The following is a 142,759-nucleotide window of genomic DNA, read 5'->3' as shown; positions in this document are numbered from 1 at the left end:
GGATATGTGATGTCTCTGAAGAAGGAGCACAATGTTATTCCATACATTGAGACTCTGAAGTCCTAAAAAACTTCCTTTTTAGTCATTTATCAACAAAGTAAATGTTTCCATTCCTACAATAATGCTCAGCAGAAAAGAGAAGTGGTTTGCTAGTTCAAAGGCAATTTAATTCAAGAATCATTACTGACTAATCTTACTCACTCATTAAAAGAAGCTTTCTGGGGACAACACAGATGGGAAATACACTTTTAAAAGTACAACTATAGAACTAATTTTATGAAGCCCTTTGGTATTTCTAGATGAAATGTACTATTACTAATTGAAGTTTGTACAAATGGTCCTGGTGCTACTACAGAAACATTCAGAGGAACACATAATTCTTCTGTACAAGACAGATTTGAATCAGACCGTAATCTAATACGTTGCTGGTTTTTACCGCTGAACCAAACCAAGCTGCAACAGAGCAAACAGAGAGTGACATGTGAGACATATTAGGAAGCCAGGGTCACCTCAAAACAGAGGGAACTGAGCTCTCCTCAGAGCATCTATCCCAGCCAGAAGAAAGGTTCTCTATTCTCCCTTCACCTTCAGTCACATCCCTAATTAGTCTTCACACCTCTCATAGAGGCTCCATGGGTTTGAGGAAATGCCCATTTGTTCACTCTTGGTAATCACTTTGTTCCTGAGGGTCTGCATTCATTGTGACCCCCATCTTCTGCAACATGCCCAGCAGTGAAACCTGAAGACCAACTTTGCCATTCAGGATTCTTGTTGTATGAAGACTGTGAGGGAGCAGCAAAAGCAATTAAAATAGGCAAATGGGAGCTGGTGTTGACTCCAAACTAGCAGATACAGGAACGGAAATGGGTGCAGATTTCCACAGCATCAGATTCTGCCAGTTTGGCTCCTCATGCTGGTTTCACTTGTCTTCAGCTCACAGCAGTTGCTCTCTGCCCTTTGCACTCTGACCATAGGCAATCAGCAACACTTCTGCTGAAAGAGGCCTCTCTGAACTCCCGTGAAAAGTATCCTAGGAAATAGCAGGACAGCCCCCAGGGCATGGAAACTTTGCTTGTGTGGGAAATAGAGCCACAGGGATGGTGGTAAACATCAGAACTCCTTGGCAGTGGCACAGTTCCACTGGTGCTGAAGAATGTGGGGGGGAAAACTGATAAATTGGTCACTTGTGGTAAGTATTGTTAGGAAACTAATGATTACAACACATCAGTGTGGAAATGAGACTTAACTGAATACCCACATTCTCTGCAGAGGTGCTCAGGGCACAGATCTCTGTCTCCCACAGATCTTTCAAGTAAAACTGGAGTCTTCAGATAAAATAATTGTAGAATCATCAAGTTTGGAAAAGCCCTCTAAGATCATTGAGCCCAACCATCAACCCAATGCCATCATGGCCATTAAACCATGTCCCAAAGTGCCACGGCCGCACATTTCTTGAACACCCCCAGAGATAGCGACTCCACCACCTCCCTGGGCAGCCTGTTCCAATGCCTGACCACTTTTGCAGGAAAGAAATTCTTCCTAATGTCCAACCTAATGCTCCCCAGGTGCAACCTGAGACATTTCCTCTTGTCCAAATCACAGAATCATAGCATCACAGAAGGATCTGAAGGGACCTTAGAGATCACCTATTGCAACCTCCCTGCCATGGGCAGGGACACCTCTCAACTAGTCTCAGCTGCTCAAGGCCTCATTCAGCCTGGCCTTGAACACCTCCAGGGAAGAGGCATCCACAACCTCCCTAGGCAGACTATTCCAGAGTCTCACCACTCTTCTTGTACTGAAGAACATCTCCCTAAGACCCAGTCTAACCCTACTCTCCCTCAGCTTCAAACCATTCCTCTTGTCCTGTTGCTAGACACCTTTATGAAAAGTCCCTCTCTAGCCTTCCTGTAGGATCCTTTTACATATTGGAATGCAGCTCTGAGGTTCTCCCAGAGTCTTCTCTTCTCTAGGCTGAACAACTGCAGTTCCCTCAGCCTAATCTTGTGTCAGAAGTGCTCCAGCTCTCGGATCATCTTTGTGGCCTCCTCTTGGACTCATTCCAACAGCGCTGTGTCCTTATGCTGGGGACATCAGACCTGGATGCAGTATTTGAGGTGGGGTCTCAGTGGAGCAAAGAAAAGTCATTTGAATGTAGAAAGACCAGGAGGGAAGAAATGATCCAAAGGAAGGTAAACCAGCAAAATCAGGTACCTCACCAAGTTATGAGATGTACAAAGAGGAAGAATAATTTCCTCATGTTAAATAGGGTTGATTTCCTGCTGCCAGGTCATGCTATGGAGAGATGGGAGACTAACCAGTAGATGCAACAGATTGCTCATAGAATATGAGAATTCCCACAGAATATTCTCATACCTACCTGAAAACAGAGGCTGTAAAAATAGCCCTCTGTTGATTTTGAGTCTTTGGCTGCAGGCTTATTTAGCATCTGGGGAAAGAGAGACTGAGTTAAATATAATTAAACAAACATAGTAGAGAGAGTACCGCAGCAAGGTCCTGATCCAGAGCTAATGATAAATTAAATTAAAACAATTAAGGCTGGAAACAATACTCATAATCAGATTATTGCATTTTAAACCTGAAAGAGGCAACTGCATCATGGGAATGGAGCACATGACCAGTAGTGACTGCAATGAGATTCAAAGCAAACCCACTACCTAACACCTTACATCCAAGTCTACCACCTGAGATGCCATGGTGCCTGCTAACTCCTTCTATCTTGGACAACTCTGCACAACACCCATACTCTCAACGCTATCACAAGGCAGTATTTGACAAGACAGGCCATGATCCAAGGGGAAGTGCTTGCAGGCAGCCTGGTCACACAGAGAAAACCCACACAGCCATTTTGCTACTGAGATAAGAAGAGTAGGGTGAGCATGTTCTTTGCTATGAGGGTGGTGGAGCACTGGCACATATTGAATATTCCAATGTGCATTACAGCAAGGTTTTTGCACTGTCATTTGCCTAGTATAACAAAGCTCTGAGATTAAACAGATGACTTGAACATGAAAGCATCATCTGCCAGCTTCTGGAAAAGTCAAAACTTTACTATATAAAGAGTAGACTCACACAGTTTATGGTGCTATTAACAGCAAGGGAAAATCAGATGCTATCTTCAGTTTTCACTAGGAAGTAGATTGTTTCCCTCAGTTGAACTCTAAATAAAAGCTGATGTCACCAGTCACACTTTGCAAAGGCCTAAGTGGGAGGTTTTGCTTGCAGTCAAGGTTAGCAGTAGTAGGATTGTATTTCAAATGAAACTGAATACTCAAATGACTCTGAATACCAGAGGAAAAAGAGGATAAAAAAGTCAAAATACCAGCACATGGTGCAGGTTTCCATGTGGAGAAAACCCAGTCACTAAATTCCATCACAGACAAATTGCTAAATTTAACTGTTCAAATTTTATCTGTAGCAGATGTATCCCTGGGCCAAAATATTGGAAAGCCCCCTCCCTGGAGATATTCAAAATCAGTCTTGACAAGGCTCTGGGCAACCTGATCTAGTTGAGGATGCCCCTGCTTACTGCAGAGGGGGATGGACTAGAGGACCTTCGGAGGTCCCTTCCAACCCAGACCATTCTATGATTCTAACTATGTTTCTCTTGTGCTGCTTTGAAGTAGAAGCCGAGAAAATGAAATCAAGCACTGGAACAATTCATTTTACTAGGATGCACAAAAAAACATGAAGTGCCAGTCTCTCATAGATATATATATAACAAGAACAATTCATTCTACTAGGATGGAAAAAAATGAAGTGCCAGTCTCTGGTATTTAAGTGCTATTAATGCTGTGCATTATGGCTAAGTGTTTGATGGAGAGAGGGATTCTAGTCTCTCATGAATTACTTTGTCTCAAGTGCTCATACATTTGCAGGCAGAAAATTCAGAGAGCAACCCCCAGGTTTCTGGTATGCTTGGATTGCACTGCATGCAAATTGGGCTGCTGAGAAGCAGCCTTCTGGCTTATTCCTCTGGCTCCAAGCATTTCACCATAGAATCACAGAACAGATAGTGTTTGGACTGGATGATCTTAAAGGCTTTTTTCCAGAACAGCCTCCTGGCTTGCTCTTCCAGCTCCACACATTTCAACATGGAATCACAGAACAGATAATGGTTGGACTTGGTGATCTTAAAGGTCTTTTCCAACAATAGTGATTTTGTGGTTCTGTGGAGACCAACCTCCACCAGGCTCCAAGCTCTTTTCAGGGAGTTGTAGAAGCAATGAGGTCTACACTCAGGCTCCTTTTCTCCAGGTTAAACCTTACCAGTCCTGCTCTCCAGACCATTCACCAGCTTTGTTCCCCTTCTCCAGACCCACTGTGGCACCTCAATGTCTTTTTTGGTGTGAAGACCCCAGAACTAACCCCAGTAGTCAAGGTGTGTTCTCACCTTGACTCCAGGGGGATAATCACTTCCCTGGGCCTGACTGACACAGGCCAGGATGCTCTTGGCCTTCTTGCCCTCTTGAGGATTGCTTGTTTCTTATGTCAGTGATGCTCACATCCCAGATGTGCACTGAGTCTAGGCCTGCTAGGGTGATTTAGGATTTGATCTTGAATTGTTAGATGCAAATATTTTTCCACTGGATGGTGGTTTCATCTGGCAGCAATGAAACACTAACATAAAGGTTAAAAATAATCCTTAGAAATTTTTGTGCTGTTATCATCATTTGAAGCTGAATAAACTCCCCTGGCAAATGCAAACATCACTTAGGAATCACATTCAAAATAAGCCACAGTAACAAATCAAGTGCAGTATCTAAAATATGGACAAGTTCAACTCAGAAGTTTTTCTCCATTAAATCCATGTTAAGGCATCTTCCCAATCTGTCACTTTTCTATCTTGGCATTGTAGAAAGGCCAACAGTTCTATATTCCCTACAGCTGCACAGAACCTGTCTGGGTAAAGCAGAAGCTCTACAGCTCAAAGCAAACTCCTACTTGCTGAGACGAATAGTGTGAGACCTCTGTGGGAGGTCTTGAGTACTGTGTCCAGTTCTGGGCCCCTCAATTTAAGAAGGATATTGAGACGCTCAGACGTGTCCAGAGAAGGGCAATGAGGCTGGTGAGAGGTCTCAAGCACAAGCCCTGTGAGAAGAGGCTGAGGGAGCTGGGGTTGTTTAGCCTGGAGAAGAGGAGGCTGAGGGGAGACCTCATTGCTCTCTACAACTACCTGAAGGGATGTTTGTAGCCAGGTGGGGGTTGGTCTCTTCTCCCAGGCAACCAGCACCAGAACAAGAGGACACAGTCTCAAACTGCACCAGGGGAGGTTTAAGCTTGAGATGAGGAGAAAGTTCTTCACAGAAGGAGTTATTGGCCATTGGAATGGGCTGCCCAGGGAGGTGGTGGAGTCACTGTCCCTGGAGGTGTTCAAAGAAGGATTGGACGCGGCATTTGAAGCCATGGTTTACTTAGTCATGAGGTGTTGGGTGATAGTTTGGGACTTGTTGATCTTTTCCAACCTTGTTTATTCTATGAATTCTATGACTGTCAGCCTTCATTTCTCTGAGACTTGTTGAGCTGTCAGAAATAGCTTCTGAAAGGCAGAGGAGATTTACTTGGTCCAAGGGTTATGTACATAACGGCTACCAAGATCTAGTCATAGTTTTCTTATTGTGAATGAACAAAATTTGCACTTCAGCTCACAGCATTTCAGAATCATTAAGTAAATTAGGCACAAAAAGGACCTTTCCTGTGAAAGGCAGGTAGGTGTCTGGAAGTTACTCTGATTCAAGGCAAACAGGAGCTCCTTTCAAAGTCTTCCTCCTCTCACCCATGCAAAGCAACATCAAATATTCCTCATCTTCAGGACCTCAAAACAACCTTTCCATGTATCTCCTAAATAGCCCAGAAATTGGGTAATTTACCCAAGACTGATTCAAGTCATCAAAGCCCTTCAGATATGGAATTAAACCTGGATTTTCTACATGCCTACAAATGCCAAGGGCTGGCTATTACAGGAAGTAGCTTTTCAATCAAGCCTGTTAGAGCCTAGGTGGCATCTTATAGAAAGGGAAGAAACCTGTAATTTCATGTTTACTACACTCATTTTGAAACATGAAGTTAAGAGATGCCAAATGAAATGTTAACTGGCAGTTATATTTGTAGGCATCACAAAATTAATCATTCCATGCAGTTCTCCTAAAAACATCCCTGAGAAGAAAAAGATCTAATTGCTCCAGTTAAACTTGTACAACATGGATATTACCATGAGGTTTCTCTGGATAGCTAAAATGTTAGATGGTTTAAATTAGTCTTTATCCTGAAGCTGCTGACTCTGACGGCTCTACTATGAAGCACCTGGGAAGATAAAACATTGCAAGAGAACCTGCCTTGTTTGCCCTTCTCTGCAAATGTCTGCTGGAAGGAAGTGGTTCCTGCAGTGGGAGCAGCTGTCCTCAGAGAAGTACATCTTGAAACATTCTAACAGACCACAGAAGCCACCCTCCAACATGTCTTCACACTAGTTTCCTTCCACATTCTGAGCAATGCAGTAGGAGGAAAAGGACAGAGCAATTTTATACAGCCAAGCTCCTATTTTATACTTCTTTGTACTGCAACAGCTTGATGTGTTGGCACCAAGCCACAGGCAACATTCAGCTTCAAGAGGATTTCTCTAAGACAGAAGAATATTCTTTATGCAGACTCATTTCTTTCAGTTCAGCTTCTACAGAAGCACAAAGATTCAAGATGGATGCGGAAATGTTAATACCCCGGTGGCAAAAAAGGACAGTGGTATCCTGGGGTGCACTAGGAAGAATGTTGCCAGCAGGTCAAGAGAGGTTCTCCTTCCCCTCTGCTCTGCCATGGTGAGGCCACACCTGGAGTATTATGTCCAGTTTTAGGCTCTCCAGTTCAAGACTGACAGGGAACTACTAGAAAGAGTCCCAACAGAGGCCATAAAGATGCTGAGGGAACTGGAGTATCTCTCTGATGAGGAGAGGCTGAGAGACCTGAGGGCTATTTCACCTGGAGAAGAGCAAACAGAGGGGATCTTATCGATGCTGATCAATATCTAAAGGGTGGAGATCAAGAGGATGGGGCTGGGCTCTTTTTCAGTGGTGCCCAGAGACAGGACAAGAAGCAACAGGTGCAAATCAGAACACAGGAGGTTTCACTTGAACATTCTTTTCTGTGAGGGTGGTAGAACACTGGACCAGGCTACCCAGAGAGGTTGTGAAGTCTCTTCATCTGCAGACTTTCAAAGACCACCTGGATTTGTTCCTGTGCAGCCTGCTCTAGGTGCACCTGCTTTAGCAGGGGGGTTGGACTAGGTGATCTCCAGAAGTCCCTCCAACCTCCACTATTCTGTGATTCTGTGGCTCTGTTAGGTTGGACTCACTGATCTTTACAGGTCTTTTCTAACTGAAATGATTCTATGATTCTATCCTATGATTCATGATTAATTTACGAGCCAAAACCCAGCTTCTCCAGGATGTGACTGAAAGAGAGTACCTGGGATCTTGGCTTACAGCTCTCTGTTTAATGTGCTCTGTGGAGTTTACAAATGCAGTAGTGCTCCAGTATAAACAAATTCCTCCAGTTAGTCTTTAAAGCTATTTTCTTGCTTCACAGAGCACCCAGGAAGAAAGCAGCTGTTCAAATTGAAGGACGAGCTGAACCAGTAAAGCAAGGTGGGGCTTAGATGTGGTTTTTAGCAGCTAGCAGAGGGGCACTGGATATTTTTCTAGTTCCTGATGAGGACAAAGCTGCCACCCACTCACAAGAGAACCCACTGGATCTGTATGAGGTCCGTAGCTCACACTGCTCTTGGCCACCTGATGATGGGAATTGGTGTGGATTTATGTCTGTAGCGGCTACAGAGAAGCCTGCTCTTTTTAACAGCCTCTGCTAGCCTTGCTTACCTTGCTGACATCCACATAAAGCACTTGTAGAGCTAGAAATAGAGAGTGATGACTTCTGTGGGTGGTGAATGCATACAGTTAAAAAATTCAATGAGGAAACTGAGCACTGCTTTTGTACATACAGGTCTGCAGCATAAATCCTCTTTATGGGGTGTTTCTCTTGCTGCATCCCTGCACTGATCTTCTCTGGTGTCCATCCCCTTTTCATCTTTTGATTGACCTACTAAATTTGAAGGTTCTCTAGCTGAACCTGCTTCTCTAGATGAACTTGCCCCCCTAGGTGAACCTGCCTTGGTAGGGGGCTTGGACTTGATGATCTCCAGAGGTCACTTCCAACCCCTATCATTCTGTGGCTTTGTATTTTTTGAAGAATCAAATTTTGTGGCTACCAAACCCTTCTCTTCAACCCATACTTTGCAACCACAGTAGAACTTATTTAGCTCTAGTTAATGCTTGCTGAAAAAAGGTCATTTTACTATAAAATGGTGTCTGGTGACTCAAAATAAGCCATTAATAATTCTGTACACTTTCAGTGGGCCTGGCTTGCCTAGATGCTGAGCACTCAGCTCTTTTAGTTGTGCTTTTGGTGCTTTGCATTAAAAAACCAACCAAACAAAACCCCAAAACAAAACACAAAATCAGCCCAGGTGTTTGTACTCTAAATAGACTATAACATCTTTGTTAGCCAGCAGAGGAGCTCAGGGGTGCTTTAACCTGATGTGATTGGATTTTCCTCAACTGGCAGTAAAGCTAAAGACTTTCTGGCATCTGAAATAGAGACTCAGGCAATTGTTTTGAAAGCTCATTAAACCAGACAGCCACAAAGGACTGTTTCCCAGAGACATTAAAATTGCTTATCTGGCACAGTATGGAGAAAACTATTAACCTCAGTAGCTTTTTTATACCGATGGCCCCCAGTCTGATCATGAACTCTGCAAATAATCAGTTCTAATTGCCTTTCCAAAAATATGTTTTGACATTTGAACCACTTCATTGCTTGAACTTCTCTCTTCTTTACCTCATAGCTGCTAGGATCAACCTGAGAGTCATCTCTGGGAAAGTGCATCTCAGATGAAACAGCTTCTGAGAGCACAATCCACCCAATGCTTTTGGTCAAGGATTACAGGTATTACAAAACAGTAAACACAATGACAAAGCTTTCCTTCATGCAGTTTTCAAGACACCTTTAGAAAGCTGGAAAACCCAGATGATGACTTACAACAATCCATGCTTCAGGTTAGGAGAGGGAAGGGTAGGAAAAACAGATTGTATCACAATCCATGCTGATAACCAGCAAGAAGTTCTGTGCCCAAGTAGAGGTTTATCTTATCTAGGAATAACAAAGAGTAGAAAGTACCAACCAGTGAAGCTCTGCTCCCACATGTGCCTCTGGCAAGTCTTGATTTTACATTTGTAGTTCATTTTTTGATGTGTTCAGCTTACAGCCAGAAAAAGCCTACTATCTTCCCTGCCCCAAATCATGCCTTCTAGCAGCAAACAAGTGCTGGCAAACAAGAGCTGTCACTGTCCCCTTCTAGTGAGCTGGCACTGCATCTGGAAGAAGCCCTCCTGCCTGCTGCTGAGCAATCGTTCCTGACCCAGCACACATATTCACTGTGAGCAGTTTAAAGAAGCATAATTAAAAACAATAGCTAAATTCCTAGCCTGCATCAGAAATAGTGTGGCCAGCAGGAGCAGGGAAGTCATTCTGCCCCTGTAAGCAGCACTGGTTAGGCCACACCTTGAGTACTGTGTCCAGTTCCCAACTCCTCAATTTAGGAAGGACATTGAGACACTTGAAGATGTCCAGAGAAGGGCAACGAGGTTGGTGAGAGGTCTCAAGCACAAGCCCTATGCGAAGAGGCTGAGGGAGCTGGGGTTGTTTAACTTGGAGAGGAGGAGGCTCAGGGGAGACCTTATTGCTGTCCACAACTACCTGAAGGGAGGTTGTAGCCAGGTGGGGGTTGGTCTCTTCTCCCAGGCAACCAGCACCAGAACAAGAGGACACAGTCTCAAACTGCACCAGGGGAGGTTTAGGCTGGAGGTTAGGAAGAAATTCTACACAGTGAGTGATGTTCTTCACTGAGTGAGTCGTTCCTCATTGGAATGTGCTGCCCAGGGAGGTGGTGGAGTCACCATCCCTGGAGGTGTTCAAGGGGAGATTGGACATGGCGCTTGGTGCCATGGTCTAGTCGTGAGGTCTGTCGAGACAGGTTGGACTTGATGATCCTTGGGGTCTCTTCCAACCTTGGTTATACTGTGATACTGTGATACTCTGTAGTCAAGATCAGTTTAAGAACCACTTTCTGGCAAGAGCAGAACCCTCCATTCAAGCTCCCAGTCAAAACAAGCCTTTACCACACCTGCTGGGCTTGCCCCAACCTTAAATAATCTAGCTTGGTTGCTTCTGCCTTGCCAAATTATCCAATGCATTATAACCACTCTCTGCTTTAACAAGAGTCAGAGCTTGTCTTTTAGTTCATGGCTGGCTGGTGGGGTAAGCATGGAACAAGTGTTGAAGGAGATGACAGAGGTCAGTGAAAACCTGCAGTCTGCCAAGCACACCGAATCAAAGAGCACATTTATTGCCCTGTCTTGACTAATGACAGAGGAAATCACTTTCCCCTTGAGCTCCCTCCAGAATAATTCATCAGCTTCTTACTTTGCTAATAAGTTTATGGATATTACGTAGAGCTGAGTCAGTCACAGTCCCACTGCTCATCTGGAGGATTACTCACGGGCTTTGAGATCAGTGACAGAAGCTTCTCATACGTATCACTAACTTTTCTTTCACACATTAAGCAATTAACAACCACCTAATCAGGCCCCAAACCACAGTGGATTCACAGATAGTGCTGATGAGAGCAAATGAACCCAAATCTCCTCATGGGTAGCTTCTTGCTTGTTGAAGGCATGTCTGACTGCAGGCATGCCTCTGTACACTTGAAATGTCATAGGGTGTATATTTCTAAGCCACATTTTAGATTTTGGTAATATCTACTAAAGGATATTAAAGCAAGGTTCTCAGCTATGTGGCAAAAACAACAGAGGAAAGGTTTGGGAAGAGCCAGGTGACAGAATACCCTTAGCAAGCTTTCATTCGAACTGCTTATCCTGTATTTAGTACTCACCTTTAGTGTTTTTTACTGAAATCTTAAGATATGAAGGCACACACAATTAATAGCTTGCAATTTGATTAAAAGACAGCACACACGATGCTCAAGTAACACAGAAAAAAACCCAAGTCTGTTCTGAGGGTTCTCTTTCTTCCCTAATCACAGACAATTCAATCTGATAGAAGATGGGAGTTAATATTTCTGGGTTTGATCCTGTTTTCCCCTGTGATATCTAAAATGGGCCTGAGCATTCTGTGCCTTAGCTTACTGCATCTGTAGAGCACACACCAGATAACTGCCAATAACACTCCTCTAACACAGTACCTGGCCCTCCTGAAGGGTTATGAAGCCATAAGCCAGCCCTTCATCTCAGTGTAAGCACTAAAAATATGGCTCCAGATTTTGTATGATTTTTGTTTACAATGGGCTCTAGAGCCCAAGCTGACTAAGGTCTGCATGTGGCTTGAAAACCTTGAAAACCAGCACCTACGATGAGCTGTATCAAGCCTAGACACTAGGAAGTGGTCGCAGACTAACTCCTTGACTTTGCATATGTTCCTGTTGCAAAAGAAATGGAATCATAGCACAGTCACCAGATAATCACAACATAGCTGCCTATGATACATCCCTGTTTAGAGCTGTTGAGGAAGCCAAACTAAAGTTTAGCAACTTAGCAAGCTTGAAACTTCCAGCATTACACAAAACAATTTCTTGTCAGAGTTTCTTCAGGCCTTGCACCTTTCCTTTGCAGAGCTGCAGCTGAAGCACATGAAGAACTATGTATCTCTTTAAATCTATTTAATTAACTTGCTGATAGCTCGTAATGACAAAGTGTAAGGTCCTGCACCTAGGTCAGGGCAATCCAAGATATCAATACAAGCTGGGGAGTGATGAAATTGAGAGCAGTCCTGCACAAAAGGACTTGGGGGTGCTGGTGGGTGAGAAGTTGGACATGAGCCAGCAATGGGCACTTGCAGCCCAGAAGGCCAATGGCAGCCTGGGCTGCATCAAAAAGCAGAGATGGAGAGAGGGGATCCTGCCACTCTGCTCTGGTGAGACCTCACCTGCAGTGCTGTGTCCAGCTCTGGAACCCTCAACACAGGAAGGACATGGACCTGATGGAGCAGGTCCAGAGGAGGGCCACAAAAATGATCAGGGGGATGGAGCCCCCCTGCTACAAGGACAGGCTGAGGGAGCTGGGGTTGTTCAGCCTGCAGAAGAGAAGACTCAAGGCAGACCTAACAGCAGCCTGCCAGTACCTGAAGGGGGCTATAAGACGGCTGCAGAGGGACTGTTTGCAAAGGCCTGCAGGGACAGGATGAGGGCAATGGTTTGAAATGAGAGCAGAGCAGATTTAGATCAGGTGTGAGGAACAAGTTCTGCACCGTGAGGTGCTGGAACACTATACCAGGCTGCCCAGGGGAATAGCTGAGGCCCCATCCCTGGAGATCTTCAAGGTGAGGCTGTCCATGGCTCTAAGCAAGCTGCTCTAGGGGAGGATGTCCCTGCTGACTGCAGTGGGGTTGGACATGATGACTTTTAGAGGAGCCTTCCAACCCAAACCATCCAATAGTTCCATGATTCTATGACTTGCTAATAGCCCCCACCTTGATAAGAAAGCAAATAAGCCCAGTGATCATAAGCATGGACCACAATACTCAAAGTAAAGGCACAGGTTATTTTACAGAGTCCTAAAGCACACACACACAAACCTCAAACTCCCAACAGCTAGAATGTATTTTAATGGGTTTGCTTTTGAATTATGTGGAAAACAACACCAACACATTTTTTCCTTTGAAGATAAAAATCAGCTCCTATCCCCACCTAGCATTTCTGAAACATCTTAGATCTACAGGAGGATGTGTCTGTAATACTAGCATCCATTTAGAGTCGGTCATCTGACAGAAAACAAAAGCACTACCTCTCAAAGGTTCTCCAATACATTCTCTTCTCTCTTTCTGGAACTTAAATACATCTGCCCTGAAAGTGAAGGCTACTCATATGGTAGTCTAACTTACCAGGTATTTTTAACAGACAGCTACTGTAAAAAGCCATGAAGGATGATTTTTATGGACTGTTTTCCCTATAACTATTTTTCCAGGGAAACATGAACTTTTTCTGTCTTCTCTCTAGTCTACTTATAGATTCATAGATTCATAGAATGGTTTGGGTTGTAGGGAGCCTTAAAGATCATGTAGTTCCAATCCTCCTGCCATGGGCAGAGACACTTTCCACTAGAACAGGTTGCTCAAGGCCTCATCCAACCTGGCCTTGAACACCTCCAGGGAGGGGGCATCCGCAGCCTCCCTGGGCAACCTATCCCAGTGTCTCATGACCCTCACTCTCAAGAATTTCTTCCTAATGTCCAGTCTAATTCTGCCCTCTTCAAGCTTCAATCCATTCCCTCTCATCCTATTAGCCCTTGTAAAAAGTTCCTTTCCAGCTTTCTTGTAGTCCCCTTCAAGTACTGGAAGGCTGCTCTAAGGTCTCCTCTGAGGCTTCTCTTTTCCAGGCTGAACAGCCCCAACTCTCTAAGCCTGTCTCCATAGCCAAGGTTCTCCAACCCTCTGATATCTTCATGACCTCCCCCAGACACACTCCAGTGGTCTATGTCCTTCTTGTGTTGGTGGCACCAGAACTGGATGCAGTACTGCATGGGAGTGTCTCAGTAGAGCAGAGTAGAGAGGGAGAATCACCTCTCTCATCCTGCTGGACGCACTTCTTTTGGTACTTCTAGGTTTCTAATTACTTCTGGGGTTTTTTTTAGCACTCTGCAGTACCTTTGTAGTTCCACATCCTTTCAACTGTCCTGTTTGGATTTGTCTCAATGGCCTCTTCGAGGTGCTCATTTTCATAAACACAGCAATTACTGCCTTGTGCTTATGAAATGCTGCCCTCCAGGAGAGTTTCCATAGTTTTTGTTAATTTTCTCTTAATCATTTTTCCTGCTCATTTATTAGGAGGCAAATGAAAAGATGTGACTGTTAGTTTTCAGCGTGTTTTTCACTCCTGACACTTCTACTGACCACACGGACCTTTGTAGCTAGCAAGTGGCTGACAGTTATTTACATGAGGTATAAAAAGACACATCCCTGCTTGGATACTCTGCACAGTGTATAAAAGGTCCAAATCTGTGAACTGAAAGAAAAGGTGCTCTAATTTTGTGCTGTCTAACAGCCTAGCAGTCTGATGTTTCCCTAGTAATGTGCCATTGTTCAGTGTTAAACCTGAGTGACAGTTTGATACAAGCACAAAATACAATTAACCATATATGACAGAATTGTATATAAAGGGTTATTTATTTATTCATTCTCTTCAGATAAATCTTCTGCCCCCAGGACAGCGTTAGTGCCTGATGCTACAAGAAATTGCTGCCAAATGAGTTCTTCTTTTGTAGATTTGCCTGGTGTAATAGATGTGTGCAAGCCTTTTATTTGTTGTCATATTGACTAATGGACCCTCAGGACTAAGAAAACTGCTTGGTATCTCAGATGGAGTGTTTTTGGAAAAGGAAGGAAAAGCATCCAGCAGAAAGCAGGTGATAAGTGGAGTGTCTGAAACGAAGCAGTGAATGCTGTCCACAAAGTTATGTTTGATAAAGCGGCTGGGCTGGCAATATAATTTGAAAACTCATAGAAGCCTGCAATTGTTCATGAAACTCCTCAGGAGATTTCTCCCAGTGACACAAATGAAACACAGCAGGAGGCAAATATTCAACTTAAGATACAGCTGGAACATTTCAGTGTGTTTAGAAAAACGTGTCTCTCAACCCAGACTCTCAGAGAACCCCTCCAGATAGTGCTCTCTCTGATCATTACTTACTTCACAGCTCTGAAGTAGTCAAAATGATCTTGTGGGCTTTCTCAAAAAGGCTAAGCCTGCTTCAGAATATTTTAAAGAAACAATCAGAGATATGAGGTAATTATTTACAATCTCCATCCTTGGAGGTATTCAAAAAGCCCTCTGGACATTTGTCCTGGGTGACTCGGCTTGACTCCAGGAGGCTGGACTAGCTGACCTCTAGAGATCCTTTCCAACCTCAACCTGTGAGTCTGTGAATCACTTTTATAAGGAACTTAAAATTTCAAGCTGAACTGATACCTTTTTATCAGTTTCACAAATCAGTGTGTTTTTTCAGGTTCATAGAGGAATTAAATGGTCATCACACTGAGCATATAGGATCTATTTCATTAATACTCCAAATTCCTCTTGTCCTATCACTTGTTACTTGGGAAAGAAGACCCACACCCACCTTGCTCTAGCCTCTTTTCATGTGGAGACTGAAATTTTTCCAGATGCTTAGAACTAAAAGTCACTAGTTCAGAGATGGCCTGACTTCCAGGGGAATTGAAAAGTATTCTGGGAAGAAAGCAGATTTGAACAGAAGCTGAGGTAGATGATAAAGTTAGATGCCAAGAAATAACAATGAAAAAAAAAAAAAAGGACTGAACATTTGTTCAAAGATGAGAGGAAATGGCCTCAAGTTGCTCCAGGGGAGGTTTAGGTTGAGTATTGGGAGAAATTTCTTCACTGAAAGGGTTCTGAAAGACTGGAACAGGCTCCCCAGGGAGGTGGTTGAGTCCCCATCCCTGGAGGTATTTCAAAGAGGCAGAGATGTGGTGCTGAGGGAGATGGTTTAGCTCCAGATTTGGTAGAGCTAGAGAATGGTTGGGCTGGATGATCTTAATGATCTTTTAAAACAAGAACAGTTCTATGATTCTTTATCCTGTTTACTAAATGCCATCTTCCCTCTAAGCTGTACACCATATGCTGTGTTAGCACTTTGCCTCCACAAGTCAGCCCCTCCTGTTACTCCACTCTGAACACCACACTCATCCCAAGCAGTGTGGTCTCTCACATGGGCAACTTGTGTGTGGTACATGGTGGCTGAGAGGACACAAGACTTTGTAGGTATCATGGGAAACAGTACATTTAATTATGACCAATCCTGGATGTAGAAAACAGTTACCATAGAACCCTCTGGTGAAAATTATAGTTGTGTTATGCTTGGTCAGACTCAGGTGTATAAATATTATCCAGTGTCTTATTGTCAGTCTTTGGTTGGTCTGCTCATCTGGTTTATCCTTGTGGTTTGTTGTTTGGAGGTTTTATTAACTGAGAGAAGAGGCAACAAGATGAAGATTAGAGAAAATAAAATCCTCATGCTTATCACAGTACTTACACTCCTATCACAGACTAGGAATAGCAGCTCTGTTTCACACAGCTGTTAGAAGTCAAGGTTCACACCAAACAGTGGAGCACATCACACTGTGTCACCCCCACAAGCCTTGTAGATTAGCTGTGAAGCTGATTTCTTCTGTGAAGCTCTCAGTCTTTATTTTTACTTTATCAGTAAAGGTGATTTTTAGCTGCACAGTTTAGTTTTCAAGCCCTTTCACCTGGAGAAATTTAATCAATTCTTTGTATAGAGTTTTGATACTGAGGGAAATGTTAACACTACTAATAAATTGTGGTACTCAGGGCAAGATCTCAGTTCATCTGAGAGCTTTCAGGGTTGAAAATGAAGATAAATATGATGAAGATAAATATTCACAGATTGCATTTGGGTTAGAAGGGACCCTCAAAGGTCATCTTGTTCAATTCCCTGTCAGCAGGGACATCTCCAACTAGATCAAATAAATATGATGAAGATAAAAATGATGAAGACATGATATATATTTGTAACAGGGAATCAGCAATTTCATTAAAATGCAAAGGATAAAGTTAGAAGAGGACCATATTTGTACAAATAATAATAGCTTAGTAAATGGCACTGGCCTTACAGGTTTTTTGGGAAGCCACTGTACTTGCCAGCTTCTGAATTCACCATGATTTGCTGTTTTCATTTATCTTGAGAGAAACTGTAATTCATTTATCAAAAGGTTATCAGAATTTTGGAATCCAGAAATGTAAAAGAATCAGTAAAACCCTCAAGAAAGCATCCAGGACAGGGATCCTACTTATTGCAGAAAAAAATCATGGCAGTTAGAATTGAGGAAAGTCTATTTTTTAATCTATACTGTTGCATATGTACAAGCTAAGGCCTGAATCTGTTTCACATCAGACAGCTTTCTGGTCTTCTTTCAGACCCTCTTTCAGCTATTCCTTCTGATTTGGGGATTGAAATTCTGCCTTCTTTAAAGTCACAGAATCACAGAATGTTAGGGGTTGGAAAGGACCTCAAAAGATCACCCAGTCCAACCCTGCTGCCAGAGCAGGATCACCTAGAGAAGGTCACAGAGAAACACATCCAGGTGAGTCTGGAATGTCTACAGAAAAGGAGACTCCTCAACCTTTCTGGGTAGCCTGCTCCAAGGCTCTGGCACCCTCAGAGTGAAAAAGTTTTCACTTCTGTTCCTGTGGCACCTCCTCTGCTCCAGCTTGCACCCATTGCCCCTTGTCCTATCATTGGACGTCCCTAAGCAGAGCCTGTCTCCATCCTCCTGACACTGCCCTGCATATCTTTATCAACATAAACGAAGGCACCCTTCAGGCTCCTCCTCTCCAAGCTAAAGAGCCCCAGCTCCCTCAGCCTTTCCTCATGAGGGAGAGGTTCCACTGCCTTCAGCATTTTTGTGTCCCCTTGGACTGAGGGACCCAGAACTGGACACAATACTCCAGAGTTGTATGAGCATGGGCAAAATAAAGACTGTCCAGGGAGCACTAATTGCAGGTTTTACAGAGTTAAACCTACTAAAGACATTGAGTAATAATGTCTCAAGTGATAGTATTTAAGATTAATAAGCAATGACTAAAGCAAATTCAGAGCAGGAGCTCAGAATGAGTCTTCAATATAATGGATAAAAGACCAAATATTAGCAAATATTGGGACATAGGAAGGAAGATTTCTATTTCTTTTTGTGAGGCTGCCAGCTCTCAAACAATTCAAAGTGAATGGTTTCAAGAATTCTCATATTTATTGCTAAGTAATTTTAAAAGCCATCTGACAGTAAGGAATTTGAAACATCTCTCTCTTGACTTGAAATCTGTCTCCATTTGTAGTAGGATTTTTCCAGGTGGTCAGTGTGTATTTAAGCTTCTTTTTCCATGAGAGGAAACTCTCCTGAGAAGGAAAAAATGCTTTTACAAATGCAAGTGGTGAGTGGGAGAGATGTCCTCCACCCAGTGCTCCCCAACAGGTTTGCTAAGTCTCCTTCCCCCCTCTGGTGCAGCTCAGCAGCTCCTCCAAGCTGTTGCTTTTCTATTCATCACCAATACTTCCCAACACCACTGAATTAATTCCATCATTTCTTCTACTTCTCAGCTTGCACATTGTGGTTCAGGTTAATTTGCATAAAGCATTTCCATTTTCAGGACACATTTATAAAGTCATTTCCATAGCTGACAACTGCATCTCAGTGAAAGATTCATAGCATGGCTTCTGGTCTCATGCTAATTGAGGTTAGAAAAGCATTGCTGATGTAAAAATAATAATGATATCTTGCAACTCAGTACAAACCAGCTCTGGAAATAAAGCAATCTTTTCATATCCTCTTCTTGACTGCCATTTTCAACCCTCATTAGTATTCCATGAAATAATATTTTAACTGTCAGTGTGTTATGATCTCCTAGTAACAGTTTCAATTGTTTCCCTGATTGTTCACTGTACATGTAAACAATTTTGACTTTTAGTTTATATTCTCCAGAGTTCCAGGAAAAATAAGCTCTTGAAAGACTGAAGATGAAGAGCTGGACTATTTTAAACATCTTGGCTAGAGTTTATTGCTATCAAAGTTCACATGAGACGTTTCCAAAACCCAGATTTATGCACTGCAGTTCACTGAAGGACCTCAAAGTTAAGCTGCAACAACTCATCCAATTAACTGCTTAGCAAACAGGTAGCAAAAGTGAACCACAAAGTGGTGGCCATCTTTGTGGCCCTCTTCTTGTGTTGGGGTGAAGTCCAGATGAGGTCTCCCCAGAGCAGAGGGGCAGAATCCCCTAACTCCATATGCTGGCTATGCTTCTTTTGGTGCAGCCTAGGTGCCATTGGTCTTCTGGGCTGCAAGCTGGCTCATGCCCAGCTTCTCTATTAAAGCTTCTCTATATATTTCATATAGCCTCTAATACATGTAGCTTCCCTAATATTTCTTCCTTAACTTTGTGCTCTTATTTATTTTTCCTTCAAACAGCTTCCTCATTGCTAAAATGTGCCAGAAAATGTAATACAAATAAGGTGACACTATAGGAGTAAATGGGGTTAGAAGGTGTCTGGGAGAGGTGTCATGGCTTGGTTTGTAATTACCAGATGGACCTTACCATCTGACTCTATTGTAATGTTCCTCTACCCCTGACTCTGAGGGAGGAATCCTGTCTCCCTATATAATCCACATGATGGATCAGGTAATTTGATTCTACTGTAATGCAAACAGTGGACTTTGTTCTTCCACTGACTTTGAATAATGCTTTTCTTTCCTAAGCCACATTTCAAGGCATTAGGGCATATTAATAAAAATTATTAAATAAGCCTCTTATAATCCTTGGCAGGATTGCCAACAGCATCCTGGCCTGGAGAAGGGGTGACTGTTCCACAGAATTCAGCCCTGGTAAGGTCACACTTTAAGTTCTGGGTTCAGTTCTGGGGCCCTCACTCCAAGAAAAACATTGAGGTGCAGGAGCAGGTTCAGAGTGCCAGCAACAAAGATGGTGAAGGGTCTGGAAAACATGGTCTTGTGAAGACCAGGTTAAGAAAGGTCTTGTGAGGAGCTGCTGAGGGAACTGGGCTTGTTTAGTCTGGAGAACAGGAGGCTGAGAAGGGACCTCATTGCTCTCCACAACTTCCTGAAAGGAGGTTAGAGCCAAATGAGTGTTATACAGGGTTATACAGGGTTATACAGGGTTATACAGGTATCCAGTCTTTCTACCTACCGTGGTCCCTACAGGGAGAGAGGATTCTGGTTACTGTCCAGTTATGGGTTGACAAGTATGGCTTGTAATCAAACAGTAGATGTTTGTTTGTGTCATTTACTTCTAACCTATAGATCATGTCCTGTTTGATGGCTGAAGTGACAATGACTTGTGTTATTTTCAAGTGAAGATTACTCCTGTTGGTGAATGGGCTGTGGGACGTGAAACCTTTCTTCATGACATCCTAGAAAACATAACTCAAGTTTGCTTTTATCTGCATTTACAGAAAACCAGGAAAAGAACCTATATGACTTTTAATCCTGAAATATAATGATCCTTTCTACTCTATAATAAATGACCCTTTCCACACTGTAATTACTTCAGTCTTTGATCATATGCCATAAAAATTGATGAGATTTTGTTACTGCCCTCATGAAAACCTATATAAAATGCTCAGATTTTCAGTAAGTTAAAAGAGCTTTTTCTTGGAGGGGCATTGATGCATCTTTAAGAACAATATTATACTTTCTTCCCAGTAGCTACATCTGGCAAATAATAGGAATACATAAATTAAATATATATTCTTACGGCATAATGTAGTGCTGTGCAGAAACACACAAGTGAACTTTGTTTGAGCCACCTCAGTACAGGAAGCCACGTTGTCCCAGTAGCACCATGCTCCATCACAGAGCATGGAAAAGATCTCTAAGATCATCCAGTATAGGCAATTAGCACTGCTGCTGCAATCCACATCACAGCCTGACTAAGAAAATTATCTTTATAAAGGTAATCTATAAGGTATTTGTAAGGCTCTTTTCAGTGGTGCCCAGTGACAAGACAAGAGGTAAAGGGCACAAACTTGAACATAGGAAGTTCCATCTAAACATGATGAGGAATTTCTTTAATTTAAGGGTGGTAGAGCACTGGAACAGGCTGCCCAGAGAGGTGGTGGAGTCTCCGTCTCTGGAGTCATTCCAAACCTGCTTGGATGCTGTCCTGTGCAACCTGCTCTAGGGGAACCTACCTTGTCAGGGGGACTGCACTCAATGATCTCCAGAGGTTCCTTCCAACCCCTACCATTCTGTGATTGTCTGGAATAGAATAGAATGGAATGGAATGGAATGGAATGGAATGGAATGGAATGGAATGGAATGGAATGGAATGGAATAGAATAGAATAGAATAGAATAGAATAGAATAGAATAGAATAGAATAGAATAGAACCAGTTTGGACGAGACCTTCAAGATCATTGCATCCAACCCATCATCCAACACCATCTAATCAACTAAACCATGCAACCAAGGACCCTATCAAGTCTCCTCCTAAACACCTCCAGTGATGGTGACTCCACCACCTCCCTGGGCAGCCCATTCCAATGGGCAATCACTCTCTCTATGAAAAATTTCTTCCTAACATCCGGTCTAAACCTCCCCTGGCACTGTGTCCTCTTGTTCTGGTGCTGGTTGCCTGGGAGAAGAGACCAGCCCTCACCTGTCTACAACCTCCCTTCAGGTAGTTGTAGACAGCAATAAGATCTCCCCTGAGCCTCCTTTTCTCCAGGCTAAGCAACCCCAGCTCCCTCAGCCTCTCCTCATAGGGCTTGTGTTCCAAACCCCTCATCAACTTTGTTGCTCTTCTCTGGAAAACAATGCACTCGCAAGAGCTTTTGTAGTTTTATGTTCAGGCATTATCTGCTATAATTAGTAATCAAACAAATTGCTTTGTGCATGATTTTTTGACCTATGAGAAGAAAGAATTAAAGCACATGATGATATCAGTTTATTCTTTTTTAAAAGTAATTCTGCAGTGGCCAAGCACAAAGCTAGCACAAAACTTGCACACTAGCACAAAGCTTGCACAGAGCTTGCACAAAGCTTGCACAAAGCTTGCACAAAGCTAGGCCCAGCATCCAGGAATCTGGATTCACATGCTAAGTTCTGCCTGTTGCACAAGGAAACAAGGATGACATCTGATCTATTTGTCTTGGGAAATGTGCTGTAGGAAAATGAAAACATGGCTTGGGTTGGAAAGGACCTTCAAGATCATCTAGTTCCAAACCTTCTCCTGTGCTCTGCCTAGATACAGGTGTGCAAAATAGCTCTCCCCTCACTGAAGTCTGTTTTTATTGAATTCTCTGTTTTGACTGGTGAAAACCTTTCCACGTGTCCGAAAGGTCAAAATAAACACAACGCAGATCATCAAATTACTGTTTAATTGCATCTTGGAACTGTCTGCTCCATTCATCCCATATATTTGTTTAACTTGAAATGAAAAATTACTTTGACTTCCACTTTTTATTTTAAATATATTAGCCCTCCTCTTTAGGCATTACAGTTATTAATGTTCAGGTTGCTGCAATGGCTCTGAATTCTTATCACCCATTCAGCTGATATTATTACCCAGTCAAAGCTGACATCAGAAATGGGACCTTAATATCAGGAAAAGAAATCATGACTGGAATTATTCATAGATTACACAGCATACACTACTTGGAAGGCAAAGAATCAGCAGGGTTGAGTTTTTAATAAAAAATTATAGCCTGATCCAAAGTCAATACAAAAATTCCCCATGACTTCAGTAAATTTTGATTCTAGCCCTGCGTAATGAAATTTGGGAGGGAGACCAGCCAGCAGTTGTGTTCATTGCCTTCCTTCTCTATTTTGAGATAATTCAACAACACTGACAAGAAATTCATAAAAATATAGCAAAGATTTCTGGACGTGTTCCCTGCAGACTCAAACAAGAGAAGCATCAGCTTATGCTGCTAAAAAGTGACTCATGGAAAAGATGAGCAGAAGCACGGTAATAACAATTGTATTTATATTGTACTATCCATGAGCTAATACAAAGATCAATATTTCTCAAATGTATCTTAGAATTACAGAGTCATAGAATGGTTTGGTTTGAAAGAGACCCTCGAGATCATCTAGTTCCAGACCCCCTGCCATGGGAAAGGACACCTCCTGCGAGCCCAGCTTGCTCAAGGCCTCAGCCAACCTGCCTTTCAACACTGCCAGGCTTGGAGCCTCCACAACTTCTTTGGGCAACCCGTTCCAGTGCCTCACCACCCTCATGAGAAAGAATTGCTTTCTAATGCCTCATTAATCGAGCTTCTTCCAGTTTGAAGCCATTACCCCTTGTGCTGTCACTCCATGGCTTTGTAAAAAGTCCTTCCTCAGCTGTCCTGGAGCCCCTTCAGGTATTGGAAGGCTGCTGTAAGGTCTCACCCAAAGCTTTCCCTTTTTTAGGCTGAATAGCCCCAGATCTCAGCCTGTCCTCACAGGACAGGTTCTCCTTGGATCATCTTTGTGGAAATACAACTCAAACAGTAAACATTAATGATTGTCCACCTCCATTTCCAGCCTGTGTCATGAAAGAGAATCAGGCAACCTAGAAAACTAACTTTTCTACAAGGCTCTTGCAGTATATAAAAAAAATATAAAATCATGAATTCCATCTGATAAAACCAGATTTGAAACATTAATCTTGTTGGTATAATTTTCACACTTTGCTGCAGTAAACTGTGAAGAATTCAGTGTGCTCTTTATAAGCTGCATACAGACTCAGCATGCTATTTCAAACCTCTCTGTGAGTTGTGAACACCTGACACCTAACAGCTTCCAGGTGCCTCATTGGGATTTTATTTTACAGAAAATGGAAGTACAAATGAAAAATGAGCCCCTTAACCGGGAATTACAGCTACAGTCCTCCTGAGGAGATGTCTCTTTTTTTCACCTAGTTATGTATTCATTGAAAAACAGAAGAAGAGAGACATGGGGTTTGGGGAAGAAGGGTGACACAGACCATGCAAATACAGTCTAGAAAAACCTTTTCATATAGCAATGCCACCAAATGCAATCATATTCTTGGACAGTGTATGAAGGAAAAAGGGTAAATAAAATTATATATAACCACAAGAAGCTCAGCACAACTGTTACTAAAAGACATTTTCCTGCTCCCTCCTGCAGCCTCAATTTTCCTCTTTGCTTATTTAGTTTCTGCATGGACTGTCACCCTACCCCTCCTTCAAGAGCTGTTTGCTGCTGATATTGCTCCCAGCAGAGCCCTAGCTCAAATTTGAAGCACCCATGAAGAAGCTTTTCTCAGAATCTCTTTATTTGCTGTAAATCTGACAACATTTAAATGTTGCTGTTACAAGCACATAATTGTTTGGACAACCCCTTTGCCCTGGCAAGGTAAGAAATGGGCCCATCTGTGAACTTTAGATGGTTTTAGCATGAACAACATCTTTAATCTGGTGGTAGTGCTCTTCTCTTCTTTGATACAACTGATGTGTTTCCCTGAACTGCTGTAAAAGAAGTTTGAAGTTATCAGAGATGACTGCTTGCTGAGCTCCAAACAAAATCCCACTAGATTAGCTTCAGGCTGCATGGTGTGGGTGGTAGTTCTGCAGTTCGTTTCTTCTCCTTAGCTTTCTCTTCTGTTCAGCTAATGTCTTAGTTGAAATTTCGGATAAACCTCTTCAAGTATCAAATATTAAATAAGCTAAAGGGCCAGTTTACACATTATACTAATTTTACTCTTTATAATGCTGCTTGAGATGTAAGCATCTTGGTGGAACTGAGAAGCAAATAAACATCAGCTTCTTAATGTCTGTAGTAAAGTTGGGCTGATACAAGACTAATGTCTCAGCTGAACTTTGACAAGTGAAGAGCAAAGAAATGCTGTGATTAGTTGTGGGTTTATGCAAAAAGAGTCATGGGGTGTCTTACAGCAACCACAAAGGATGTGTGTACATCTGCTGTAATTAATGACGGCCCTGCTTAATGCAGCAGCGGGTGGATTAAAGGATCTTTAAAGGTCCCTTCCAACCCAATGCAGGAGGACACAAGCCTTCTTATTGACAAGAGTTGTTTTATTCTTCCTTCTACAACGTCTCTGGCCCAGATGAAGACTCACTGAAGTATGAGATTTGGTCTGCATGTATACAGCATGTATGGTATGGGTGGGTCTTGGTCCAGTACTGTGTGGCTTAGTTTGTACCAGAACACAATTAGTTACCAGGCAGTATATTGTAACTGGAAAAGCCAGGGCAGCTTCTTTAGTCTAATGGAAGCCACACCTGAAACAGCAGCCTCTGAATGGACTCCATGATGTTGTTTGCTTAGTGCTGGAGTACTGATAAATCATTCTGCTATCATCCTGGGAAATAAATCAAATCCACTGGCACAGAGAGTGAGTCATATCTTTAATAAAAGTGGGTAAAACCCATTTCTAATAACGCATTGTAGGGGGTTAAATAATGAAGAAGAAATTATCTTCATAAATGAAATTTAAATCATTCACAGAACTGAAGATTCAACAATAATGAACTCTGCAGGTTTCCAGACTCAGTTTGCTGTATGCTGCAGTAGTCTGCCTCTTACTTCCAAATAAGCAGGAGAAGGAAAAAAAGGTGGTAAAGCTCCACTCAGCATTGAATGTTAATGTTCTGCCTGCTGCAAGACAACCACTGACAAGCTCTCCTTCCCCAAAATTAGAGTGATAACATCCTGACTGCCTCCTGAAATACAGGCTAAGATTTTTCAGGATCAGTTCCTAAAAGTTTACTGCACACTGGAATAGGTAATGTGTTGAGAACATTTAAGAACTGGGGGGTGGTTAATAGAACTTGCTCTTCTCCTGAAGCTGCAGAAAGGTGGCTGTATGGAGAGGAAGCTGCTTTGCCACTCTCCACTCTGGCCAGCAGCCAGGCTGACCCTCAATGCTACTCTGCCACCTTCTTCTGCCCCTGAAGCCACTGCCTCACAGTGTAGCTCTTCAAAATGTACATTTTGAGTCCTGCACCTGGGGAGGAATAATCCCCTGGACCAGTACAGATGAGAGGATGACCTGCTGGAAAACAGCTTTGTGAAGGACCTGGGAGTGCTGGTAGACAAGAAGATGCCCATGAGATGGCAACGTGCCCTCGTGGCCAAGAAGGCCAGTGGTCTCCTGAGGTGCATTAAGAAGAGTGGCCAGCAGGTTGAGGGATGTTATCTTCCTGCTCTGCCCTGGTGTGATCATACCTGGAGTATTGCATCCAGTTCTAGGCTTCCCAGTTCAAGAGGGACAGGGAACTACTGGAGAGAGTCCAGTGGAGGCCACAAAGATGCTGAGGGGACTGGAACATCTCTCTTATGAGGTGAGGCTGAGAGACATGGAGCTGTTTAGCTTGGAGAAGAGCAGCCTGAGTGGGGATCTTATCAATACTGATCAATGGCTAAAGGGTGAAGGTCACAGGGATGTGGCTGGGCTCTATTCAGCAGTTTCCAGTGACAGGACAAGGTACAACGGGCACGATGTAGAAAACAGGAAGTTTCCCTAGAACTCAAGAAGACGACTCTTTGCTGTGAGGGTGCTGGAGCAGTGGAGCAGGCTGCCCAGACAGGTTGTGGAGTCTCCTTCTCTGAAGATACTCCAAACCCGCCCGGACTGTGCAATAACTGGCTGCGGGTGACCCTGCTGCGCAGGGGCGTTGGACGGGATGATCCCCTGCGGACCGCCCTGCCCTCCCCGCGGTGCCTACAAGCCCCATCAGCCCCGGCAGCGCGGCCGGAACCCGCCGCTCCCAGCGGGCCGTGCGGCTGCGGGCGCTGGCGTGGCGCTCGCCGGTTGAATGATCCCAACGGCCGGGCCGGAGCTGGGCCGCGGCTGCTGCGCGGAGTCCAGTTTCCTCCGGCCGCGGTGGGCGAGGGAGTCGTTCCCCTTCTCTTCCTCCGTCGGCGGCTCCGGGCGCAGCCATGAGGCGCGCAGGGCTGGGTAAGCGCGGCGCTCCTTGGAGCGCGGCCCGCAGCCCGGCTGCGGAGCCGGGTCGCGGCAGCCTCCCGGCCTCGAGGCGCAGCGGTGCTGGAGCGTTAAAGAGCGGGGGAGAGGGGGTGAAAAGCTTGGCGGGGAGGGCTGGGGCCGTCGCTGCTGTGGGGTGGGCCGCGCTGTGCTGCGCCTGTGAGAGCCACTGGCGGGCCGGCTGGGCAGGGCCCGGCCCCAGGTAGGGGCTGCGGAGGGGGCGTCCTTGCCTGAGAGGGGCTGTGCTGGTGGGTGAAGGCTTGTTGTAGTGGAGCTCCGAAGTTTTGGGGTAGGGAAAGACCCTTACTGGTGCTCCTGTCTGTAACTCATCTGGATTCACAGAGCAGCACTGGGGTTTGTATTTAATTGTGTTGGTGAATGGTTCTAATGTAGCAGTAGTTTGAGCCATGTTTACGTGGATGAGAGGTTTGCACTCCTCATGGAATCATAGAATTGTTTCGGTTGGAACGGTCCTCTTTAAGATCATCGAGTCCAACCATTGACCTAACACCACCATGGCCACTAAACCATGTCCCAAAGTGCCATGCTCACAGATTTTTTTGAATACCTCCAGGGATGGTGACTCCACCACCCTGACCACTCTTGCACTAAAGGCATTTTTTCCTAATCTCCAACCTAAACCTCCTCTGGTGCAATTTCAGGCCATTTCCTCTCATTCTATTACTTGGTAGTAGTGAGAAGACACCAACCCCAACCTGGCTCCAGCCCCCCTTCAGGGAGTTGTTACGAGGGCAATGAGGTCTCCCCTCAGCCTCCTCCAGACTAAACAATCCCAGTTCCCTCAGCTGCTCCTAATAAGACATAATTGTTATCCAGGCCCTTCACCAGCTGTGTTGCCCTTCAGTCAAGTCCTTTCCACGTTTTGAGTTGGTTTATTTATTTATTTATAGCACTTGGGTGTGTTTGGATTAAACAAGTCTCAACTCTTGTCATTTTATTACAAGTACAGAAAACTGTGGAGTGCCTGCTGAGTGTTTTGAGAAGCTTGGGCCTCATTTTTCAACTAGTAGTCGCACTGATGACTAAAGAAACTTTGAACTCCCATGTCATGTTCTAGAATGACATAGGTGGCATGATCTCGCTGTAAAACGCAAGTAATATCTATGCCTCAGATGTTTATGTCTCAGTTCTTCCTAGAAAGTGAGTATTTAGGAGGTAATAAATGTCATGTGGCTAAAGCAGGTGTGTCTGTTACAGCACCCTGGAGTGACTTCTCCACTTTGGATTTGTGTTGTGTAATAGTGTTTCTACCAGAGAAGGCAATTCTTGGATGCACTTCTTACTACATCAGGAGAGGGGCTTGGATGTTTATTATAAAAAGGTGAGCATTGGATAAGGCTTAGGTCATCAGTGTCATGCTGAGATCTTCAGTCCTTTGTCAGACTAACAGCTTGCTCTTGGGTATGAACTGAGAGGGGTTAGACCAAAGGCCATCCAGCTTGGTATGATGAGTCTGAAGAAGTGAAGTGGTGTTTTTTTTCTGGAAGGAGTGCAGGGGGAAGAGTTTGCAGATGCCACCAAGCTGAGTGGTGTGGTTGACACACCTGAGGGATGAGATGCCCTCTAGAGAGGCAGGGCAAATTTGAGAAGTGGGCCCATGTGGAGCTCATGACGTTCAACAAGGCAAAGTGAAATGTCCTGCACCTGTGTTGGGGCAATCATCATTATCAATCCAGGCTGGGGGATAACGAGGTTGAGAGCAGCCATGCAGAGAAGAACTTGGAGGTACTGGTAGATGAAAAGCTGGATGTGAGCTAGCAGTGTGCTCTCATAACCCAGAACCAGCCCTGGCATCGGCAGCCGGTAGAGGGAGGAGATTCTGCCTGTGCTGCACTCTGCTGAAACCTCACCTGCAGTGCTGGAGTCAGCTCTGGAGGCCTTGGTGCAAGAAAGACATGGACCTGTTGGAGCAGGTACAGGGGAGGCCACAGAAGTGATGTGAGGGCTGGAAGCCCTGTGCTGTGAGGACAGCTTGAGAAAGCTTGGGTTGTTCAGCCTGAAGAGGAGAAATCTCTGGGGAGGCCGTACTGCAGCCTTCCAGTACTTATATGAGCCTACAGGAAAAATGAGGACAGTCTTTTTAGCAGGGTCTGTTGTGATGGGACATGGGCTGATGGTTTTAAACTGAGAGGATTTTGACTAGATACAGAAGGATTTTTTTATGCTGAGGGTGATGAGACCCTGGCCCAGATTGCCCAGAGAGGTGGTAGGTGCCCCATCCCAGGAAAGCATTCCAGGTCAGGTTGGAAGGGGCTCTGAGCAACTGACACTGTACTTAGGTGCCTTTGTAAAACAAGGCAGAGGAAACAACCTCGACTCACTCAATGATGTTATTTTAGTCAACTTTCTACACTTGGCATTGGCACCTTCGACTAGGAGAAGGGCTTTCAGTGGCAGGGCTTTCATAAGTCTTCCACTGTGATGCAGACCTGTCACCCAGTCCTACTGACAACTTGTCCTTAGCTTCACTTATAGAAGAAGATTAAAAGAGTTTACAAGGACCAACTGAAAAACCATCATGATTTGCACTTAACAGAAACTCCCTGAAAGGAGCTGGAGCCAGGTAGGGGTTGGTCTCTTCTCCTTAGGAACGAGAGACAGGATGAAAGGAGATGGCCTCAAGTTGCACCAGGGAAGGTTTAGTTTGGCTCTCAGAAGAAACTTCTTGACTGAAAGGATTTTCAAATCCTGGAATAGGCTCCCCAGGAAGGTGGTTCAATTTGCATCCCTGGAGGGGTTTTAAAGAGGCACAGATGTGGTTCTGAGGGACATGGTTTAGCACCAGCCTTGGTGGAGTTAGAGAATGGTTGGTCTTGATAGTCTTTTCCACCTGAAAAAAATACTGTGACTTCCAGAACATCTTTAGATAATATAAATTTTTTTTATATATAAATTATATAAATATATAAAATGATATCTATATGAAAGCAGCAGCAGCATTCTCGCTTTTAAAGTCTTAATGTGATATATGCCCAGCACATGGTGAAACTTTGAGACATAGCTTTATCTAAGACTGTGTGGTTGATGTCTCTCTTCTCTCCCTTTCCCCTCAGAAGCACACAAGCCACCCAGCCCCAGAAGTCTCTAACCCAAGGCAATCTGACAGCCAGATAAACACTGATGTATGGGTCACCTGGATTGTTGAATCAATCTTTATCATAGAGCTTGTGTTGCCTTGTTAATTCAGCCCCTATCAATTCAGCTTGTAACACTTCGGGGTTTTTTGTCTTTCTCAGTCTTGGTCTCTCTTCTTTGGTTTCAGATCTTTGATTTGAGGCCTCAGACTGATTTTCGTCTAGTCAGGACACAGCTTTAATTCTGTGCCCAGGCTAATGTCCAGCTGTTGTCTGTAGGACATCTTTATCGGAGGCTGGAGGAAGGGAGCATGGTTGAGCTGAGGACCTCTTCTGAGTCAATTGTCTGGTGAATAGTCCTGAAGCTCCATCACCTGGAAAGCAAAGGCAGGAGGGGCACTAGCATGCACATGGTGACAGAAATGGCAGTGCTCTGCTCAGACCTGGCTTCTCAGCTGAGGTCTTGTTTGTAGGGAAGTGCACAAAAAACCTGAGTACGCTTTCTCCTTTGAATGTGAGTGTGATCAGAGGTGGTTGTCTGTTACAGAATGATCCCAACTGTCCTATTTTGAGTTGGGTTTGCTGCTCTATGTCATGGCCTCAATGTTTTCATCACCTCTCCATGTAATGCTGAGGTTGATTTTCATAGAAGTGATCTGAAAACACCCTGGTTTGTGAAGCTTCACCCTGGTTTTATTGAATTATAACCATTCCTCAGCTCTCCATCTGTGCCACACTGAAAGGTGACTTACACATCAGAAAAAGCTTGGATAGCTCAGGAACACAAGGTGCCTTTTCCTGATGGCCAAAGTTGACATTTAGAAAATGCATTTTTAAGTGGAAAAAGTTCTTTTCCACACATGAAGGGCACTTGCTCTGTGGTGTTCGCTAACTGCTGACCCTTGCTTTTCCAGGCGATGGAGGTAACTATGGCTACACCAACAGTGGGTACAGTGTGTATGAGGAAGAAAATGACAGATTAACAGAGAGCCTGCGTACCAAAGTCAGTGCCATCAAATCAGTGAGTATTTAATGCTGCTTTCACTATTTTGCTTTCAATTACATGGACCAGGGAAGCCATGAACGTAGTTTAAAACATAAGCTTAACACAAGGAAGAATTATCACAGAATCACAAGAATGGTAGGGGTTGGAAGGGACCTTGAAAGATCATCCAGTCCAACCAAAGTGCACAATCAGTCATTTGTGTAACTGGATCTGCCTTTAATGACATTTTTAGCTAGAGATGTCATTGTTGGCTAATCTTGAGGACAAGTGTGGTGTTACTTTCACAGATTGCATTGGTTTGGAAGGGACCCTCAAAGGTCACCATGTCCAACCCACCTTGCAGCTTGCTGTCCTTCAGAATGAGCTCCTGTCCCTGCAGAAGCTAATAAAATGGAGTTTAGGTCAGTAAACTGGCTCAGGAGGATGGAATACTTGGGTTTGGTGCTGTTAGAAGAAACCTGGAGAGGAACTTTTTATAAGGGGCTGTGGTGATATAAGGGGCAGTGGTTTGAAACTCCAGCAGGATAGGTTTAGATTTCACATTAGAAGAAGCTCTTTAGTATGAAGGCGGTGAGGCACTGGAAAAGGTTGCCCAGAAAAGTTATGGAGGCTCCAAGCCTGTCAGTGTTCAAGGCCAGGCTGGATGAGGCCTTGAGCAAGCTGGTCTAGTATGAGGTATCTCATAGGAAGTTGGAACCAAATGATATTTAAGGTCCTTTCCAAGGGAAGCCATTCTATGATTGTGTGACCACTGTGCCTCATCAGCTTCTGCAGTAGCAGCTGACAAATCTGTAATGTCAAAACCACTGTTAGAAATAACGTCCTAACATACTCTGAAAGAGAAATTGGTTGGTTTAATGACACTGATTCCCTCCAGAGACTGGGGACTTCTTTCAGGCAGGTTGTTATGATCATATGGAGGTTATCAATATGTAATAGGCAGAATGGGTAATAAAAATGTTAATAACTTTATTAATAATAATAAAAAATCCTGCATGAAAATATTAATAAAACCTATTTACTGGTTCAGAATACTCAGCTGTGGAACAGATACCTCACCAGCAGGAACATGCAACAATGGAAACAATACGAGCAAAAATCCAGAAACAACAAACAGCAATTTAAACTGTGAAGGAAAAGAGAAGAATATAGGCAACATGTCAGAGATTGCCCACAAGGGGGGCAACAGACCTGTAAGAGATGCTTATAAAAATCAGATCTCATAATTACTCACTGCTCGTGGCACCCCGCGGCACGTGGGGCAGTTTAAATGCCACCAGCGTGGCGTCGAGCACGCGAGAGCTGCAGGAGCACAGCTTCACCTTCTGCTGGCTTCTGCAGCTTGTTGCTGTAGCACATGCAGGGTTTATCTCCAAAGGCTTTGTAGACAAGAGGTTGCTGCCGAGGCTTGCAGGGCTTGTCGGCTTTGTAGTGTTGCCTGTTTGGAGAGGTTCTTCAGCTGTAGCCTTCGCAGCGGTGCTTGTTGCTGCTTCCAGTAAAACACAACTGTGCCAGGGACTCTCAGCTCCTCCTGGGCTTCATCTCTTGGCTCCGGGACACGACTCTCTGCTCCTGGGACACGACTCTCTGCACCGCTTACAGCGAGGGTCTTGCAGTCTTTCTGGGTAAACTGAAGCACAGCTCAGATTCCAAATTGCAAGACAAGCAAGGCTTGTGCCTTCTCCCAGAGCTTGGGCAATTGCAAGGCACTGGCTCTTTGGGCTGGTATTTATAGATTTCCCAAGACAGTGATGGCCAGTGACACAAAGATTAATACATAAAAACCTGACACTTTAACCTATAGAAGTAGCTTTCTCCAAAGGTGGCCAAAGGCACACACCACCTGGCCCACTTGGACCCCAGGGCATGTTCAGATAAGCCTGGGCAACACGGGTGATTCCCTGAAAGACCAGACCTGCTGGCTCCTGCCCCATTGTCTGATTCAGAGCATTTTTGAGGCTTTTTGTCCCTTCAGGACACAGGTCTTAACTGTAAGACAGCTCTATGATTACAATTGTGTGTGGAGTTCTTTTACTTAACAACTTCAGATCTTTTAAAATACATCCTTGGCAGTAAGTGCAGTTTCTATGTATGTAGCCAATGAATTCTTGGGCCTAAACTCAGATTCCTGTTACTAAGGATATCCTGGTGCTTCAAAGTCATTTGTTTAGTCTCAAATAGAAAGTAAGACCTAAGGGTAGGAAATTATCCAATTTAGAAGCAGTTAAGAAGAAAAGGTCTGACTTGTAATTTCTTATCTTCTTTTCTGGTCTGTTTTAGTTCAAATTGGTGTCCCAGGCTATGTCTGCAGTGTGGCTGATGGTGCCCCATGTGTGCTCTTTCTGCAGCTGGATTTTCTAGTGCATTGTCATGATCTTGGTGTATGGGGTAATCTTCAGATGATCCTCCTAGAAGCCTCATGTTTCTCTCTTGACTTGATAGTAGATTCTGGTGAGATGCAACAGTGAGAAGTGATGTCACAACACCCAGACTGGTTTTGGCTAATCCAAAGCATGAGGGCCTGGAGCACAATTCCCATGCTTCTTAGGAGCTGAGCTGGTTGCTCAAGGCCAATAGGTTAAGAACTCTTATGGAGGGAGAGCTGCCAACAAACCTCAGCTGGAACTTCTGCCCTGTGTCACTTGGGTGCTGTTTACAAACAGCTGCTGGTTTTAAAGGCTCTCCTGGCTGCTCCTTACCTTTGCTAACGCTGCAGCTCTGTCTGTGCCTGGTCTTACACCTGCCTGATTCCAGCCTTTACCCACCATGACTCTGGCTTGCTCTTGGACCCGTGTCATAGCTGTGATTCCAACCTTTACCAACCATGACTTTGGCTTGCTTCTGGACCTGTTTCATAGCTGTGGATGTGCTGGGTGATCGCTAGGCTGGTGCTGACCCTGGTTCCTGTCTCTGCAGCAATGCTCACTTCCACACGCAGTTCACCTTGTCCTGCTGTGAGCTCGTTGCTTCGTGACACAAATCAGAGGACTAGACAAGTTCACAGAAGAAATGATCTATAGATAGCAGCAGCTTGTCAGAAGAGGTGGGCTAGCAAGTTAGAGGTGTCAACCCCAGCAACAACCAAGTCAAAAGGAGTGCTCCTGGTCCTCTGTGCTTTAACACTTGTTCAAGGGGATGGGTGATTCATCCTTGGAAGTTTTGCAAGTCCACGCAATAATTCTAGTAAGGAATTCTGTGGAAAAGGGGAGGAGGAGCATTGAGGACCTTCTGTGACTCTTTAGACTCAGCTAGTAAGATGCCATTTACTTTCCTAAGGGTTGTTGACAGAATGCTGTGCATGTTACTTTGCTTTTTGGCAACAGCAGGTACTGTTTTCACTTTTTATCTGTGGAAATCCTAGTCAGGTCAGGTATTCTAGACTGGATACTCTGTATCTGTAATTGCTTACTAATATTTAATACTTTTTTCTTTTGTTTTTTAATAGCTTTCCATTGAAATTGGAACAGAAGTCAAAAACCAAAATAAGATGTTATCAGAAATGGTAAGTATTTAGTCACTAACTTAAGTATGGGGAGGACTAAGAAGTCAGTGATGTGAAGCTTTTAGTATCAACATTTGTGGTCACATCTTGGACAGCTTATTGCTTCATGTAAAATGGGAACAATTCAGCAGCAATATTTCTGGTTTAAAAAAAATAGAATCATAGAATGGTTTGGGTTAGAAGGGACCTCCAAAAGTAATCCAGTCCAACCCCCCTGTGTCAGCAGGGATATCCGTCACTAAAGCAGCTTGCTCAGAGCCTTGGCCAGCCTGAGCTTGAAGATCTCCAGGGATGGGGCCTCAACCACCTCCCTGGACAACCTCTAGCAGTGTTCCAGCACCATCATGGTGCAGAACTTGTTCCTCACATTAAATCTGAATCTGTTCTGCTCTGATTTCAAACCATTGTTCCTTGTCCTGTCCCTGCAGGCCTTTGCAAACAGCCCCTCTGCAGCCTTCTTGTAGCCCCCTTCAGGTACTGGAAGGCTGCTTTAAGGTTTCTCTGGAGCCTTCTCCAGGCTGAAGAACCCCAGCTCCCTTAGCCTATCCTTGCAGCAGAGCTGCTCCAGCTCCCTGATCATTTTTGTGGTCTCCTCTGGACCCTCTCCATCAGCTCCATGTCCTTCCTGTGCAGAGCTGGATGCAACTGTGAAAATGCAGGGCTTTCAAAGGGTTTATACTTCAGGCATCACAGTTTGGCAAGTTCACATTTAAGAACAGGAGGAGTAAGCAAAAAAACGAGGGAGTCAGAGATGCCTGCTTGTTTGTTTGTCTTGTTTTGCTTGGTGGGGGAAAAATCTCTGGATAAATTAGGTGAAAATTTTTTCCTCCTTAATTTTCAGAAACTGTCTCTGAAATAGGTTTGGAAGACTAAAAAACCAAACCAAAACCCTCAAAAAACCCCAATCCAAACACCACTAACCGAACAAAACCAGCACCAGGAAAAGCTACGCTTAGCAAGCGTTAGGTGTAACTCTTTCTCTGAGTAACCTCCCTGTTGTTTTGCTTGCTTCCTTGCTTGTTGTTTTTATTTCATGTAGGAAAATGATTTTGAGTCCACGGGGGGACTTCTAGGTGCAACTATGAGCAGACTGAGAACACTCTCCAGAGGAAGCCAGACCAAGCTGTTGTGCTACATGATGCTCTTCTCCCTGTTTGTTTTTTTTGTCATATACTGGGTTATTAAACTGAGGTGATGCACGGTACCGCTTGCGTAATGAAGGCCTTGATCAGAAGGGGCTAAGCCACAGGGAAATTGTTGTGGATTGCATTAATGCATTGGCTTAGAGAATTTTCATAATGGAGCTGAATTTTTTTTCCATCAGCCCCTGTTTTGGGGGGGGAATTATTTGTAAATCTGCCAGCAGTATTACTGTCATAAATTCCTGGGTTTTTAAGGGGGAACTGATTTATGAATACAGGCAACAGCAGCTCTTTGAAGGACTTGCAGGTTTGCAAGGCTTTCCTCTTTAATTCTGCTTCCCATTCTGGGCCATGCTCTAAATTAGAGCTCCAGATGCAGGCATAAGATAAATTCTAGGTTGCAGAAGCACAAAGAATATTTAGATCTCTCTAAAGTGTTTTTTCTCTGGATTTTTAAAAGGCTGGCCTGAAGCTAACAAAGAGTGGAACCCCAAGAAGTTCTTTTTGTGGCTAATTGCTCTAGTATATGGGTTTAAGTAGCTTAAAATCTGTGTTTTGGGGAGAAGTTACTTCAAACTGGATTACTTTTTTTGTTTTCATTTAAATGTGATAATCCATGTTCACACCTTGGCTCTTGTGAGCAAATCATAGAAACACAGAATGGTTTTGTTTGGGAGGGACCTTCAAGATCAACTTTTCCAACCCTCCTGCTATAAGCAGGGACACCTTCTACCAGACCAGCTTGCTCAAGGCCCCATCCAATCTAGCCTTGAACACTGCAAGGCTTGGAGCTTCCACAGCTTCTCTGTGCAGCCTGTTCCAGTGCCTCACCACCCTCATGGGGTAGGATTGCCCCCTCATGTCTCATCTGAGCCTGGCTTCTTCCAGTTTGAAGCTTGTCCTGTCACTCCATGCCTTTATCAAAAGGCCTTCTTCAGGTCTGCTGGAGGCCCTATTCAAATCCTAGAAGGCTGCTTGCAGGTCTTCATGTACCTTTCTCTTTTCCAGGCTGAACAAGCCAACTCTCTCAGCCTGCATGGACACAGTACAAACATTTTCTTTATATATAAAGTATCTAAAATGATTCCATTGAATCACCAGAACTTTTTTCCATTCCTGTGTTTACTCTTCAATCTGTGATCCCTAAATCTGCACTGCCTGATGTCTGAGGTAAGGGATTTGAATTTTTATATTGAAGTAGAAGATGCTGCACCCTTTGGAGGTGCTGTCATTTGAAAGTGTTTTTATTTTTGAAGACAGCTTTGGCTCACCAGTTTCTAATAGTTGAAACTCTTACACTGTGCAGTTTAATGTTCAAGAAACAACCTTGTCCTAGCTATTGAAATTCTCTCTGCAGGGTTCAAAAGACTTCTAGCAATACTGTACAATATGTTGCCATTAATAACTAATGATCAACTGACAAATAAACTCTCCTGTAGTATTGCAGCTGGTGGTGGTCATGGACATTCTTTGCTCCTGTAGAAGACCAGGATACTTTTTGGAAATGGTGCTGCATTTAAGGGGCTATGCTTACAATTGATTCCTAATGTCTAACCTCAATCCAGCTTCTTCCAGTTTGAAGTCATCACCCCTTGTCCTGTCACTCCATGTTGCTGTCAAAAGTCCCTCTACAGCTCTCTTGGAGGCACACCAATACTGGAAAGCTGCTAGTAGGGCTCTCTGGAGCCTTCTCATCTCCAGGGTAAGCAACACCAACTTGCAGAGAATCACAGAATGTAAGGGAGGGATTTGAAGAGACCTCGAAGGAGCATCCAGTCCAACCCCCCTGCCAGAACAGGATCACCTAGGACATGTCACACAGAAACACATACAGGTGGGTTTTGAATGTCTCCAGAGGAGGCTCCACAGCCTCTCTGGGCAGCCTCCTCCAGGGCTCTGGCACCCTCACAGTGAAAAAGTTTTCATTTCTGTTCCTGTGCCACCTCCTCTGCTCCAGCTTGCACCCATTGCCCTTTGTCTTATCATTGGACATCCCTGAGCAGAGCCTGGCTCCATCCTCCTGACACTGCTCTGCACATCTTTATCAACACGAATGAGGGTGCCCCTCAGGCTCCTCTGCTCCAAGCTAAAGAGAACCTCAGACTTTCATCAGCAGGGAGAAGGTTCCACTCCCTCTCCTGCTATCTCTGTAGCAGAGGTGCTCCAGTCCTTGGATCATTTTGGTGGCCTCCCCTGTAGCTGCTCTAACAGTTCCATGTCCTTCTGGTGCTGGGGGCTCCAGACCTGGACACAGGACTCCAGGTAAGGTCTCAGAGGAATAGATTAGATGGGGGGAAATCACTTCTCTCAGGCTGCTGGGCATGGTTGTGTGGTGGGCAGTAGTAAAATAAGCAATGTTGGCATCAGCCACTTGTCTTCCCTGTTGGTTTTCCTATGTAAGGGAAGCATGACACTTGCATAATGCAAAATGGCTCCACACAGACTGTGGAACAGTAATTTCCAGCTGATTGGATCTTTTGTCTGTTAAAAGGTCTAAAATACCTCTGCAAGTAAGAGAACATTGAAGTGCCAGCACCAGGATTGTCTTGATGTGACAATTGCTAGGCTTGTTGAACAGGCAGAGTATTCCCAAGTGTCTGTGGCTTCCTTGCTCTGTTTCTTCAGTTAAGGGTTTTGTCTGGGTTCTTTTGTTGTTGTTCTCTAGAGAGGGCTAGAAAGGGGGAGAAAGTTCAACCACAAGGACTGTTTGAAGGCTCCAAACAACTTTCTATATGTTTATTAGACAACACAAAGGGTTTTTTTACTTACTGACACACAGCTTTGTTAGGGGCTTTTAACATCAACATGTTGGAATGAAATGCAACTGAAAGTTACCTAGTAAAAATGACTTAATTGTGCACTCATGTCGTTTTACAGGGTGCACCACAGCTCCCTTACTTCAGCTCTACTAAAAGGTCATGAGAGTGCTGGAACAATGCAGGAGGTTGTCCAGGGAGGTGGTTGAGGCCCCAGCCCTAGAGATATTCAAGCTCAGGCTGGAGAAGGCTCAGTCCCTCTGGAGGTTCCTTCCAACCCAAACCATTCTAGGATTGTGTAAGTTGGTTTAGAATTGTTACAATGACTTATATCAAGCTGAAATTGCTTTGACAGTATTTCAGTCAGGGAAAGGGAACAGCAGCCTTAGAATTTTCCAGAACTCCTGCACTTTCCTGGTCATTTTTTGGTAGAAAAGTATGATTTGAGGACTCTACGGTGTGAGTTTAAGTGGAGATACAACAGGGAAATCGTGGTAGCATTAACTGTGCTGTTCCACAGTTGCAGTTAATAGCAGTTATGATTGTTCTGCATTTGCAAATCTTCTGTCCATCATTTTTGCACAGTACTTGTGTGCATGTCTCACTTCAGTGCAACTTAGCCTCTACCTAGGAACCAGGCAGATTGTTTACAGGTGGAAGGCAATGTCATCTTTTAACTATCAAACTGTTAACCTTGCAGCGTCATGGAGAGTACCTGGGAAGGCTTCATCACCACTTCAGTGATAAGGAGAATTCCACTGATGGTTTTTGGCTTTCCTGGCTAAGGAAGAGTTTAAATAATTACACATTTTCCATATTGTTTTGTATTCTTCTTTAATAATTACACAGAAGACATGGTGAGGTGCTGCTGAAGTTCAGCCTCCAAAAGCTTCAGCTACTATCAACTGTTGCTTACAGAATCATTCTACAATCAAAAATCACCTCCCACCCCCACACATCCGTGGCTGTGCTGTGAGTCGATGTGGACCTAGCAAAGAGGCCAGAGATGATTTTGATAATTCCTAGCTAAAAGTGAAAAATGGAGAAGATATTTCTAATTAAGAGCAAAATCACTTTTCCAGGAGCTGAATACAGCAGGGAATACTCTGCCTTAATTACTGATCTTGAAAGCAGAGCTCCCATGAAATCTGCCTTGATTTTCTTGTAGCTCTAGCCTGACTTCTTTTTTCCTGGGTGCTTCGTTTGGCTCACTGGATTCTCCAAAGCAAGAGTTGCTGAAAAAATGGAAAAAACCCACCTTGCAGGAAATGTTTTCAGAGAAGACACAGAATGGTTATGGTTTTGATGGCAAAAATGACTGAGATATCTACTTATTTACCCTTGAAAAGATGTAGTGGCCGTTACCTTCACTGTGCAGCTCAGCCGTGCTTTGCTTGCTTAATCTCCAGGGCAGAGTGGAGAAGAGTCACTTGCTGGGAAGTATTTCCATGTGTTTGCAGATGATGGAAAGCATGATTTCATCTGCACCACCTCCTATGGAGAGCAGTCTCATGTCTCTGTAGAAATAAGAGTAGAGTTAAACATAGAGTCATAGAATGGTTTGGATTAGAAGGGACCTCCAAAACTCATCCAGTTCAAACCCCTGCAGTCAGCAGGGACATCCTCCACTACAGCAGCTTGCTCAGAGCCTTGGCCAGCCTGACCTTGAGTATCTCCAGGGATGGGGCCTCAACCTGTTGCAGTGTTCCAGCACCCTCATGGTGCAGAACTTGTTCCTTACATCCAATCTAAATCTGCTCAGCTCTCATTTCAAGCCATTGTCTCTCATCCTGTCCCTGCAGGCCTTTGCAAGCAGTCCCTCTGCAGCCTTCTTGTAGCCCCCTTCAGGCACTGGCAGGCTGCTATTAGGTCTCTACAGAGCCTTCTCTTTTGCAGGCTGAACAACCCCAGCCTTCCTCCATTTCCTTCCTGGGTTGAGGGCTCCAGAGCTGGATGCAGCACTGCAGGTGAGGTCTCAGCAGGACAAAGAGGCAGACTCACGAAAACCCCAAAGCACTGAAACATTTCTGCTGAAGCACCTCTGCTTATTTCCATAACCTGAAGGTTCCCCACCTTAATCTGGGTCTTGTTGAGGGCAGCAGAGCAGGAACAATGGCAGGTTACTTTGTGCTGCTGTGCTGCCTGCTTTTTGGAGCTGCAGAAAGTCTCTTCATTTTGCACCATCACAGCACTGTGCCGAGAGATTAATTCTCAGCATTCCTTTGAGATGCTGATAAAAACCCCACGCTTGCCTGCCACAGGCAGGCACCTCAATGGTGATCTCTCCCCCTCTCAAATGATTTCAACTAGCTTGTTTTCAGCATGAGAACCGAAAACCATGGGACTTCATCCTGCAGGAATTCTGTGAGGCAGCTGGGGAAGATACTAAAAGGCAGGTTGTGTATCAGCTCTTTATTCTAAGGTGATGGTTTGAGAGTTGTAGTGCTGCATTATTCACACAGCATGTCGATATTTTAATAGCTATAAATATTAGAATTTGACTGCCCTAGGTAGGCTGCCCTGGAATGCTTTTGATCTGCCTTAGCAGCACTTTGCTTTCTGATTTCTCCCTCACCTTCTTGCTGCCCCCCCCCATGACACAGCAGCACATCCTGCAGCTCTGCTGAGGTGAGCACTGACCTGTGATGGCTTCACCCTGACCCAGGACAGTGAGGAACCAGCCTGCAGTGTACCATCTGGTTCCACAAAGGTGTCTTGAGAGACCACCCCCCTGTCTGCTTGTTGAATGCCATTTTCTTGGGGGGAAGGAAAAATAAATCCTGGCAGTTGTGTTTAGGTCCCCATAAAACACCCTACAAAGAGTTTGAGTCAGGAAACCCCATGTCCCTGAAGCAGCCGTGGTGGATGACAAGACATTCTAATTAACCACAGTAAGAAATGTCAATGCTGCAAAGCAATCCATTTAATGATTAATACAACCCCCTATAAAGAATTTCTTCAATGCTGAGCTTAAGAGCCACTTCAGAGGGAAGCTGAGGAGCCCTTCCCACCCACCACATGCAACCCAGGCCATCAAGAATCTCTAGGTAGGCAGCACCAAGAAGGACCCTTTTCCTAAGTTATGTTGTCTTTGAGGCATTTCAGACAGGGGAGAGAAAAACCACGCACAACTTAGCTGCTGCTAGGGTAAAGCCTGGGAAGTCCACTCTGGCTGCTTTTTTTATATTGGCTTGGATTTATCCACTAAACTCTCAGATTCAGGCTCAAAACTTTTTCAAACCTGTTCCCCTTCTCACAATCCAAGCAACTGAAAATGAGTCATTTATGTACAGAAAATCAGCCCAGTACTGGTACCTAGATCACAATGGTTTGGGTTGGAAGGGACCTTCATGATTTTCTAGTTCCAGCCCACCTCCCACTAGCCCCTCTTGCTTCAGGTCCCATCCAACCTGCCTTTCAGCACTTCCAGGCTTGAAGCCTCCACAGCTTCTCTGGGCAGCCTGTTCCCTCTGTGGGGAAAAAGATAAATCTGATTTTCATTGGGTTTGGAAGAAAACTTCTGGTTTGGTTTAGTTCTGATCTTGTAATCAAGGCTGTGAGCAAACAAAGACCAAAAAGAAAGCTGCCTGCTTGCTGGTATCCTGGTCTCCTTTCCTCCCTGTCCTGTTGTCTGGCAGGTACCAGAGGACCAGCAAGGGAAATACTTCTTTCACCTGCCATTGAGGCTAACCTGGGGGTAGTTCAAACTCCAGAGTTGGAATGCAAAGCCAAGATACGCCAAAGGAACAGTTAGCCTCTGTCCTGACACTGCAACACATCAGCAGAACCCTGCTGTCCTTTCTTCTATGCTGTGCACCACAGACATGCCCTTCAGTGGAGCAACACTCCTCACACCAGCCAGGAGCTTTTCAAGCAGGTGATCTGTTACTAGGATACCTAAGAGGCCACAGTTCAGCACAGCTCTTTCCTGTTTCCACTTCTCACTTGCTTACCTGTAATACCTGCTCACCAGAACCTCGTTGGTGAAGCCCATCCCTCCCCAGAACTGGAGACAGCTGTCGGTCACTTCACGGCACAGGCGGCCTGCCTTCAGCTTACCCATGGAAGCAAATTTTGTCACATCATTGCCTTCCAGGTAGAGATCTGGAAAAGGAACGACATCAACAAGTAGAGTTACACACACACAGTGTCACTGACCACAGCCTGCCTCTGCCAATCATCTCCCCATGTTCTAGCCTGACCATGTTCTTTGCATGAACTTTTGAGGCAACCTTCTTGGCATTTGTTTTGGGCCCATTTCTCGTTAATCTCTTTATCAATTGGACAAGGGGATCTAGTTTTCTCTCAGTAGGATTGCAGATGACAAAATTAGGTGGGAGTGGTGATCTGCTGGGGGGTAGTAAGAATGCAGAGTAACCTGGGCAGGCTGGATTCATGGGCTGAGACTAACTGCATGAGATTCAACAAGAACAAGTGCCAGGTCCTGCACTTGGGTCACAACAACCCCATGAAGGCTCCAGGCTTGGGCCAGAGTGGCTGGAAACTGCTCAGCAGAGAAAGACCTGGGGGTAGTGGGTGACAGCTGGCTGAAGATGAGCCAGTGTGTGCCCAGGTGGCCAAGACTTACCAGCATCCTGGTCTGAATCAGCAATAGTGTGACCAGGAGGACCAGGAAAGTGTTTGTTCCCCTGGACTGAGCACTAGTGAGGCCACACCTTGAGTCCTGGATTCAGCTTTGGGGCCCTCACTACAAGGAGGTCACTGAGGTGCTGGAGCAGCTCCCGGGAGGGACAAGGAAGCTGGGGAAGGGTCTGGAGAACAGGGCTGGTGAGGAGCAGCTGAGGAGCCCTGTATCTGCAATTCCCTGAAGGGAGGTTGGAGCCAGGTGGAGGTTGGTCTCTTTGCTTTACTATCAAGAGATAAGAGAAGAGGAAATGGCCTCAAGTTGCACCAGGGGAAGTTTAGGTTGGAAATTAGGAAAAATTACTGCAAGAGTGGTCAGGCATTGGCACAGGCTGCCCAGGGAGGGGGGGGGAGTCCCTGGAGGTGTTCCATGTGGCCATGGGACCTTGGGACAGGGTTTAGTGGGCATTGGGGTGTTGGGTCAATGGCTGGACTTGATGATCTTGGAGGCCTTTTGCAGCTGGGACAATTGCCTGCTTGTGGGGAGGCAGCCCCCGCGGGCAGGCAGCTGTGGGAGCTCACCCACGGTGCGGTGGAGGAGGGAGCGCAGCAGCTCCACCTCGGTGGCCAGCTCGGCCAGGCGGAAGTGCATGGCCTGGTTGTGCAGCACCGGCTGGCCGAACGCCTGCCGCTGCCGCCCGTACTCGATGGTCTCTTGGATGATGGTTTCCAGGGGTACCAGCGCTGGAAGAAGCAAAGCACAGAAGACATCATTTCAGTCATTAGGTCGTTCTTCTCCTCGCTGAAAACCACGTTGTGGTTTTACCACACGGTGCAAACAGCATCACCTCCCTTCACACTTCATCCCTGCGCTGCAGACTGCATCCCACCAACTTCCCCCTGCTGTGGCACTGCCAGAGAGCACTGCCTGCACATGCTGTCCCCTCACATCCCTTTTCCCATTCCCTCAGTAGAAATAAGTATAAACAAAAGTCCTCCTTTTCTACTGAGCATGAACACCCTGTGGCCACCCCGATGCTGCCTGTCTGGGCAAGAAAACAAACTCCTCCTTTCAGGGACATCTCTGCTGAGGAACATCCTTGCCCCATAACACACCACCATGCCACGTAAAACACTGACAGCTTTCTCGTTGTATGTCCATGGTCTCCAGCTTGAGAGATGCTAAAGAAAGAGCACAAAGTGTTTAGGAACCTCTTGTCCCTAAAAGGACACATGGGAAGCACACAGCCCAGTCTGGGCTGCTGAGGGGGAAACTAAGCATGGGCATGGGCCAGCAGTGGGAGAGCAGAAGGGAGGTAAGAGCAACAAAATCATGGAATGGTTTGGGTTGGAAGGGACCTTAAAGATCATCTAGTTCCAACCCATCCCTGAACTTGTGGGTGGCCCATCATTGGAAGTTTTCAAGGACAGGTTAGGGAGGAACTTGTTCAAGGACGTGGGGAGAGACTTTTTACAAGGGCATGTAGTGATAGGACAAGGGGGAATGGATTGAATCTGGAAGAGGGGAGATTGAGACTGGAGATTAGGAAGAAATTCTTTCCAGTGAGGGTGGTGAGACACTGGAACAGGTTGCCCAGGGAGGTTGTGGATGCCCCCTCCCTGGAGGTGTTCGAGGCCAGGCTGGCTGGGACCCTGAGCAAGCTGGGCTAGTGGAAGGTGTCCCTGCCCATGGCAAGGGGTGTGGAACTGATGATCTTTAAGGTCCCTTCCGACCCAAACCATTCAGTGATTCCATGATTCATCAAGCTGGATGGGGCTTTGAACAACCTGATCTAATGAAAGCTGCCTCTGCCCATGGCAAAGAGCTTGGACATGATCTTCAAAGGTCCCTTCCAACCCAAACTTTCCTGTGATGCAGGTATTTACAGTTATGAGCACAGCTTTAACATGGCAAAGCTCAACTGTGCATCAAGCAGCAACAAAACACATAATGAAGACCACAACTACCACCAGCCTTGGACAACAGCACACAGTCCTCTGCTACCCATGCAAGCACAGAGAAACATCAGTGTGAAAAGTGAAACTCATTTTCCCCCTATTTGTGGTGGTTTGGTTTCTTTTTCCTCATAATGTTCTCCACATCCTCAGAGAAGCTTGGCCCCACAGGTTTCAGCTGACAGCACATGCAGGAAAGGTCACCCTAGGGCAGCCTGAGGAGCACATGGTCAACCCCACAGCTGAGGGGTTGTGAAAGCACTTGAGGTTGCCAGAAGCAGAACAATCTTTTCCTCATTCCTCCATCAGCTTATGTGCTCCCACTTGAAACTTCTGCTCACTGCAAACACTGCCTTCCCACAGCTCTCAACATCCAACTAAGGAGCTTTTTGTGAGGCTGTGGCTGCTCAGTCTCTAGTGAGATGGAGAGTAAGCTCCAGGCTGAGCAACCTGGCTCTTGGGGATGTGCATTGCCCATGTGGAAGGATCTGTCATCCTGCTTACTGGCCATGACTCAGTGGTGCTCAGAAAGATGAGACTACTGGAGCAGAGAGAAGTCACTGCACAAGCACCATTCTGCTCCCTCTCACACAAGGAACTCCCTTTTTTGCCTCAAAGTTAAGAAATAAATAACCCCCTATTTCCTGCCATAGCAACCTTCTTTTCCTGCCATCAGGTCCACCAAGGGACAGTGTCACAACTCAAGATACATGGCAGCTCTGCTCCTCTGAGTGAAGCAAGCAGCACAGTGCCTTTCACCAAAGCCTTTGCTGATGTGGCTCTCAGGAGGCCACACCTGTGAGCAAATTTTGCAATTCCAGGAAATTAGTTTTCCATTTATAGTTTAAATTTGTTTGACTGGAAATTTGAAATCCCAAACAAGATGATGAAGGGAGGAAATTCCCCACACCTTCTGAAATCTGGCCACAAATGAGACAACTAATAAAGAGAGAAGGGTGGAAGTTTACAACTTGGCCCAAATCAGTGGTCCTGTCCCTGCTGCCAGTGCTTTCACAGAATGGTGGGGGGTTGGAAAGGGCCTCTGGAGATCATTGAGTCCAACCCCCTAAGCAAGGCAGGGTCACCTAGAGTAGGTTGCAGAGGAACACAGCCAGGCAGGTTTGGACTGGCTCTAGAGATGGAGTTCACATCACCTCTCTGGGCATCCTGTTCCAGTGCTCTGCCACCCTAAAATTAAAGTTCCTCCTCGTGTTTTGATAGAACTTCCTGCCCATATTACCTCTTTTCCTGTCACTGGGCACCACTGAAAGAAGCCTGGCCCCATCTTCTTGACACCCACCCTTAAGGAATTTGTAAACATTGACCAGATACCGTCTTAGCCTTTTCTTCTCCAGGCTAAACACCTCCAGGTGTCTCAGCCTTTCCTTATAAGGGAGATCTTCAGTTCCCTTAATCACCCTTGTAGACAACCACTGGACTGTCTCCAGTAGTTTCCTGCTCCTCTTGAACTGGGGAGCCCAGAATGGGCCACCAAATTCCAGATGAGGCCTCACTAGGGCAGACTAGAGCATTTTATACCAGAGACTGGATGAAAGCAAGACAAGGGGGCCCAGTGGGCCTGGTGCTTAGGGACATGGTTTAGTGTCGAGCCTTCAGTGCTGGGTCAAAGGTTGGACTGGATGATTCACAGAATACCAGGTTAGAAGGGACCTCAAGGATCTTGAAGGTATCTTCCAACCAGATATATTCTGTGGTTCTGTGTAACACACTGGGTACTGTGTTTCAGGAGCCAGCTCCATCTCCCTTGGTGAGCTCCAAGGCTCTTCCTCCCTGATGGCCATGCTTGGGGAGCAAGGGTGCCCTTTCCCAGGCTGCTGGTCCAGGGTGAGGGTTTTCCTGCTCCTGCTGTGTTGTTCTGGGACAAAGAAAGAATTGAAACCTGGTGTCCTACTTCCTGGCAGGGCAGGGTGTCTGCTGGGTAGTTGTGCAAGGTTGGACAGTACCAAGCTGCCAGTGATTTTCAGAGGAGTGACCTCTCCTGCCAGGCTTTGGCTCTTGATGCTGTCAGTGGGTGTCACTTTTGCCTGGGGCATGACTAAGCAGCCTGGGAAGCAGCTCTGCAACCCAGAGATTCTCATTGTTTTGTTTAACTCCAGACTTCAAACTGAGCATAAAAATGCACAATGCATGTCCTTCCTCTGTGTACACCAGCATTAAAGCAGGACCAGCAGCAGGACCACGTCTCCTCCTTGCCTGAGTCTGCAGCAGCATCCCTTGCAAGTTTAACTGCCTCTTTGCTAAAACGACTCCCACAGTTACTATTTAACTCAAGCTGAACTAAGATTTTTTTGGCCCAAAGTGATGATTTTTTTAAAGCTGTTGAACTCTCAAATAGTTGGTCTGGGACCAACCCACAACAGTGGGAGATTTTTCATTTGGTCACTGAACCAGAAATTAACTTCTTAGAGTTCCCAGCTTCCCAGCCAGACGCAGTAACAGACCTGGTATGCACAACAGCTCCAGTAGGGTCACATTATTTACACCACTCAGAGAGTTAGGAGCTCAGACTTCTTGCAGTGAGCCACATAATACTGAATCAGCAAACACTGAGGGGCTGGTGGGGGGAAGGTTGAGAGGCTGAAAATGGCCAAGCTAGACTTGGATCTGGTTATTACTTGGAACCACAGTTGGAAGGGGCCTTCAAAGGTCATCTAGTCCAACTCCCTCACAATGAGCTGGGACATCATGGAAAACCCAGATTCCATACGTCTCAAATACGTGGCTCTGAGTATAGCCTGAGTTCAGGGTAACAGGAACTCTATGACAGCATCACTTCAGGGAAAGGAATTTGCTGCTATACCACTTGTGTCCAAAGTGTACAGAAACAAGACAGATCCACCAAGCTCTTACATCCTGTAGGAGTCAGCCACCGCATTAATTTTCCTCAATGCAGGATAAGCATCACAGCTTACTGTAATACAGTAAAAGTCATCAGCCCTCTGTTCCATGCCACTATCTGACAGCCTTTGTACTGTGTTTCTAGCAGACATAACATGATGCCATTTTTTCTTATCAGCAGAAAAACAACAATAAAAAGAAAGCAAAACAGCCTCCAAGCTGCCTCATGAAGTATTTTCTGTTTCAGTTTTTCCTACACAAAGCTTGTCTGCACCCAGGCTAGGAGAGATTTCAGAAGCAGATGGTAGGAGATCACCGCAGTCTGCAGCCAAAGGAAAGTGCTGTTAGTCATGAGAGGGGTGACCCCTGTGTCCCCACCCGGCCCCAGAAGCACAAATGATGACTTACCAGAGGCTACTGCCCACAGCCTCTCTTCTTGGAACTGCAACATCTGGTAAGTGAAGCCCTTCCCTTCCTCACCAATGACGTTTTTGCTGGGCACTCTTACGTCTTCAAAAAAGATCTGAGCCGTGTCTGATGACCTCATGCCCAGCTTGTCTATCTTTTTAGCAATGTGAATCCCTGAGAGGAAACGGACATTGGAAAGGTCACCAAAGGTAGAAGCATTAAGCACAAGCAGAGTGTTTTAATCAGGTGAAGTCTGCAGATGTGCAGGTATGTGCCAAGACCACAGTGAAACCTACCTCCAGGAAAAACAAATAACAGGATCCTGGAATTTAAAACTCAAAATTCATGTACAATAAAATGGCCCAAATACCATTGTTAAGACTTCCCCCCCCCTTATTTAACTGGCAAATCAGAAACTGCAATTGTAAAAGCTTCCCTTTTCATTATGTCCCCAAATAACAACACTTGGTTCCTAGTACCAATAAACTTACTTCAAGCATGCCTTGCAATGGAATATTTGTTTGCCCAGGGTTGATTTTAGTACCCTATAATCAAATGACGGAATTCAGTTGAGGAGTATTTGCCAAGTGCCTGCATTGCTGTGAAACAGCAGATAAAGATTTAAGAGTGACAGAAGCAGAGCTCTGTTTTAAGCTGCAACTAGAAAATTTATCTTCCTGGAACTCCTCTTCCTTCTTTCCCTTCCTATACCATCCTGCTTTTTTTCCTGGTACCCGCAGAAGAGCGAGCTGACAATCACCCCACAGCACTTTTTCCTATTAAGAAGAGGTTAGACTCAAATGTGGAACTTCTGCAAACGTCCAACAATTCCATATCAATCCCAAATTGTGTTATAACTCTCTTATGACGCCCTACAAAATAAGTTTTAGTTCATCTAAGTAGCCCTGGGAGGGTTCATAAAGAGCATGCAATCACAGAATGGTAGGGGTAGGAAGGGATCTTTGGAGATCATCAGGACCAACACCCCTGCCAAAGCAGGGTCACTTAGGGCAGGTCACACAGGAAGGCATCCAAATGAGTCTTGAAAGCCTCCAGAGAGAGAGACTCCAAAACCTCTCTAGGCAGCTTGCTCCAGGGCTCCAGCATCCCCTCATGTTAAGGTGGAACTTGCAGGGTTCCAGTTTATGTCTGTTGTCCCTTGTCCTGTCACAAGTACCAGCGAGAAGAGACTGGCCCCTTCCTTCTGACACCTGAGTTTTGCTTGTGAAGAAGCTTTGCCTCCTCACAGACCTCCCAGCACAGCACTGACTCCACAGGCAATAGTCTGTTAGAGATCAGCTCAGTTCCTCCAGGCTCGGCCACATCAGACTTCAGCTCCCTATTCCTATCAGGTAGGACTCATCCTGTTGTTTGCTTTCCCTAGCCACAAGTTCTTTCCTGCTGTTGCTCAGATCCAAGCATGGCTTGCCACTCTGCCAGGAGATCTTAACAGACATCACTGATTTTTTGCTGGCATTTCCCTTGTCTTTGGATTTAACCTCCTTGTTGCTCTGGGGCTAATGTGAATATTCAGGGTGGAAGTCAAGAATGTTTCAGAGGTAAACCAAGGCCAACAACCAGGAGTGAAGGTTTGTGCCAAGCATTCTTATTGCATCTGCCAAGTCAACATGCAAAGGAAAACTCTCCTCCAAACCAACATGTGTGTCTGCAGGACAACCACCACTTTACTACCCACATGCTGGTACTCTGACTGGTTTTGTGATGAGCAGGTTTTGGTTATAGCTACCTCTTGAGTCTAATGTTTTTTTCAATCCTCTACTACTCTGTAATGTGGCTTAGCAGGAGTTGGTCCCTACACAGACTGTCATGGTCCCTCTCTCTACTGTGTACCTTGCTACCCTTCATGGCTTTCAGTCAACATCTGAGTTCATATAGACATCTCAGCTTCTACTGACAGGAGGCCTTCAGCTATGTGAAAATCACTTTGAATTTGAAGGCTGTGACTGCCAACTTCTGCCTGCAAAACCACTCTCCCTGGCTGCATGGAATAAGGTTGTGGAAAGTTCCATCTCTGCAGAGCTGAAATATTGACAGGACTTCCAAATGCCAAGCCTGCTCTCCAAAGAAGGTCCACATAGACTTCCACACCTTCCACTGGAGATTTTTTCTCTACCAGCCAATCTACAAACAGACTGTGAGTTAGGAAGACTTGCTTTGATGTGTGCTCAAGGCAGGAATGAAGTAAGAACAGTTGTGTAAGAATTTCTGACTCTTGGATTGAAAGCTACCCAGCAATTGGCACCCAGTCATGCCAAAAAAGCATTTGTGGTTTGTATCTGCATTAAAATCAGAGCTAGACAAATACAATCTGAACCCAAACAGACCCAAATGATTGCTGGAACATCTTTTCCTGTTGGAATATCACTGCTGTGTTTCTGTGTAAGTCCCAGAGTCCAGCTCCTTTCATGCCTTCACTGCTCCTCCTCCACATGAAGCTGTGCTTACAGCTCCTGTGAGGGGAAGGTTTGCTAAGGAGTGTGCTGCAAGAAGAACAACTGCTGCCAGTCCTTTGTGTTGCTAGATGAGTCTTGTTTGCTCCTCACCAGCCCTGTTCTCCGGACCCTTCACCAGCTTTGTTACCCCACTCTGGACCTGCTCTAGCAACTCAGTGTGAATGAGGGCCCCAAAACTGAAGCCAGCACTCAAGGTGTGGCCTCACCGGTGCCGAGTCCTGCAGGGCAATCACTTCCCTACTCCTGCTGGCCACACCACTGCTGATTCAGGCCAGGATGCTGGTGGCCTTCTTGGCCACCCAGGCACACCCTGACTCACCTTCAACCAGCTGTCAACCAACACCCCATGGTCTCTGCTGTGCAAATTGCAGCCACTCTGCCCCAGGCCTGGAACCTTCATAGGGTTATTGTGACACAATCACTTGGCCTTGTTGATTCTCACACAGATGGCTTTGGCCCATTGATCCAGCCTGGCCAGTTCCTCTGTAAAGCCTTCCTACTCTCAAGATGAACACTTCCTCCCAACATACTGTTATCTGCAAACTTATTGAGGGTGCATTCAATCCCCTATCCTAGGTCACTGATAAAAAATTAGCTGGTTTAAGTACAAGCTGTGACAAGCAGGGTACAAAGGGGAAGGAAGAGGAGATTTGGGGGGGTGGGGGGAGAGGGGCAGTGGAGCAGCTTCCCTGGACTCTGGGGGAACCAGAGGGGGACCAGAGGGGTTTCTGTGTTGCTTACTAATTGTAACTGTATAATATTGTAGATACTGTATATTATGTACATATTCATTGCATTCCATTGTAGAGTGTAGTTTTTGCTTGTAAACACAGCTTTCATTTGCTTCTGAGTTAGTTGTGCTGAGTTAATGTTGATGGGAAACTTCAACCCACCACAGACACTAAAGAGAACAACATCCTTGCAGGCTACCCTGGTGGTCCCTGAGGACTCAAAGGACAGACCAGTGTGCAGAGTGACCAGCTTAGGGCTGCAAGCTCTCTGTCTGCCCATTTTACACAGACATTTTGTGACTTGTCAGATTCTACTTCACCTGAGAAATTCAGCTATTTTTCAAAGACAGTGTTAGTAAGAGGAGTATCCACCCAGTCCAGATGCCTTCTGGGAATCCACACTGCCAGTATCCAACATCCCTTTAGGAAAAATGTATTCAGCAATGTCTGTCACGTCTAGACCATGATTTGCTTCACCTCAGAACCGGCCCTGTACACACCTAAATGCAGAAGCAGCAAATTCTACTTCATATCTACCAGCTGTTGAAGTTAATAATTGGCTTTCAGACTTGGATCTTTATAACCACATGACTCAAGTACAGAACAATTCAGATTTCCATGCAAGGTGCTGGCCTGGTCTCTCTTCATCCTTCCAAGTACAAGCAAGGAATGAGTTACAATCCCTGCTGCAGCATGGATCCCTTCCTTACCCTGTCATACAGGCTGGTGACAGCAGCACTTAGTCAGACACAACACACTCATTCTTTGTTGCACTCCTCCTTGAGCTTTGACACAGAAACATCTACAGGCACTCGATAGTGCATCACTTGGTGACATCTTCCAGACACTTCCTGTACAGTCTTACTCTGCTGCCCTCCAAGAAGAACAATCTTTGGCAGACAGATATCCTTAGGATGTATCAAACCATCCGGAGCTTCCTGCTCACTTCTGTGTCAAGCGGCAGCCTTTTCATGCTTTTGCTCTTTGCTTTCCTGACACATCTCACTTCTGATACAATCCACTCACTTGGCAGAGTGACCTTTTTGGAGTCCAGTATCTGTTTTGGCCCAGATATTAGGAAGCAACTCTTTACAGTGAGGGTGGTGAGACACTGGAACAGGTTGCCCAGGGCAGTTGTGGATGCCTCATCCCTGCAGGTGTTCAAGGCCAAGCTGGATGAGGCCTTGAGCAACCTGGTCTAGTGGAAGGTGTCCTTGCCCTTGGCAAGGGGTGTAGAACTGCATGATCTTTAAGGTCCCTTCCAAACTAAACCATTCTGTGAATCTATGATATGAGAATGGAAGCATGAACACTTTGAGGCCTGCAATTTTGTTTTCAGGAAGACTTCTCTGCAGATAAGCTTCAGGTGACTCAGGCAATTTTTCTAATAAAAACTTGTTTCTCACAGGCTAGGAAGGCTTGATGGGACCCTGAACAACCTGATCTAGTTGATGTCCCTGCTCACTGCAGGGGGGTTTGACAAGGTGACCTTTGAGAGTCCTTCCAACCCAGTATGTTCTATGATAAGGAAGGTCTGTGTAGAGGCTGTGTGACCTAACAAGACCCCTCTCTAAAGCTACAGTAACTCACACGAGCAGCTCAGCTTAATCCTCTGTGAGTTTCCATTCAAAGCCTATCCTGCATGAGCAAAGGTTGTAGAAACTCACAACCCACTCAGAACTTGCTTAATTCCCGAGGCAACTCGCTTGAGTTACCCCAGCTTGAAATTCACTTACAAGACACTCACAGAATGGTTTGGGTTGGAAGGGATCTTTAAGGTCATCTATTCCAATGCCCTTGCAGTGAGCAGGGACATAGATCAGGTTGCTCAGAGCCCCATACAACCTGACCTGGAAGGTTTCCAGGGATGGGTCATCTACCACCTGCCTGGGCAACCTGTTCCAATGTCTCATCACCTTCACTGTAAAAAATGTCTTCCTTATATCCAGTGTAAATCTCCCCTCTTTTGGTCCAAACCCATTAGCCTTTTTCCTATCACATCAGGTCCTTCTAAAATATTCAGCTTCCTACTTGTTTCCTCCTGAACTCACCTCTTTTGTGGCAGTGTGCAAATGCATTTCACAACCCCCTTGCTATGGCAGCGGAAGACTGCAGAGCCCTCTGTCAAACATGTATTTGCCATACACAACCCCACCAGTGACATCAGACGTGAAGAGGAACAGCTCTGTGATTACCAGGCAGATTCATTGGCAGACATATGAGGGATTTGTTTCGATGAGGAGGTCCTTCGCTGGTGTTTGCCAGCAGGCACATCCAGTCCGCTTGGCAGCCGGAGGTGATCCACATCTTGCCGCCATTGATGATGTATTCATCGCCTTTCCTCACAGCTGTTGTCTTGATGCCTATCTCAAACCACAGGAAACAAAGGGTTAGTCTTGGGAAGGAGGCAGCAGCTGGTTCCTCTAAAACTGGCAGAGTCAATCCCTTGCTTTCAAGACAACTGATCACAGAATCACAGAATGCCAGGGGTTGGAAGGGATCTCCAGAGATCATCAAGTCCAAGCGATATTTAGTTCTCCCTTTGTACTGCTTGCGAGGGAACAGCAAAAGGCTATGGAGATGACCAGGGGACTAAAACATCTCTTATGAAGAAAGGATGAGGGACTTGGGGCTTTTTAGCCTGGAGAAGGAAAAACTGAGGGAGGGTCACATAAATTCCTATCAATAGGAATAGGGTGGGTGTCAGGAGGATGGGACCAGGCTTTGATCATTGGTCCCCAGTGACAGACAAGAGGCAATGGCATAAACTTGACTATAGGAAGTTCCATCTAAATTTGAGGAACTTTGAGGGTGGTAGAGCACTGGACCAGGCTGCCCAGAGAGACAGTGGAAGCTCAATCTCTGAAGACATTCCAAAGCCCGCCTGGATGCCATCCTGTGCAACTTGCTCTAGGTGAACCTGCTTTGCAAGGGGGTTGGGTTAGATGATCTTCAGAGGTCCCTTCCAATCCCTATAATTCTGTGATTCTGAGACTCATAGCCCCCAAGCCCTCCAATCCTTCCAGGTCACAACTCTTGGAAGTCAAGCCAGGGAAACCAAACCACTCCTCTCATCCTAGTTTATAGAATCATGGAATAATTTTGGCTGGCAAAGACTAAGACCATCAAGCCCACACCATTATCCAACTCTACCAAGTCTGGTGCCAAAGGTTAGGTGGAGTCTTCATCGCAGTGGGTGAAGTCAGAAAACCTTCCTACGTAAATGTGGTTGTTATAAACTCAGGCCTGGAACATTTCAGCCTTTGGTGGTCTGTTAGGCTCTTCTGTTCTTGTGAACATGAGTCACTGAGCAGTATTGACTTCAGAGTCCTGACTTCAAACAACCATCAGCCTCCATATCTGTGTTTGCATACAGATAAACCCACTTCCTGCGTGTTCCTGCTCACAACAGCCTGCTAAATCCAAAGCTAGGACAATTTCCAACAGCCATCTCTCAATGTGAAGAGTGTCTGGACATGAAGGAGTTCTAAATACATCCTATTCATACTCCCTGGCAAAAAAAAAGTACCTTATTTTAATCTGTGAGTGTTCACACCATGCTGCAACCAGCCCTAGCTGCAACAGCCAGCCAGAGGAAATCATAGAATCAACTCATAGAGTCCTTAAGATTGGAAAAGGCCTCTAAGACCAAGTCCAACTGTCAACCCAATACCATCATGCCCTCTAAAACCAGTTCCCCAAGTGCTGTGTCTACACCTCCAGGGATGCTGACTCCAGCTGGGTAACCCATTTCAACGCTTCACCACTCTTTCACAAAAGCAGTTTTTCCTCATCTAAACATAAACCTCCACTTTTCCCCATTCTGGACCTGCCCTGGTGCAACTTGAGGATGTTTCCTCTTGTCCTATTGATAGCTGACCTCACTAGAACCTCCTTTCAGGCAGTTGTAGAGAGCAGTATAGTCTCCCCTAAAAAAAATCCTTAGTTGGTATTTACACTCCTGCAGAATTTCCACAGGGCTGGCTTCCTTCTCCTGTAATTGAACTAAAACCCCAACCATGGAAGACTCCAGCAAATACCTAGCTGGAAATAGGTATCTCACCATGAGAACTCTACCACACCCCTCAGAGCACCTGTGAGTTCAAGGAGACTTTGAAGCCCGTAAGAGCCTATCTACTGAGGGCAGGAGTCAGACACCATCTGAAGCAGACAGGCACATTTAAGTCAGCTGCTTACACCTTCATACACATCCACCTCAATCTCCTTCCTGAAGGCTCTAAACATAAAGCAAACCCAAGTAGCTAACCTTCATTTAGAAGATAACTTAGGACTGAGGCCAGCATGGCTGAAAATCAAAGAACAGGGGAAATGATGAGAGGAAATTGTCTAAGGTATAAACCAAGGGATACAGCCATAGCTGAAAGGAACTTGGAAGCAGATAATGGGAAACAGAATGGCAAGGACAGGACTAATGTGGGTGAAGGCAGCAGTCAATGAAAGGATTATGCCAAATCTGTCCAAGGGACTTGATATGAAATCTGTGTACTGATGAAGGTCAGCAAAGTGAAGGAATCCACAGTACTGATGCTTGTAAGACATGGACACAGACACAGGACAATCACACTCATGGAGACTAAATAATATGAAGGACAGACAATAGCTGGATGGAGAAACATGACACTGGAGTAGTGTGAGAAGGGTGTAATCACTACACAGTGATTTACATCACACATCCCTTTGTTGTGGAACAGCTACTGAAGAGATTAGATTGAGGTCCCACGGAAGGACTGCAGAGGAACAATGAGCACTGTAGTGTTATCACAGATGTAAACAGTTCTTGCAGGCATGGCTCACAGGACTAACCATCTAGACACAGAATAAAGAACAATGCTTCACTAATGGCAACATTCAAGTGCTCCCAGATTGAGAGTGGATAGGTTGCTTCCAACACTTGACAAATGACTACTTAAAATCAACTGCTGAAGAGTCGATTTTTTTCCATTAGAAGAAGGATGATCAAGTCAATAAGTAAGTTTTATGTTTAAAACACAGCAGGCTTTGAAAAACTACTTAACAAATTACTAAAGTCCAGTGGACTCAGCCTCAGGAATCTGGCTGGGAAACTAATTAGGAGTATTTGACTGTTCTTATTCTCTCTGACAGCACACAGCTCTGGGAAGATGATACTTCACTGGATGCTCTGTCACTGATTTTGGGCATGCCTTGTAGCGCCTACAACTCAACAGCTTGGAGAGTATGCTCTGAGGGCACCTTCTAGGAAAGGCTATAAAGCATCATCAAAAGACATATGAGACACCCAGTGCCACACAAGCAGCCAGGGATGTTCACTTCACCATTCAAAACACAACACACTTGAGCCTCGAGCTTTCTTCTCCACTATGCTCTTGAGCCCACCCATGCAGCTAAATAGATTTGACAAAAGGCAATGTTGGCTTCAACTTCTAAGGTCAAAACTCTGATCAAGGATAGGCATCCTTAAAGTAAAAAATGAAGAACATTTATCTGGAATTAACATGATCAAAACAGGAAAAGAAACCCCAAACTTGCATGGAATAGCTTCAAATCTAACTAAATGAATGAACACTTAAAAACCCAAACCAATCCCAAAACAAAAACCAGGAGATGGCCTATGGGAAAAGAAATCAATCATCAAAGTAAGCTACAGTTTGGAGGTTAGATAAGAACAGCCACAGCTCAGACAGAGTTAAAACTTGCAGCTGAAAACCACCAAAATCAAAGCAGATTGAGGCAGCAAACAAAAATGTCTCAGCCACAGAAATGAAGAAAGGATGAGAAAACTCAGGAGGCACACAGAGGACACCCCAAACCTAAATATTTCACATGAGATTACACAAGATTCACAATCCGGCTGACAAAGCAAGGGCTGCACAGAGCTGAAAATGAGTGGAAGCAGGGGCTGTTGGCTTTGGCAGGCTGCACAGCCTCAGAACATCTTTGGAAACAAAAAGAATTCCCTTTACCAGTGGTGTCTTCATAATTCTGCTTGTAACAAAAACGCATTTTCCAGAGAAAAGCAGAAGAGGTTCCTGTTGGACCCAAACAAACTCAAATTGCTGCCACTCAGGAATGAGGAGTTAAAACTTTGAAAAATACAAGAATTAGGACAACAGTGGAAATGTGGGTGAGGAACTTGGCAAAGGGGAAATTGTATCAGGTTGCATTCAAAGAGGAAGTGCTGACAGGCAGAGAGGACACTGTTGGAGCTCTTGGACAAAGCCTATTAAGTATTTGCACCAATAATCTTTAAAAGAGTCATAGAATGGTGGGAGATGGAAGGGACTTCCAGAGGTCCAACCCCCTGCAGAGCAGGATCACCCAGAGCAGGTCATACAGCAATGCATCCAGACAGGTCTTCAAAGTCTCCAAAGATGATGACTCCACAGCCTCTCTGGGCAGCCTGATCCAGGTTCCTTCCTCCTGTTGAGGTGTAAACTAATGAAATTTGCTGGTAACATAAACTTAGCAGACATCATCAGTTCAGTGAGCTGAGATATTGTCCAGCAAGAAATTACTTTAAGTTTTCAAAGTCAGTGAAGATGATCTTCATAGATAGCCAGAAAGTGATGCTTCTGCTAGTGTTTGTGCCATAATAGACACCTTTTCAATAAAGGTGGGGGGTTTTTTGTGTGCTCAGAAAAGATGAGCTAGACCCAGAAAAGCAGGAAGTTTGGATTCCACTGAGATAAAATGGGCCAAGATATCTTTGTTGAAGGGATAGAAATGAACAGCTGCTTGGTGCAGTTGCCTGGAAGAGATAACTTGAAGAAAGAGAGAAGGTCCAGAGGAGGCCAGGAGGATGATCAGAGAGCTGGAGCTCTTCCCCTGTGGGGACAAGCTGAGGAACTTGAGTCTGTTCTGCCTGGAGAAAAGAAGGCTCCAGGGAGACCTAATAGCAGCCTGCCAATACCTGAAGGGGGCTACAAGAAAGCTAAGGATACAGGAGAGAAATGAGCTCCTTGACTCCAAGGTGTGTCCACTGAAGAGAGTCAAGGGTGAAAACTAGAACTGAAATAAAAGAACTGGAGTAGAGGAGGTTCCATATAGACATAAGAGAAATTCTTCACTTTGAGGGTGACAGAGCCCTGGAGAAGGCTGCCCAGAGAGGTGGAGTCTCCTCTGTAGGCGTTCCAAACACGCCTGTATGTGTTCCTGGGCAATTGACTCTAGGTGATTCTGCTCTGGCAGGAGGGTTGGACTAGATGATCTTCAGAGGTCCCTTCCAATCTGTGATTCTGTGTGATTCTGCCTGGTACAAACCAGTGCTACTCAGAACATAACCCAGTGCTGCTCATGCCCAAGTTGTTTGTTTAATTACCCTGTAGAAGCATTTTAAGCTGGTTTCTGAATGTGTATCAGAGCTTCCATGACAGGTGAAAAAGTATCATGACTTCATCTTGCAATCTGCCTGCCAGCTGCAGCCTGGGCTCATCAGAGAATGCCAGCTGATCCCAAATTTCTCTTTAATGCTATTAACCCGAGTGTGTCACAGCAATTAAACTGGATTGGAAACAACATGCAGCTAAGAGAATATTTGTGTTACTTCTCATCTGCAACATTGCATCAAAATATTAAAATCATATTTAGAAACTTCTGATAATCATCTAATTAAACAAGAGAGGCATTAATTAAAATAAATCATGTTGTATTTCTTACCTTTCCAACTGCTCAGTTTAATGCAAACCAAGGCTGTCAAAGCTACTGAATTTTTCTTATAAACAATCAATTAGCTAGAAAGGAAAACAGCAATGGATCATGCAGGAAGATGATGAGTGTGATGGAACACTGCAACAGGTTGCCCAGAGAGATGGTGGAGACCCCATCCCTGGAGATATTCAAGGTAAGGCTGGATGGGGCTCTGAGCCACCTGATCTAGTTGGAGATGTCCCTGCTCACTGTGCAAGGTGGTTTGGTAAAGTGACCTTCAAGAGTCCCTTCCAACCTGATACATTTTATGATTCTATTCTATGAATCCCAGAATGGTAGGGGTTGGAAGAGGCCTCTGGTGATCATCTAGTCCAAACCACCAAGGCAGTATCACCCAGGGCAGGTCACACAGGAACACTTCCAAATGGGAAGTCTTCAGAGAAGGAGACTCCACAACCTCTCTGGGTGGGCAGCCTGCTCCACCACTCCAGCACCCTCACAGCAAAGAATTTTTAACTCAGGTTGAGGTGGAACTTTCTGGGTTCCACTTTGTGGGTGTCGCCTCTTGCCCTGTCACAGGTACCACTAAGAAGAGCCTGGCCCCTTCTTCTTGAAACCCATGCTTCAGATATTTGTAAACATTTATAAGATCTCTCAATCTTTTCCAGACTAAACAGCCCCAGGTCTCTCACAGCCTTTCCTCATCAGACAGATGTTCCAGTCCCTTCACCATCTTCGTAGCCCTCTGTTGGCCTCTCTCCAGTAGCTCCCTGCCCCTCTTGAACTCAACACAATACTCCAGATGTGGTCTCACTAGAGCAGAGTAGAGGGAAGAAGAACCTCCCTTGACCTGCTGGACACACTCTTCTCATGCACCCCAGGAAGTCATTTGCCTTCCTGGCCAAGAGGACGCATGGCTTTTCTTCTCTTGTATTTCTTACAAATGGTGGTGGCAAAGGGAAGGGCCAGGGAAACCAGGTCCTTTCCATGATAGCACAGGCTGCAGTTTGCTAGGTTAACTCACTTGCAACATCTGACCCAGCTCCAGCTTCACTGATTCCCAAGCAAGCCACACAATCTCCAGCGATAGTTGGTGCAAGGAACTCTTTTTTCAACTCATCAGAGCCAAACCTGCAACAATATAATGAACAAGACAGGACATTAAAAGTTTTTGGAGGTAAACTTTATTTATGAGTTACTTGCAAATTTGGGCCCACCCACACAGTGCTAATTTTTCCTGTGACTAGGTAAAACCTGTCCCAGAGCCAGAAATATGAGCAGATACCTTCCAAAGCTATGATTCAGAGCCTTCACCAGAACATTTCTCCCAACATTCAGATGCTTTCATCAATTCAAAATGTGGTCCATCTCATTTCATGGTTGATTTTGTCCTAATTAACACTGGCTGGCTTGGTCTTTCAGTGTGAATGGTGAGCTTGTGGTCCAGATCTTGAACTTCTCTTGTGCTAGACTGAAAAATTCCTCTGGTCTTGAAATGTTTCTTCTGTGAGCAGAAATCCATAAAAATCAAGTTCCACCTTAGCCTCCTCTTTGCTAAGAGGTTTCTCAGGTCAGCATCTCCACTCATGGCTGCACAAGCAGGCTAAGTGACCTGGATCCTCCTTCTAAAACACTGTCCCAGTACTTACAAAGCAGTGATGTTATTTTAGCTAAGACCGACCCTCCACGCCAAGCCTGACTCAAAACAAAGGACACAGGCTGGCCAGAGAACAGGCTGGGAGCTAACAGACACCTTCACTTTGAGCCCCACTCCTAGTCCTGCCTCTGCTGATTATCACAGCACCTATCCCAAATAGTGAAGCTGTCCCAAGAAGTGAGCTTGAAGTGTTTGCTCCTTCCTCCAGCAAACTGGAGCAAAGACCCCATGTCTGTTATGCCTTGGCTTTCCTTGTTTTTCCTGGGGTAAGGTCAAGCATGGCTGGCTGAACACTTATTAGACCAGAAACCCCAACCAACAACATGAAAAACTAGATGATGAGAGGAACTAGCAGGAATTTTTGGCAGTGCTTTCTGACACTTAGAGCTTTGCCAAGCTTCGGTTATTTCAACAGAGGATTTGATATCTTTGGTTGTTTGATTGAAGTTCCAGAAAACAGTTTAGCTCTTCCCAAAAATCAGGCTGCAGAAGAAGTTGTTTTGCAATTGCTAAGAAAATGAATAAATAAACACATGTCTGGCATTGTTCCCTTCAGAAGCTCATGGATCTCCATGCCTTGCAGCAAGGCCGTGCAGCTCAGGAGGCAGCTGGCTGCTATGTTAGAAATATGAGGGGAGGTTTCCCTCAAAATTCCACCCATCTAACATGCATCCTATAAAAATCTCAGGTTTGCATGAATGCAATACCCACTCATTTCCAATTCAACAGCTCCAGAATTAGAAAACTGGTAGCAATGAGATCATGCTCAGACTCAAGACAGACCAGACCATGCCTGCTTGCTGGCCCGAGGCCATACCCCAGAGCATCGTTTCCCATGCCATTAACTCTGCAGCTCTACAATACATTTCCATGTACATCTGTATGGATTCACACACACCAGTTGTACAGTCAGCTGGAACTCCTTGTTGATGCACAAGTCCCAAGTGTGACATTCTGACATGTTAAGAGATGGATAAAAGTGGTCCATGCTTTCTTGCCCCACACTTAAGTGGAAGGTCATCAATACAAACACAAAAAAAGATAATGGTATGAGTTAGCCAGAAGTCCCAAGAGTGAGATTCTGACACATGAAGAGGTGTATGAAAGTGGTCCACCCTGGAATATTATGTCCAGCTATGTGTTCCCCAACACAAGAAGAATATGGACCTGCTGGAGAGGGTCCAAGAGGAGGCCATGAAGATGATTAGAGGGCTGGAGCACTTCTCCAATGACGACAGGCTGAGAGAGTTGGGGCTGTTCAGCCTGGAGAAGAAAAGGCTGTGGGGACACCACATGTCAGTATCTGAAGGGGACACACAGGAAGGCTGGGGAGGGTCTGTTTAGAAGGGGTTGTAGTGATAGAAGGAGGGACAATGGTTTTAAACTGGAATAGCAGAGATTTAGGTTGGGCATTAGGAGGAAGTTCTGCACAATGAGAGTGGTGACATACTGTAACTGGTTGCCCAGAGATGTGGTTGAGGCTTCATCCCTGGAGACATTCAAGGTCAGACCTGATGGGGCTCTGAGGCCTGATCTATTGTTGATGTCCCTGCTCACTGTGTGTGTGTGGGTGTTTGGACAAGATGACGTTTGAAGGTCCCTTGATTCAGATAGTTCTGTTGATGTGCCCTTCCAATCATGAATTTGAAGTCACCATTATTCATCTCAAATATCTAAACCTCTGCTTTCTGACAGGTGAGATTGCTGCATTGAATGAAAACATGTCTAGTGCACATTACTGTTCTGACATGATTGGGCTGATAATTATCTTGGTAGAACTGCAGAGCCTAGTTAGTTTTGTTTCTTCTGCTTCCACATAAAAAACCCCAAAACAAGTGAGCTGACGTGAACTAATTAAATTCATAAGGCAAGTTCTGAGTAGGACTGAGGGACACACCAGTATGATACAGTGCCCCATGCCAAGTGTGAATTGAAATTGTGACTGCAAATGGCAGTTCTAACACACCTATCAGCATTTGATCAACTCACCGAATCACAGAATGGGCTGAGCTGGGAGGGACCTCCAAGGGTCATCTAATCCTCTGCAGTCAGCAGGGGCATCCTCAACTAGACCAGCTTGCTCAGGGCCCTGTCGAGCCTCTGCTTTAATACTTCCAGGGATGAAGCTGGGCAACCTGTTGCAGTGTTCCACTACCCTCATGGTGCAGAACTTCTTCCTCACATCCAATCTGAATCTGCTCTGCTCTCATTTCAAACCATTGCCCCTTGCTCTGTCACTGCAGGCCTTTGGGAACAGTCCTTCTGCAGCCTTCTTGTAGCCCCCTTCAGATACTGGAAAACTGCTCCTCGGTCTCCCCAGAGCCTTCTCCAGGCTGAACAACCCCAGCTCCCTCATCCTGTCCTCACAGAAGAGGTGCTCCAGCCCCTTGATCATTTTTGTGGCCCTCCTCTGGACCTGCTCTATTAACTCACGCTTTCTTGCACTGGAGCTCACATATCTGACCACTACTCACACCCAAAGCAAGAGTAAAGCAAAAAGAAATAAATAAGAGAGGTTTTCAAATTATTTCCTTATTACTCTCTATCTGTTGTTGTTCTCTTCTAACTATTACCTCAGAGATGACTCAATAGTTTACTCATGGACTTCCTCAGAATATAATAAAGATTTCCTTTAGGCAAGAAGAGGGTAACTCTGACCTATTGTCCTTTTCCTTCTTACATATACAAGCAAGAGGTGAAAGTCTCCTAATTCTCTTTCTGCTCTGCTCCTAGACTCAAATTATTATTAATGCAGTAGCCATGTGCCATGCTTCTGCTTCAGTGTCATCCTGCACATGCATGCCGTATCCCATCACCAGATATGTAGGTCCAGCTCTGCAGTGCTCCTTGGATCTTCAAGACACAAGAAGCAAGGAAAACAAAGGGAAGGGATGCTCTTTACAGGCACAGAAAGGGTTAGAAAGACATGGTGAACAGCAGCAAGCACCACTGGGTAGCATGGAAACACCTCCTGCAACTCAGTGATTGACATAATGTGGATTTAAGAGTATCCATAATGCAATCAGCTTGCCCTCCTTGGGTCCCTAATTCAGGCAAGATAAGAAGTGAGTTAAAAAAAAACAACCCACTGCATTTAGAAAACTACTCTACTTTTTGGCTCCCAGTGTCTATCAGGCCTTGAAGCTTCAGTTATTTTAAGTTTTTAGGAAATAAACAGCTCAGTTTGAGAAACTGCTATGCATGCACATCAAAATCTGCAGGGCTCCTTCCAAGCATGAGCAAGAATGTAACTGCCTGAAAGTTGCCAAATAAACAAACAAACAAACAAACAATGAAATAGAAAAAAAAGGGCAGGAAGAGTGAAGAGGCAAACAGTTATGGGTAACATCTTGAAAACTCATTATTTAGATCATTAAAATCTTACTACAATGTACTTCCCATTTAACTGACTACCTCAAAAGACTTCCAGAAACTAAGACTTGCAACAGCTTGTCACTGAAGAAAGGAACAAACTCGTGGATGTCATAGAAACAGTGTCAGGAGGCACCCTTTTATCTAGAAAAAAGATGTTCTTACTTAAAATTAAACAATAAAGACTTGAGGACATAAAATCATAGAATGGTTTGGGTCAGAAGGGACCCTCATGATCATATAGTTCCAACCCCGTGCCATAGGTAGGGACACCTCCTACTAGCCCAGCTTGCTCAAGGCCTCAACCAACCTGCCCTTTGAACACTGTCAGGCTTGGAGTCTCCACAGTTTCTCTGGGCAATCTGTTCCCTCATAGGGAAGAATTTCTTCTTCATGTCTTATCTCAATCCAGCTTCTTCCACTTTGAAGGCATTACCCTTTGGCCTTTTTACTCCATGCCTTTGTAAGAAGTCCCTGATAGTGCAGATGGTGAAGCAGCAATCTTAAGAGACTCCCTCCAGTAGCTCCCTGTTCCTTCTTGAATGGGGGAGCCCAGAAATGGATCCAATACTCCAAGTATGGCCTCACCAGGGCAGAGTTTAGGGGGAAGAAAACCTGCCTTGACCTGCTGGGCACACTTTTGTCAGTGCACCCCAGAATACTGTTGGCCTTCTTGGCCACATTGCTGGCTCATGGTGAACTTGTTTTCCACCAGCACTCCCAGGTCCCAAGGTTTTGTGTTTGCAAACATATCACCTGCTACCAAACAAAGCCTATGTTTTACTATATACTACTACAGAATATTCTAACATTTAATTATTTTTTTCTGCTCTAGAAGAAACTAAGAGAGGCAGAGAGTAGGTTGCTTCCTCAAGCATAGCTGAAGAGCAATCAGACAATAAACCTTCACAGTGATGCTTTGGTTCTGCCCTTGGGTTTCAGACCTTAACACACAGTGATTTGGGTTTTAGGGTGACCCAAAACTTACTGAAAGCTACCTTGTAAGAGCAGGAGTGGCCATGCCAACTTGCACTCCAACAGCCATAGGAATAGCTCCACAGCGGATGCGCCCCAGCTCTTCTGCCACTGCCATTCTGTAGGAGAAGTCCAAGCCCATGCCGCCGTATTCTGAGGGAAGAACAAATCTGTGAGACTCCTCTTCTAGACTGGCCCAAGCAACGAGAGAACAAACAGATTGCTTTTGTAAGGACTTGCAAACTGCAGTTCCACTGCTGATTTGTCAGTGTTTCACAGCTCTCAACTTGCCTCTCAGAGAAGTAATAGAATTGCAGAAATATTAAGGTTGGAAAAGCCCTCTAAGATCAAGTCTAATCATCAGCCCAACACCACCATGACCACTAAACCATGTCTCAAAGTGCCATGTCTGTGTGGTTTTTTGGAACACTTCCAGGGATGGTGACTCCACCACCTCCCTGGGCAGCCTGTTTGAATGCCTGACCACTCTTGCAGCAAAGAAGTTTTCCCTAGTATCTAAACCAAACCTCCCTTGGTGGAACTTGAGGCCATTTCCTCTTGGTCCTCTTGTTACTAGGCTGGAGGTTAGGAGGAAGTTTTACACAGAGAGAGTGATTGCCCATTGGAATGGGCTGCCTGAGGAGGTGGTGGGGTCGCTGTCGCTGGGGGTGTTCAGGACGAGGCTTGACAGGATGCTTGGTTGCATGGTTTAGTTGATTAGGTGGTGTTGGATGATAGGTTGGACACAATGATCTTGAAGGTCTCTTCCAACCTGGTTTATTCTATTCTACTCTACCAGGGAGAAGAGACCAATCCCCCACCTCAACACAACCTCCTCTCAGAGAGTTGTAGAGAGCCATAAGGTCTCCCCTCATGCTCCTTCTTTTTTTCCAGGCTAAACCACCCCAGTTCCCTCAGCTGCTCCTCACCAGCCCTCTTCTCCAGACCCTTCAGCTCTGGACCACCCCAGCACCTCAATGTCTTTCTTGCAGTGAGGTGCCCAAAACTGAGCCCAGGTGCCACTCTTTCTTTAAAAAAATTTAACATTACACCAGCTCTAACCACCGAAGTGCACAGCAGATTAACTCTGAATACCTTAAACAGCATCACTGCCTTTATTGGAAACAGCAGACAGAAAGTGACAGGCTGCTGAAAACTACATCAGGAGGCAAAATTCTTCTTTGCAACAGCAGGATTATATAAAATCAGCAGAAGGACAAGGGACAGTGGTTGTAAGTTAGAGAAGAGTAGATTGAGATCGGATATTAGGAAGAAGGATTTTGCTGTGAGGTGGTGGAACACTGGAACAGGTTGCCCAGAGAGGTGGTGGAGGCCCCATCCCTGCAGATACTCAAGGTCAGGTTTGATCTTGATGGGGCTCTGAGCAACCTGCTCTAGCTGGGGAGGAGAAGGCTCCAAGGTGACCTAACTGTGGCCTTCCAGTATCTGAAGGGGGCCTAAAAGAAGGCTGGGGAGGGACTTCTCAGGGTATCAAATAACAGGACTAGGGGGAATGGAATGAAGCTGGAGGTGGGGAGATTCAGGCTGGACACAAGGAGGAAGTTCTTCACCATGAGAGTGGTGAGGCCCTGGAATGGGTTGTCCAGGGAGGTGGTTGGGGCCCCATCCCTGGAGGTGTTTAAGCCCAGGCTGGATGAGGCTCTGGCCAGCCTGATCTAGTGTGGGGTGTCCCTGCCCATGGCAGGGGGGTTGGAACTAGATGATCCTTGTGGTCCCTTCCAACCCTGACTGATACTATGATACTATGTTCCTGCTCACTGCAAGGGTGTTGGAGTAGATGGCCATTAAAGGTCTTTTTCAACCTGATGTACTCTATGATTCTATGCTTTTATTTCTTCATGGTAATGTCCAGCTCCCACTGTCACCCCCAAAGCACTTGAGCAGAGCTCATCTTTCTCCAACACAGCAAAGTCAGCACAGAGCAAGACTCCATGCAAGCCATGTCCCTGTGCTAAACTACCACCATAGCTCAAACCCCACATGAGATCCAAGCACAACACCAAACATTCATTTCCTATCCTGGCACCTGCTCGATGCACTCATTAAAGCATTTTTCATTAGCAGGAGGCTGACAACTCAGGGCACTGGCTGGGCACCAGCACAGGCTGATCCTCCTTCCAACTCCAATCTGCAAATTCAATTACAGAGGATATTAGTCTTCACCTCCTTCCTATGCCCAGTGCTGATAAACCCACCATGCAGTGAAAAACCTTGCTATGATGGATGAGGTCATTCCTAGCTGTATGAAATACAGTCCCAAGGAAATATGGGAGAAAGAGAAGGTCACTGCTTGACATCATTAGCTGACAGAGAAGCTTTGATTAGATAATGTTTTTCTCCTCTTTTTCTGGTTACTCACTGAGGATCAACTGAAAAAAATAATCACCTCATAGAATGGTTTCAGTTGGAAAAGCCCTCTAAGATCATCCAGTCCAACCATAAATCCCACACCACCATGGCCATTAAACCATGTACGCAAGTGCCATGCCTACATGTTTCTTGAACACCTCCAGGGATGGTGACTCCACCACCTCCCTGGGCAGCCTGTTCCAATCCATATTTCCTAATCTCCAACCTAAACCTCCCCTGGCACAATTTCAGGCCTTTTCCTCTCCTTCCATCACCCCATACAGGGGAGAAGAGGCCAATCCCCAACTCACTCCAACCTCCTTTCAGGTAGTTGTTAGAGAGCACTAAGGCCTCCCGTATCAGCCTTCCTTCTTCAGAGTAAACTCCCCCAGTTCCCTCAGCTGCTCCTCACCAGCCCTGCTCTCCAAACGCTTCTCCAGTTTTGTTGCCCTTCTCTGGACTTGCTCCAGTACCTGTAATGAGGGCTCTGGGCAGCCAGACTCCTCACCCCTCGCATACACAAGGAGGAGCAGACAACCCTCTTCCATTTTCACTTGCTGACATCAAATACTATCTGAGCTCAATCCTCCACTGACCTGCTTTGAAGTTCTCCAAACTTCCCATTAACTGAAAGTTAAAACACCACAGTGCCTATAAACAGAGGGTGTTGTGTGCCATCATCTGTTTCCTAAACCCACAGAGACGATCTTCGTGCATCCTTTTCCTGCTGAAAGAAAGGAAAAGACAAATGGAAAAGGCTAACCTGAAGTTCAAGTTCCAAATACCATTTCACCCTTGGTCATCCTCAATAGCCTGGATTGTCAGAATTAATAAAAATATCTATTTTTACATTTTTTTACCTGAAAATAAAGCTGGTTTCTTAAAAACAGACACAAAATTAACTTTCTTAGTGGAAAATAAGCACTGGAGTGAAACAGCAGTCATATGGGAATGTGTTATCATTGCTCTCGACAACTCCCTGACAGGAGCTTGCAGTAAGGTGGGGGATGGTCTCCTCTCCCTGGTAATCAAGTGACAGAAAAAGAGGAAATGGCTTGAAATTGTGCCAGGGGAGGTTTAGGTTGGACAGCAGAAAAAATTTCTTTGCTGCAAGAGTGGTCAGGGATTGGCACAGGCTGCCCGGGGAGGTGGTGGAGGCACCATCCCTGGAAGTGTTCCAGAAACATGTGGATGATAAGCTCAACATGAGCTCTCAATGTGCACTTGCAGCCCAGAAAGCCAATCAGATCCTGGGCTGCATCGAGAGAATTGTGGCCAGCAGGTCAAGGGAGGTGATTCTCCCCCTCTACTCAGCTCTGGTGAGACCCCACCTGGAGTACTGCATCCAGTTCTGGAGCCTCTATTACAAGAGGGATATGGAGGTGCTGGAGCATGTCCAGAGAAGGGCCACAAGGATGATCAGAGGGCTGGAGCACCTCTCCTATGAGGACAGACTGAGAGAGTTGGGGCTGTTCAGTCTGGAGAAGAGAAGGCTCCAAGGTGACCTAATTGTGGCCTTCAGTATCTGAAGGGGGCCTACAAGAAGGCTGGGGAGGGACTTCTCAGGATATCAGGTAGTGATAGGACTAGGGGGAATGGAATGAAGCTGGAGGTGGGGAGATTCAGGCTGGAGGTGAGGAGGAAGTTCTTCCCCATGAGAGTGGTGAAGCCCTGGAATGGGTTGTCCAGGGAGGCGGTTGGGGCACCGTCCCTGGAGGTGTTTAAGACCAGGCTGGACAAGGCTCTGGCCAGCCTGATCTAGTGTGGGGTGTCCCTGCCCATGGCAGGGGGATTTGAGCTAGATGATCCTTGTGGTCCCTTCCAACCCTGACTGATACTATGATACTGTGACATGGCACTTTGGGACATGGTTTAATGGCCGTGACGGTCTCAGGTTAAAGTTTGGACTTGATGCTCTTGAAGATCTTTTGCAACCAGCACAATTCTGTGATAACATGCACCACGATTCCCTGGCCTGTATCTAAAAAGCAATGCTCTGGGGAACAGCAAAGCACGCCTGCACACAGCGGCAAGGCTATTTAAAGTTGTGTATGAGAGAGCTTTGCTAATTTCATATAAATCTCTAGCAAAGTTAGAATAGAAAACCCAACAACTCATTTTTAGCACTGCATGAGTGCTTTCCATTGGATTGTTTCATTTGGTTTTATATCAATCAATCATTTTATTGCCAAACTACAGTTACTGTAGTTTAACTTTTGTCAAACTGTCAAATCTGACTTTTGCTTAGTTTACCAAGTAGTTACATTCCTGGTTCTCACTTCATTTCACAAATCAAAACCTTAGTTCCTTGATTTACCCAAGGTAATATCATGGGAGGAATGCTGTGCACAAAATGGACCCAAAAAATGATCATTTAACACAATTCTTTGGCTTACACACATCCATTGTTCAAACCACAGTACAGGAATTCACAGAATGGTTTGGGTTAGAAGGACCTCCAAAGGTCATCCAGTCCAACCCCCCTGCAGTCAGCAGGGACATCCCCTACTAGAGCAGCTTGCTCAGAGCCTTGGCTAGCCTCACCTTCAAGATCTCCAGGCCTCAACTACCTCCCTGGGCAACCTGTTGCAGTGTTCCAGCACCCTCATGGTGCAGAACTTGCTCCTCACATCCAATCTAAATCTGCTCTGCTCTCATTTCAAACCATTGTCCCTCATCCTGTCCCTGCAGGCCTTTGGAAACAGTCCCTCTGCAGCCTTCTTGTAGCCCCCTTCAGGTACTGGCAGGCTTCTGTTAAGTGTCCCCAGAGCCTTCTCTTTTGCAGGCTGAACAACCCCAGCTCCCTCAGCCTGTCCTCACAGCAGAGTCATTCTTTATCAGTATAGAACACACTTGTCTTGCCCTCATTTGAGATTTGAGCAGTACATTTTACGAACTAAATCCTTCCAAAGGCCCCTCTCCAAGTGAAGACAGTGAGGAAGCTTCCTGACAGAGCTGAGAAGGTGGAGGAGGAAGTCCTACCAGGGAAAAAGATGATTTATCCTCCAATGATTTTATAATCTGTGGATAGATTATGCAAGAGACAACCACAGATGCAACCAGGAAGGGCAGAAGCAAATAGTAAAAGCATTAATCAGACACCACCTAAGTTTTCATCAGTCCGGTTCCAGGAACCAAGGAGAAAGAGTTTCATGGAGAAAGATGCTGAGGGGCCTGGAGCATCTCTGTGAGGAGGAGAGGCTAAGAGACCCAGGTCTGTTTAGCTTGGAGAAGAGCAGACTAAGGGGAGATCTTCTCAATGCTGACCAATGTGGGTCAAGAGGATGGGGCTGAGCTCTCTTCAGTGGTGCCCAGTTCCAGCACAAGGGGCAATGGGCACAAAGTAGAACACAGCAGGTTTCACTTAATCATAAGGAAAACCTTCTTTTCTGTGAGGGTGCTGGAGCCCTAGAACAGGCTGTCTAGAGAGGTTGTAGAATCTTCTGCTCTGGAGTCTTTCAAAACCCAGCTGGACATTGTGACCCTGAGCAAGCTGCTCTGAGTGAGCCTGCTCGAGTAAGGAGGTTGGACTGGATGATCTGTGGAAGTCCCTCCAAACCACACCATTCTGTGATTCTGTGAGAAGTGTGAGTGGTTGGACAGATAGGGAACACCTCTTTTGCACCCAAAGCAATTGACCAAGACAGAGATCCTCTAGTCAGTGCTGACTGTGCAGCTAGATCCAAGTAACATTGGTATCTTCTGCCATGGCTAAGGACACTTGCGCCTCACCTCTCTAGAGAACTGGATCATTGCACTCAGATGTGCTGCCAGCAAGAGCAGGCAGTGCTGGCTCTTGAGCACCAACAGTACTAAATTATGCAGGGTCACCAAGTGCCATCTGAGTCAGCAATCACATCTGCATAAATTCTCACACTCAGAAGGACGTCAGAACCTCTTAAAAAAAGTATAACTAAATCACACAACTCCTCCCACATTGTACACAAACTACGTTATGGGGAAGGGAAAGCTAAGCTGAGTAATGCAATAGAATGCAATGCCCATATGGCAACAGAAGAAACAAACAGTGTACAAAGATGCAGTAGCCAAAAGCCAAGAGAAAGAAAAACAAAAAATCCAAGCTCTGCATACAGCTACTGCATCAGCTCCAGCTCAGAGCAAAACTTGACTCAAGCACTGCTTACAAATTCCTCAGTCACCTTCTGCCTGCTTTTAAACTGAGATTATTTTCCCCTCCCCTCAGATCTGACCCAACATCAATTCCATCCAAGCCTGCTTTAATCATCTTACTTTCATCCCCTCCACCCCGAAGGTTAAAAAGTAGAGACCCGAGTTATTGCACGTTTGCAAATTTCAGTTGAAGTAAATGCCACAGCATGAAGAAAACAGCACAAAACCTCACCACTGGCAAAACTGAAGTAAAGCAGCTTACAGGCTGAACAGCACATCTCCTGAGCTTCAGCAGCAAAGCCATGTTACCTCTCATGGGGTTTTGCTTTGGACCAGCTCATAAACAAACCATGCCTTGGTTTCAACATTATCAACCTCTGCAACCTCCTCACTGCTGAAGGTCAGTCAGCAGCCGCTGCCAGTCTCCTTCCACACGCTGAACAGAGACATCCCTACAACCTGTTGCACGTTTGCCTGGTTTCAGCTTTGCTTTTGGATGCTCAGGTTTATCCATCAGGGAATACTGTGTCTCTCCAGCTTGGAGGTTACCACCTTTCAGAGAAACAGACCAACATTTAATCAATAGCCTTCGACACGAGGTGTGTCCTCTGCTGTCCTATTAACATCACTGTGAAACAGCCCTCGGAGACACTGAAATCTGCCTTTGGATTCATAGAATCTTTGCATCATTTTGGCTGGAAAAGATCTATAAGATCACCAAGTCCACCATTCTCTAACTGTACCAAGTCTGGGGCTAAAGCACATCCCTCAACATCACATCTTTGCTTCTCTGAAACACCTTCGGGGATGGGGATGCAGCCACCTCCCTGGGCAGCCTGTGCCAGGGTCTAAGAACCCACTCAATGAAGAAGGTTCTTCCAATACCCAACCTAAACCTCCCCTGGTGCAACTTGAGGCCACCATCATGTTACTTGATATTAGGGAGAAGAGATCAACCTCCACCTCACTACAGCCTCCTTTCAGGGAGTTGCAGACAGCCAGAAGGTCTCCCCTCAGCTTCCTCTATCCCCAGGCTAAACAACCCCATCTCTCTCAGCTGCTCTTCACCAGGCCCTTCACCAGCTTCCCTGCCCTTCTCTGGACATGCTCCAACACCCCAATGTCTTTCTCGAAGTGAAGGCCCCAAAACTGAACCCAGGACTCAAGGTGTGGCCTGACCAGTGCTGAGTTCAGGGGCACAATCACTTCCCTGGTCTTGCTGGACATGCTATGCCTGATCCAGGCCACAATGCTGTTGGCTTTCTTGACCACCTGAGGACTGCTCAGCAGATGTTCAGATGCCTGCCCGGAACAGCTCTGGCTTAAAGGTTAATTTCCAGTACAAATCCTGTATTTCACCCTTGTGGAAAAACATGGCAGGTTCAACATCCCTGTACACCCTTGACTGGTGGAGACACCAATCCCACACCAGCTCCAAACTGTCTCCATGAAGTGCCCAAAGGGCAGAGAGAATGACAGAATTATTTCAGTTGGAAAAGGCCTTTAAGATCAGTTGTTCCAAGACTGTGAAGCAGCTTTTTCAGCATGATCAAAGTCCAGAGCTGGATGCAAAAGCAGCAAAGTGATCTATAAGCAACCAGAGATTTTAAACAGAGCCATTATGAAACTTGTACAATTTCTCACACAAAACCATGATCAATAACCCATCAGCTTCACCACAGTGAGTATGCTGCATATCCTTTCAGTGCTGCATTAGCATCGTGTTTTCTCTGCTTCTTTTTAGGACTGCAGCTATTTTCCAGCTCATTATGCTTAATGAAAATCTAGTTTATAGCATTTCTTAGCATTAGGTAGCCCCAAACTGAGCAGCTCTAGCAACTGTGTATCAACAGCCAGCAAAGCAGCAGTGATTGTACCTCCTTTCTCCCAGATACATCATTATACTAAATCATAAAGTGAGAAAGTCCACACTAATGACATCAGTTTATCCTGTGCCCTCACTCTATGTTTAAAATAGTTGAAGAAAGAACAAAAATGTTATTTGTTTAATACTGAATGACTTCAAAGTTAGCAATAAGGCTTAAGATGATGCTGTGTTTCACTGAAACAATGGAAAGGAACTTTGCCTCAAATGTAAAGCTGAAATTCAAAGTGGAACAGAAAAGGATGGGAAAAAAGAGAAGGGGGGCAGGGGGAAGTGAAGAGGGGTGTACAAAATAAAAAAGACAAGGGGGGGGCCAGAGGTAAAAGGGGGGAGAGGTAAAAAAGAAGGAAAAAATAAAAGGAAAAAGAAAAAAAAAGTGAGAGAAGTTTTTTTACCTGTAAAAGATCTCAGCACCAAGTTACAGTATCACAGTATAACTAAGGTTGGAAGAGACCCCAAGGATCATCAAGTCCAGCCTGTCCCAACAGACCTCACGACTAGACCATGGCACCAAGTGCCACGTCCAGTCTCCCCTTGAACACCTCCAGGGACGGCGACTCCACCACCTCCCTGGGCAGCACATTCCAATGACGAATGACTCGCTCAGTGAAGAACTTTCTCCTCACCTCGAGTCTAAACCTCCCCTGGCACAGCTTGAGACTGTGTCCCCTTGTTCTGGTGCTGGTTGCCTGAGAGAAGAGACCAACCCCTTCCTGTCTACAACCACCTTTCAGGTAGTTGTAGAGGGTAATGAGGTCACCCCTGATCCTTCTCTTCTCCAGGCTAAACAATCCCAGCTCCCTCAGCCTTTCCTCACAGGGCTGTGCTCAAGGCCTCTCCCCAGCCTTGTTGCCCTTCTCTGGACACGCTCAAGTTTTTCAATGTCCTTCTTAAACTGAGGGGCCCAGAACTGGACACAATACTCAAGGTGTGGCCTAACCAATGCAGAGTACAGGGGCACAATGACCTCCCTGCTCCTGCTGGCCACACTATTCCCAATACAGGCCAGGATGCCATTGGCCCTCTTGGCCACCTGGGCACACTGCTGGCTCATGTTTAGGCAGGTGTCAATCAGCACCCCCAGGTCCCTCTCTAATTTGTGTTTCCCATCCTGACCTAGGATAAAACTGCTTCTTAATTTCTCCCCCATTCAAAGGTCTCCATCAGTGTAAACCCAGCACGGGGCACTGTCCATCACCCAACCTGTTCCTTATGCTAGAATCAGAAAATGGTTTGGGTTGGAAGGGACCTTCATCTAGTTCCACCACCCCACCATGGCCAGGGACACCTCCTCCCAGACCAGCTTGCTCAAAGTCCTATTCAACCTGCCTTTGAACACTGAGAGGTTTGGAGCCTCCACTGCTTCTCTGGGCAACCTGTCCCAGTGCCTCACTACCCTCATGGGTGACAATTGCTTCCTCATGTTTCCTCTCAATCCAGCTTCTTCCAGTTTGAAGGCATTATCCCTTTTTTTGCTGCATTCAGGAGACTTTCAGAATGTCCTAGTGAGATGAAAGGGCATTACTGATCTGATTGTTTTGTTGATTACAAACACAGAAAAGATTTAAAAACCCCACAGCAAATCCATACAGATTCTACAGCTGGGTCAGGAGACCTCTCTGCTGAGCCTGCCAGTAATGGAGAATGTGCCACAACGAGGTTATAGAAGAACTAATCATATTGGAATCTCATTATCCCTAATGGTTCCCTGTTGATTCACTTTTTCTGAGTTTTGTCCCCCATCTGACCTTTAGCTAAGTTTCTTAACTGCAGCCAACAACAGCCACAGTGCTGGGCAAAAAGCCCTCATCTCCCCATGTCACTTCACTGCTCTCTCCTGCTCTTGATGGTCAGGTTGCACTTCAGAGCTACAGATCTTTGCTGCTGAGAAAGTATCATCCCTCTCAGCAGCTGCTAAGATCAAACTGGAGACCTCCAGAGCAAACCAGCCCTCAGGTAGAGAGAAGCTGTCAGTGTCCACTGTTTGGAACTGTGATATGGACACCACTGATCAGAGGCCTGAAGCACCTCTCACATGAAGATAGGATGAGGGAGTTGGGTCTGTTCATCCTGGAGAAGGGTCTGGGGAGGCCTTAGAGCAGCCTTCCAGTACCTGAATGGGGCCTCCAAGGGAACTGCAGAGGGACTATTTATATGGGTATGTTGTACTAGAGCAGGGTAGATTTAGGTTGGACATTAGGAAGACATTCTTTACTATAAGGGTGGTAGAACACTGCAACAAGGTCAGGCTTGATGAGTCTCTGAGCAACCTGATCTAGTTGGGGATGTCCCTGCTTACTGCAGGGGGTTTAGACTTGATGACCTTTAAGGGTCCCTTCCAGCCCTGTGGATTCTATGACTGAGCAGCGCAGCACTTTGTCTGTCTTTGAAACAAATGGGCAGCAAGGCACTAAACCCAGGGTACTGTACCACGAGCTTTCAAGATGTCTCACTGCTTAGTAAAAAAGGCAAATTATTTCCCTTAATGACGATGGCAGGATCCATAAAGCCAGAGAAAGGCAGGGAAGGGGATGGTGTGGAAAGAGAAAATCCTTGAGGAAACGACTCGTTGCTTGCACTTTAATATATTGTTGTTTGTGGTCCCCATGGCAGAGCAGACGCTGCAAGGCACCTAACAAAGGCATCATCAGCAAGTTCCCTTGATACACAAATGATGGGATTTTGCCACAATCTTTGGGAAGCCAAAGTAAAAGAAATTGCCTGAAGCTGGGAAGAGTGCAATTAATTTAGGCATACAATACAGAAGTAATTTCAGGGAAGTGCATGGGGAAGGAAGGCAGACAGATGGGGAGAGTGATGCTCTCCACCCCACAGAACAAAGGTGAAGGAAGTTTAAAAATAAAAGTACTTTATTTTTAAACCCAATTCAATGAAGCATGGGGTGGAAGGAAACATGAATCCTCACAACCAACTTTATGTGCTCTAACTGGAAGATGCTCTTGGCAAACTGTAAGAGAAGGCTGCTTGAGAGGCAGGTGGGGACCTTGGAGAAACACAGACCAGCTCCTTGCTTGGAGTAACTCCGAGGGTCACCTCAAACACCAGCAGGGTAAGACACAAACTAGAGACCTGCAGAGCAAATTGGAGATGTGCAGAGCAAACCAGCCCTCAGCTACTGTCACTAATCAATGAATTGTTCTGCTTGGAAAAGACCTCTAAGATCACTGAGTCCAACCTTTAGCCTAACACCACCACGGCCATTAAACCATGTCCCCAAGTGCCATGGCCACACATTTCTTGAATACCTCCAGGGATGGCAACTCCACCACCTCCCTGGGCAGCCTGTTCCAAAACAGAACAAGACACAGATCCCTTAAATCACATACAGGCACATGCAGTGTCTTTACTACCTCCCTTGCTTTGCTGGATATTTCCCTCCCTTCTTCAGCAATATACTTTTATCACAGTAAACATTTGAGCCTACTGACAAGAAGTTTGCTCCTTTAACATTGTGTGTTCTTTGTGGAAATAAGTTACAGTGATCCATAGGCTGAAACCTTCTTTAATTTATCCACAAGTACTGGAGTGGATCAGCTGATTACTGCATGCAACTTAACTAACTACCTGTATGAAGCCTGAAGTCAGATGACATGCTTGAGCAACCCCTTGCTTGTCACTAAATGAGAATTGAAGACTCAAAAGAATTTAAAGAATCCCAAGATTCAAACACATTGAAGAATCCCAAGACTCAAAGAAACTAAAGAACTCCACAAGTTCCACAAGAGGAATTCCCAGCTGCACATCTTCTCCTGGCCATTTAATATAGCTGGCATATCTCCAGCACAAGGTTGCCAACTTTTGGCTGCAAGTGATAATTTCACCGGCTTCTTTCATGGCAGTTTTTCAGGAAAGTGGAAGAAAATGAGACATTTAGCAACAATAGCTCCTCCTTTCCTTGTTTAAGCCTGACACATACATTGTGGTCACATGCCTTGGATCACACTCAACTCACTGAGCCCTTTAATTGCTTCTACAAATAAATCCTTTGAGCTTTTCTTTCTTTCTTCCCTGAACCCATTAATTTGCCAAAAATTTTCAGGCCAAGACATGCCCAGCTAAGAGCTCCTACTCCAAAACCATCTCAGTGGTGGCAAAATATGCAGTTACATTTGGGGTTGGGTAAAAAGCTGTAGAAGACAAGCCCCTAAAACACAGGAAAGATTGATTCCCTCTTTTTGAGCTCTCACTGGTGATTATGGTTATTAAGCTGTGTCCTTATGCTGAGGACACCAGAACTGGAGGCAGTATTGAAGGTGAGGTCTCAGCAGAGTCAAAAGCCAGAATCCCATCTCTTGCCCTGCTGGCCACACTCCTCTTGATGCAGAAGGAGACTCTGGTGCATGTTCTTCATGACAATTTGAGATTGATTAAGAAATGCTTAGACAAAAGTGCAAGAGTGATGGAGCACAAGCAAGCTTCTTCTGACTCTACCTGGCAGGTTTTTGTATTTCAGTCTGACACATTTATTGCAAATTTAGAGCAATGTCCATCTGCCCAGCATAAGAATGCACAGCTTAAGAGTTTGCAATGCTTCACTGAAATTTCACTTGTCCCTCCAACTATCAGCATGTCTACTGGTCAAAGGGAAGAATCTTGACACTCCAAAACATGAGGTCAATTGTATGAGGTTTAACAAGGCCAAGTGCCAGGTCCTGCACTTGGGTCATGACAGCCCCATGTAATACTACAAGCTTGAGGCAGACTGGCTGGAAGCCTGCATGGCAGAAAAGGACTCCACCATTGCCCTAGGCAAACTGGTTCAATGCCTGAAAACCCTTCCAGTGAAGAAATTCTTCCTAATATCCAATCCAAACCTCCCTTTGTGCAACTTGAGCCCACTTGCTCTCATCTTGCTCTACCACTTGTTACTTGGTTCAACAGACCAATCCCCACCTCACTCCAAGCTCCTTTCAGGGAGTTGCAGAGAGCAATGAGGTCTCCTCTCAGCCTCCTTTACTCCAGACTAAACAACCCCTTCTCTCTCAGCTGCTCCTGACCAGACCTCTTCTCCAGACCCTTCACCAGCTTCATTGTCCTTCACTGGACCTGCTCCAGCACCTCAATGTCTGTCTTAGAATGAGGAGCCCAAAACTGAACCCAAAATTCAAGGTACAGCCTCAACCAGTGCTGAGTCCAGGTGGACTCTCACTTCCCTGGTTCTGCTGGTCACACTACTCCTGGTCCAGGCCAGGTTGCTGGTGGCCTTCTTGGCCTCCTGGGCACATGCATGCTCCTCTTTAGCCAGCTGTTGATCAACACACCAAGGTCCCTCTTTGCTGAGCAGCTTTCCAGTCACCCTGCCCCAAGCCTGTAGCACTGATGGAGGCTGTTGTGGCTCAAGAGTCTTCACATGGACCCATCTGCTACCATTCCTACATCTGCTGGTCTGGGTCATTAACAGTCAGTGCATTAGTCCAATTAGTTTCAAATTAATTTTTTAGAAAACTCTCAGAGAATTACAGCAGCTAAGCCAAGCTAATTAAATATTAAAGTAATAAATGAAAATTAGCATCAGGAGAGGGCTTTCTGTGCCCTGCTCCCAATGCACAAAGGATTTAAGGGCATGTGGTGAAACTCATTAATTACACAGAACCACACAGAAGACATTGGGCTGGAAGGGACCCTTGGAGATCATCTTGTCCAAACCCCTGCAGTGAGCAGGGCCACCTCCAACTAGATCAGGTTGCTCAGGGCTCCATCAGTTTTGACCTTAAATGTCTTGAGGAATCTGTGAGCTTCTGCTTGACCTCTAACTTTTCTTTAACATATTAGGGCTGTGTCAAATATGTACAAATGCCAAAAAAAACCCCCAAAACAAGCAAGCAAATAAAAGAACAACAAACTGTGAAACTTTCCCTCCCCTGCCCCCCCACAAAAAAACCACCCCAAAACTTAATTGCTGTGTAAATGATGCAGGAAAAAAAATTGCAAAAGCATCTCAAAGCAATATGGAAAGACTCTATTACCAGTGTGCACAATAATAGAATGGTTTGGATTGAAAGGGTCCTCCAAAGGTCATCTGCACTCAGCAGGGACATCCTTCACTAGAGCAGCTTGCTGAGAGCCTTGGCTAGCCTCACCTTCAAAATCTCCAGGGATGGGGCCTCAACTACCTCCCTGGATAACCTATTGCAGTGTTTCAAGCACCCTCATGGTTCAGAGCTTGTTCCTCACATCCAATCTAAATCTGCCCTGTTCTCATTTCAAACCATTGTTGCAGGCCTTTGGAAACAGTCCCTCTGCAGCCTTCTTGTAGCCCCTTTCAGGTAATGGCAGATTGCTATTAGGTCTGCCTGAAGCCTTCTTTTCTCCAGGCTGAACAACCCCAGCTCCCTCATTCTGTCTTCCTACCAAAGGTGCTCCAGCCCCCTGATCATTTTCATGGCCCCCTTTGGACCTGCTCCATCAGGTCCACATCCTTCCTGTGCTGAGGGCTCCAGAGCTGGAAGCACTACTCCAATATACAGGGAAAAGAAATTCCTCCAAAAATAGCCCAAATAAATCTTCTCACAATAGCCTGACTATATGCAATAAAACCACAGCAGCCCACAAGCTTGGTGAGGAGTAAATATGATGAAAAATGATTTGATAATAAGCAGTGAGACAGTGAGGATAAAAAAAAAACAAACATTAGCAAAAGTGGAAGACAGGATGGAAATTCTTTTTTTCCCCATAAATATTTATCCCATCAGTGCTGATTATTATTCTGCTTGGCAACCCAGCAAAGAAAATAACAATTCAAATGTGGTATCTTTTGCCATCATGGCCAGGGAAATTCTGTCCCAAAAGAATTTCTGCTCTGACTCGGCTCCTACCATCTTGTGCTCCTAAGGGTTTCTATACAACCAGATGTTCCCTCCAGACCCCCAGGCAGCAGCTGGGCAAGCAGCAGTGCATGGGGTAAGCAGCTTACAGAATGATGGGAGTTGGAAGGGACCCCTAGACATCACCCAGTCCAACCTCTCTGCTAGAGCAGGGTCACCTAGAGCAGGCTGTACAGGAATATGTCCAGGGAAGGAGACTCCACAACCTCTCCGGGCAACCTGCTCCAGGGCTCTGCCACCCTCACAGGAAAGAAGTTTTTCCTTATGTTTAAGTGAAACCTGCTGTGTTCCAGTTTGTGCCTGATGCCCCTTGTACTGTCACTAGGCACCACTGAGAAAAGCCCGGTCCTCATCCTCTTGACCTCTACCTTTTAGATATTGATCAGCATTGATAAGATCCCCTCTCAGTCCATGCAAAGGTGCCCAAGTCAATGCCAATGGAGGAGACAAGACATGTATCAGGCCACTAGAGCAGAGAACTTCATCTCAGCCCACCCTGTTTCTCTGCATTCCCTCCTTTCTTGTTCTTCTCATCCATTAATGACCCTCAGACATACAGGAATCGGTTATCTAGCTGGGGCTGTGAGAAAGCTGCAGCAATTAAACATTCAGGGCAGACCAATTCCTCTGGCTACATGGTGTGAGGCAGCTTGAAGGCTTTGTTAGAAACCAGTGAGGAAAGATGTGCTCAGGAAGTGCACTAAGAGGAAACACCTTTATTGCATTGCTTCCTTTTCCTCATTACCAGCTCAATTGTCAAAAAAACAAAGCTGCAAATCTGTGTCCAGCTGTCATTGATGCTCAACAGGAAAAAGACAATGACCAACACTCAGACCTCACTTTATCTTGCACAGAGGGTATTTTAACAAAGGTGACATTTGTCACCAAGCAGATAAAAAAGACCAGGAAAGCAACAAGGCTGCTGTACTCTGTTATCTGAGAGTCTCAGCCAGTAACCTGAGTGGCTGAAGCACTGCTGTAAGAACAAGGGTGTTGTGATCTTCACAGGTTAACATCTGAAAAATAAGCTTAACCATAGAGTTGTGGAGTTGTTTTGGTTGGAAAGGACCTCCAAGATCATCAAGTCCAACCTAGCACCAGCACGGCCATTAAAACACGTCCCCACATGACATGCCCACACCTTTTAAAAACCAAGGATGGTGTTTTAAAACTGGCTTGAGTTGGAAGGGACCTTAGAGATTATATAGTTCCAACCTTCCTGCCATGGGCAGGGATGTCTCAATTAGCCTTGGTTGCTCAAGGTCTGATCCAAGCCCCAGGAAAGAGGCCTTCACAACCTCCCCAGGCAATCTCTCTCAGAGTCACACCACTCTCTCACTGACAAACTTCTTCCTAAGATCCACTCTAAACCTACTCTCCCTCACCTTCAAACCATTCCCCCTTGTCCTGTCTCTAGACACCCTCAGGAGAAGTCCCTCTGTAGCCTTCCTGTAGGATCCCCTTAAGAACTGAAAGGCAGTTCTGAAGTCTCCTCTTCTTCAGGCTGAACAACCCCAGCTCCCTCAGCCTGTCCTCACAGCAGAGGTGCTCTGGCCCTTGGATCATCTTTGTGGCCTCCTGGAGAATCTCTCCAATATCTGATTCCTTCTTATGCTGGGGACACCAGAACTGGATGCAGTATTAGAGGTGGGGTCTTAGCAGAGTCCAGGGGCAGAATCCCCTCTCTTGCCCTGCTGGCCACACTCCTCTGGATGCAGCCCAGCACAAAGCTGCCTTCTGGGCTGCATGAGGGCACTGCTGGCTCCTGGGGAGCTGTTCAGCAACCACACCCCCAAGTTTTTTTCTTCATAATCACAGAACTGTTTAGGTTGGAAAGGACCCTAAAGATCATCTAGTTCCAGCCCACTGCCATGGGCAGGGATACCTCCTTCCAGACCAGCTTGCTCAGGCTCCCAAAGGCATCAACCTACCTTTGAACACTTTCAGGCCTGGAGCCTCCACACTTCTCTGGGCAACCTGGTCCAGTGTTTCACCACCCCCATGCTCATCACAGCTCCCATCCTCCTAAAATCAGCGTTACATTTCTTGCTCTACTGCAGACTGCCTCTGACACCTCTACATTTCCAACCCCTAGCTGTGAAGCTTCCTCCTGGCTCAGGCAAATTCCAGGTGGGCATCTACCAAAGACCCAGCATCACGGGCCCTGCAAACACATGAAAACCCAGTTATTGCCACGTAAGAGTTTTCATCCCAATTTCATAACCCTGCAAGTAGAGCTTGTAGGTTGGGGATTTTTGGTGGTTTGGTTTTTGGTGTGTGGAGGTTTTTTTGCCCCCTTTTTTTTTTTGGTGGGTTGTTTTTGTTTTGTTTTGGTTTTTTCCCTTTTAAAATAAGCCAAGATTTCTCTGGAATAAATAAAGGCAAAAAGTACTCATGTAATGGCCTGTGCAGCTCCAGCACCAGGGATAATTGCAACACATGATCCTTGCTTCACCAGCCTTTGTTTTACTGTACATTTTGCAACTGTGACCACAGACAAATTGGTGCCTGCTGTCTACATTAAGTTTTGATCTATCTATTTGCTCTATTAATTTTCTTCAAACCACCACCCTTCTTTTTCTGTTTGTAAACTTCTGCATTTAAGTTAAGGGCAAGGAACCTGGGGAAGGGGCTTTTGAGGAGCAGCTGAGGGAATTGGGGTTGTTTAGTCTGGAGAAAAGGAGGCTGAGGGGAGACCTCAGTGCTCTCTCTATAACTCCCAGAAAGGAGATTGTGGTGAGATGGGGGGTGGCCTCTTCTCCCTGGTTAACAAGTGACAGGACAAGAGGAAATGGCCTCAAGTTGCACCAGGGGGGGCTTAGGTTGGATATTTGGAAAAATTTCTTTCCTGCAAGAGTGGTCAGGGATTGGAACAGGCTGCCCAGGGAGGTGGTGAATCACCATCCCTGGAGGTGTTCAAATAACCTATAGTGGCACTTAGGGACATGGTTTAATAGACGTGGTGGTTTCAAGTCAACAGCTGGACTTGATGATCTTGGAGGCCTTTTCCAACCAAAACAATTCTATGACTTGCATGTCCAGGAGATGTTAACTACTTCACAGCTTGTAGATATTTGAGGCTCTGAGAAGATTTGGGGCATTATTCCATTTCAACTTTTCTCACCAAGCTATGTTATGACTAAAAATCTGTGATTTCAATTAATAATTCTTCGTTATTATTCAGCAGAATTTAAACTTCAATTCCCTTGCACTCCCCAAACTATTAACATGCTTCAATAACTAACTTTAGGGATACATTCTTGCCAGAAATTCAAGTGCAGAGCTTCTGAGTGTTGTCAGATTAAGCTCAACATTAAATTAAAGAGCTGTTTCACAATGTCAAAAAGAATGTGCTGTATAATAATCTGCCTTCTGATGGTAATTTTGTATAATTAATGCCACCTTTTCGTGCAATCTTTTGTGTTGTTAAGCTTATTCTCTACTCCCACATGGAAAATGAGATCATTCAGCATGTGGAGGCATTTACAGAACACAGCTCACTACTAGCCACTGAATCAATAAAGTACTCCAGGGGAAAGTTATTTTAATATGCCAAATAATTTTTTTCCCCTGTTAAGCACTACTAGCATTTTCATTCAAAAGACAGCAAAAGGGATAATGGGAGGTGGTGTTAGAGATCACCACCCTTCACACGAGCTGCTCCAACGCCACCTCCAAGACATGCTTGTCACACCACCTGTTGAGAGGCAATGGATAACGCTCACACCCTAAAGCTGCCAGCTGTGTCATCATACCCACTCACCAGCCAGATACTCCTCACTAAATCCATCAGTGGGAGAAATCCACACCAAGGGACAAACACAAATCTATCCAAATCCAGGAAAAACACCTTAAACCATGCAGGACAGCTTCACCTACAGTACTCAGCATGAGCCCCAGGCAGCTCAGAAGTAGGACAGAAAACCTGATGTTGTTCTCTAGTCCTGTTGATTGCCACCAAGGAGAAGAGGCTGGCCCCCTCTTGGCTCCAGCTTTCTTTTAGGGAGTTATAGAGAGCCAGAAGGTCTCCCCTCAGCCTCCTTCTCCAGACGAACCCCAGCTCCCCTCAGCTGCTCCTTGTAGGACACGTGAAATAGTTTGAGAACAGATACAAAGCAACTTTACAGAAAGGAACAGCACATTTCCTGTTGAGATGATTCCTACTTCAAGAATGTTCCTCCTGGTATTTGTTTCCTCCTGTACTGTCCTGTTTGCATATCCTCCTCTGGGACTATGGGACTTGACACCCAGTTATGACTTGGGCAGAGACAGAGGGTGGGATTCCCAACACCATGTTTGGAAGGAGATAAGAAGCAAGCACAGGAAACTGCTTTTATACTGGAGAGAATATGGTTTATCTGAATGTCTCATTAACATGGTGGCTGGAAGCCTAGGAGAGACCTGTCCAGAGGTAGCAAATCCCCATAATTTTTGTTCCATAGGGCCAGCAGTCCACAGGTTTTATGAGCAAAAACCAGGGTGGACATTTCACACAACTTTTCCCACGCAAAGGTACATACAGAGAACAATACAGCCTACAAAGCACTCAGAGGATGTATCTTGGGCAGTTCAGATCCACCACAGCATGCCAAGATGCCAACATTTTCTCCCCTGCCCTTTGAAATGCAGCACTGGTACGTGCCACCACTGTTCTGTTAGCAGAACAGGAGTTAGGCTGTTACTTCAAGGAGGACAGCATCCAGGTGGCACGGAGAAGAAAGCCAAGGGAGGCTTTCAGCAGCTAAAAAAACTATTTAAGTGATTACATTTTACACAGTTCCTTTTTGTTCTTCCAAGCAACTCCAAGCACAGTGACACTGCCCAAGCAGCAAAGCTATTCTGCTTCCATGGTGGACCTGGCTAAATGCAAAATAAAAGCAGTTGGAGCGTGATCATTTTGTTTTTTAATCACTTGCCAAGTGTGACACCAGCCCTGTGCACAGGAAGCATCTGGACACACTGGAAAGAATTTCCTGACTCTCTGAGAGCCACAAGCTTAGCTAACAGCTTCTTTCCAGCAGCTACAGAAGAGCAAAGGGCTCCTGTGAGGCTTCCCTTAGAAGAAAAAGGGGAAAATAGACCCTCAGTGCTCTACCTAAAACTAACAAACAAGCCCCACAAGAAAGGCAAATGCATTCAGAGCTTTTCTTTTTGGCTAGGTTTGTAAACATGGACTTCCAAGACACCAAGATTTAGCCTCAACTGCTCAGCTATGAGAAAAGAGGCTTGGAAAGCAAATAGTTCTTAGAATGCCGAAGGAGCGAGATACTCCATTTACCTCCCAAAATAAAACTCCTGAAAAGGTTATTGAGCAAGAACAAACAAAGGACCAGGTAAGGGAAACCCAGCATGATATTAGCTCCAGGGGAAGGAGAGGGGGAAAAAAAAAAATGAGAAAAGAGAGCAGTAAGCTTTCCTCACAAAGCAAAGTCCCTTTGTCTGCATTTCTCTTAAATGGCACTGATTTGGAACCATAAGTCCACACCAAGTAGATAATACAAAACCTCAGTTTTCTTCTGACCACCGAAGATGGGGTTGGGTTTGGTTTGTTTTTCTTCCCTTACAGCCAAAATTTCATTTGTTTTTCAGAAGATCATAGAATGGTTTGGGTTGGAAGGGAGCTCCAAAGGTCTTCTAGTCCACCCCCCCTGCACTCAGCAGGGACATGCTCCACTAGAGCAGCTTGTTCAGAGCTTCATCAAGCCTGACCTTGTGTATCTCCAGGCATGGGACCTCAGCTACCTCCCTAGGCAACCTGTTGAAATGCTCCACTACCCTCATGGTGCAGAACTTGTTCCTTACATCCAATCTGAATCTGCTCTGCTCTCATTTCAAACCATTGCCCCTTGTCCTGTCCCTGCAGGCCCTTGCAAAGAGTCCCTCTGCAGCCTTCTTGCAGTCCCCTTCAGGTACCAGCAGGCTGCTGTTAGGTCTGCCTGGAGCCTTCTCTTCTCCAGGCCAAACAACCCCAGCTCCCTTAAACCTTCCAAAGTAAGTTTAAAAAGAAGAAACAGCAAATAGCACTTGTTAGGGAAGCGACACTGGGAGCCATCTGAATCCTCTTAGGAGAGCAAAAAAATGCAAGAAGAAAGAGGTAAGAGGCTCAGTGGGAGAACATGAGGAGACAAAAGTGAGGAATACAGCTGGTGAAGGTTTAGAAAACAAATATGGGTAGTGATGACCTGACCTGAAGAAGGCTGGAAGTGAAAAAAATGAAAAGCTGCCTCTCCTGGGCTGGGGGAGGATCCTGAAAAGCTGAAATACCATAGCATCATACAAATTGTTCAGTTGAAAAAGACCTCTAAGATCATCAAGCCCAGGTGTCAACCCAAGACCACCACAGCCACTAAACTATGTCCCAAAGTGCCACATCCACACACATCTTGAACTCCTCCTCAAAAGGTGACTCTACCACCTCCATGGGCAGCCTGTTTCAATGCTTGACTTTGTGGCTCTTGCTTTTTTTAATTACTTGAGCTTTTCGATCCTGGCAAAACTGAGCTTGGAGCAAACTCTTTCCAGCTAGAAGCAGCTGCCAAGAGGATATTCTTTCCACACACGAGCCCTGGCTCTGCCATGCTCCACCTGAACCCCTAGCAGCTCTGCAACAGTGTGTGGGGAGAGCCTTGACAGGGTATCCTTGTGAGCCTAGCCTCTCAGAGGGCTCATGACATTACTCTGAGGTGAGTAAGAACACTTGGTCATAGTCCTGCTGCTGCAAAACTCCCTATGGCTCAGCAGATAGGGGAAATGTTACAGCTTCTTTCAGAGCTCTTTGGAGGCACATGTCACCCTCCCCAACTACACAGTGATACCCACACTCTTCAGCTGAAGCTCCAGGGCTGCACCTCGCATCTCAGTGAAGCACTGAACTCCATCCAGAGGAGCACAAACCACCCCTGAGTGGTGTTTGCCACAGCCAACAACTGTACTCTCCTCTAAAGCACTTGATGGAACCAACATCCTATACTACATCTTGGCCCAGAGGGGTATTGACATCACGAGATGAAGTCCAGACTTGCGGCGTAAAACTACAACTCCTTGCTGTGACTAAGGTGTTGTGAGCACCTACGTGCTGCTTTAGCCATGCCAGTCTTTGACTCCAGCACACAAAGCAGTGATAGATGTGCTCTTCAGAGGGGTATCAGTGAGCTAGGAGGGGCCACAGACTATAAGCAGCTGTGAGATGGTACATCCACCAGCTGAGTGAGGACAAGAAATAGCATTGTTCTCACTAAAGTAATTGTGGATGGTTTCACCATCTACAGAAGCATGTAACAGCCTCTGGATTCCTATTAAACTTTGCTCCCTGTGATTTCTGCAGAATGAGTTTCACAGGGTATACATAATGAAAAAAAAGGAAAAAGAAAAAAAGAACTCCTTTCAGCAGGCTTATTACTCACTTATCTCCCACTCTGCCAGGAGACCCCATTTCTTCAATAATAAAGTCAGGGTGCGCAGAGCAGTCTCATTCATTTCCGCTGATGGACATAATAGGAAGCAGAAGAAATGCTGTCTGAAGTCACCTTCAGAGAACTCAAATAGCTGCCCCTGAGACAGGCATTCAAGGAAATATTACATTAATTCCACCTTTTGTTCCCATGTTCAGCTGGACAAGTGAAGCCAGTTTGTAAATGCTTGATGGTGAGGGCACATCTTGGGGTTCCGTTTTAGGGCCCACACCTCAAGAAAGACATTGAGGTGCTAGAGCAAGTCCAGAGAAGGGCAACAAAGCTGGTGAAGGGTCTGGAGAACAGGGCTGTAAGGAGCAGCTGAGGGAAGTGAGCTTGTTTAGCCTGGAGAAAAGGAGGCTGGGGGAACTTTGTGTGAAGCCCATGATGCGAAGAAACAAATTAGGCACAGCAAATATGTCATGAGAGAAGTGAGCACCAAGAGCTCAAGTGCATGTAGACAGCTAAGCGTTGCTCCTAGTAACACACGTGTGACTTCTGCCAGGAAAGAGGTATTTCCAGTTTCTCTCTCAGTACTGTTTTGACACAACCTGCAATTACCAGGAATTCCTAATCTGCCCCTAAGGTAGACACATACCTGAAGTGGAGCAGTTGCTGCTGTGTCCTGCATCATAAGCCACAAGCATGAGGATTAGTCTTATCTCAAGTACGAAAGCAGAATCCCAGAGACAAATCCAATCCCCCTCTCAAAACCACGTTTAACAGAAGATTATCTCCTCCACAAAGACTTGCTGTCCTTCAGCAAGTCAGTTCTCTGCTGAGTGTGAACAACCTATTCCCAGTGTTGTTGCTGCACTTCCTAACCAGCCATGAAGAATGAAGCGTGCCTATTCCCAAGTCATCTGAAGTCATAAAAAACCCAAACATTGACTCAAATGCTCATGTTCTTGCTGATCAGAAATATCTGATGATCCTTGGCATGCAGCAAACAATCTCTTCCTTATAAATTTTAATTGCATTTCATCCTGCATGTGCAAGATGATAGACACGACTGGAACTGTCAGCATTTCACAAGAATAGAGAGTTAAAAAAAGTCTCACCCACACAGAACTTGCATTTACACATCCCAAAAATCTGTTTTCCTGACATTTCAATCCTGTCCACCAAATGAAGGTCAAATAAGCATTTGAAATTTCTCAGCTTTACCTGCTGATGGTCTTCAAGCCACTGCCATCCATCACTAACTCAGTCATCAATTTGATTCAAATAAAGCAGTGACTAACTAGGGTCTGTGGTTTTTTTTAGAGGTTATTTCTTGACTGCAAACCAGGTACATCTCATAGCTGGTCACAGCTGATTTATGGGATCATTGGTACCCAAAAACATAGCTCAACAGCTTATCTCTCAAACTTAGAGAGCACAACTATTAGCAATTAATTACTGCTGCACTCCTTTGTGAAAGAGATGAAGCCATTAATTCAGCTGTCTGTACTTAAATCTACTAAACCAGGCACAAGCATTGCACTTGGTCCACTCTTGCCATACAAAAATGGTTTGGAACACAATTCTGTTCTGCCAAATACAGACTAGATCAGTGGGCCCAGGTCAGTTCTATGAGGTTTAACAAAACCAAGTGCTGGGTCCTGCACTTGGGTGACAACAACCTCTGCAATGCTACAGACTTGGGGCAGAGTGGCTGGAAACTTTCCAGCAAAAGAAAACCTGGGGGTGTTGGTTGACAGCAGCTGAAGATGAGCCAGTGTGCACCCAGGTGGCCAAGAAGGCCAATGGCATCCTGGTCTGGAACAGGAATATTGGGGCCAGCAGGACCAGGGCAGGGATCACTCAGCATTGCTGATGATATACCTCAAGTACTGTGTTCAATTTTAGGACCCTTACTACTGGAGGTGCTGGAGTGTGTTCAGAGAAGGACAACAAAGCTGGTGAAGGGTCTGGAGAACAGGACTGGAGAGGAGCAGCTGAGGGTACTAGGGTTGTTTAGCCTGGAGAAGAGGAGGCTGATGGGAGGCTTTATTTATCTCTACAACTCCCTGAAAAGAGGTTGGAGGGAGGTGGGGGTTGGTCTCTTCTCCCCTGCATCAGCTGATAGGAGGAGAGGAAATGGCCTAAAATTGTGCCAGGGGAAGTTTAGGTTGGAGATTAGGAAGAATTTCTTTCCTGCAAGAGTGGTCAGGCATTGGAACAGGCTGCCCAGGGAGGTGGTGGAGTCACCATCCCTGGAAGTGTTCAAGAAATGTGTGGCCATAGCCCTTTGGGACATGGTTTAATGGCCATGCTGGTGTTGGGTACATGGTTGGACTTATCTTTGAGATCTTTTCCAACCACAACAATTCTATGATTCTATGACCTCTTTTAGCTTCTAACTAGAGATACACCTAAAAAAGTTTCAGTTACTCTCTCTAAGAGGCCACAAAAACCTGTTTCACCTAAACTACAAATTCACTGCTCCTCCCAGGTCCTTTTGTTGCTCATCCCATGCAATAAGGCTTAGCATCACAGAAAGGGAAAACAGGAAAGAGAAGGAACCCCACACACTCTGTCCAAGGGACTCCACTACCAAAGGTTTCATCTGACCAGGTAAATGGATGACGAAAACAACACAACTAACCTCACAGGGTAGTCCAGATTCATATTCCCACAACCAACACACAGACACTTGCAATAAACAGCTTTTCTTAAGGGAAGCTATTGCATCATTTCCCTATTGCAATGCAGTCAATCATCTGAAACATTCATTTTGTTTCATCAGATGCTTATCTGTCTCAAGTGACAAGACCATACTGCTTATTACTTTCTCCAGCCTCATCTTCAGCATGTATGCCAGCAGCTTGAGAAGCAGACAGTGTAAAACCAGACTTTCCCACCCATGTACAAGCCTTACCACAGGGGTTCCTGATTTTCCTGATATATTTAAGAACATATATTCTCCAAGTGCACTGGTAACTGTTGGACATTAAGGCTACAATTTGGACATAGCTGTCATCATTCTTTCACACTAATGCATTCTACTACATTATTCCTGCAGGACTTCCAGTAAAAACACAAATAAAATACCAGAGTGGGCACTGTTATTACTCACATCTCACAGTGATGCTGTGTGAAAGACAGCAGACACTGCCCTCTCAGAAATCTTTTGGTTGGACTCAATAATCTTAGAGCTCTTTTCTAAGGTCTTTCACATCAAGGCAAAATGCAAGGTCCTGCATCTGGGTCAAGCCAATCCCAGGCATAAATCCAGGCTGGGTGCAGAGGGGGATGAAAGCAGCTATGAAGAAAGAGACTTGGGGGTGCTAATTGATGAGCAGCTCCCCATGAGCCAGAAGTGCCCTCATGCAGCCCAGAAGGCAGCTGTGTGCTGGGCTGCATCCAGAGGAATGTGGCCAGCAGGGCAAGAGGGGATTCTGCCTCTTGACTCTGCTCTGCTGAGACCCCACCTCCAATATTGCATTCAATTCTGGTGTCCCCAGCACAAGAAGGAATCAGATGCTGGAGCAAGTCCAGAGGAGGCCACAAAGATGATCCAAGGACTGGAGCACCTCTGCTATGAGGACAAGCTGAGAGAGCTGGGGTTGTTCAGCCTGGAGAAGAGGAGGCTCCAGGGGGCCCTCAGAGCTGCCTGCCAGTACCTGAAAGGATCCTACAGGAAGGATGCAGAGGAACTTTTCCTGAGAGAGAGACAGGATAAGGGAGAAATGGTTTGAAGATAAGGGAGAGCAGGATTAGACTGGATCTGAGGAAGAAGTTCTTCAGTATGAGGGTGGTGAGACTCTGGAATAGTTGCCAGGGAGGTTGTAGCTGCCTCCTCCCTGGAGGGTGTTCAAGGCCAGGCTGGATGAGACCTTGAGCAGCCAAGTCTAATTGAGAGGTGTCCCTTCCAATTCAAGCCATTCTACAATTCCAACTGAAACAATTCTATGATTGCCTTTCTCCCCCCTCCTCACCCTGAGCCACTGGAGGAGGATTTCTGTGCTTTTGCATAAGCTGATATAAACAACTTTTACTCCTCGGTGCCAGCACACGCGGGCACACACAGAATGTCTTAAGCCTGTGTCTTTGGCAACACATCCTGAAATTTAGCAGTAGCCAAGGCTTTGATTTATAAACCATAAGATCACAAATGACCACACAGATCTTTTCCTTGCAGCTTTTGCTCACTAATCTAATCTGCACATAAAACACTCCAGAGAATATATCTTACCCACTTCCCTTACTAAGAGACAATGGGCCAGCTACCAAGACTCTTCAAAATGTTTCTGCTATCTATTCTTGATATTTTCTGCCCTAAATTTTGGGGTTGTGAATACCTCAACAGTTCAGAAAGTTTGTATTTTACTCCTTAAATTATAAAGTAAGTGAAGTACAGTAAACATAGATCAAAAATACTAAGTATATGGAGACTTCAGGCTCAGCTGAGTGATCCTGGAAACCACATTTTGCACAGAGCAAAGTTTTTGTATAAAAGGTGTGTTTATGTTCATTTTTTCAACACTTCTTCCACTAGTAGGGAGAATTTCCTAATGGAACAGAACAACACACCTTTTCCCAAGGAAAACTAGCAGATGCAGCACTTCTGAGCTGTGTGAAATACACCAGAGAGAAGAAATGGTTCCAAGAGGAGAATCTTTCTCTGGTAGAAGTCTGACCAGACAGTGGAGAAATGAGATGAACTAATCACCTTAAGGATTCTCCAACTATGGGTGTATGGCTGGGCTTTGCCCAGTGTTTACACAGCTTGGTGATCTTTTGAAGGTCTTCTCCAACCTTAATGATCCCGTCATTGTGTGGTTCTATTCTCTGCCTGAATAAGAGCTGTTTAAAGCTCTCCAAGTCCAAAACTCTGACCAGCTACTGCAAGGCCGTAAGGGTAGTAAGAAATCAAAATAATCTGAAAGAAAAAGAGCTCAGTGCTCCCAAAGAGATGAAACTCCCTCAGAAACATGAAGGAAAAAAATTCTGTACTGTGAGGGTGCCAGGGCACTGGAGCAGGCTGCCCGGGGAGGTTGTGGAGTCTCCTTCTCTGAAGGCTTTCAAGTCCCATCTGTATGTGCTCCTGTGCGATCGGCACTACATTATATGGGCCTGCTCTGGCAGGAGGGTTAGACCCAAAGATCTCCAGAGGCCCTTCCAACCCATAACATCCTGTGATCTACAGAGATCCCTTCCAACTGCTACCATTCTATAACTAGCATCCTGAACTGTCCACTAAAATCATGAACAACTGTGAAAAAAATAGCAACACACACACACAAAACCCCAACCCACACTGACAGATTTGTAACCCACAGCTGCATATGGTGGGGATGGATGGAGCCTTTGCAGTAGGAACAGTGCCCCAAATCAGTTCTCCAAACAGAGAAAGTTTCCAGCGATAAGGGACACACGAAGGGCATGTTCATCTCAAAGCCTGCCTCCCATTAAGCAGCTCATTGTTCATAAAGGGAATGGTGTTTACACAGGAAAAAGTCCAGTTGCAACAAATCTCAGTTCCAACAGATGTTTCCTTCTATCTAAGCAAAACAAGTTTTGTGACCTGTTTCTGCCCAATCAGAAAGCATCAAAATTAATGTCAGGGGGGCAGGGGTGGGGGCGGGGAGGGAAGGCAGCGCTCAACAGAACCACCTTGGAAAACAAACTCAGAAAAACTCACACTTCCAAACTGCAGCTGCTGCTAAAATGAATTAATCTGAAAGACTCGGATTTCTTTCAAGAGGATGCTTTGTGACTGTGATCAGGGCTTGAAAGGATACAACATGGTAACTGATTGTGGTTTGTGCTGGAAAGAGAAAGCAGGGCAGGTTGTTACTCATGTGGCTCTGTGCTGCAATTGCTCTCCTCAAATCACTTGAACCTCTCTCCTCCAGATCTCCCCATGCCTCCAAAAATCCTGGCTGCTCTTGGCTTCCTCAAGCATCTGAAGACCTCTCATCCTCTTCACAGTCTAGTTCAATAAAAGTAGTTGCTGAGCAGAGTTTAAAAGGTCTGTCTCATTATTTTATTAGGAATTGCCACTAGTGGTACATGCTAACCATACCATGAGCATAAGCACTTTGGTAAAGCCTCAAATTCTTCACCTTCTGCACTTCAACAAAGTCCTGCTGTTGAAACTGTGCTGTCGCACACCTGACTGCTTCACTTAAACATTACAAGAGAGTTCCAGGACTGTCAGTACTTACCTGATGGTGTTACACCACTACAGAGCAAAGCTGGATCAGAGAATGGTAGGGGTTGCAAGGGACCTCTAGAGATATCCACCCCCTGGCCAAAGCAGGTTCACCTAGAGCAGGCTGCAATCACCTAGGGCAGCCCACACAGGAACCCATCCAGGAGAGCACTGAAAGCCTCTAGAGAAAGGCTGTTGCACACCCGAATGTTGCGTAGGCAGCACCTTGCAGGGAGCTGGTGCGTTTTCTGAACCAAACAATACCTTCCTCCACAAGATGAGCTGAGAATTTTACCTGGTTTTCATAGCTTTTATAAAATGCAGCTGCAGAGGCCAAACAGATTAGGTTAACAGCTAGATACAAGTGTCAAAGCCAAAGCTACAATGGTGCTAATCATGCATATGACAAATGTGGTCATGCAAGCAACCTTCTGTGCCCATCCTGGCCTCTGCAAGAAGTTATTTTGGAATCCTCTCTCGAGGGAAGCAGTGGATTCCCCTACACTAGACAGTTTTAAGACTCAGCTTGACAGGATGCTGGGCCAGCTCATTTTAACTGCATTATTACCTGGAAAGGTTGGACCAGATGACCCTTGGTGTCCCTTCCAACATGCCCAACTGCGATTCCTCACTAGATTCTTCACTAGTTACGCCACATCTCCGTTATTCTGTGAGCATTATTCGAAGTTCCCACCTCCACAACATTTTATGTGCAGCACTTAGGTTCCTGACCCCAGCTGAGTATAACAAGGTGGGGCTGTAATCTGGCAGCAATGCAATTCACCATTATTACAACCAACATCAGCAGTGTGAAGGAGACCCTGCTGAGCCACATTTCAAAACGGCCTATCAAATAATAACAACAGAAGCTACAGGTGTTTTATTCCCTCCCCTAGTAATCCTGTTTGTCCTTTATATAGAGTTTAACTATAATCTCAAAGTGTCAGCATGTTTGTAAAGAAATATCAGCTCAGACCTAATTGGATTTGCCAGACAATCACAACGAAATGGTTCTGCAAGCTCAAACACCTGAACAGCTAGAGAGAAAAACAACTTCCCATGCTGGAATACATAAGAATATGAAAGTTCATTTTGAGGGAAAAAATGTCGTCTAGAAGTGGTAAAAAGATCTAATTTGTTTCCACAGTTCAAAATGCGTCCCTTAGCAACATAATGATGTGGTCTGCCATAGCTAAGGTTGTGTGAGCTGCTCCATCCAGACAACCTAACACCACCATGGCCATTGAGCCATGTCTCAATGGGCCACATCCACAGCTTTTTTGAACACCTCCAGGGATGATGACTCCACCCCCACCCCGGGCAGCCTGTTCCAATGCCTGACCACTCTTGCAGGAAAGAAATTCTTCCTAGTCTCCAATCCCTGACACAATTTTAGGCCATCTCCTCTCCTTCTATCACCTGATACTAGGGAGAAGAGACCAACCCCCACCTTACTCCAACCTCCTTTCAGAGAGCTGTAGAGAGCAATGAGGTCTCCCCTCAGCCTCCTTTTCTCCAGACTAAACAACCCCAGTTGCCTCAACTGCTCCTCAACAGAGTTGTTCTCCAGACCCTTCACCAGCTTTGTTTCATGTACACATGAAACTTGCTCTGTCCTTGCAGTGTGCATCATCAGCTTCTTGTTCTGCACATGCTTAATGCCTTCAAAGCGTGGTTCCTCTCATGAAGGCTGAATTATTCCCTACCTGTCTGGATCTAGAAATAAAAAGCCATGATACAGAATGCATATTGAAAATGGATCATTTCATCAGCTTAAAAATAATAGTGACACAGGTTTTTAACACATATTTAGGAGAATATCAACTTGAGCACTCAGTGAGATTATTTTCTGTGTTTCATAGATTCATGGAATGGTTTAGGTTGGAAGGGACCTTCAAGATTATCTAGTTCCAACCCCCTTGCCATGGGCAGGGACACCTTCCACTGGACCAGCTTGCTCAAGGCTGGTTGCACAGCTGGTAACAAGCACATCTGTGACTGAGGCATGTAAATAAAACTTTGCATTAAAATCCAAACCATAATGGGAACGGGAGCAGAAGCATTTTGAGATAATGTCACAAGTTTATCACCATCAATACACAGGATTTAGACACTCTCCTACCTTTTGGCTTATCCACGCCAAGGAATCCAGCTTGACCCAGGGTTTTAAATACTTTATGAGCCGGGAATTGTCCTTCCTCCTCCCACTTGTCCACAAAGGGGTTAATCTCCTTGTCAATGATCTAGGTTTGAAAAACAAAGTTGAGAAGTTCTTGCCACAGAGGGAGAAATTTTGAGAGCACATTAGTGCTCGTACTTCCTGCTGGATGTGCTTGTTCTGTGCACACCCCACCCCCCAACTATTACAACAGATGTAAAGAGGCAAATATAAATCAGTCTTTTAGCAATTACAGATCTGCAATAGGAAGTCATTAGGGGTGGTGTAAGTCTCTCCAGGACCTATGTAAGTGGTAGTTCCCCCTCATCATTTGTTACCTCTCTGGGTACAGCTTCTAGAAAGTGACAGGAAGGGAATCCTGGATTGTCCTCAGAGGGACCTTGCCAAAGAAGGCTGATGATCTGTTCATCATGACCCCACACAGAAGGACAGGCAAGCAGGAGAAACCTCATTTCCCCTCCCTTTGCCTGAAACACTCTCAAGGCCATCAGGGCTCTTCAGGGCACTTGGTTCAGTCTGACAGAATACGTGCTGGAAATATACATCCTACTTCCAGTCACCATCCTGAGTCACCCTTGCTCTACCCTTGGTCTCTTTAGGCTGCTATCAGAATCATAGAATTGTTTTGGTTGGAAAAGCCCTCTAAGATCATCCAGTCCAACCGTCAAACCAACACCACCATGGCCATTAAACCATGTCTCAAAGTGCTATGTCCACATGTTTCTTGAACACCTCCAGGGATGGTGACTCCACCACCTCCCTGAGCAGCCTGTTCCAATGCATGACCCCCTGACCTACCTGACCTTTCCTTCCAGGTGTTGCAAGCACACATCTGGACTACAGTCACTAAATTCAGTAACACTTCCAGAGCACAAGGGTTGGAAATCTCAGCCCACAAAGTTCCAGATTTTCATGCCCATGGGAAGTCATCTTGCAGTTTTGCAGATGACCTCTAAACCTGGCAGTAACTCCCGAACAGAGCTGGCTCCATGTCAAACAGCCCCACACAGCAGGGTGCATCAGATGCTTGAGCTTCTGCCACCTCATACTTCATAGAATGGTTTGAGTTGGAAGGGATATTCAAGATCATCCAGTTCCAACCCCCCCCCCAGCCACGGGCAGGGACACCTTCCACTACACCAGGTTTCTCTAGACCTTGGCATGATGTAGATGAGGTTTCAATACCTCTTAAAATGAGTCAGACTAGTGCTAACCTCTACATTCACCCACAAGACAAACCAGGAGATGGCACAGGCTGCTTCTGCCATGCCACCAAGTGAACCCTGTGCCTGGGTCAACAGGCACAAGGGGGCCAAATGTGGAAAAAAATAATTCATTTCTCAAACCAAGCCTCCCCAAAACAAAGCCCCAACTCCCAACAGAAAGGTAATGTCTTTAATTTATGGCTAGGATTTCACTGCTATGCCATTTCATTAAAAGCATTTATTATTTTAAAGGACTCCTCTTAGTCTTCCCTCTACACTAAACAAACAAGTCCTGTGGTGTTATTTCTTGAGCTGGAAATAGACTCCTCTCCCTCCCAAGCTGCTGTGCTCATGAGACCCTGCAGAGCCTTCTCCTGAACTATCTATTTATTGCACATTCTTTGGAGAATTTCAGTCCATATATGGTTGACTTGCTGCTTCCCAGTCAGCCACAAGAATAAGGATACTTCACTGTTGGTAACAGAAAAATCACTTTCTCACTTCTTGCACCAAATTCTGAGAAATGCATACACTGAATGTCCAGCTCCTGCAGTAATCAGCATCTCTGTCTCTCTTGTACTGAATAACTTGGGTCTCATTATCAATAGGAACAAAATCATACAATCATTTTTGTTGGAAAAGCCCTTTAAGGTCATCGAGTCCAACCATTCTCTAACTCCACCAAGGCTGGGGCAAAGCCATGTCCCTCAGCATCACATCTCTGTCTCTTCAAAACACCTCCAGGGATGGAGATTCAGCCACCTCCTTGGGTAGCCTGTTCCAGGCTTTAAGAGCCCTTTCAGGGAAGTTTCTTCTCATATCCAACCTAAACCTCTCCTGGTGTGATTTGAGGCCATTTCCCCTCCTCCTCCCACCTGTTACTAGGGAGAAAGTCTCACCTTCCCTTTCAGAAAAGTGATCAATCATGGAATCATTAAGGTTGGAGAACACATCTAAGATCATCAAGTCCCATCTTCAACCCTCACCACCATGGGCATTAAACCATGTCCTGAAGTGCCATGTTGTCCTAGTTCAGAGAGGGACAGATTGCTCTACTGCTCCAAAAGAGGCAAAAGAATGACACTCAAATAGCCTGGATAGTCGTGGAAAGTTTAAATGGAAAAGCAATTCATATACTACAAAACTACAAAGCATAGCAGTGAGGATAGCAAAGTATATGAAGTTCAAGGAAATCCCCAGTCTAATCTTAACACACAAGTTCCATTATGCCAGATCAAAACCCCAACACACCCCTTCTCCCCACCTGGCATTCACCAAAACTCCCAGGGCTCACTCTTTCCCCCCCCCTTGCTAGGCTGGTTTCAGGCTGGCCAGGCCTGAACTGCCCCCCTCTTTTTACCCTGGCATTAGGCCTGAACAGGCCAGGATTGTGCAGGGAGAAAAAAATGTTACTCAGGCCAAAGATAGTCCCCCATCCGTACCACGCAAGAGAAAGTCTCTCTCCCACAGGAGCAGAGAGGGAAGAAAGAAAGAGACAACTTCACAGACAGATTTATAAGGGTGCAGGATTTATAGGTAGAAATATACTATTGCCTGTGCCCAGCCACTGGGATGGACACTCTAGACACTAGAGGTCTCCACTTTGTGGTTTCTTTTTTTAGGAGGCACCCAGCCTGAACGGCCACACATGTCCTCACATCTTTTGAGCACCACCAGGGATGGTGACCCCATCACCTCCCTGCCCTCCAATGCCCCTTTGTCCTGTCACTGGACACCAAGATGAGGTGCAGGCACCTTCACCAAAATCCTAAGGCATTTGGTGACTTTTTAGCAGTACTTGAGCAGCTGCTCTGCTTATTTTTCTGTGCTTTAGTGTGAGAAATGTGGAAATCCTGTGTGATGGCATTCAGACCTGCATCACCAGTACTGTAACACCTAAAGCTCCTCTCAGTAGAAGTATTTCAGCACCACACACTACAGATCCTATCTGACAGGTAGCCCCTGCCCCAAAGGAAATCTTGTTACCTTATCTTTTCAGCCTAAAGCAGCTCTGTTGAGAAGGACCTGAGAATGCTGATAGACAACACGTTCACCATGAGCCAGCAATGTGCCCTCGCGGCCAAGGCAGCCAAGAGTCTCCAGGGAGGGCACCAAGAAGAGTGTAGCCAGCAGGTCAAGGGAAGGTCTCCTCATGCTCTGCTCTGCCCTGGAATACTGGGTCCAGTTCTGGGCTCCCCAGTTCAAGAGGGACAAGGAAGTGCTGGAGAGAGTCCAGTGGAGGCTGTAAAGATGCTGAAGGAACTGGAGCATCTCTGTGAGGAAATGCTGAAAGACCTGGGGCTGTCAAGCCTGAAGAGCAGCAGCCTGCAAGGGGATCTTATCAATACATATAGATATCTACAGGGTAGAGGCCAAGAGGATGGGGCTGGGTTCTTTTCAGGACAAAGATCAAGAGATGCAAACTAGGACACAGGAGCTTTCACTTAAACGTAAGGAGAAACTTTGTTGTGAGGGTGACAGAGCTCTGGACAAGGCTGGCTGTCCAGAGAGATTGTGGAATCTCCTTCTCTGAAGACTTTCAAAATCCACCTGGACATTCTCCTGGGTAACCTACTCTGGGTGACCCTGCTTTGGACTAGATGATCTCTGGAGGTCTCTTCCAAATCCCCACCATTCTGTAAAACATGCATACTCCTCTTGGTTAGGACTCACCTAGGACATCTTGATGACTCACTGCTATGCATCCTGACAAGGTAACTAATGCCCTAGATGCTGCCAAAACACTTCTCCCCTTTGCAAGTCGCCTTCCTTTTGCCCACATTGGAAGATCTGGCACTCAGACACAATCTGCACCTTTTATTCTGTGTTCACACTTAACCACCCAGCCAAATGTATGATACAGCACCTGGGCAAATGATGTCTACAGGAGCTGCCACTCAAGAACATGGCCTGTTTGAGTAAGGGCTTTGGAACTGAGCCTTCATGATGGCATGGAAAGCTCTCCGCTCTGAGCTGTCAGCAGATTGCTGTTGGGAGCAAGCCAAGAAAGTGTTTTCCACAACAACACTGAACTGAAAAAGTTCAATTTCAGTGGAAAACATCAATTTCATGACCCTTTAAAAACCACTTGGCAGGGAAAGGGAAAAAAAAAAAAGTCCTAAAAGCAGAATATCCAGATAATTAAAGAAGAAAAATAAGTCATTTTGACATGAGCTTTTTTAAGCTGTATGACTCATTTTACAAACCCCAAAACTCAACAAGTTATGGAATTATAACCTAATTGGCAGTTCCTTGTAAAGCTTCAATATTTTCAGGCCATCACCAAAATGCTAAACAATAATGTGAATGCAGCACATAGAGTAAGATGGAAACAGTGTGAAAAAAACCTACCCTTTAAATATCCATCTAACTTCTACAGCTGGCAGCAAAGACTCCAGAGAAGGAAACAGCTTTGCCTTTTTTCCTTTTTTTTTAATTTTTTTTTTTTTAATGACTACTGAAAATGTTTTTTTCCCCCAAAACATTTTGTTACTCAGAATTTTCAATTCATAGAACCACAGAATGGTTTGGGTTGGAAGGGACCTTCAAGATCATGTAGCTCCAGCCCCCTGCCATGGGCACACCTTCCACTAGCCCAGGATGCTAAGGCCTCATACAGCCTGGTCTTGAACACCTCCAGGGACAAGGCATCCACAACCTCCCTGAGCAACATGTTCCAGTCTCACCATCCTCACTGTGAGAATTTCTTCCTAATCTCCAGTTTAAATCTACCCTCCACAAGCTTCAATCCATTCCCTCTCATCCTACCATTATAAGCCCTTGTAAAAAGTCCCTCCCCAGCTTGATGGAAAAGATACTTCAAGCCAGGCAAAAGACACCAATGAGAATTTGAAAAGAAAGCCAGGTCAAAGAAACTGTGGGGTTTTTTTTTTCCTTTTCTTTTCCTTTTTTTCCATTTCAGATCTAAAAACCTTAAACAGATGTTAAAATGCAAAATAATGGTTCTACCAAAGGCTGGAAGAGGATCCCCATGGAGAAGGTGGAATCCTGTTCCCTGGAGGGCTTTCAGAGAGGCAGAGATGTGGTGCTGAGGGACATGGTTTAGCAGCAGGCTTGGCAGAAATAGAGAATGGTTGGACTGGATGATCTTGAAGAACTTTTCCAATCATAATTATTCTACTTAAATGCATTGCCAGTACCCATACCTTGGTGGGATTACATAGATTCATAGAATGGTATAGGTTGGAAAGGACCTCAAGGATCATCATGTAACTCTTGAATCTACTCTGTGCACATATGTGCACTTAGACATAAATACAGATAGATCTTAGGCTGTTCAGCTCTCTCCTCTTCCCTTTCCCAAAGGGCAGTACATAAACTTGAGACATGAAGAATCAAGGAAAAAAAGTAAATCCAGTCCAAAGGGGCAGATACCACACCATGGCCAATATCTAGGGTGTCTTTAGGAGGCTTCTACTTCTCTGCTCACTGCTGTGAAGTGAGGGTGTGCAAACCTTGCTCACATCTGTGTTTCTCCACAGCTGCTGCACATAGCTGTGGCCAAAGCTGAGCTTCCACAGAAGATTCCAGTGGATTTAAAAATCAATGTTCAGCAGGCTCATTGTTGTGAATATGCCCTCAGAAAATGAGCGGCAGATACACCAATAAAAATATGTGTTAAATTTATTTATAAACTCTGTAACGGGGTATTTACAGTCACCCTTCACAGGTATCAATATCCGGTTAGTGAAACAATGTTTGCAGAATGTTTAAATGTGGGCAATTGACTCAAACAATTCACAGAACCTAGAATCGAAACTAATTCAGAAAGCGGCGGGGGGAGGGGTTGGTCGGTGACCGGCAACCCTCCACTCGGAGAAAATCCAAACGCTACCTCAACTGGAAACTATAAAGAAAGGCTTGACTTACAAGCTGAGGACTTCGTGAGATCTCTCCTTAATAGTATTTACAGTCCAGAAACGTGGCACGGATGTGCCGTGAGACGGAGACAGGAAATGGCGCCGGCCGCGTGGCTGCACCGCGTGGCTGCTGCTCCTCCCAGCACACAAAGGGCTCCCGCTCGAGGGGGGCTGTGGCAGGTCAGCGACGCTGGCTCACACGGGCTGCTGGCGCTCCTCCTGCAGCAAGGGATCGCGCAGTGGTTGATCCCACGGGATACTGTCCACGGCACCGCACGCAGCTGGGTGACGGTGGCAAAGGAGCGGCACTGGCTCGAGTCTCGGGCAAGGTGGACTACGGCAGCACTGGCACGCACACACTCACAGGCTCCAACGCGATGTGGGGGGGCTCGTTTACCAAACGACCCCTAATTACCATTTGCCCCAGTGAATACTGGCCCAATGAGCATTCTGTTGCTAACGCGAGGTTAACCAATGGACTAACACCTACCAAATATGGTGTAAGTATATGCTATGCCCAGGCTGTTTACCTGGACTCAGTGGCGCCAGGATCCCCCCTGTTGCCCCCAGAAAGGAGAGGGAAACAAAAAGGTTTAACACTCAGAAGAGTATGTTCCAGAAATGTTTGGGGTACAATCCTGACCATAAGCATCCTTCACTACACTCATAAAAGGCAAAACCAGACAACTTTCCTGAACGCTGGAACACATATGGTTGAAATAGGAAGAAATGTATTTTAAACTAATTAGAGCACCACAATTCCATTCTGTAACTTCATTTAGGCCACGCCACAGGCAACAAAGGACTCGTGCAATCTGCTGCAGCACTGGCTACCAAAGAGTGACTGATCAGAAAACACAGGAGGAAACTGTTAATAAATTAATACTTCTGTTTCTCAAAGGGGAAAAAAGACCTCCAACAAAATAAATAGAGGCAGAAAAAATCCTATGAGGAGCTGGCAGCAGCTCATCACATAATGAAAACATACCTGTCCTCATCTGGGTTTAGAAAATCTGATTTTCAGAAACAAAAGCAGGCACTCATGAGTATTCTGTAATTTTGCCTGGTCTATTCCTTTGGCAGGAACTGGACAAGCTTCTGTTGAAACCATCATGTTTCTTCTTCCTCTGCAGCAGTTCCTCACACTGTCCCATACACACAAAGCAAAGCTGAGTGCTGCTTCTGAAATTTCAGTTCTGCAAATATTTTGGTCCCATACATCTGCCTACAGTTTTAACTTCAGGAAACAAAGCAACAACAACAAAAAAATAAACCCTGAGTCAACCACAAAGTTTTTGCCCCCATGTCCACCAGGGAGTGCAGAATCATGCACTGACCCTCTGCCCTGCTGGCACATGTGGAAGCCCCCGCACTGGAGCAGAGGCCACACATCACCATACTAAGAAAATAAAACATCCATCCCAGGTCCTGGGAGTTGAACCCAGCTTAACCTTTACCTGAGCAATGAGATGCTGGAGGACCAGCCCCAGCTGGGAAGGGACCTATATGATCCCAGACAACCGCTCCTACTTCCTATGTTCTTCCCGGGATGGCTGCATAGGCAAATCCCTTGTCTCCAGACCTAAACACCCTGACAGCCCCTGCACACTCCCAACCCCTTTGACTGCCCTATCCAAGAATATGTCAGGAAGGGAGGATCCCCAAATTGCTTCCCACTCTGGACTCCAAGAATTGCAGCTAGTCCACTAAAATCCCTTCTCCAGCAGAGAGGCATAGGGACATATTTCCAAAGCCGCCTAAGCAGAGGCAACCAGCTCTGTTTAGTTACATGGAATGTCTCACCTTCTCCCCTTTAAGCACACACAGATGTTATTTTACTTCAACTACCTCTCCGCTGGTGATTTCTACACATGCCATTCTGCCACAGCACAACAGTCAAAGCAATGTCATAAAAAAAAAAAAAATTCTCAACAGCTATTCCAGGCTTTGGGAACCCTTTCAGTGAAGAAGTTTCTCTTAACAACCAGCCTAAACCTCCCCTGGTGCAAATTGAGCCCATTTCCACTCCCTCTGTCACTTGTTAGGGAGAAGACACCAACACCCATCTTGCTACAACCTCCTTCTGGCAACAACCCCCAGAATACTTGATTTCCCAATTTTAATCTCAACACTAATCTTCACACACACAAGTTATGACACATCTAAAAACTCCTATGTGGGACTGTCCCAGAATGAAGAAGAATGAGCACACATCATACACTTTCACAATGCAATAGGCAAGTTCTTTTTGGCCCATCACACAAGGAACTTAAAATCAGTATCTTCTTAGATCAAACCAGCTGACCTCAGTGAAGCTCTGCTAGTTTGCAATGCTAAATCATCAGCTAAAGAGCTGGACCATCATCTGAAGCACAAAAAGCCTACACAGGATTTCTCCAGCATAGAGTGATAGAATGGTCTGTGCTGGAAGACACCTCCAAAGCTCATCCAGTCCAACCCCCTCTGCAGTCAGCAGGGACATCCTCAACAGAGTAGGTTGCTCAGAGCCCTGTTAAGCCTGACCTTGAATATCTCCAGGGACAGGGCCACAACCACCTCTCTGGACAACCTGTTGCAGTGTTCCAGCACTCTCATGGTGCCGAACTTGTTCCTCGCATCCAATCTCAATCTGCTCTGCTCTCATTTCAAACCACTGCCCTCATCCTGTCCCTGCAGGCCTTTGCAAACAGTCCCTCTGCAGCCTTCCTGTAGCCTCCTTCAGGTACCGGCAGGCTGCTGTTAGGTCTTCTCAGAGCCTCCTCTTTTGCAGGCTGAACAACCCCAGCTCCCTCCTTCTACTTTTCTTCTTGCCTTCTTTTTTTTTTTTTTTTAATTTAATATCTTTCTGGAAATACTTAAAATTATTAAGCTTGTCCTGACTTATTCCTACACATAACTTAATGCTTTAAACTTTCAATGAGAAGTTAAAAAGTTATCTGAGGGAACACACAGCTCAGGTAGTGCCACCAGGACTAGGGACCACAGACCTTTGGTTCTCGAAGCTGAAAATGTAACAGTTACTGTCTAGGTGCACCAGCCTAGCTGCAAGATAGTAAGTAATTTTATGAAGCACACCAAACATCCTGGAAGTGTCCTTCTATCACCTAACAGTATTCATCCATCAAATTTCCTCTTCAAGGACTGGAGCTGGATGTAGGCTTGCATGCTCCTTCTGAGCCCAGAGAGAGAAAAAAAATTATAATCCCCTAAAAACTCTAAGTCCAAAGCAAGGCAAACTGAATTTAAGAAGCAATTCTTCCCCATGAGGGTGGTGAGGAATTGCAACAGCTTGCCCAGAGCAGCTGTGGAGGCTCCAAGCCTCCAGGTGCTCAAAGGCAGGCTGTCTGGGACCTTGAGCCAGCTGGGCTAGTAGGAGGTGTCCCTGCCTGTGGCAAGGGGTCAGAACTAGAAGATCTTTAAGGTCCTTTCCAACCCAAACCATTCTAGGAAAAAACCAGCTTTCAGGGCACCCTGATGCCTGGCTGGGTGATGTCACATTCATAAGTATGGGTGGAGGACAGGAGGAAGAGATTTAACTGCATGTTTCCAAGCAAACACAACTAAAAAGATTTCAGCGGAGTTGTTTTCTGAAGAGTCACAGCAAAGCCTCAGCCATCTGCTCAGCACTAACGAAGACACAAGTGTATTTGTCAGCAGTGCATCACTGTGGTGCCTAACTGAATCAGGTGTGACAATGATAAAGCAATAGCAATCCAAGCCACAAAAGCATCCCTAAGTCCCAGTTGTCCTCTTACACTCATTTAGAACTCTAAGCAAGATGCAGTGGAAATTTGTTCTAATATGAGTATGAGGCAGCATTTGGATACAACTGCAACCTCAGCTACACACACTGCTCTAACACTGAGCAACAGGATCAGCAATCAAGGACATGAAGCCAACCCTATGAGGTTTAACAAGGCCAAGTGCTGGCTCCTGTGCATGGGTTACCACAACCCCATGCAATGCTACAGGCTTGGGGCAGAGCGGCTGGAAAGCTGCCCGGCAGAAAAGGACCTGTGAGCGCTGGCTGACAGACATCTGAACATGAGCCAGCAGAGTGCTCAGGTGGCCAAGAAGGCCACCAGCATCCTGGCCTGGATCAGCAATAGCGTGGCCAGTAGGACCAGGGCCAGGACTGTCCCACTGGACCTGAGACTGGTGAGGCCACAGTATGAATACTGGGTTCAGTTTTGGGGCCCTTATTCCAAGAAGGACATTGAAGTGCAGGTCCAGAGAAGGGCAACAAAGCTGCTGAAGGGTCTGGAGAACAGGGCTGGTGAGGAGCAGCTGAGGGAACTGGGGGCTGTTTAGCCTGGAGACAAGGAGGCTGAAAAGAGACCTCATTGCTCTCTACAACTCCCTGAAAGGAGGTTGGAGTGAGGTGGGGGCTGGTCTCCTCTCCCTAGGAACAAGAGACAGGACAGGAGGAAACGGCCTCGAGTTGCACCAGGGGAGGTTTAGGCTAGATATTAGGAAAAATTTCTTCACTGAAAGCATGGGCAAACACTGGAATAGGTTACCCAGGGAGGTGGTGGAGTCACCATCCCTGGAGGTGTACAAGAAGCATGGCCCTTTGCAACATGGTTTAACGGCCATGGTAGTGTCAGTTCAATGGTTGGACTAGGATCTTAAAGGCCTTTTCCAACCAGACCAAGTCTGTGATTCTAGAACAAACCAGAGAGTTGCTTGTAAAAATTGCCTTTGCTACATTTTTGTGTACAAGGTAACATTTTTCTGATTATCAGAAAAAAGTCTTTTCCCACAGCATGCCTGATTCCGCTGAGGCTCATTTTCCCCCTCTCCCACTCTCCTAAACTGATTTAAAAGCAACTCTTGGTAGGGCACTAGTGAATATACTGAATGATCCCTCTCATCACAGTGACAGATCCCAGCTTCCTCTTTCAATAACAACAAAAATCAATTCTAGACATTTCCTTTCTGCTAAATTACCCCCCAAAAATCCTTGGCAGCAGTAAAGGATATTGCAGTGTTATCCATACCAGAAAGAGAATTACCCCCTAAATATTTTATATGATGCTTCTGTCCAACACAAGATGACAAAAGCTACTGCAAATATCCCAGGATCTGGGAGTATATTTTGCTTCTCTTAGACAGGAAAGGACTCAGTGGCAAATCTGTGAGCCTTACCAATATCACATTTTAAACCTGTCTCCTTCCTGCAACTTTTACCTCAGGTGCATGATAAATCTGGGTTTAAAATTCAGATGCAAGTCATGCACCTTGCAGATTGAGCTTTGCATTTTCACCTTCCCACTTCAGTGAGAAACTTACTTTCAAGTGATTTATTTTTTGCATATTGAGCTCTGTCTTCTCTCTCCTACATCAGTGAGAAACTAATTTTTAAAGTGGTTTGTGTTATCAGCAACCTTCTACTTTGGTGTTCTGTAACTGGGTTTTATAATTTGCTACAGAGACTGAATAAACCAACTCCACCCAAGGTGCTCACCCTTCAGCATTTTGCAGGTCAGAGCCAAATTTGTTCGGCAGAGAATTTACAGTAGTTTTAACAGAAAGGTAAGGTGAAAGTCAATACTGAATTCAGATCCTGCATGTTCTACTAGGAAAGGGGGTCAATTCTTGTAAAACAGAAGCTTGTGACATAGAAGGCAAGAGTGGCAAATAAGGTAGCAGTGTGTTTTAGTGGAGTCCCACTGTCACAGGGGGAAAGCCTCCTTATTCTAGAGATGTACCATAGAGACACCAGACCAAGTCACCACTGGGTATAAAATGAAATCACTGAATCACAGAATTATAGGGGTTGGAAGGGACCTCCGGAGTCCAACTCCCCTGCCATGGCAGGTTCACCTAAAACTCACACAGGTACATGTCCATGTGGGTTTGGAATGACTTCAGAGATGGAGATCCACCACCTCTCTGAGCAGCCTTAAATTAAAGAAGTTCCTCCTCAAGTTTAGATGGAACTTCTTATGTTCAAGTTTGTGCTTATTACCATAGAATGGTCCAGGCCAGAAGGGCCCTCCAAAGGTCATCTAGTCCAGCCAGTTACTCCTTGTCCTGTCACTGAGCTGCACTGAACAAAGCCTGGTCCCATCCTCGTGACACCCACCCTTTAAGCATTGATCAGCACTGAGGAGATCCCCCCTCAGTCTCATTTCTATTACTTCCAATTCCAGCCAATCCTCTCAAACTTCTTTCCCAAAGTTTCTTACTCCTAGTGCCAGAGGAAAAGAAGCCTAGACAGCATGTACATCCTAGATGTATATGCATACTGACATGCATCCAAACAGAGTAGCTTAACTTTTTTTTTCAAGCCAATTTATAGTGGGATTTAATTACAGCACAAGCTGTGGGATCTCAGTGCACTGCAAGCATTGTTCAACAAGTTAAGGCCAAGCTACATTTTCAATTTCCAAGAGGAAGGGTGGTGACCTATATAAAGTTGTAAAGGAAACCACTCACAGGGTTATTTCAATACCCTTGCTAAAAACAGCCCCCTGGAATCACAAGAGCCTCTTCCTCATCCTGCTCAGAACAATTGAAAATTACAGATCCCTCACCATACATTAATTTCTTAGATTAAAAATAATATATAATTCATGGAGACCAAAAGAAAATACATCACAGTTCTGGCTCACGGAATTGCACTGCTCTTTGCTCCGACTTCTCTGGTGCAAAGAGGGCTCCAAATTCCACAACGGGAATGTTAAAATGGGTTACGGATCCGGAGCGGTCATTCCCTCACAAAAGCTTCACTTCTCCATTTACCCTGGAGTCACTGGGGACAGGATTAACTTCAGTCAAAAGAGAGATCAGTTGCCAGAAGCCTTTGGGTTGAGCAAAATCAGGCTGGACTTGACATAAACTGGCGATTTATTTATTTTCCTGTGAACAGACAAACTCTAAAATAAAGGCTGTATAAGCACCTAGGAAAATAAAGGTCAGTGATAAAAATGGGCTTATGGTGCTTACTGTAATTTCTTCTACAATATATTTAGGCTCGAGATGAGGAGAAAGTTCTTCACAGAGAGAGCTGTCAGCCATTGGAATGTGCTGCCCAGGGAGGTGGTGGAGTCACCACCCCTGGAAGTGTTCAAGAGGGGACTGAACGTGGCACTTGGTGCCATGGTTTAGTAGTCATGAGGTCTTGGGTGAAAGGTTGGACTTGATGATCTTTGAGGTCTTTTCCAACCTTATTGATTCTATGATTCTATATTAATCAGCGGGATTTATGTGACATAGTAGCATGTTCCCTTAGCCCACAGTGCAGCTATCAGAGAATCAAAGAATGGTTTTGGTTGGCAAAGACCTTTAAGGTCATTGAGTCCAACCATTCTCTAACTCTGCCAAGGCTGAAGCTAAACCACATCTCTGCCTCTTGGAAACACCTCCAAGGATGGGGATTCAACCACCTCCATGGGCAGCCTGTTCCAGGCTTTAAGAACCCTTTCTGTCAAGAAGTTTCTTCTAATGTTCAACCTAAACCTTCCCCTGGTGCAATCTGAGGCCATTTCCTCTCCTCCTGTCACTTGTTACTAGGGAGAAGAGACAACCTCCACCTCACTCCAACGCCCTTTCAGGGAGTTGTAGAGAGCAATGAGGTCTCACCTCAGCCTCCTTGTCTCCAGGCTAAACAGCCCCCAGGTCCCTCAGCTGCCCCTCACCAGCCCTGTTCTCCAGACCCTTCAGCAGCTTTGTTGCCCTTCTCTGGACCTGCTCCAGTACCTCAATGTCTTTCTCAGAGTGAGGGCCCCAAAACTGAACCCAGGACTCAAGACATGGCCTCACCAGTGCCAAGTCCAGTGGGACAATCAATTCCCTGATCCTCCTCAGCTTTTATCTGCACTAAACACAGCAAGGTAGTGCATTGTGTTGTCTGCACTTGAACAGGCATGGGGTGAATAAAAACAAGCAGGGGGAGAAAAACCTATTTCTATATGTAAAAAAAATAAATGGATTGTGCTACACAACAAAGTAAACACTGCAACAGCAGACACTATAAAGACAATTCCCCCCTCTCTTTGCATCTGACCCCTCAGCAAACACAGAGATAAAAATCACTGTGTGCCTTCACCGAGCTCTGACAAAGGACTTCCACAAGCTTCCAGACCCAAGTTACTGCCTTCACAGGGTCTGGCCTTGTCCTCTGCGTTTCAGAAGGATGATGATTTTTCAGTAAGGCATTGTGATAACTCAGGCAGGGTAACAAGGAGCAGTGTGCCAGGCAACCAGCTCAGTGGGCAGATGACTGTGCAGATACCCAGAGTGAAGGCTCACTCCATGCAGGATCAGCACAAATTTGCATTAGCTATAATTAATCTAGGTGAAAGAAGAGGATTCATTTCCAGCTTCTACTGATACTTTCTCTGGCAGCTTATTTCTGCTTTGCAGAGGCTCCAGGAATCTCAACTAGTGGAACTAATTTCTTAGGAAACAGACCAGTCATGCATCTCTTCTCCTTACTGTTCAGGTTTGTTTTTCACAACACATAAGATGGTCCCATAACTCTAAAGCTCAATGAAAACAGGTCTCAACAACAGAAAACTTGATTAATTACATGCCCTTTAGGATATCTTGGTTTAATTTTGGAAGCACAAAAGTCAATCACTTAAAAAAAAAAGGAAGTAAACATCCTATGGCTCAGAAGTAGCTTCACTATCTTTTGCCCAAAGGCAGTTTGGAAAGGGTTAAATTTATCTGTGAGCACAAAAGAATCCACAGTTTTTAAATGCCCCTAGCAAAGATACAATAGCAAAGCTCTGAAGCCACCTGAGTTAGTTAATACCTGGCATGCTGTTTTCTAAAAGCCCCAGCAGAGCACTGCAGCACCAGCCAGGACTTGTAAAATCTACCCATAGGTTAATGAGGAACAAGTCCTTGCACTCCCTAACACCTACCTCTGAATGCACATCCTGCTTTGTCCTATGTGGTTGCCACAAGAATGCTGTTTACTCCTTGTAGCAAGTACTGAACCTCAGCACTTTTGACACCATTTCAAAGTTTAAAGGCACACAGCTGGTCCCAATATGCTCCACGGCAAGGCTTCCAACCTCCAAACCGGCTCACTCTCGTATCTTCAACAGGTGTGCTGAATTGTACCAACCACCTACAGGTGACAACAGGTGTGCTGAATTGTACCAGTCTCCTACAGGTGACACTGTTGGCAACGTTCAGAGTTCACCAGCACCACCATGACCTGCAGACTGCCATTTGGCATTCCATTTTCAGGCTACTTTATCAGGATCACCTCTTTTCCTCCTGACGTACTACTTGGGTTTACAGGAACCCTTCCAGTACGCTCCCTCTAGAAAGAGCACAATAACAGATGGGCTCTGCTCTGCCTGTTCTTGTGCTCTGCATCCACAACCAGACATTAACCTTACATTTGGCTCTGGGGAGAGGGTCACGGGAGTGCAGGTGGACAAAAAGTTGACTACATTCCAGCAATGTGCCCTCAGGGCCGAGAAGGCCAATGACATCCTGGGGTGCATGAAGGCTCAGGGAGGTTCTTCTCCCCTTTGACTCTGGCCTGGTGAGGCCACAGTTGGAGTACTGTGTCCAGTTCTGGGTTTCCCTGGTTTAAGAAGGACTGGGAACTACTGGAAAGAGTCCAGCACAGAGCCATGAAATTGATGAGGTGACTGGAGCACCTATCCTAGTATGAAAGATGGAAAGAGCTGGGGCTGTTCAGGCTGCAAGAGTCTGAGGAAAGATCTCACTGATGTTGATCAATAGCTAAAAAGCAAGGGACAGGGAGGATGGAGCCAGACTCTTCTCATCAGTGTCCAGTGACAGGACAAGGGGCACTTAACAGAAGGTTCCACATCAGCCTATGTCTGACCTACTCGAGGTGGTCCTGTTGTGGCAAGGGTGTCAGACTAGATGACCTTTTGAGGCCCCTTCCAACCCCTGACATTGTGATTCTGTGACAAGGAAAAACTTCTTCCCTTTGAGGGTGGCAGAGCCCTGAACCAGGCTGCCCAGAGAAATTGTGGAGTCTCCAGCAACGTTCAAACCCATCTGGATATGTTCCTGTGTGATTTACTCTGGGCGACCCTGCTGGCAGGAGGGATCGGACTCGATGATCCTCGGAAGTCCCTTCCAACCCCCACCATGCTGGGGTTCTGTGATTTCGCAGCAGCCTAGGAAGCTCCGGACAGGAGTTCCCCGGGCAGCAATAGGAACAGCTTGGGTCGGGCTGTGGCACAAGCAGCGAAGCGTTTAGCCCCTGCGCGTGTAACACACAGGGGACGCTGGCTTCGTTTCTGACACTGACGAGGCCAAATTATCTTTGTAAACACAGCCCGAGGCCTTCCGGGCGCCTCGCCGTCCTCCGCGGCCACCCGCCCGCTCCGAGAAAGTGCCATTGCCCCCCTCTCCCTTCCTCCGGTACCTCCCTGAGGGCCGCCCGCAACTCGTGGTGCTGCGGCGCCTCACCGCCGTCCCGCCGCCCCGAGCTGACGCCGCGCCTCGAGAGCAAGCGCAGCCAGCGCCAGCCGCCCCGCAGCGCCATGACCGTGCATGTCCCGCGGGGCTGAGGGGCGGCCTGGGCCGCCGAACTTTAACCACGCGATCACGGTCTCCTCGCGAGGGCCCCGTACCGCCCCGTCCCTCCTCCCGCTCCTCTGCCCTGCAGGAAGCCACGGCAGGCTCTCGGATTACAGCTCTCATTTAATAGCAACGAACGGGTGGCGAAACCGGGCGCTGCCGAGCCAAGGGTGCCGTTCCCCCGCCACGGCAGGGGAGAGGGTGCGGGGCGAGCCGTCCCTGCCTAGCGAGAGATGCGGGTCTAGGCTGCTTTATTTTAAGAATAAAACCAACAACAGCAACAAAGGCCAGAAATCGGCTCCTGTGGTCGTGCATCAAGGACCGGTGGCGGCGGGGACACGCTAGTGACTCCCAAGGGTACAAGTGTCTGCTCCGGTGGCAGGCGCTGGCTGCCTTCTAAGCGATGACGCAACCTCCCTTCTCCTTAAAAGGGTTCTTGTCCTCGGGAACCCCCTTCACCAGCGGGTCCTCGCCCGACCGCTCCTCGATGTAGTTCTTGATCTCTTCGGAGCACTTGGATACCTGGAGGAAAAGGACAGAGAAGTGGCTGCGTTACACCACGCACATAACGACAACAAAGCAGGGAATTCACAGCCTTCACCCCTTTCCTTACCATCCCATCCCAAACATCTGCCCACAGAGCCAACACTAAGCATGGGCAGACTTGGCTTCCTTCCCCTTTTTCACAGCCCAACACTCACAAACATGCGCACATCACCGGGAATGTGCATGCCACTTGGCGCAGCAGTTGCTGCATAGTTAAACTTGATGGGGTTTAATTAGCTAATTGTCTAAACTTTGGGGAAAAAATCGTTTCTTTTCAAAAATTAGCTAGCTTTATTCCTCTGACAAACACACGCCCCTTCAGCATCCTGATGAGTGGTCAGTGGCTTCAAGATTATGTTCAGTTTGAAAATATTTAGGACTTTTAAGTGTTTTTGCCAAACAAAACATTCAGCAATTATTTTTTTCAGTGGTAACACAAATTTCCACCTTGCTGTTCTGTAATAGCAAACACCCATATTGAAGGGGAGTAAAGACCTGCCTGTGGAGACAATTTACTTGCAGGTTACCTGGGGTTATTTTGAACAGTGGTTAATAAAAGAAGACTTTTGTGTTAGGAGAGACAATACCATGCAACTCCTATGGCCAGCAAACTAGGCGTGCTGTGCTAAGCGTGCACAGAACTGAGAAGAAGGAAAAAGGATAAAGAGAAAAAGAAAGGGAAAAGGAAGGAATGAGTTTAGTTGGTGTCCACTCAGGAGCACACACAGCACCTCTCATTTCCCTTCCCTGTGTCAGCAGAAGCTTGTCCTTCAGCTGGAGTACCTGATGTGCCTGAGAACATGCTCCTCCGCCCTGCCCACCAACAAAATCCCTGAGGAGCTACAGCAGTGCAGAGTCAGCAGCAGGAACCAGCTGTTGGCCAGACCACTAGATACATTTCTAACACAAGGCCTCTGCCCGTCTTTATTAATTGTATTTTACCCCATAGCTAAAATTATGACCAAAGACCAAATGAATTTACCTCTGTATCACAGACCAAGACCAAGCCTGTGGAAAATTAAGCTTTAAGCCTTAAAAACTCAGAGTTAATTCCCAACTACCCATTGCGTAAAGTAGGTTGTAACTACCTCTAGCTGCCTTACAGCAAAGAATTTGGACCTCTAAATCCCCCTACACAAACCTTACTCATCTGTGCCTCATAAACCCCTTTTAATTCAAATTTGGGCTCCTTATACCATGGTAAAATCGTGCACTGGAGCATCTGCAGGAGCAGGGTTAGTCTCACCTCAGCACTACCTGGATCCTTTTCATGTAGGGGAAAAAAAGTCTGCTTAAAAATATGACCAGGTATTTTTATTCATCCAAAAAGTTGTTCAGAAGGGTTATTTCTGTGCTGTGAAGGTTTAGGAAGGTGCCAAGAAGACTTTAGGTGACAAAAGAGGGGTGGCTTCTCCATTTCCTTGTCCCTGGCACACCCATACAGGTACCAGGGGACTGTGACAACACCAATTTCATTCTGACAGTGAAACTTCTGTTCTAATGCTGTAGTAAAACTGAGGGTGTTCAGGTTTTACTGTAGGTGAAAATAGCCATATCCCTTGAGTGACCTGGCTTCTGGCCTTTGGGTTATTCTGAAAATGCTGGCAAGATGTATATTTGCTATTATTATTATCATCAATATTATTATTGTTGATACTGGTTTATTGTTGCATTGTTGTTATAGTTATAATAATCAAAATTATTGTTGACATTATCCTTGTTATTGTTGATATTATTATTCCCTGAAGGATGATGTAGGTATCCACAAAGCTTTGATGTGGAGTCTTCAGTATTGCTGGAGCTTTAGACTAAACCATCAAATCTAAAGGGTGAGTCTCAGGTGGATGGAGCCAGACTCCTCTCAGTGGTGCCCAGTGACAGGACAAGGGGCATTGGACACCAACTGCAACACAGGAAGTTTCACATAAACATAAGGAAAGAAAGCCTTCCATTTGAGGGTGGCAGAGCACTGGAAGAGGTTCAAAAGAGGTTGTGGAGTCTCCATCTCTGGAAGCATTCAAACCCACCTGGATGTATTTCTGTGTGATTTCTCTGTGTGACATTGCTCTATAAGACAGCGTAGACTAAATCATCTTGAGAGGTCCCTTCCAACCCCCACCATGCTGTGATTCTGTGGTCTATAATCACTGATACCTAACTGCCAGCTAAAATATTAACTGGCTTTATCTCCTGAGCTAAACCCCTAGACCTGCAATGGAGTTAACATGACTAAAGCCACTCATTCTCACATAAAAATGTATTTTAATCCAAACTGGTATTTAGACAGTTTGTTTCTGCTGGCATGCAGAATAAAAAAGAAAGTGAGTTTTGTCATGAAGGAAGATCAGTTTTGCATGTCTTGCATCCACAGAAAATGTGCAAAAATACCAGAATTTCACTGGAAACCACTGACTTGAATGGCTAAAACACAACGGTTCTGTCGGACAAGGCGGGACGGATGATGGCTCTGTGCCAGTAGTCACGGGATCATAGAATGGTTTGGGTTGGAAAAGATCGTGGAGTCCAACTATTCTCTACCTCTGCCAAGGCTGGTACTAAACCATGTCCCTCAGCACCACATCTCTGCCTCTTGGAAACACCACCAGGGATGGGGATTCAACCACGTCCCTGGGGAGCCCATCCCAGGCTTTGAGAACCCATTCAGTCCTTCGGCTCCCGCCCGTTGCCCGGGCGTTGCACAGCGCGGGGAGCAGGGCATCGAGGCCGGGGGGAACACGGGACCGCGGGTCTTCTCCCGCAGCCCGGCCGGATCCCAACGCGTTTCACGGGGCTAACTGAGCCCCATGCGCTCCCCCCTCGCCAGGCAACACTGCCTTGTGCTGGCGGGGGTGCGCGGGCGATTCGCAAGGGAGAGGACGCCGGAGGGTGACAAATGCAACGGGGACAACCGCAGACGGCGGGCCGAGGCAGTCCCCTCGGGCCAGCTTCTCCCGGGGCGATGCGCCCCTTCCCCTCCCGCTCCACAGCCCCCCCCCCCCCCGAAGCACCGCTACTCCCACTAGGTGCAATGTCGCCAACGGCGTCCCCGGTGCCTGTCCCGAAAGGACCCGTCGATGCAAACTGCGGCCGTCCCAGCACAGCCGGGGCTAACCGGGCGAGGGACTCCCGAAGTCCCCGCTGATCGACTCCCGGAGCCCCCGGTGCGCTCCCGCCTCCGCCGGGCCCGCTCCGCGCTGGGCTGCTGCGCCCGGCCCCGCCGCCCGCCGGACGTGCTCCCGGCCGCCGCATGAGCCCCAGCACCCCTGCCCAGGGGACTAACGGGCTTCTCGTTCCCAGCCCGGCCGGGCAGCGCCCCAGGGGCCCTCACCGCGGCCACTCACCGGCTGCCTCTCCAGCTTCACTTCTTTGCGGAGCTGCTCCACTTCCATTTTCAGTTTGTCCTTCTCGCTCAGGTCCTCGATATTGATGGCTGGCATCGTCTACACTGCCGAAGTAAAGAAGAAGGAGGACAAAAGGTTATCTCTGGGCAACCGAGGTGCCGGGGCCGGAGCCCCCCTGGGCGGTCGCGACGCGGCGGGGCTGTGGGACGGCCGCCCCCGGCCCGCCCCCGGCCTCTCACTCACACGGTGCCGTCCGGGCTGTCTCGCTGCTCGGCGGCGGCCGCTTCCTCTCCGGTACTCCTGGTACCCCTTCCCCGGCCTTTAAACCGTCACGTTAATCCCCTGTAACCGGATTAAAATCTCACTGTCGAGCCGCTGCTTCGCCCCAGGCCCCCGTGGGACAGCCGGTGGCAGCAGAAGACCTGCAGCGACCCTCCTTGTGCTGGTCGCACTCCTCCCCCTCTTCACCACTGGGAGTTTTGGCCCAACAGGGAGGTCTTTCTCCCCTGCCCCAGCTGACCCTCACGGTGATTCTGGCTTGCCTGTGCCACCAGCATTCCTAGGCTCTCTACTCCTCTGCTGCAGGAGCTAAGGCAGCAGCAGGTGGTTTGCACAGGCACATTCCAGGAGATTTGTTCATTACAACTATGAATGGACACAGCTCAATAGTAGAGAGGGGAAGGAACTGCTCTTGGGTCAAGTGTCCCAGCAGACTGCCAGCCCATTGATGGGCTTTTTGTAGAATCACAGACTAGCAGGGGTTGGAAGGGACCACCTCTGAAGATACCTAGTCCAACCTCCCTGCTAGAGCAGGATCACCTAGAGTAAACCACACAGAAACCCATCCAGGTGGGTCTGGGATGTCTCGAGAGAATGAGATTCCATAACCTTTTTGGGCAGCCTAGTCCAGTGCTCAGCCACCCTCACAGTGAAGAATTTGTCCCTTATGTTTAGGTGGAACCTTCTGTGTTCCAGGTCAGTTGTTAAGAATGTCTGCAAAGCAGAACTGCAGCTCTGCACCTGAAGGCTTTTGTGCCCAACCTGCACTAAGTATCTCTGAAGTCATGGAGTTAGGTTGGGTGTTGAGGATGGAGCACTCCCTGTTGGAGAAGTAATGGGCTCAGAAGACACTAGGATCTAGGAAACTATTCTCCTGATGTATATATGTTCAAGATCTAGATCTCAAATCAGGTGCTGTGCTCTTTGGGACAGAGTGGTCCCTACATGGGTACAGTTTGTACAGCCCTTAGCATCTCTTATCCTAGCAGCTGCTTTCCCACAAAGCAGCAGCAGAAGATTTAATGACCCTTTTCACTGAACAAAGCTGCAGGCCATTAAAATGGGCCTGTATGATCCTATTTTCTGGTACTCCAAAGAGTTGTATAGGGCTTTTTCACTCTTCTTCATTCTTTCCTGTTCTGGCTTTGCCCCTCAAGGTGCTCCTTTCTCCTCCTCTGCCCACTCACCATGTGTAAGTGGCTGTCAGCAGTGAGATTTACACCTTTCTTCTCCAGTGCTGCTCCTATATTGCTCTCAGTGTTTATATTTGTTTTATTTCAGCCAGTTCACAAAAATCAGTTCCCCTTCCCCTCCCTCTGGCTACTGGTAGGCAATTTCTACACCCACCATAATCTGCATTGTCAGCTGCATCTCCAAACCCCACCAACCAGTGCTTGGACCAGTCAAAACAGGTGGAAAGAACTGGTTGTCCAGGGTCTCAAGATGCCAGTCTTGAGTCTTGATGCCAGTCTGTTGGTGCAGGCAGAAATATTGCAGCATGGAGAGGCAGAGACTGGTCTGGTGGTGTGAAGTGCAGGGTGCAGGAGTGAGCTGAGGGTGGGCTCTGGCATGGTTAGGGTAGGAAGGACATTTGCATCTTGGTAACAATAACCCTTTAATGAAAACCCTGCAGTGAGCTGTGTGCTGACATGATGGCAGTTAGTAAAGGACTTTCTCCCACTTGCTGTGTTAATCACAGAATGGGAGGGGTTGGAAGGAACCTCTGGAGATCATTTAGCCCAACCACCCTTGCCAAGGCAGGTTCACCTACAGCAGGTCACACAGGAACACAACCACGCAGGTTTGGAATGTCTCCACAACCTCTCTGGGCAGCTTGTTCCAGTGTTCTGCCACCCTTAAATTAAAGAAGTTCCTCCTCACGTATAGATGGAACATCTTATGTTCAAGCTTGTTCCTGTCACCCTTTGTCCTGTCATTGGGCACCACTGAAAAAAAGCCTGTTCCCATCCTCCTGGTGCCCACCCTTAAAATATTGATCGGCATTATTAACTTTTACTCTAGTTCATAAATCTAAGTGAACATCTTTCCCCATACAGCTAAGGAGCAGCTGAATAAATGCTGCACTGTGCTGCAGCTCTGATGGATAGGTGGGATCAGTGCAGACTTTGATTTGTGTGTGTGCAGAGGGGAAATGGAGAACATGGAAAATGGTATTTACATGACAGCATTTGTCTTGCTGCTGTTGTTTAGTGATATTTCGATGACTTCCTTTGCAATTCCAGCAAAACCTGATGGAAACTAAAGGACATGGGTCTAGTCATATCAAAATCACTCAAGAGTTTCCTGGTATTACAAAGGTGGCCTTTTCTGGAACTCGAAAGTGTATGTTGCTTTTTTTGGTTGTTCTTTCCTACCAGAGGGACATTATATTATTAGAGTTATTATTGGAGTTGCTGTGCTAAATAAGCTGAACAAAACCCCTGAAAATGAGGGTTGCTAACAGTTGTAGCTGTGAGTTTCTGAAAAATGGCAGATGTGTCCCATGATGGTGACATGATTCACCATCATGATTCTATGATTCTGTGGTGCCTCAAACTGTAATTGGGTTTGGGGGGTTTATGTTACTAAAGCACCCACTTACCATTTGCCAGTTGGTGATTCTGGAAAAAAAAAATAAAAGGAACAGTGCTGAAAAAGAAAGGGGAGAAGTGCACTTCTTATCCTCTCAGGAGCCATGTAGGTAGGGCCTTTATGACAGATATGTCAGGAAATAAGGTGTAATCCTCCACAGCATGAGAAGCAGAGAAGCCACGGGGAGAAAGTCAGTTCCTGAAATAACCAGGGTGCTATCATGTTCCTCGTCCTTACAACATGGACTGTGGCCAGGGCCCTGTCTTGTAATCCCATGGAGGGCAGTGACTGTCTGAAGGACTGGGGCCCAACACCTTCGCTCTAAAGAATCACAGAATCATAGAATCAATAAGGTTGGAAAAGACCTCAGAGATCATCAAGTCCAACCTATCACCCAACACCTCATGACTAACTAAACCATGGCTTCAAGTGCCACTTCCAATCCTTTTTTGAACACCTCCAGGGACAGTGACTCCACCACCTCCCTCAGCAGCCCATTCCAATGGCAAATAACTCTTTCTGTGAAGAATCTCCTCATCTCAAGCCTAAACTTCCCCTGGTGCATCTTGAGACTGTGTCCTCTTGTTCTGGTGCTGGTTGCCTGGGAGAAGAGACCAACCCCCACCTGGCTACAACCTCCTTTCAGATAGTTGTAGAGAGCAATAAGGTCTCCCCTGAGCCTCCATTTCTCCAGGATAAACCACCCCAGTTCCCTCAGCCTCTCTTCATAGGGACTGTGCTCAAGGCCTCCCACCAGCCTCATTGCCCTTCTCTGGACATGTTCAAGAGTCTCAATGTCTTTCTTAAATTGAGGGGCCCAGAACTGGACACAGTACTCAAGGTGTGGCCTAACCAGTGATGAGTACAGGGGCACAATGATTTCCCTGTTAAACGTATCCCTGTTAAACATCCTTAAACGTATCACGAGTTGCCTTCCCCCTTTCCAAAGGTGCTACAGCCTCTTTGTTTCCCTTAGTTCCCTCAAGAGCTGCTTGCCCATCCAGGCTGGTCACCTTCCCTGGTGGCTCATCTTTTGGCACATGGGCACAGCCAGTTCCTGTGCTTTTAAGAGCTCCTGTTTGAAGTAGGTCCAACCATCCTGGACCCCTTCGTTCTCAAGGGCTGCTGCCCAGGGTACTCTCCAAATTAATTGCTTAAATAAGCTGAAGTCTGCCCTGTGGAAGTCCAAAGTAATGGTTCTGTTATTGCTCCTCCCTATTTCCCTGCATATTGAAAACTCCACTATCTCATGGTGGCTGCACCCTAGACAGCCTCCTACCATCACATCTCCCACCAGCCCTTCTCTGTTTGAGAATAGCAAGTCAAGCAGGGCCTGACCCCTGCTAGGCTCACTTAACAGCTGCATCAAGAAGCTGTCCTCCATACACTCTTAAGAACCTTCTGGACTGCCTCCTCTCTGCTGAGTTGAGTTCCCAGTAGATGTCTGGCAGGTTAAAGTCACCCACAAGGACAAGGTCTGATGATCTTGAGACAGCCTCCAGTTGCTTATAGAATATTTCATCAACCTCTTCATCCTGGTTGGGTGGTCTATAACAGACTCCAACCAGGACGTCAGTTTTGTTAGCCCTCCCTCTGATTTTAACCCACAGGCACTCAATCCATTCATCCTCAACCTCAAGTTCTGTGGCATCAAGAGATCCCCTAACATTCAGGGCAACCCTCCTCTTCTTCTCCCTTGCCTGTCTTGCCTGAAGAGCTTGTAACCCCGCAATGCAGTACTCCAATTGTGTGAATCATCCCACCATGTTTCTGTAATGGCAACTACATCATAGTTTTCTTGCTGAACCAAGACTTCCAGTTCCTCTTGTTTGTTACCCATACTGTGTGTGTTGGTGTACATGCACTTCAGCTGGGCTGCTGATTTCTCATCTAACTCTAGTTTATGTCCCACTCTCTCCTCTCCAGAGAGACTGGTTTCATCACACACACCCCTTCAGACCTAGTTTAAAGCCCTCCCAATGAGCCCTGCCAACTCTAGTGCTAGAGCCCTCTTGCCCTTTCTAGATAGATTCACCCCATCTAGGTCCAGCAGGTCAGGTGCAGTAAAAGTTGCCCCTTGATCAAAGAACCCAAAATTCTGCTGCTGGCACCATCCCTTGAGCCATTTGTTGATGACATGGGTTCTCCTGTTCCTTTCAGTGTACATCTCTGCTACTGAGGGAACTGAGCAGAACACCACTTGAGCTCCTGCCCCATCAATCAATTGTCTGAGGGCCTTAAATTCCTTTTTGATTGTCCTTGTGCCCTTCTTATCAATCTCACCACTTCCAGCTTGGATTACCAGCAATGGGTAATAGTCAGAGGGCTGGATTAGCTTTGGTAGTCTCCTGGTAATGTCCCTTACCCAGGCCCCAGGTAGGCAGCAAACTTCCCTGTGGGATGGGTCAGGACAGCATATAGGACCCTCTGTTCCCCTCAGGAGAGAGTCACCAACAACAATTACCCTCCTTTTTTCCTTTATGGCACTAGTCCTGATGGTTGGTCAGGACTGATTTGCTTTAGGCATCCCCTCTTCTGTCTTCTCATCCACATTGCCCTGAATCTGCAGGGCCTCATACTTATTGTGCAAGGGCAATAGAAGAGGCAAAGAGGTCTGGGATGGATTCCCCATGCTTCTCCTAACAGGAACCTGTATCCATTCCCCCCTGTTTCTGGGGATGCTTTCCTCAACAGGGGAGGTTTGCAAAGCCTGCTCCCACATATCTAACTCCCTTTTGCATTCCCTTATAGTCCTGAGTCTTGATGCTTCATCCTTTAGCTCAGTCACCAGATTGAGAAGTTAATTCACTTGGTCACACCTCACACAGTTGTTGTCTCCTTCACCCTCCAGTCCAAGTGCCAGGCTCCAGCACTCTCTGCAGCTAGCAGCCTGGACACCTGCATGTTCATGCACCAGCTCTGTCTGGGTACCTACAGTTTTTCTAGTAGCCTTTGGCCAAGTTGTTACCATGGCTGGATCTCTTCAGGCAGGTGAAATGAATTTTGGGGCTTTTTATTGTTTGTTGTTAATATATATATTCCACCTGACTACTCTATTTTGCCCAAGCTACCACAGAGGCTTCTGCACTCTGTCGGCTGGCCCGGCACGCACCACTCACTGCAATCCAGCCAGGAGGCTCCCTTGCCAAACGGCGTCGCGCGGCTTTGCTCTGCCGCATTTAAATTTCCTGCGGCTGACCTCACCCTCTTGAGCAGGCATGCAAGACGATGACCCTGCCAGTCGTCTCGTCTGCCGAGGCCCTCCCACCCTGAAAAGCCCCCAAAAGAAACCAAAATAGAGCACCTCTCAGCTGGAGCACGCAGGTCCCAGTGCCGGTCCTGAGCAGCTCTCTTGCCAAGAAGCTCTCTTGCAAGAACAATAGGAGATCAGATTAGTTTATTGTTATCTATAGGGAGCACGCCTAATTTGCAGACACTCTTATCTCTCTTACTGTATTAAATCTGGAGTGAACACTAATTAATGTAATGGCTCTGATGGGTTAGAGAGGGAAAGGATGCCTTTTCTCCTTACCCTCTCTTTCCCCAATCATCCTAGATTGTCTTATGGGGTTAAAAACTACAGAATATATCAAGTCATTGATTCATAGGGTCTTTTTGGTTGGAAAAGACTATTGAGTCCAGCTACTCTCCAACTCTACCAAGGCTGGTGTGTCCCTCAGCACCACATCTCTGCCTCTTGGAAACACCTCCAGTGACAGGGATTCAACCACCTCCCTCTTGCAGGCAAGAACCCTTTCAGTCAAAAAGTTTCTTTTCATGTCCAACCTAAACCTCCCCTGGTGCAACTTGAGGCCATTTTCTCTGGGTCCTATCACTTGTTGCATGAGACGAGACCAACCCCTATCTGTCTCCAACCTCCTTTCAGGGAGTTGCAGAGAGCCAGAAGGTCTCCCCTCCATTTTCTCCAGGCTAAACAACGCCAGTTCCCTCAGATGAAATCCATCTCCTGGAGCTAGGCACAGGTTTCATCCCTGAAAACCAGCCTCTGCCCGGAGCGTCCCAAACGCGGAGCAGCCGCCGTGGGGCGGGGGGGAAGACTTTCCCTAAGTGACCCGACCCGGATCCGTCCGTGATTAACAGGAAGCGCCCTGAACATCATCTATAATCCCGTAATGTGAAAGGGGAGGGGACAGCCGTGGACCCTAGCCAGCTCCCCGCAGCCCCGCGATACAGACCCCGCCCCAGCCCGACGGCGCGCCAGCCCCGGCATCATCCCCCACCTTGCCCTGGCTACAGACACCCCTCCCCTCTCCCCCCAGCGACGGTGGCGGGGCTAGGGGCTGCCCGTGGCCCCCGCCTCTGGGATTCAGGTGGCGCGCAGCCCGGGGCCGACCGGGTCAGCGGGGACCTGCTGCTGCCCGGCTGAATCAGCCCTTCCCCTCCCACTACATGCGCAAGGAGGAGGCGGCCCGGGGAAGCCGGCTGGCCGCATATAAAGCGCTGCCGTCGAGCCGGACAGCGCCGCTCTCTCCGGGAATCGCGCTGCCACCCGCCCGTCTTCTCTCCTTCTCTCCCGCCCGTCCGCTGTCGCGACATGGCCGCCGGCCGCCGGCTGCCGCTGTCCGCACTGCTGCTGCCGCTGGCCTGCGCCGCTCTGGCCCCTCGTACCCTCACAGGTAGGAGCCGACGCTCGGTGGGACCGCGCGGGCAGCTTCGCGGGGCCGGGGCCGCCTCCCCCTCTGCCGCCGAGGTGGCCTCAGACCCGGTCGCTGGTGTCTTCCCGCAGAGAAGCAGCTGGCCTGCCTGCTGCCCCCCGACGACGGGCCCTGCCGGGCCATGGTGCCGCGCTGGTACTACGACAGGTACACGCAGAGCTGCCAGGAGTTCACCTATGGAGGCTGCCACGGCAACGCCAACAACTTCCTTACCCTCGACGACTGCGAGAAGAGATGCTGGACCATAAAGAGTGAGTCCGGGGAGGGGCCCCTGCTGTCTTCCTCGGCCCTGGGGAGGGGGCTGACCCGGGGGGGGCCCAGTTCCTCGGGGTGCTGCGGGAGTGGCAGGGGACTGGAGAGAGCTGTGGGAGCATAGTGTGTATGGGGGTGTCTTCAAACTCACCCTCTCTGCCACTCCTGCTTGTGGCAACTTCTCGCTGATGTTGGTTTTATGCAGAGAAACGAGAGCAAGTTGTCTCAGAGTCGATGCGGAATTTAGCTCTTACTATTGTAAATGTCACTTAATATTATAGCCAGTTGCTTACTAATGCATCAGATTCCTCCTAGAAAACTTAGCAAATCTTATCAAACTTAGCAGTCTTAACCTACTTTAAATGCAGGCGGTGGGACAAGCTGGGACTTGCCTGCAGCTGAAGTGTTTTGTCTACACTCTCCTGTTGCTCAGGACAGGGAGCCTGAAGAGTTGCTTTTACAGAAGATAAAATTATTTGTTTTGCAGAAGTGCCCAAAATCTGCCGGATGGAGGCTGACGGAGGACCTTGCAGGAGTCATCTAAGAAGATATGCCTTTAACTTGAGCTCGATGAGATGTGAGGAGTTCATCTATGGTGGCTGCTATGGAAATGCCAACAACTTCAGAGATTTGCAGTCTTGTGTGGACCACTGTCTGCCAGAGAAAAGTAATGGTTGTTCCAAGTTTTTAATAAAATAGATGGTTTGAACATGATATGAAGATGATATTTTATTTGCTGTTTTCCTCTGGATGCATGGACAGTGGTAGCTTGCAAGACTTTCTGTGAAGCAGATGTTTGTACTGCCTGTGTCATGTTGCCACTTGTCTCAGCTGTTAGTTGAAAGAGTGAAAATGCTGTTGAGTCTTAGTTTAATTTTATGACCTTAAATATGCCCAGGGCTACAACCAAACGATCTTGACTTCTAGAGAGCCGTATCTGCGTCATCTGGAGGGAAATAAGGTTGGAGACCTGTGCTGGGGCAGGTTTGTGAGGTGGTGTGGCAGTCACGTTCAGGGCAGTGATACTGGAGCATAAAGCAGAAAAGGCCTTTCTAAATCTGGGGCCTGAGACGGTGTTAGGTGGCTTGGGGTTTGAGGCACTCACCAACTCAACTTCTGATACAAGTTTTCTGCCTGCCACCACTCTCCAGTGTCTCTGGTGAGAGAGGAGGTAATTAAGAGCAGGTGACTATAGCTAAGTGCTGTCATAAATGCCAGGTTAATATCCAGTGCAAGACTTGAAGAAGAGAGATGGATCAGAACCTATAAAAGCTGTCACAGCCTGAGGAGACAGTTATTTTTGGCCAGTGGCAGATTTCTTTAGCTCTGTGCTGAACTGTTTTCACTTTCTCTGTTGCACAACCATTAAATTGACAGAAGGTCTCCATAAAGAAGAGTAAAGTTTTGGTGAAGCAAAATGAAATATGATTCTTTCGAGGAAAGTGGTGAAGTTTGTACTTTTTGCTGCAGGTGAGCAGGTTTTGCTGGCAAAATCACGGTAGGAATAAACAAAAGTGTGCCTTTTTCCTCTACAGAAGTAATTCCACTGGAATTGTTGTTCTATGTCTATATACATACATAGAGTAAGGCTTCTGGTCAGGCTATGTAGGTCTCTTAGCTGTCCTGTGTATGGCACCATGAATGAAGAAAGCCAATGTATTTCACCTGTGGGGTAGAAATCTTAGTTTCTGGGACTGCCTGTGGCTTTCTCGGTTTCATAACTCCCAGTAATAAGCTGATGTCCTTGGTAACAGTCACATCAATCCAATGGGAACAAGAGCTGTTTAGCCACAGCGTTTATCGCAGAGTAAATTGTGAGAAGCCAGACACAGAAGTTACATTGATGTAATTCTTCTTTCTCTCTCTCTTTTCCCTCCCCAGCTGGTCCCTTGCTATGCTACAGCCCAAAGGATGAAGGTCTGTGCTCTTCTTCTGTGTCTCGCTATTACTATGACAGCAAGACCAAGTCATGCAAGGAGTTCAAATACAGTGGCTGCGGTGGAAACGCCAACAACTTTGTCACTGAAGCTGACTGCTACAACGTCTGCAGGAAAGGTGGGAAGTTCTGGCCAGTCACAAGCAGATAGCCCAATCCAAATACCACTAAGAGCTGCTCACAGCCTTCTCTTGCTCATCTGGCCTTGCCACAGGTTGTGGATGCCTTTTGTATTTTAGGTTTGGTGTTTTCAAAGGCAGGAAAGGGGCTTTCTACAGGGGCTTGCAGAGATAGAAGGAATGGATTGAAGCTTGAAGAGGGGAGATTGAGGCTGGAGATTAGGAAGAAATTCTTTACAGTGAGGGTGGGGAGACACTGGAACAGGTTGTCCAAAGAGGTTGTGGATGCTCCCTCCCTGGAGGTCTTCAAGGCCAGGTTGGATGGGGCCTTGAGCAACCTGCTCTAGGAGAAGGTGAGGTTGGAACTACATGAGTTTTGGGGTTTCTTCCAACCCAAACCATTCTATGAATCTATGAAAATTGGTAATTGGAACTAAATCCTTCTTCAAGAACAGTGCAATGTGAGAAGGTTATGCCACTTTTGAGTGAAGTATAGAGAAGGGCATACAGACTGGTTTACTTACTAGAGCCCACAAGTCTTTGAAGTGTTCAGTACCAGCAAGAACACTCATTAGGGTCTCATTTTCTTCTAGATATTTTTCAGTAGGAGTAAAGTGAGTTTTGAAATCAGTTTAATTTTTTCCCTTATTTTCAGTATTCCCTGCTGTTCCTGTTTCCCATTCCCATTGCTAAAGATTTCTGCCCTCATCACTTGTGCTGACTCAACTGTTTCTCTGACCATTGGGGGAAGGCTTGGGAATGCTAATTGATTTTTTATGTAATGGTTTTATTCAAATCAGCTACTAGCTGTGCTTGGAAGTCAAAACAGTTGAGCTTTTTCCTGCAGTCATGTGTTCATTACAGCTGTTGTGAGTTTTAATACTCCAGCTTAATTAATTTGATATGTAAATCAAGGAGAGAAAAGCATAATTATATGTTGAAGCCCAGGGCACTCAGGAAGCAGACACAACATTAATACCAACAGGGGGAAAAAAGTCTCCAGGCTGTATCTAGCATGTATATTGGCTTTGGGAAAAATGAGAAGAGCCAACAAACAGTGTGTTCTAAACATGGGGTATGCACACGGTCCCAGTACTTCAGTATTCAAGAGTAGTTGGAAAGCTGAAGTCAGGAGATAATTCTTGAGTTCTGGGCTAGAAATCAGGAGCTAGGGCAAGGCTTGCACTCCTGAGCACAGTCCTCAGAAGGAAAAATACTGTCTGCCAGTTAGTCACGATAGGAATATTTCTGTGGATGACAAGGCTGAGTGTGTCTCTTCCCTTCTAGTATTATAAGAGAGTCTGTAATAGCATGCTAAGTCTATCTGACACGCTTGTGATGATGTAATTTGCATTGATTACTAGCTGGGCAATGGTAGGGCCAGGTTCCAGCCTAAGTGTGCAGAGAGAGGAGGAAAGAAACCACCTCTTCAGCATCTCTCTCCTGCCCACACCCAGCCAGCTCCAGCTGGAGCTGCTCCTTCCTCACTCTTTTGTGGAAGAAAGAAGGGTACACTGTCTGTCTCCTGAGGTGAGCAGGAGGTAGCCAGATGGAAAGGGTTTTAAGCTTTTTCACCAACTTCTGCATTTCACAATTCAGTAAGGCTTGGCACAGCCAAAGCCCATAGTTAAGGGCATAATTAGTGCTAATTAATGTTGTGCTATACATATTCATTTCTATAGCTTGGGAGTGTACAGAAACATTTAGCAAATCTTTCAGGCAGCTTAAACCACTCCTTCTCCCATAATTCCCTCCCCAGCATTTTTCCTGTTACCTTCTGGAGTCTGAATTCAGTTGACCTTCCCTTTGTAAACACACGACTGCTGTTTACATTGATTGATGGCTTTTGGAGTGAAAAGGTTTCTGACTGATTTCATTACATAAAGTTTATATTGGAAAAGAAAATAAGTACATTGGAGTTGACAATGAAAGGGTTGAGAACTGGGCTTTCTGGGCTGGTACATAAATAGCTGATTTTCAGTCAGATTTGCACAGTGCTTTCTGAACTGCAATGACACATTTCAAGCAGTCTTCCTGAGCATTTCTAGACATAACCCTGATGGTCTTTGTCCACTCTTCACCCAGCTTTGTGCAGAAAGCTTGGGGAAGTGTGGCTGGAAGTCTGTCTGGCAGAAAAAGACCCGTGGGTTCTAATCAACTGAATATGAGCAAGCAGTGTGCCCAGGCAGCCAAGAAGGCCAATGGCATCCTGGCTTGTATTACAAATGCTGTGTCCAGCTGGAGTAGGGAGGTGACTGTCCCCTTGTACTTGGCTGTGCTGAGGTCACACCTTGAGTATTGTCTAGTTTTGGGTGCCTCAGTGCAAGAGGTACGTTTTGGTGCTGGAGCCAGTGTAGAGGAGGGCAATGAAGCTGGTGAAGGGCCTGGAAAATAAGTCTTATGAGGAGTGATTGAAGGAGCTGGGGCTGTTCAGTTTGAAAAGGAGGAGGCTGAGGGGAGACCTCATTGGTGTCCACAACTACCTGAAAGGACACTGTAGGGAGGCTGGTGTTGGTCTCTTCTCCCAGGTAATTAGTGATATAACAAGAGGGAATGGCTTTGAGCTGTGACTGGGAAGGTTTAGACTGGATATTAGGAAAAAAAATTCATGGAAAGAGTAGTCAGGACTTGGAATGAGCTGCACAGGGAGGTGGTTGAGTCACCAACCTTGGATGTGTTTAAAGGTCATTTGGATGTGGTGCTTAGGGATATGGTTTAGAGGTGAACATTGTAGAGTAGGAAGTTGGTGATCCTGAGGCTCTTTTCCAACGGAATGTTTCTGTGATTCTGTGATCATTTCATCTTTACAAGCACTAGTTATATTTTGAACTTCACTGCTGTTCAGAGAAATGCAGTAATCGTTCTTTTTTGGTTTTCTTTTTGTTTTGGTTTGTTTTTTCAGATAGAGCAGTGTGTTTACTTCCATTCTGCTGTCACTGCAGGACAGCTAGAAAAGACTTTGATGCTTGCTCAGGAAAAGAGCAGCAAAATAGGACTCTAGTGCCAGGGGTGAACCCCTTGGAGACCTTACAGTGTGTGAGAATAGGATGTCCAGAACACATTTTACAGTTTCTGATTTGTTTGTTGTTATTGGATCAAATGCTTAAACAGCATAACATGGGAAAAAAAGACTCAACCTAAACAAAGAGTAGTAACACTTTTTGTCACCCTGTTTCACAAACTGCTTCCTTTGTTTTCTTAGCAGGGACTCAGAAACCAAGAATCTACAGGCCAACCAATGCATTCCGCAGAAAAGCAATGATCAAACTGATTAAAAAGCCTCAGATGTACAACCCAAAGTCTTAAAGCTGCTGTGCACTTGGATGTTTGAAACGCCACCTTCTGATTCCACTTTCCTCTTTTGTAAGATAGTTTCCACACAGTTTTACACACCAGTGCAGGTCTGTCTTTCGGAACTGCTTTTTATCTCCAACTAACTTTGTATAAAGAACTGCATTTAATGGAAGAAGAATGAGCCCAAGTTTGGTTCTTCTGCTCTGTTGCCTTTGCAGTAGCACTTTGGCAAAGCAAAGTGTTGAGATTTCCATGTTTTTATGGGGGAATGTTAGTACTGCCCTGGGAGAGTATTTCAGCTGTTCCTTAGTATAACTAAGAAGATTACAAAGCTAAATCTCCACCATGGATTTTTTTGTTGTCATCCTCTGCTTTGGAAGGGGTGTTTGGAGGTTCATTGCCCTGCTGGTTTACACACTTTGCACTGTTGATTAAGCAGGCTGTCCTTTACAGTTATGCTCACAACCAAGGCTTTCAAGACCTTTCATAACAATAAAAGAAACATAAATTTTAGTCTGGCTCTTCCCACAAGGGAAGGTGAGAAAAAGGATACTTTGCTAAACACACTGACAAAGGCAATGAATAAGCTAGGGGAGGATTCAAGTGGAAAAAGTAGTCATTACTTTTTCATGCTGTTTGAAATTCCTGCTGAGTTATACTCCAGGTTCTCCAATGGCATAAACCAGCATCTTTTTGATTTTAATGGAGCTATGCTGGTTACATCTGCTGAGGATCTTGACAGCTGTGTTTGTGGTGGCCGTTATAGCAGAAGAGCAAAAGCTTCTGTGGATCTCATGCAGCCCCTCTTTGGAAGCACTGTTGTATTTCTTGTGACAGATTATGCCTATGATGATAATATTAAACCTTCTTTTATGTTTTGTATTTGAGCTGTGTCTGAATTTCAATTAATTTCACCTACACTATTTTGCTAAATCCAATTTCCTAAGTAATGTTAATAAAATATTTTTGGGGAAACAAAAACCCAAAACCCCCTAAACAAACAAACAAAAAAGGCAAGCTAGTTCTGTCATTATCTTGAATTAGTAGTGTACACCAATATGTGTAATGGAACCTATTATTTACTGATTATGACTCTGAGCAGAGCTTATTTGGCTCTTCAATAGTTTCCTTAGTGCTGAGGTCTTTTATTTGAAGAAAGGCAGTAAATTGCATTGATGTCATTCATCCCCAGCAGTTCTTACGGCTCAGCTGGCTCTCCCTAAAGAGCTGCTCTCAAAGGGGTGCTTAGTTAAGCTGATTGTCTGCTGCTGGGTCTCCTATTTGATGTTGCTCTATCATCTGAAGAGCTTTTGTGGGGGTAGCAGGCTGTTTCCTCAAAATGACTTTGGCTTTCAGTTAGAAAATTCCAGGTGTGTGCTTTAGCCCAATTTCAGAGGGAAACCTGATGGGGAAACTAGGGAAGATTTGTTTTTCTTACTGATTTTTCTTTCACTGCTGGATTTTCAATGAAAGCAGTCAGCTGTGCTTGCTGTTGTTCTACCATTCTATTTCTGGTTCTTGATGTCAAAACCCCCTTTTTATTTCAATAAATCTGTTGCTGAGTGCAGATGAGTGAGCATGCTGCAGGACAGAAAATTGCAGGCAACTAGTGTCACAGTTTTGAGTTTGTCCCGCACCAAACCTCTCCTCTGGTAACCAGCCTTCTCTAACCTCCCTTCCCTCAGGCTGTGAATTTTGGCCATGCTGCTTAGAGCAGCAGCCCAGAGTGTCCCACCAGAGTGAAGTAGAGGGGGAGAATCATCTCCTTCAACCTGCTGGTCAGCTCCTAAGCTGCTCCAATATCTTTCCAGACTTCTGTGGCTTTGACTAATCTAAATAATTCTCTATCATCCCCCAGCACGTTCTCTGACTCATGACTTACTTCCTTTTCAGTTTGCTGATGAAACAACACTGGCCCAAGGCTGGCTCCATTGTTAGCATTTTGCCCTGTAGAAAATAAACACAGCCCATACCATCCTGCAAATTAACTTTTATTACAGTAGCCAGTGTCCAGCAGCTGGTTTCATGTGTCACAGGACAAATCTCCACTGCAGAGGAGGGAAGCTGTCACTGTAATCAGTTGAGTTCTTGTCTTGCGTTGGCAAAATGCCACTGAAACTCCTGACTGGTGATTTGCATGGGACAGTCATACCTGCTGCTGAAATCAGTAGCTTTGATTGAACTCCATTGTAAATAACATCACTGCTCTTTAACTTTCCATTGCAACCCATCGTTCAGGTTCCATTCTTAGTGACATCTTGTAAAAAACTGCATCAAAATCTCTTAAAAAATGGAAGTCTGCTCTGATTCTTCATCCTCAGCCTGTGGCAACACTCAAGGATTTGCCTGGTGAAGTGTTGCCAGAGTAGAAGAGTGACTTCGTATTTCAGCAAAACGTTAAGTATCAAAAAGACAAGTTAAAAAAAAAGATTTAAAAAAAAAGAAAAAAGATAAAAGAGGAAAAAAAAAGGAAAGGGGCAAAAGGAAAAAGGAAGAAAAAAATAAAAGGAAAAAAAAAGGTAAAACAAAGGCAGGGGGAAGGGAATGTAGAAACATGTAGTTTCTCCTCAGCCATTAAGTAAGTATTCAGATGATAGGCATTACTGTACAGGACCACTACTCACTGAACAATGAGGCTCACTTCCATGGGAGCAGTCTCTGCACTAATTATCACTAGCAATAGTTTTCTCTTTCTAGCAAGGTAATGAAGCAGATTCTGCTTTCAATAACACTAGTGTAAGTGCATAATAATTCTGGCACATCCACAGTGTGGTTCATCCAGGTTTACATAACCATGCCTGGACTGCATTTATCTAGGAGAACAGATTTTTTTTGTCCCTGCCTGGATCCAGAACAGCTGCCCTCAGCAGTAGAGCTGACTTCTAGCTCAGTGACAGAACCTTTCATCTGTGAACATAGAATCGTTTGGGTTCGAAAAGCCCTTTAAGGTCATTGAGCCCAACCTTTTTTGTGACTGCCGAGGATGGGGCTAAACCATAGCCCTCAGCATGTCTCTGCCCCCTGGAAACACCTCCAGGGGTGGGGATTCAAGCTCCCTGGGGAGCCCATTCCAGTTTTTGAGAACCCTTTCAGAGGTTTCTTTTAATGTCCTACCTAAGCCTCTCCGGTGCAACTTGGGGCCATTTCCTCTTGTTCTATCACTTGTTACCCTAGTAGAAGAAATCGCCCCCTACCTGGCTCCAGCCTCCTCTCAGGGAGTTGTAGAGAGTAAGGTCTCCCCTTAGCCTCCTTTTCTCCAGAATTAAGCCACTGAAAGTGGTATTGAGCACTCAGCATTTAGGATTGAGATTTTCCTCTTTAAAACTCTCCTTTCATTTTATCTTGTATTTCCTCAGTTCATCACTTGCTCATTTCAGCCCAAACGTGTTAGGGAGGAGCACACTGTAACAGGGTGAGGCTCCAGACCTCAGAGCTACAAAATGCCCTTGAACTATTTATTGCTGAAACCCTCTGTAAAGAAACCACTGAGGAACAGCTGGGATGGCTCCACGGGGAGAAAAGAGGTGGGACATTATGTTTAGCATTTGAGGAAGGGAAACAGTCACAGCACTTGCTGGCTGCTTCCTGTTCACAAGAGACTTTGCTGCAAGTTGTGCAGCAATGTTCATCCCCTGGCTGGGAAGCCAAGGCTGGGAGGAGGAGAGGGAGGGCAGTCTTCTCTGACTCATACTATGTTCATGCAACAGCCAGGAAATGCTGGACCTCACCATGTTCTTGGTGCTTATTAGCCAGAAGACCTCTAAGATCCTTTCATCCTGAATTTTCAGAGTATGAGTAACTGAAGATTAGCATCATGCTGGACATGCAAATACGCTTTCTGAGGACATCACAGAAACTCTAAGGATCCAACTGAGTCCATCACCCTGGGTACCCAGGGAACTTCCCATTGCCATTACCTGGGGAAATTCCTTGTTCCCCAGTGCAAGTCACAGCCCGTGCTGGGATCTTCGCTTTGATCAAGGGATGATGTTTGTCCCAGCATTGTGCAGAGCTGCTGGGGACACAGGCTGGGAGCTGCAGCACAAGAGGAGCAGGGCATGGGAGTGATGGGTGCATTACTCTAGGTAGCACTGGAGAAGTGACTATGGGGAGAGGGAGAGCAGGAATGAATGGGAGGTTCCTACCATGCAGTCTGGCCTGCTGAGGCTGGTGAGAGTCCTCCTTTCTTGCCCCTTTCAGCAGCACTGCCTTTTCTGTATGCTATCCTTCATGGTCCAAGCAGCAGCTTCCATTCTAAGGAACAATACGGATTTATAACAAGTTGCCCAGCAAGGTGGTGGAGGCCCCATCCCTAGAGACATTCAAGGTCAGGGATGATGGGCCTCTGAGCAACCTGAACTATTTAGGAATGTCTTTGCTTACTGCAGGGGGGTTGGACTAGATGACCTTTGGAGGTTCCTCCCAACTCAGTGCATTCCATGATTCTATGATTCTGTGGTTCTATGTTTCTACATCCTTTGATCACTGTGTGACACACTTGTTAGCCAGATGTATTGCAGCACTGCCATACATCAGCTAAAGTACAGAAAAAAGTAATACAAAATGCAGCTACCTGACCCCTCAGGGGGGAGCATACAGTATTCAGAGTTTGGAAATGCATCAGTGTACTCAGCAACAGCCTAAAAGTATTCTTTTCCTCCTTCAGACATCCAAACCCATCAAATAATTACTGTTTTGTCAACTGATGCAGTAAATCTCAGCAGCACTAGACTGAATCAGAATTGTTTTGGTTGGAAAAGACCTCTAAGGTTATTGAGTCCAACCATCAACCCAACACCACCATGGCCTTTAAACTGTGTTCTGAAGTGCCATTTCTACCCATCTTTTGAAGACCTCCAGGGACAGTTAGTCCACCACCACCGCAGGCAGCCCACTCCAATGCCTGCCCATGCTTTTAGTAAAGAAATTTTTCCTAATATTCAACCTAAACCTTCCCTGGCACAATTTCAGGCCATTTCCTATTGCTGTGTCACCTGATACTAGGGAGAAGAGACCAACCCCCACGTGTCTGCAAACTCCCTTCAGGGAGTTGTAGAGAGTGAGGTCTCCTCCAGACTAAACCACCCTCAGCTGATCCTTACCAGCCCTGTTCTCCAGACTCTTCACCAGGTGCATTGCCCTTCTATGGACCTGCTCTAGCCCCTCAGTGTCCTTCTAGTGAGTGCCCCAAAACTGAGCCCAGTACACAAGGTTGCAGCCTCACCAGTGCTGAGTCTTGAAGGACAATCCCTTCCCTATTCCACAAAGCACACCAAAGCATGACTTCAAGATTTTTGCACCTGCTGACTGTCAGCTCTTCCTCTATTTTATTGCATTCAAACTAGGTAGATGTGAAGAGAAATCATGATACATAACTAAACAGTGGACTGTTTGGGTTATTGGTAGGACCCAATGATGTCAAACCTGCTTCTGCTCTCTTTCATCCACTTGCCTAGTCATCTTTGATTCATGATTAGGAGTCAGTCTTTCTGTGTGTTTTGTCTGATAAAAGTTTCTGTTTAACAGTCAGTGTTCAAGAAAAATGCTTCTTTTCCTGATCAGCATCTATGGGGCTTATGTCTTGTCTCTCAGAGAGACCTTACTGGATATGTTTGGTCTGTACAATGTCCCCTTTACCCATAATGCAGGTCATGCAGCCTGTACTTTGGTCTCTGTCATTTCCTCAGATTAAGTAAGAAAGGAGAAGCAGAAGGAGTTTTCTGGGGAAGGGTTTGTTCATTCTGTATCTCTACAGAGTGTGTTTGTACAGGTGAAGGTGAAAGCAGAAGGGATAAGGAAACAAGGACCTCATTTACAAAGGTGTTTGACTTGTGGGGTTATAATAGGTGTCTAGCTGCTTAACACCTACTGATAGAGTGGGAATTTCCCAGGCACTTTTTAAAGTGTTTGGGGCACCTTATCTCTGTCCCTGGACATTTATCTCTATCTTTTGTTTATTAAAGTAAATATCTTTGAAAGTCTGGCTCTACCTCTCACTTTTAAAATTATTGAAAATCAAATGATTCACATCTCATTGTCCTGCTCAGAATCAAATAACTTGGTGTTGCCTAATGTTGAGACCTTCCCTTCTTGTGTGCCAAGTGCCAGGATGCCACCATGTGCTCAGTGGGCTAGGTGATGAAGGAAGGATGGGTAGAATTTGGCCCACTAGGTGGGCAGCTCTTTAAGACAGGAAATCTGAAAACCAGGAAAATAAATGAAAAGGCACATGCATGTAGAATCATAGAGCTACAGAATCATAGAGTCATGGAATGGTTTGGGTTGGAAGGGACATTAAAGACCATCCAGTTCCAACCCCCCCATAGGCAGGGACCACTTCCACTAGACCAGGTTGCTCAGGACCCCATCCAACCTGGCCTTGAACACTTCCAGGGGTGGGATATCCACAACTCCCTTGGACAACCTGTTCCAGTGTCTCACCACCCTCACTGTAAAGAATTTTTTCCTAATCTCCAGTCTAATGTCCCCTCTACCAGCACAAAGTCATTGCCCCTCCTCCTGTCACTACAGGAATCATAGAATCATAGAATGCACTGGGTTGGAAGGGATATCTAAAGATCACTTAGTACAACCCTCCTGCAGTAAGCAGGGACATCTCCAACTAGATCAGGTTTCTCAGAACCCCATCAAGCTTGACCTTGAATGTCTCCAGGGTTGGGGTTCCACCACCTGCCAGGGCAACCTGTTTCAGTGTTCTATCACCCTCATAGCAAAGCACTTCTTCCTAATGTCCTATCTCAATCTCTTCTGCTCTAGGTTAAAACCATTGCCCTTTGTCCTGTCATTACAAACTCTTGCAAACAGTCGCTCCCTGGCTTTCTTGTAGCCCCCCTCAGGTACTGGAAGACTGCTAGAAGGTTTCACATATAAATACCCAACTTGGTGCAGCTGCTAAACTGGCCAGAAACTAATGTCTCCCTCTATGCAGAATCCAGGGCCAGATGTCATTTGAGCCAATATATTTGGGTCAGTGCATTTTGTAATATTAGGATTTGTCCCAGATTTAATTAATTGGAATAAAGAGAAGAAAGCAGCAGAGTTTCTGTGAATGCTGCAGTATGAGAAGATGAAGATGTGAACCACCCCTGGTTTCAGTTTTGCAAAGCAGAAACCTGTCTGACATTTGGTGCAATCAAAGCCACACCCTTTTCCATTCAGCTTTGATTTATTAACTAGAGAGCCCTGATATCATTCCCTCTTTCCACAGCTGCTGGTGCTATCTCCAGCTCCAGACAGCACGAAAGCAAGCTCTGTGCTCCAAAGATGGCAGTGATTACAATTTTTTAACACAGTCATCATTTTCTGCTTTTTGTGTTTTCCAGCTCTGAAATGAATCATGCCCATAAAACTAAGCCAAACCAAAACCAAAAACCTTCACATTAAATTGGTCTCAGACACTAAGAATAAAACATCCACCACACCCTGTGATGAATTCATTAATCCATCTTTCAAAATAAGTAATCTAATTAGCTTGCAAACAAGAATATGACACACACGTGGCTCTTCAAATAGTGTTGACATCCTGAATACTTCAGATTCCTGTGATACCCAGCCTTTCACTTGCTGCTTCCAGTTCCAGTAAGACCCAAGAGCAGGACTTTTCTCGCTTTCAAAGGTTACTTGGTGGACAACATGGAATGAGATCATGGTCCAAAGCTGGGATGAAAAGAACAGATCTCTGAGAAAGTAAAAATTTCAGTGCTTCTAACCAAGAGCCCTGTGCACAGCTGACTCAAAAATATGCAGATTTTGAAAGAGCTGAGAGCTGTCATTTGGCCTCTTCATGAGTATTAAAGCTCCAATCAGAAGTTCAGTATTTCATGGCATATACAGCTGTTTGTATAGATGAAAGAGAAGTGAGGGAAGCAGACTGGTGAAGAATGCAAGGAACTGCATTTCAGTATCTGAAGGGGACCTACAGGAAGGCTGGAGAGGAGCTGTTCAGAAGGACTTGTGGTAATAGGACAAGGGACAATGGTTTGAAACTGGAGCAGGGGAGATTTACGTTGGATATAGGAGGAAGTTCTTCACAATGAGAGTGGTAAAATGCTGGAACAGGTTGTCCAGGGATGCGGTTGAGGTCCCATCCCTGGAGACATTCATGATCAGACTCGATGTGGCACTGGGCAGCCTGACCTAGTTAAAGATATCCCTGGTCTCTGCAGGGGCTGTTGGACAAGATGACCTTTGAGGGTTCTTCCTAACCCAGTGCAGTCTGTGAATCTGTGAGACATAGTTCTGTCAACTCAGACAAGAGAGCTGCACTATGTCAAGAGGCCACAAAGCTGAATGAAATTAGGGTGGTAGTTTGGAGGGTGAGGAACTGAAGGTAAATTTCAGATTGATCTATCATCCAAATGAAAGGCAAACCAGAAAAAGTGCCCAACAAAATCCATTAACGTTCTATTCATGTGATCATAGAATGGCTCAGATTGGAAAGGACCTTAGGGATCATCTGCTCCAACCTCCCTGCCATGGAGAGGGACTCCTCTTAACTCATATGACACAATTAGCTTCAAGTATTTCAGAAAGATCCACCAGGACAAACAGGTGGGTTATGGTCTGTTGTTGTCATCTATTTTTGCCCTAAGGTGGTTTCCCCCCATCACTTTTTATGTCCAGCTTTGCTGCCATGCCACAGAATCTCAGAAATTAATCCAAGGTGAATATTTGCCAACCACAGAATCATAGAATCATAGAGTCAGAGAATGGTTTCGGTTGGAATGGACCTCTAGAGGTCATCTAGTCCAACACCCCTGCAGTAAACAGTGACATCTCCAACTAGATCCATAGATTCATGGAATGGTTTGGGTTGGAAGAAACCTTAAATATCATCCAGTTTCAACCTCCCTGCCATGGGCAGGGACACCTCATACTAGCCCAGCTTGCTCAAGTCCTCATCCAACCTGACCTTGAACACCTCTGTGGGGGGGCATCCACAACCTCCCTGGGCAACCTGGTGGTGTCTCACCACCCGCACTGTAAATAATTCCTTCCTAATCTCCAGTCTAAATCTTGCCTCTTCCAGATCAAAGCCATTCTCTCTTGTCCTATCACTACAAACCCTGGTAAAAAGTCCCTTCCTGGCTTTCTTGTACTTTCAGGTACTGGGATCATCAAGCCCTCTGTCACTGCACCCATACTCTCAGTCCCTTCACAGCTAACAGAAGTGCTGCTGCACTGAGTTAAGCCTTGACATCACCCAGCAAGGAGGGGTTTCTTTTCTGGTATTGATTTCTTGGCTTTTTGCTAACATTTTTTTGGCATAGACTGTGAGATAGGAAGAAATTATTTCTCTTTCCCCCTTTTTTGTGTGTGTCTTTCCCCCCCCCTCCCCCCGAAGTTCAATTCAAAAGAGAATTTAAGTGCTAATTATGTTGTTCATTGTCGTCTTCATTTTGGAAATCTATAAGGAGCGTAATCAGATTCTAAGAATCAAATTGTCCTATTGACTACTGAAAAAAAAGAGGAAAGATCACAGTATCAGAGAATGGTGGGGGTTGGAAGGGACCTCTGAAGATCATCCCTCCTTGCTAGAGCAGCATCACCTAGGGTAAATCCCACAGGAGCACATCCATGCTACAGCAAAGACAAAGCAACAGATATAACTGTCAGATTTATCCATGTCTGAGATGATGTCTTTGTGCAGACCACAAATTATGATGAGAAATGTGCAAGTACAGGGAGCTGGCTTGGATTTCTTGGCCCAGAAAGCTCAGGGGGGGAAATAGGCTATTTCTCTAAAGTCATAATCTTGGAAGCAAGCATTTTTAATTTTTTTTTTTTAAACTAAGGGTTGTTAATACACCAAAGTGTGAAAGAGGCTGTTGTCACCCACTTCTTCACTACATAAAATATAGGCCACTAAAAGCTATTGGGGAAAGCCATAGATGGCTCCTTCACTTCCTTCACTTCACTTCCCCCACAGTTAAAATAGAAAGATTGCTTTAGAGAGTGTTTGCAATTTGCTTTTATTATGCACCTCTGGTTTTATAGCCTGTTGCTTTATGATGTTCCATAAAACTAACCCAGAAGCATCCCACTATGTTCATAGAACCACAGAACCATTATTTTTCAGAAAAGCCCAACCATTCTCTAACTCTACCAAGGCTGGGGCTAAACCATGCTCCTCAGCACCACATCTCTGCCTCTTTCAAACACCTTCAGGGACAGGGATTCAACCACCCCCCTGGTTTCAGTGAAGAAGGGTGCAACTTGAGGCCATTTCCTCTCCTCCTGTCATTTGTTATGTGTTATTAGAGACAAGGTTTGGATCATACTGGGCTGGGTTTGGACAGGCCAGTCACGTGGCATCCCAAGACAACCACACAATCTGAATTTCCACTATGGAGCAGACCACACCCTGCCCTTGATAGGTAATTCCTCTTTTTATTCCAATCTGGTTCCTATGCCACACAGAGCTGACACATTCCAGAATGAAATGAGATACCATTTCCCTAATTACTGGAAAACAGAAGGGAAATTATACTCAACAAGCTTGGCTGAGAAGTTTTAAAAAACACAACATTGAACCCAATTTGAAAATCATTAAAACCCCCAGATTTATCTTGCTGCTCATTATAGTCAGAGATGATTAATGATAAATGCTGAGCTAATGCAAAGCACAAATTCCTTTCTGTTCCAGGGAAGCCAGTATTCTCTGAGTGCCAAGCTGCACATTCTAACACAGCAAGAACTCCAGCAGTGTTTAGCTGTCCAGTTCCCTGTGACGCACACACAGCCTCTTGTGTTGTGCCTCCCTATCAGCATGCAGGGACTTGGAAACCTTCCAGAAGTGTTGTTCTGTGCTGTATTCTTCCTTTCCACAGCAGGAACTCCATGACACATGCTGCTTCCCAAACAAGTGTGGTGATCACTGGCCCCAGCTTGTTGCACTGTCCCTGCCATCCTGATCCTACCTTGCACCCTCTAAAGCAGGTGAGTGTTAGGAGGATGGAGCCAAACTCTTCTCAGTGGTGTCCAGTGACAGGACAAGGGGCAGTGGAAACAAACTGGAACACAGGAGGTTCCATGTAGACACAAGGGAAAAATTATCCACTTTGAGGGTGGCAGAACACTGGAGCAGGCTGCCCAGAGAGATTGTGGAGTCTGCTCTAGAGGAATTCAAACCCACCTGGACATGTTCAGAAGTCCTCTTCAGAGGTCCTTTCCAACTCCCACCATGCTGTGATTCTATGACAATGTGATGAGAAGACATCTTTCCTACATGTTCCACAAACTCCCTCCTTGCACTCAGGCATCCATGCCATGCCACCAAAGCCCACATTTGCTGAGTCCTGAGGCATAACAGCTTGAAAAGGGCTTTCAAAAAGACAAGATCCTAATTATATCAATTATATCAAGGCAGATTTTTTTTCCCCTTCTCTCCTTCCATCCCAACTTCAGAGTTCCCAAAGACTTTGAGGCTATTTTTAAATAGATAAATGAAATTTCTCTTTTCATGAGAGGGATATTTGGCTCAGCTGCAGGTAATCTGAGGAAATTAATATTTCATATCCATGAAAGTTTATGATGAACCTTGATCATGACCCCTTAATGCCATAGAGTGGGTGACTCATTTTGCCCATCATTTAGCATGGCAGAGCATTGTTGAGCTCTAATGAATGCACCCAACAAGGCTTAGTTACTTAACAACCACAGACCTCTCCAGGCTTGGGGAAGAGTGGCTGGAATGTTAGCTTGTGGGGAAGGACCTGGGGGTGCTGGTCAACAGCTGGCTGAATATGAGCTGGTGTGCCCAGGTGGCAAGGAAGGCCAACAACATTCTGGCTTGTGTCAGGAACAGTGTGACCAACAGGAGTAGGGAAGAGATTGTCCCACTGGACTCAGTGGTGGCGAGGCCATGCCTTGAGTACCAGGCTCAATTTTGGGGTCCTCAATACAAGAAAGACATTGAGGGGCTGGAGCAGGTCCAGAAAAGGTCAATGAAGCTGGTGAAAAGTCTGGAGAACAGGAGGAGCAGCTGAGGTAACTGGGGTTGTTTAGCTCAGAGAAAAGAAGGCTGAGGGAAGATCTCATTGCTCAACTTCCTGAAAGGAGGATGGAGGTCGGTGAGAATTGAGCTCTTCTCCCTAGTAAAAAGTGAAAGCACAAGAGGAAATGGCCTCAAGTTGCACCAGGGGAGGTTTAGTTTGGATATTGAAAGAAAATTCTTCACTGAAAGGGTTCTGAAATGCTGCAACTGACTCTCCAAGGAGGTGGCTGAATCTCTGTCCTTGGAGGTGTTTCAAAGAGTCAGAGATGTGGTGCTGAGGGACATGGTTTAACAGCAGACTTGGCAGAGTTAGAGAATGGTTGGACTGGATGATCTTAAAGGGCTTTTCCGACAAAAACCATCCAACGAAATTGGCCTTGGTCATCTGGATGGGTCACATGAAGGCTTGTAGCATATGTTTAGTGAAATAGTTGTTAGTGATCCAGCTTTCAGCAAACTCTCTGAGTTCATTGCCATGTTTTACACAGGAGTTGTTTGCCTGCTGATGAGAAAATTAGTGACTCAGTGGCTTAATAAGGCAAGGAACTGTTTAATAAGGCAGGGGCCTGTATGGTATCATTTTAATGTGCTCTGAATTGGATGGCTGGACTATTTGGAACAGTACTTGAGCTTCTGCCTGAATCTTCCCCCAGACATCAGCTCCATTTTCACTGTTTCATGAACTGTTGATTTTCTGAGTAACTACATCTAGTAACTCAAGAAGTACTCAGAGGATGGACATTTCCCACCCCCACCCCCCCTTCATTTTGACCTCTTGCATGTTTATTTCAGATCAATTACAAGGAAGGGAAGTGAAATGCTTCAGTAAGAGAAGTTAAAACTGTTCTTTTATCTGATTTTCTCTGTAAACAGCCCACCTGAAGCAATTCTGGCCATACAATGAAAAGCCTCTGCCTAGCTACAGAGTCACTAAGAGCAAGAATGAGAATGCAGGGAGAATACCAGGTTAGGAAGGAACAGTGAGTGATTGGGAAGCCACAAGAGAAATGACATTCTACTGGTTAATGCCATTTCACCCAAAGTCCTTCAAAGGTGACATTTACTTAGAGGTATTAGCTGCACCTCTGTGCATGTTGGTTCAACCTCCTTTTATCTGTAGCATTTAACCCCAGAGCTCATTGTTGCACTGAGCAAAGAAATAAACACTGAAAGGGATGTTCTACCTGAAGTGGTAGAAACCCTTCTTTCAAGCTGCAAAAAGCCCATGTAAAGCCTTAAGACAAACAACTAAGAAATATTTCTGTCTGAAGAGCCCTGTGGCAGGCTGAAA

General features: G+C 45.9%; 4 protein-coding genes across 6 annotated transcripts; 2 read left to right on the top strand and 2 right to left on the bottom strand.

The window, feature by feature from the left end:
• Positions 1-26,479: 26,479 nt before the first annotated feature.
• Positions 26,480-38,141, top strand: BET1 (Bet1 golgi vesicular membrane trafficking protein). The gene is made up of 4 exons (XM_054161083.1): positions 26,480-26,614; positions 30,648-30,754; positions 34,185-34,241; positions 35,281-38,141. Exons 1-4 carry the CDS (start codon positions 26,596-26,598, stop codon positions 35,434-35,436), a joined length of 339 nt encoding a protein of 112 aa, XP_054017058.1. The 5' UTR covers positions 26,480-26,595; the 3' UTR covers positions 35,437-38,141.
• A 1,243-nt stretch (positions 38,142-39,384) lies between these two features.
• Positions 39,385-112,391, bottom strand: LOC104306631 (probable acyl-CoA dehydrogenase 6). The gene is made up of 9 exons (XM_054161087.1): positions 112,263-112,391; positions 95,749-95,869; positions 64,826-64,955; positions 59,823-59,929; positions 53,347-53,514; positions 47,947-48,120; positions 43,306-43,467; positions 42,093-42,243; positions 39,385-39,656 (listed from the first exon to the last, which is right to left on the bottom strand). Exons 1-9 carry the CDS (start codon positions 112,380-112,382, stop codon positions 39,566-39,568), a joined length of 1,224 nt encoding a protein of 407 aa, XP_054017062.1. The 5' UTR covers positions 112,383-112,391; the 3' UTR covers positions 39,385-39,565.
• A 300-nt stretch (positions 112,392-112,691) lies between these two features.
• Positions 112,692-116,717, bottom strand: LOC104306621 (guanine nucleotide-binding protein G(I)/G(S)/G(O) subunit gamma-11). 2 transcript variants are annotated; one of them, XM_054161085.1, is made up of 3 exons: positions 116,548-116,717; positions 116,305-116,403; positions 112,692-112,939 (listed from the first exon to the last, which is right to left on the bottom strand). In XM_054161085.1, the coding sequence occupies exons 2-3, from the start codon at positions 116,398-116,400 to the stop codon at positions 112,814-112,816; spliced, it is 222 nt and encodes a 73-aa protein (XP_054017060.1). In that variant the 5' UTR covers positions 116,401-116,403; positions 116,548-116,717; the 3' UTR covers positions 112,692-112,813. The 2 variants fall into 2 exon arrangements, with proteins under 2 accessions (XP_054017060.1, XP_054017059.1); XM_054161084.1 differs by having other exon boundaries at positions 116,305-116,408; positions 116,548-116,710.
• A 6,729-nt stretch (positions 116,718-123,446) lies between these two features.
• Positions 123,447-130,339, top strand: TFPI2 (tissue factor pathway inhibitor 2). Of its 2 annotated transcripts, none has more exons than XM_054161082.1 (5): positions 123,447-123,812; positions 123,923-124,102; positions 124,591-124,770; positions 125,985-126,158; positions 129,364-130,339. In XM_054161082.1, exons 1-5 carry the CDS (start codon positions 123,731-123,733, stop codon positions 129,462-129,464), a joined length of 717 nt encoding a protein of 238 aa, XP_054017057.1. In that variant the 5' UTR covers positions 123,447-123,730; the 3' UTR covers positions 129,465-130,339. The 2 variants fall into 2 exon arrangements, with proteins under 2 accessions (XP_054017057.1, XP_054017056.1); XM_054161081.1 differs by having other exon boundaries at positions 129,361-130,339.
• Positions 130,340-142,759: the final 12,420 nt, after the last annotated feature.

Source organism: Dryobates pubescens, chromosome 4 (assembly GCF_014839835.1).
Source record: "Dryobates pubescens isolate bDryPub1 chromosome 4, bDryPub1.pri, whole genome shotgun sequence".
In the NCBI taxonomy this organism is placed as follows: domain Eukaryota; kingdom Metazoa; phylum Chordata; class Aves; order Piciformes; family Picidae; genus Dryobates; species Dryobates pubescens.
The sequence above is the reverse complement of the archived record's forward strand: the minus strand, read 5'-3'. Positions and strand labels throughout refer to the sequence as shown.

Coding starts and splice junctions, on each gene's coding strand:
- BET1 (XM_054161083.1), top strand. Junction 30,755..34,184: donor AAGTCAGTGCCATCAAATCA/GTGAGTATTTAA, acceptor GTTTTTTAATAG/CTTTCCATTGAAATTGGAAC. Junction 34,242..35,280: donor ATAAGATGTTATCAGAAATG/GTAAGTATTTAG, acceptor TATTTCATGTAG/GAAAATGATTTTGAGTCCAC.
- LOC104306631 (XM_054161087.1), bottom strand. CDS start 112,382: ATGGCGCTGCGGGGCGGCTGGCGCTGGCTGCGCTTGCTCTCGAGGCGC. Junction 43,468..47,946: donor GCTGTGGGCAGTAGCCTCTG/GTAAGTCATCAT, acceptor TGCTTCTTCCAG/CGCTGGTACCCCTGGAAACC. Junction 42,244..43,305: donor CCTCCTCCACCGCACCGTGG/GTGAGCTCCCAC, acceptor TTCCTTTTCCAG/ATCTCTACCTGGAAGGCAAT.
- LOC104306621 (XM_054161085.1), bottom strand. CDS start 116,400: ATGCCAGCCATCAATATCGAGGACCTGAGCGAGAAGGACAAACTGAAA. Junction 112,940..116,304: donor TGAAGCTGGAGAGGCAGCCG/GTGAGTGGCCGC, acceptor CTTTTCCTCCAG/GTATCCAAGTGCTCCGAAGA.
- TFPI2 (XM_054161081.1), top strand. CDS start 123,731: ATGGCCGCCGGCCGCCGGCTGCCGCTGTCCGCACTGCTGCTGCCGCTG. Junction 123,813..123,922: donor GGCCCCTCGTACCCTCACAG/GTAGGAGCCGAC, acceptor GTCTTCCCGCAG/AGAAGCAGCTGGCCTGCCTG. Junction 124,103..124,590: donor GAGATGCTGGACCATAAAGA/GTGAGTCCGGGG, acceptor TTTGTTTTGCAG/AAGTGCCCAAAATCTGCCGG.